This window comes from Physella acuta, unplaced genomic scaffold, assembly GCF_028476545.2.
Source record: "Physella acuta isolate Inbredline_101_S28 unplaced genomic scaffold, ASM2847654v3 ptg000105l, whole genome shotgun sequence".
In the NCBI taxonomy this organism is placed as follows: Eukaryota; Metazoa; Mollusca; class Gastropoda; family Physidae; genus Physella; species Physella acuta.
In genome coordinates this window covers 311,500-441,991 of record NW_026731625.1, presented here as the reverse complement: position 1 = coordinate 441,991, position 130,492 = coordinate 311,500, and the positions used below count along the sequence as shown (strand labels likewise).

At 39.0% G+C, this 130,492-nt stretch overlaps 3 protein-coding genes across 5 annotated transcripts in view; all 3 read left to right on the top strand.

The window, feature by feature from the left end:
* The first annotated feature begins 14,830 nt into the window (after window positions 1-14,830).
* On the top strand, window positions 14,831-90,061 carry LOC131932767 (cerebral peptide 1). The gene is made up of 3 exons (XM_059289685.1): window positions 14,831-15,574; window positions 39,006-39,278; window positions 89,923-90,061. Exons 1-3 carry the CDS (start codon window positions 15,026-15,028, stop codon window positions 89,926-89,928), a joined length of 828 nt encoding a protein of 275 aa, XP_059145668.1. The 5' UTR covers window positions 14,831-15,025; the 3' UTR covers window positions 89,929-90,061.
* Window positions 90,062-101,587: 11,526 nt separating this feature from the next.
* Window positions 101,588-117,680, top strand: LOC131932751 (glycoprotein-N-acetylgalactosamine 3-beta-galactosyltransferase 1-B). 2 transcript variants are annotated; one of them, XM_059289675.1, is made up of 8 exons: window positions 101,588-101,693; window positions 104,426-104,615; window positions 104,851-104,974; window positions 112,074-112,233; window positions 112,698-112,827; window positions 114,811-114,932; window positions 116,193-116,457; window positions 116,742-117,680. In XM_059289675.1, exons 2-8 carry the CDS (start codon window positions 104,508-104,510, stop codon window positions 116,898-116,900), a joined length of 1,068 nt encoding a protein of 355 aa, XP_059145658.1. In that variant the 5' UTR covers window positions 101,588-101,693; window positions 104,426-104,507; the 3' UTR covers window positions 116,901-117,680. The 2 variants fall into 2 exon arrangements, with proteins under 2 accessions (XP_059145658.1, XP_059145652.1); XM_059289669.1 differs by having other exon boundaries at window positions 116,190-116,457.
* Window positions 117,681-122,111: 4,431 nt separating this feature from the next.
* The window catches only part of LOC131932740 (uncharacterized), a 29,879-nt gene continuing 21,498 nt past the window's right edge, over window positions 122,112-130,492 (top strand). Inside the window, exon 1 of one of the 2 annotated variants that reach the window (XM_059289647.1) lies at window positions 122,112-122,423. The gene's annotated coding sequence lies outside the window, so the exon portion shown is untranslated. Of the gene's footprint in view, window positions 122,424-130,051; window positions 130,260-130,492 lie in introns of those variants that run through there. The other variant, XM_059289656.1, reaches the window with a different exon arrangement.

Sequence of the window (130,492 nt, the reverse complement as noted above, 5' to 3'; positions counted from 1 at the left end):
TGGGTTTTGCGTCACCTACGTCTACATCATGAGGTGGTACCTTTGCTTCTTTGGGGACATCCCCAAAAATAGAGGGAAATGTCTCAAATAATTGAGACAATTTATGGCTTTCCTCTGTGGACAAATGCATAAGGTGGACATTCAAATTATCTAAAAAGGAAGAATTTACCAATTTTGGGGGTTTCAATTTATCATGTATCACATCATCAGAAACATTTGAACATACAGGTAAAGTAATTTTAGCTGTGGAATGAAAATTGTTACAATTATCATAATACTTTTTCAGTGAGTTAACATGATACACGGTCTGTTTCTTTCTTCTGTCAGGCGTATTGACAACATAGTTCAAATCACTTAATTTTGAATGCACAGTAAAGGGTCCACAATATCTCAAGGATAACGCATTGTTCAGATTAGGCACTAGCACAAGAACTTTGTCGCCTGGATTGAATGTTCGTTTACGAGAACTCTTATCATACAGTCCTTTCATTCTCACTTGGGCCTTTCTTAAGTTCTTGTGAGCCATTTCGCACACGGCTTTCAGTCGAACGTGAAAATCGTCAAAGTTTTCCACAGGATGATCACTGGTACCTGTCCACCGTTCGTGTATCAGCTTCAGGGGACCACGGACAGAATGTCCAAACACAAGTTGAAAAGGAGAGTAACCTAAAGAGTCCTGGACACAGTCCCTCGCGGCGAAAATAATCCAAGGAACAGTCTCATCCCATTGGGTGTTACTATTAGCGAATGTTCTTAGCATGGTTTTGAGGGTTTGGTGGAACCTCTCAAGTATGCCTTGAGACTGAGGGTGGTAGGCTGAGCTGGTGATGTGGGTAACGCCTAGCTTGGCTAGTGCTTCCTGAAAATGGTGACTGGTGAAGTTGCTGCCTTGATCTGTTTGCACGATTCTAGGTAATCCAAAGGTAGTGAAGAACCGGGTCATGGCTCTGACTACAGTCTTTGCCTTAATGTTCCGTAAGGGGAACGCCTCGGGAAAACGGGTACTTGAACACATAAAGGTAAGTAGGTACTCGTTGCCCGCCTTGGTTTTAGGCAAGGGACCTACACAGTCCATGACGATTTTAGAAAAGGGTTCTTCTAATACAGGAATCGGACTCAAAGGGGCCTTAGGAATTTTCTGGTTTGGCTTTCCGGCCAACTGACAGTTCGTGCAACTTTTGCAGTAACGCGACACATCATTTCTCATTTTGGGCCAAAAGAACAGTTCTTTGATCTTCGCCGTCGTTTTAGTGACTCCTGGGTGCGCTGACATTGGATGGTCATGTGCCAGTTTAAGTATTTCATGCCGATAAGGTGGAGGGACCCACAGCTGGTTTTTACCCAACCATGGTTCGGCTGGTGAGGCATCCACTGGTACAGAGCGACGAAAGAAGAGGCCGTTCTCGGAGAAATATTCCCCATCGTCAGATGATAGAGATTTTTCGACCATTGCTTTGAGTTCCGCGTCGACTTGTTGAGCTTTAATGATGTCTTCCTGAGATATCCTCAGGGGTAAGCCCAGGCTTGTGTTTTCGGGAAGCATAGACTCCAGTTTGGGAGTCGAATTTCTTGACGATGATGGTAGGTGTGGTTCAGACGTTGTGTCAGCCAATTGTTTGGTCTGGCTTCTTGTCACCACAAATGCAGGATACAGTTCATTATCATTATCTGGATCTGTTGACAAAGGGTTTGGAACCGTACAGGGGTATACTTTGCTTCCCGCAAGGTCATTCCCTAAAAGTAGGTGTACTCCTGGGACAGGAATACTATCTATCACACCTAAAATGACCTCACCTTCGACGAGATGATGTTTCAGGGCAAACTTGTGTAGAGGGACGACAGTAGATTTTGTCCCCACTCCCTGGATAATGGAAATATTTCCGGTGTTCGTCTCAGGTGTAATGTCCATTGAACTTTTCAAAAGGAGTGATTGTGACGCACCTGTGTCTCTTAGGACGGGGATATTCTTCTGAGACAACGGATCACCTGGTTTGCTAATGATGGCTTCGGCAATAAAAGATGAAAAGTCAACTTTTCTCGATCCCTCGAGATCGGTAGACTCGGAAGAAACTGGATGGTGGCGAGAACAGTCAAAATGTGACTGCACATAATGTGTAGAGACTTGACTACCTTCTTGCGGACACTTAGGGTTAGAGTCCTTTAGAATTCTAGAGTTCAAAGTTGAACTGGCTGCTTGAGGGGATAAAGCATAGTGCGCAGAAGCACGCACCACCTCTCTGTTATATTGACGACGTTTGTAACAGTCCTTGACAAGATGACCAGGTCTTTTGCAGAACTGGCATACTGCTCGACGATTGAGAGTTGATCTTGGTTTCTCTCTGGACTGTAATGCCTTCACGTGTTGGCCAACAGGAGGATTGCTGCCAAAAAGGGGAAGCACGGGGTTGAGGCGGTTTCCTGACACTGGTGGTTTCTTATGCACCAACATATATGTGTCAGCCGACTCAGCAGCCTTCCGGATGTCAATTATCTTGTTATCCAGTATGTGTAGTCGTATCTCTTCAGGCAGGGACGTTAGGAATTCTTCCCTTAGGATAAGTGACCTGAGCTTCTCAAACTCAGAAACTTCCTCAGAGTGTAGCCACCTTAAGAATATTTTCTCCTTTTCAAAGAGAAATTCCACATATGATTGAGTGGGTAACTTGCGGAGTGCTCGGAATTTCATCCGATAGGCCTCGGGCGTCAGTTCGTAGGCCTTCAAAATGGCAGTCTTGACCAAACTATAGTTATTTTGAACGTCGTGAGAGAGTGCCTGGTATGTTTTTGCAGCTTTCCCAGTAAGGACCGAGCTCAATAAAGCAGTAATGGAAGTTTCGGGCCATTCACATGTCTTCGCTAAACTCTCAAACGAGTTAAAGAAAACGACCAAATCTGTTTCATCAAATTTAGGAACTAATTTCCCAAATTTGGCAATCACTTGCCCTACCGACAACTTTTTCGGATCTACCAGAGAAGTGACATCACTAACTTGACCAAACTCTAATTCCAACCTCCTCTTATCTAAAGCAATTTTAGCCTCTAACTCCTGTTTCTCTAAAGCAACTTTCTCCTTCTCTAAAGCACTTTTAGTTTCAAACTCCTTTTCTTTTAAAGCCTTCTCTAAAGCAACTTTCTCCTTCTCTAAAGCAATTCTAGCTTCTAATTCTACCTTCTCTAGAGTTTTCTCCTCGCGGAGTAACACATCCGCCAACAAACTTTCATCAAATACACCTTCATTAATAAAATGAACAACAATTTTATCTCTCAACACCTCTGACTTCTGCGTAACAGAATAATCCAATTTCAATTCCTTAACAACACTAACCAAAACTTTTCTACTCAACTTTTCTACATCCTCAACAGTGGGATTAGCCAAAAAAGATTCCATAACACTAACTTTCAAAAACACAACAAGCCTAGATTCACTAACTTAACACGGAGCGTTGGGCCGTGTACTTGACCTCTTCAATCTAGGACGTGACACGTCTGACTTTTGACCTAGATACCTCTAGCCTTGCGCGCGTTTCAATAACACGGCTTCACTGGAGAGAAACACAACTAAATCCAACTAAACTTAGTGTTTAACTGATATAACCCACAACTGGAACGACAGATCAAATCCCGGACGGGCCCCCACTTTGTAACGTTTACCTATCTATCAGCCAGATAGATAGTGAACGTCCCCGGATTCTTTTTTCGGGGTTATATGCAAATGACTTAAAGCCTAAATGAATGAACACTAACTCAACAACACACTAGGGCTCGATCTCGATGTCTAGGGAAAACTAGTGATACTATTGAAGTTAACACTCATCCAATCTGCATACAACCTTTAATAAGCGAACACAGTTGTGGCAGAACACAAGGTTAAACCAGATAAAATATTTAATTTAGGAAATAACAAAACCCAACTTACAAAGCGTAAGAAAAAACACTATCACAGATTTCAACACTGTATAAAAATAGCCACAGGCCACACAACACTGCTATAGCTTCAAGAATCACTTGGCGACAAGTAATTTTATACTAGAAGACTAAATCAACTTAAGAAAGCATAGCACACACAGGACTTAAGTTCTCTCACGTTCAAATGGTCAGAATCTATTGCCGGACAATATGGACGGCTTGGTCCTAATAGACCGTTTGATCAAGGTAGACTGCCACGTGTGGCGAGTGTGCGGTGCAGTTAAAGACTTCTGCAACAGGGGAGGTTATCCTCAACTCATGTAGCCATTGGTTGGGATGATCATCTGATCAGAATCAATCAGATCTTAATGGAAAATTTCTGGGTCCCAAACACCTTAATAAGACAGTGGAAAAACCCCGGTAGTTGCACCATCATTCCATATAAGGTATTATACAATGTCAAAATAAAACATTACTGAACCTAAGTAGGTCACAATGTACAGTGGGGGTCTGGCCTGGCCATGGACAGTGGGGGTCTGGCCATGTACATGGGGTCTGGCCATGTACAGTGGGGGTCTGGCCATGTACAGTGGGGGTCTGGCCTGGCATTGTACAGTGGGGGTCTGGCCATGTACAGTGGGGGCCTGGCCATATACAGTGGGGGTCTGGCCATATACAGTGGGGGTCTGGCCATATACAGTGGGGGTCTGGCCATGTACAGTGGGGGTCTGGCCATGTACAGTGGGGGCCTGGCCATGTACAGTGGGGGTCTGGCCATGTACAGTGGGGGTCTGGCCATGTACAGTGGGGGTCTGGCCATGTACAGTGGGGCAGTTTTTGTCGGTGGATCACGTCAATGTGTTACCCTAACCCTTTCGTGTCTAGTCGTGAAAATAAAAAGCAGCAACTCTTATTCATCAACTACACACAAGACTTACTGATATCAGCAGCAAGTCTCGTGGATTATGATTAACCCACCTTCATTAAGCCAATTACATTAACCCACCTTCATTACCACACCTTCCTCACTTCACTATACTCATCACCACAAGAATTGCAAGAACAAAAGCTTGCTGTTAAATAATTAGTTATTAATCACTTTTAACAATTTTTTTATTAAATTAACTTTCTGTCTATGCCTGTCGACAGACTGCATATCTATCATCATAATCAAAACGGGCGAGCGAAAATTTCGGGCACTTCTAGCTGACAGATTCGTTTCAAAGTTGGCACGAGGGTCAAGACTTGACCCTGTTATGACCCTGTTAATTAAAAAAATAATCAATTTTTCCCAATCTTACAAGCTCTCTACGAAAAGTTTTATATCCGTCATCATTTGGCATTATTGGAAAGCTGAATTTCTCATTTATTTGATAATCTTAATTTCCATAATCTCGGAAACATCCAAAACTTACAAGGCTGGTAAGTAGGTCACCAACCAGTTCTACGGCTCAATAAAACCTGCATGAGCCATAGAACCGGTTGGCGACCTACTTACCAGCCCTATTGGCTTTGCTGTTTACACAGATGTGGTATTCTCGTGACCTACTTTTCGTTACTTTTTGCTGTTTTTCTCAGCTCGCAGTTTTTTAACACTAAAAAGCCTACTACTTTATTTATTTATTAAACAATGGCCACTATATTTTTCAGTTATTGTTCTTCATGAAAAAATACAACTTTTGTCACGAGGGAATTGTGATGGCTTTCATAAAAAAACTTATTGGTAAATAATATGTAACTTTTGAAACTTTTGAGACTTTTGAATACTAAATAAACCGGGAGTGATCTCCCCTAAACTTTCTCGAATATTCTTATATAAAATAACAGGGGATGGGAACTCGGGCTATAGACATGATTTTTAATCCATTTTAAATACTTAAAGTTTTAAAAATAGAATAAAATCTCGTAGACAAATTAATTGCACACCAAGTGAACGCCAAATAAAAAAGCGCATAATAGTGCGCAATATTATTAGTACTTTTAAAATTTACATTAGCTTTTCTAGAAATCGGAAGTAGCGTAAATTACTACTTCCAGTCAACGGAAATTACTCAAAATTTAACAGAAGGTAGAGAATTAGATCTTTTACTTACATGTGAAATTTCATTTATCTATCTGAAATAGTACTCAAGTTATAGGCTTTTGAAAAATTCAAAGTAGGTAAAGTACCACTTCCGGTTATCGGAAATCGCTCGAAAGTTGATACGGATCTACGATTTTGATAAAATACTTATATATGAAATTTCATCAACCTAGCTGTAACGGTACTCAAGTTATCGTGTTTACAAACGGGCAGACAGACAGACAGACACACACACACAGAGACATACGGACAGAATTGCAAAGCCCAGTTTTTCAGACTGGATTACGCATAAAACCTCTTAATTTTGATAAATCTGGATTGATCATTTTTGCCCGATTAAAATAAGTCCTCTATACTTCGGATGTGATGAAGGACTGAGGTGTAATACGGTGAAAATTGTTAAAATTTCAAGTGATTTTTGTGTACGATTACAATACTTTCTCTATACTTCGTATATACGAGAAAGTAAAAGGATACGATTTTTAGACCTTGTAAAATTCTTACTAGTAGCTATTTCAAAAATACTGAAATATAAGCAGGTTAAATTTGATTGATATAAGAGCATACATAAATCGGGGTTTACTTTTAATTTTTAATTTTTAGTTTCTAATTCTTTATTTTCTTAACTGCATTATTTTAAATTATTTATTTGATTACTACTTTTGGTCATCATAAATAGAATTTCAGAAAGATTTCATAAAAGAAAATAAATTGGGTTAGTGTTACAATACGTCACAGTTGGATGCTTTTTATTGTTAAAGTTATTGTTAAGGTCAGTTGAAATGGGCCATTACCTCTTCAAATCAATAACGTATACCTCCGTATACCCCCCCCCCCCCCCCACCAACTTCAGTAGGACATTACCCAACAATCAAGCGACCACCGGGGTTCGGCTTGGTCGAGTAAGTACAGCTCATGATTCAGCGAAAAGTCTCGAGTTCAAACCCAGATAGTTGGTGATAGCTGCCTTGTAGTTTGTTCATGGTTGAAGGCTATGGAAGCAAATCCACAAAGAAAAATAGGCTGAAATCCGAGTCGATGGCCTATATAAACAGTTGACACGTAACACTTAATTGTGCTGAAGGGAGTCCGCTTGAACACTAATATTAAGAACGAAGAAGAAGAATTACACACCGTATATTAAGATAAAGATTTAAAGTAATATTTGGTACAGGTAACGTGTACAGCTACAGGTATAGGTATAATTACATGAATTTGTAAGGAATATGAATAACGATAGGGAAAATGAAATTGGATAAAAAAAATACATAGGGGAATCGATACGAAAATGCAATAGAAAATAACGACAGAAATAACGAAACGAACGGGTTTATATTAGGGATAGCGATAATGAAATGAACAGGGATAATTACAGAAACAGGTAAGGATAACGATATGGAGAATGAAATAGATCGGGAAATGAATATGTCTAAAATAGGGATAGGGAAAGCGATTTTTCTGTAACAATATTATAAGGAAAAGGAGGAGGGAAAGCGGTCACTGCATCAGTAGATCTGGGTTTTTTTCTGGTCTATGAAGATGCAAAACATTATTTTCGACTGGATTTCGGACCCCTAAACGGCCTGACACCCCCCCATCACATAGTAGTTCCGCTTCAGGTTGGCAGTTATGACATTAGCATAGCGTCAGTTGTGACAATAGCATACTGTCAGTTGTAACAACAGCATACTGGCAGTTGTGACAATAGCATACTGTCAGTTGTGACAATAGCATACTGTCAGTTGTGACAATAGCATACTGTCAATTGTGACAATAGCATACTGTCAGTTGTGACAATAGCATACTGTCAGTTGTGACAATAGCATGCTATTAGTTGTGACCCGCCCCTTGTGGCATGGATGTGACACTCTGACATTCATCTTATGCTCCACTCCTCCACCTCATACCCTGCTGGCTATAAAGTAATGTCCCCTCCTATTCCCTCCCCTTCCCTTGCTAGACATTTGCAAATGGTGTGTACCAACTATTCTAACCTCAACTGATCCAGCTAATTATTCCATTACTAGTTTGTTAGATCAACGCTATTATTATCAGACCCTCGAACGCTCAAACTTGAACATTTTATCATCCAGGCTATACAGACACGCGACCCACTTCAGGCCGTACGGTTGTTGGGGTGAGCCTGGCAACGGGCGCTTGTCTGTCGTCAGCCTTGTGAGGACAGCTAGATTTACTGTCACGTGGTAGGACAGCTAGATTTACTGTCACGTGGTAGGACAGCTAGATTTACTGTCACGTGTGAGGACAGTTAGATTTACAGTCACGTGTGTGAGGACAGTTAAATTTACAGTCACGTGTGAGGACAGTTAGATTTACAGTCACGTGTGTGAGGACAGTTAGATTTACTGTCACATGTGTGAGGACAGTTAGATTTACTGTCACGTGTGTGAGGACAGTTAGATTTACTGTCACATGTGTGAGGACAGTTAGATTTACTGTCACATGTGTGAGGACAGTTAGATTTACTGTCACGTGTGTGAGGACAGTTAGATTTACTGTCACGTGTGTGAGGACAGTTAGATTTACTGTCACGTGTGTGAGGACAGTTAGATTTACTGTCACATGTGTGAGGACAGTTAGATTTACTGTCACATGTGTGAGGACAGTTAGATTTACTGTCACGTGTGTGAGGACAGTTAGATTTACTGTCACGTGTGTGAGGACAGTTAGATTTACTGTCACGTGTGTGAGGACAGTTAGATTTACTGTCACGTGTGTGAGTAAAGTTAGATTTACTGTCTCGTGTGTGAGGACAGCTAGATTTACTGTCACGTGTGCGAGGACAGTTAGATTTACTGTCACGTGTGTGAGGACAGTTAGATTTACTGTCACGTGTGTGAGGACAGCTAGATTTACTGTCACGTGTGTGAGGACAGCTAGATTTACTGTCACGTGTGTGAGGACAGCTAGATTTACTGTCACGTGTGTGAGGACAGCTAGATTTACTGTCACGTGTGTGCACAGCTAGATTTACTGTCACGTGTGTGAGGACAGTTAGATTTACTGTCACGTGTGTGAGTACAGTTAGATTTACTGTCACGTGTGTGCACAGCTAGATTTACTGTCACGTGTGTGAGGACAGTTAGATTTACTGTCTCGTGTGTGAGGACAGCTAGATTTACTGTCACGTGTGCGAGGACAGTTAGATTTACTGTCTCGTGTGTGAGGACAGTTAGATTTACTGTCACGTGTGTGAGGACAGCTAGATTTACTGTCACGTGTGTGAGGACAGCTAGATTTACTGTCACGTGTGTGAGGACAGCTAGATTTACTGTCACGTGTGTGAGGACAGCTAGATTTACTGTCACGTGTGTGCACAGCTAGATTTACTGTCACGTGTGTGAGGACAGTTAGATTTACTGTCACGTGTGTGAGTACAGTTAGATTTACTGTCACGTGTGTGCACAGCTAGATTTACTGTCACGTGTGTGAGGACAGTTAGATTTACTGTCACGTGTGTTAGGACAGACACCTACACTAGACCAACTGACTCCACACTTGATCAACTGACTCCACCCTTTACGAACTGATGTACACACCACACTTGACCAACTGATGTACACACCACACTTGACCAACTGATGTACACACCACACTTGACCAACTGATGTACACACCACACTTGACCAACTGATGTACACACAACACTTGACCAACTGATGTACACACAACACTTGACCAACTGATGTACACACAACACTTGATCAACTGATGTACACACAACACTTGACCAACTGATGTACACACAACACTTGACCAACTGATGTACACACCACACTTGACCAACTGATGTACACACCACACTTGACCAACTGATGTACACACCACACTTGACCAACTGATGTACACACCACATTTGATTCATTGGTCACACACTCGTGCTGGGCGTTGTGAGCCCATTTGGATGTGGCATCAGACAATAGAGGAGACCGTGGTGACGGGGTAAAAATCTCGCAGAGTTTTACAACATCCGGAGTTCTAAAGATGGCGGAAACGTGAACAATTTCCAGATTTTAATGAGCTGTCTGTTCAAGTCGCACGGAGCCATGGCACAACATGCCAGTCTGCATCTCCTGGCGCCACAAGATGTGCCAGGTTTTTTATTGCAGTAGGCACGCCTGTACGGGGGAGACAGTTTAACAGTTGTAAGCAACTCACGGCCCTGTCACCGTGCCAGACCCGAGCCAGTCACATGCTGGTTTCACGTGCGGCCCAGGCTCGGACTAAAAGGATCCTCAGAAATCTTAGATTAGAAAACACGAACGGGGTTTCCCGTAAAACAACACCCGGAAACACACGTTCCTGTTTCACAAAACATTTCTAGGAAACAATTTCAGACAAGTTCCAGAGACGTAAAGCTTTTGATAAGTTACAGAGACTAAAAATGTCAGACACTTTCCAAAGACTGACCAATTAATTAATTATTATTATTATTTTAAATTATTGATTTATTTTATTTTGTTTATTATTTATTTATCTCTCCTCATTTTCTCCGTATATTTTACTTTCTCATATACCGAGTATAGAGGAAATATTGTAATCGTGCACAAAAATCACATGAAATTTTGACAGTTTTCACCGTTTTACACCTCAGTACTTCATCATATACTAAGTATAGGAGACTTATTTTAATCGAAAAAAAAAATTAAATCCAGGTTTATCAAAATTTAGGCGTTTTATGCGTAATCGAGTCGGAAAAACTGGGCTTTGCAATTCTGTCCGTATGTCTGTGTGTGTATGTGTGTCTTTGAACACGATAACTTGAGTACTGTTACAGCTAGGTTGATGGAATTTCATATATGAGTTTTATGTCAAATTTGTAGTTCTGTATCAACTGTTCAGCGATTTCCGGTAACCGGAAGTGGGACTTATACTACTTTCAATTTTTCAAAAGCCCATAACTTAAGTACTGTTTCAGATCGGTAAATGAAATTTTACAAGTAAGTAAAAGATCTAATTCTCCACCTTTTTGCAAATTTTGAATAATTTTCGTTGACCGGAAGTAGTAATTTACGCTATTTCCGATTTCTCGAGAAAATAAAAAGGATTTATAAAGTACTAATAATCAGCACTATTGTACAGATATTGTTTGTCGTACACTTCGTGCGCAATTCTTTTTCTCTCGAAGATCATATTCTATTTTTAGCAGTTTAAGTAATTAAAAATGGATTAAAATCATGTCTAAATCTCGATCTACCATCCCCCGTAGTGTTATATAATAATACGACCCGACCCGCGGCGTATCATACGCCGCTATTTAGTTGTTTTATTTTCTACTTTTCAGTAATTCAAAATTTGTGAATTGGACAGTACCAATGCTGTCACTGGAAATATTTGCTTTAAAACACTATCAGTAGGCCGTTCAGGACGATAACCCCCCCACCCCCTACTTTCCCCCAACCCCTACCCCCCCCCCCCCCCCCCGCCGTGAAAGCAGCCTCCTCTTTATAGCTACCTCCCCTGAGTTTAAAATGGTTTCAAACTAAATTATCTGCCCCTAATAGCCGTCACTAAACCCGGCTCTACGATTGTAAACATTTAGCGTGAACCTCAGCTCACCAAACTTCCTAGAGAGGAAGAGAGGGGACTGCAGGGCGCGCTTACAGCTTGGTGTTTTCTAACGCCTCCAAGAAGAGAATTATATATAGATTCGAGAAAGTTTAGGGGAGATAACTCCCGCTTTATTTTGTATAACAGAAGAGACGGCACTTCCAGGGTTATAGACATGTTTTTTAGTTAGTTTTTATAAGATCAGAAATCGAAACTGCCGAGCAAAATTTTGAGCACTTTTAGCTGACCCATTCTCTTCAAACTTGACGTGTGTCAAGATCCGATGACTTTGCAATCTGACATCAACTTTGACTTAATTGGGAGCATAATTAATTTTTTATGAATTAATTAAAATTTTCTAAATAAAGCAGGGTGCTTACTATTATTCCGCACTATTATACGCGCATTTTCATATTCATTTGGTGCCCAATTGTTTTAAGTCATGGAATTATTGCATTAAAAGTTTTAAAGTATTGAAAAAATGCATTAAAAATTACATAAAAACCGTTTTAATAACAAACATTTATGTAATAACGCTTTAAAAAAATGATTTTCTTAAAATATATCTCTATCCATGGGTACCAGTTTCACATGAAATCAAATTTGAATAAAATAGCTCATTTCTTCATATTCTAAAATTGGAAGATGACACCATTAGTGTTGTGTAACATCAAATCATACATAAATAGTGTGTATTTAAATATGTCCTATTGTTTCCTAGGTTCGACAGGTGAGTAGTCGAATATATAAAGTTGAATTCTGTATGTGACCGCGGACAGCCAGCGGGCCCGTGATTACAAAGGAATAGAGCAAAAAAAAAAAACTTAATCGCCAAAGTGTGATTCATCTAAATCAGGGGTCTCCAAACTTTTCAGCCCGAGGGCCGCGTATTAACTATCAAATATCAGCCCAAGGGCCGCATTAACTATCAAATATCAGTTCGCGGGCCAGAGTTTCTTCAAGGCATCTCTTCGGGGTGGTGGCGCCCCCCCCCCCCGGATGAGAGGACCTCGCGGGCCGCATTCGGCCCGTGGGTCGTAGTTTAGAGACCCCTGTATTAGAGGGTAGAACACCCACTCCTAATGAACCCCCCCCCCCCCCCCAAATGATAGATGCCCCGTTCATTTTCAGCTATTGGCGACGGTGTGATCAAATTGTGAATAGTTTACAAACTCAAAACGCATCCCTGATCGACAGGTGGTTTACCCAACTACATCATGACAACACTACTGGAGTATCATTAGATACATTTTAATAATGCAATAACGAATGGCAATTTGTTTAAGTTTCTGAGAGGCAAATATTGTAGAAAACTCCTATATGAAATATGTGTAATCGTGAGTATTGGAGGATACAGGTAACGGATGAAGGTATTATGGATGGAAAACAATATTGGTTCTATGATAAGGGTACGAAAAGCTGTTGTTGTCTGTATGTCTTATATGTACAAAGATTTCGGCATTTGACTAATACATCGAGGTGTTATTGGAGATGCGCATGATAATTGAATTATGGATTAAATACAGAATATTGATAATAATTAAACAAAATTAATCTACAGTAATGCTTTATTCAGAAATTCAATCATTGTTCTCACAAGGTGTAGTTTAATGAATAAAAATATCACCCAATCCCATCTTATATACTTAAAATATCACATTGCAAATAAATAAAACCAATGATTACTTTAGCTTGTGAAAAAAGGAAATTTAAAAAAAAAAATTCCCCCAAAAATTTCGTTTAGTTACCAAAAACAGTAAAAACAATTCTTCGAATTTGCAAAAATATGTATTTAAAAAATCCCTCAACCTTTAAGATGTCTCATTTTTTACACCACAGCATATTAAAATATTAAAACATTGTTATCTCTAGTTTAGGAGATTTTACATCGATACTACAACCTATACACATTGATCATGGGACCAGGGGATCGTGGGCTCACTTTACGCTAAGAAATAATTCAGTGCGGTTAAGTTGTTCGTTCGGGTTGGGGCGCACATTGTATTTATTGTGCAGTGTTTTTCGTCTTCTTTAGACATCATGATGTTGGCTATGTAGAATTAAGTCTCCTCTAGTTTTTAACATCATGATGTTGGCTCTGTAGTTTTACGACTCCTCTAGTTTTTAACATCATGATGTTGGCTCTGTAGTTTTACGTCTCCTCTAGTTTTTAACATCATGATGTTGGCTCTGTAGTTTTACGACTCCTCTAGTTTTTAACATCATGATGTTGGCTCTGTAGTTTTACGACTCCTCTAGTTTTTAACATCATGATGTTGGCTCTGTAGTTTTACGTCTCCTCTAGTTTTTAACGTCATGATGTTGGCTCTGTAGTTTTACGTCTCCTCTAGTTTTTAACATCATGATGTTGGCTCTGTAGTTTTACGTCTCCTCTAGTTTTTAACATCATGATGTTGGCTCTGTAGTTTTACGTCTCCTCTAGTTTTTAACATCATGATGTTGGCTCCATAGTTTTACGTCTCCTCTAGTTTTTAACATCATGATGTTAGCTCCATAGTTTTACGTCTCCTCTAGTTTTTAACATCATGATGTTGGCTCTACTTTTAAAACTTTTTCCTATTCTTAAATTGAATTAGCAGCAAGAACTTTTCTCTCTTGTGTTTATTTTTGTCGCCAGAGCACATTCGTCCCACCTAAAAACTCGGGCTAATCAAACGAGCTGTTGACGCAATTAGGTTCATTAAGTTGGTGTCAGTTTCGTCATCACCTATCCCTCATCACACACTGTCACACACCACCCATTACACACCCCACACCGTGTACTACGCAATTTTATGACTTATACAATTGCCGTCCCAAATATGACTTATATACTTGCCGTCCTCAATATGACTTATATACTTGCCGTCCTAAATATGACTTATACACATGCAGCCCCAAAAAGTAAGGTGGGGTGGGTGTGTGAGTGACTGTGTGTGTGTGTTTGTGTGAGAGCGTGTGTGTCCACACCGCCCGTGACATCTGGGCTGGTTGAGATATCCATCACCTTTGGTTGCCACTGAGCTAACAGCATCACTCAGCAATAATAATGGCAGCTGTCAAACTAGTGTTGACTTTTGACTAAAGCGAGCTGGCTGCCTGTGTTTTATATCTTCTGCTTCAATTTCGCTGTTTCAATCAGCTGTGTCAACAGGATATTCGACTGTCGCGCGCTAGCGCGATAATAGCGTAGCGCGGGAGTGGGAGAGAAACCTGTCCGCGGCTGGTCGTGTGGGAGCCATGTCCTTCCTGCTCCCTGCCCACACGGGCAGCTAGTGACGGGGAGGATCAGTCCACGGCTTGTGGGTATATAAGTCTGGAGCCCACACACGCGCATGGTGCAGACAGTGGATAGCGCGTTAGAATTTTTTGGACTTTATCAACAAGTAGTTTTCAACTTTCGACATTTGAAAAGCAGTTTCAAAATTTCAAGATTTTTTAGACATTAAGAGCTTCCCGTTGAACATGCGCTCGTGCAACCATTTCTCCCTCCATGCCTTGTGTGCCCAGCTCATTCAGGTCGTTTTGGTCGTGTCTTTTCTTCTCTGCTCCACGTCTGCAGGGTCCAGTGATTCGATCGTCAAGTCTTCATCTGCATCCAATAGCCGACATAAGCGGGCCCCAGGGTGGGGCAAGAGGACCAGTCCAGGGGACGAGTATTTGGATGAGCCTGACCACTCCCAGGAGGTGTTTGAACTCAGTGCAGACATGAAGAGGGCCCCGGGGTGGGGCAAGAGGAGCAGTACAGCCGTCGATGGCGAGGCGTCGGCTGAGAAAAGGGCCCCGGGCTGGGGCAAGCGGGGCCAGGAGGTGGACATGGACGACGATAGCATGGACCAAGATAAGAGGGCGCCAGGCTGGGGCAAGCGTGCCCCCGGATGGGGAAAGCGTGCACCCGGATGGGGAAAACGTGCCCCCGGATGGGGCAAACGTGCCCCCGGATGGGGCAAAAGATCTTCAGACAGTCAGACACTAGAACGTGTCCTGGATGAGTATCTGGCCAGAGAACTGGAGGTAAGACACGCTTCACTCAGGGGTGGGGGGGGGGGGGGGTAGATGTGTTATTAGCCTTCACAATCTTTCACGTCACATTATGTCATACCTAGGCTAGTTGTTAAGTCCAGATCAAAGTTATATCTAGTATGTGAAGTCCAGAGCAATGTTATATGTAGTTTGTGAATTCTACGACTGGTTGTCTTTTGACTGATATTCATAGCGTGTCGAAAATACCCAAAGTAATGTCAGAATCAATTAAACTGAAAATAAATTAGACGATCATTCAATATTTAGACGGCCAATCAATATTTAGACGGCCGTATAATATTCTATAGTCTATATCGAACTAATTTATCAAAAGCGGGCTCTAATAAACACAGCCTCACCCAGTGAATGCATGGGCAATTAAAGCCAATCAAATGTTCTTTAAATAAGCTTTTATTTAACTTGCTGCCATTGTTGTCATACATCAAATCTGCCGAGCAAAATTGCGAGCACTTTTTATTGACCAATTTGTTTCAAACTTGACGTGGGTCAAGACCCGATGAAAATGAAATCTGATGTTAAATTTGATTTTATTGGATGCCTTATTAATTTTTTTATTAATTATTTAATTATTTCTTAAATTAATAGGGTGTTCTACAATTATTCCGCCATACGATCCCCTAAACTTTCTCGAATATTTTTATATAACACTACAGGAGATGGCAACTGGGGTTATAGACATGATTTTTAATCCATTTTTAATTACTTAAACTTTTCAAAATAGAATAGAATCTCGTAGAAAAAAGAATTGCGCACCAAACAATATGTTTAATTGTGCGGAGTATTATTTGTACTTTATAAATGCACATGCTTGTTTGAGAAATGGAAAATAGCGTAAATTACTACTTCTGGTGAACGGAAATTACTCAACATTTGACAAAAGGCAGATAAATAAATCTTTTACTTACATGTGAAATTTCATTTATCTATCTTAAACACTACTCAAGTTATACGCTTTTGAATAATATAAAGTAGAATAAGTCCACTAGCGGTTATCGGAAAACGCTGAAAAGTTGATACAGAACTACAAATTAGATATAATACTTAAAAATGAAATTTCATCTAACCTAGCTGTAACGGTACTCAAGTTATCGTGTGCACAGACACACATACAAACACATGCATACACACATACACACAGATATACGGACAAAATGGCAAAACTATATTTTTTCCGACTCAGGGAGGTGTGAAACGTCTTTTTGTTTGCACTATTGCAATTCGTCCTCTATACTTCGTATACGAGAAAGTAAAAAGCATAAACACGTTTTGATAAGTAGCTTCTACATAATGCTGAACTTAAAAGAAGAAAATAAATGGTTTCCTTTTATATAAAATTATATTTTAATATTTAAATAACTATAAAGAAAAGTTTGGGTCATTTCCTAAACATTAGTGAAGGTATCCAATAGGGGATATAGTGACCCACGCTTTTCTTTATAGTTTTTCAAATAGTAGTGTATTATTATATACTAGCGATCGGTTTCCGTTACACGTGAATTATAGGCCTATATTTTTTAAATGTTATACTGATTTGAGAAATACATTTTATAAAACTGTTATTGGTCAAAAAGCGATGTGCTTTACTACACGTTGAACGATGTTAGTGACAAAGCAAAGACATAACTAAATAGCTAAACATCCAAAACATTTAATATAAAATGGGCTACCAATATAATATATAAAAAATTAAACCCAAATAATATACATTATTAGTCAACACAACACCATATTAAATGCACAGACTGATTAAGTGACTTAAATGATTCAGTTAAAAAAAGGTTATTCAATGGTATTTGTTGTTTTTTAAACTAATTTATTTATATATTTTTTTGGCTGAGAAAACTGTATAAATTTCATAGCATAGGCCTACGTCTTTTTAGCATAGTTATTTAAATAGTAGTGTATAATTTATTTTATACTTTTTAGTGCATTTTTACATAAAAGCTTTTTATTAAAACATTTTTTATGAAAAAAAATTCAGTACTTTAAATTTTTAAAATTTTCAATATACTTGCATGACTAAAAACCATTGCGCACCTAATGAACGCGATGACGCGTGTCTAATAGTGCGGAATTGTTTGATGAAACACCCTACTAATTTGGACAACATTTTAATTCATTCATAAAAAAAATAATCAGGCAACCAATGAAGTCAAATCTAATGTCATGTTGCGTGTCTTCATGTTTAGACATACGTACCTACTACGAACCGTATCTGTCAGTTAGAAGTGCCTACAATTTCGCTCGGTCGTTTCGATCAAGCCAGACTGACGCCTGGCGACATACGGACGAGGAAGTCAGTTAAATAAAAGCTTGTAAAAAAATTTCATAGAAAACGTTTTAATAACTTTTATGTAATAATTCACTAAAAAGGAGAAAATAAATTATAGACTACTATTTAAATAACTATAAAGAAAAGCGTGGGTCACTTTAGTATTTACTAGACTACCCCTAATCTAGTTAGATAACTGTGGGTTTCGGGGGGTCATCCATAAATGATATCACGTCTGCCAGCAGTTATCATCCCAAAATAACCAGAACCCACATTCAAAAAGACGTTTTTTTATACTTTAAAAACTCTACTAAACTCTACTTCACCTGCCCCGTGCCCCACCAAGTCTCAGACATGTTTGTATTTAAAAAAAAAACGATTCCGGCCGAGCATGGCCCTGACCACACTATCCCTTCATATGCTGAGAACATAGAAACAGGTGAACTCTACTTCACCTGCACTGTGCCCCGCGAGGTCATGATAGTCAACCTTTTTTATCATTCACATATAGGCCTTAAAAAAATAATTGAAAACATTGTTGTAAAAAATTCTTCTTAAATTAATATTACTAAACTCATTGTTCTAAACTTTTATAATTAATGTGGTTTATCTACCAATGAATATATCAATAAATTAATTAAGGGCTTTAAATTAGTTTGTATTTAAGGGGATATGCTATGTTTTTTTCTATTTTTTACAGTTTAAGATCTAAAGCCTTTTGAATACTTTTATCATATTTGGCATATAAAAGTAAGTATTAAACAGCAAAAAAAAAAGTCGAAAACAATTTTGGTTGTCATGGAAACCCAAAAAACCTCCGCCATTTTGAATTTTTCGGTACTTTTAAAAATACTAAGGCTTTTTTATTTATGCACCTATAGCAATCAAATTTAAACTGCTTATATTTCAGCATATATTAAAACTTTTGTCACGACAACTTTTTGAAATAATTATTAGTAAGAATTTTACAAGGTCTAAAAAATCGTACCCTTTTTAGTATTCAAAAGTTTCAAAATTTGCATATTAATTACCAAATACTTTTTTTCTATGAAAGAAATCACAATTCCCTCGTGACAAAAGTTGTATTTTTGCATTAAGAACAATTACTGAAAATATGGTTGGCATTGTTTAATAAATAAAAAAGTAGTAGGCTTTTTAGTGTTAAAAACATGCAAACTGAGAAAAACAGCCAAAAGTAACGAAAACTAGGTCAGGAAAGTACCATATCTGTGTAAACTACAAAGCCGATTGTAAGCTTTGGGTGTTTCCGAGATGTAGGAAATTAAGTTTATTAGATACATGAGAAATCCAGCTTTCCAATGATGTCAAATACAATATAATGAAGGATATAAAACTTTTCATAGAGAGCTTGTAAGATTGGGAAAAATTGATTATTTTTTAATTAATAGGGTAATAAAAATCGTAATTCAAACACATAGAATATTTTTTTCCCTTTGAAGTTATTATTTTCTTTATACAAAAATGGACAAAGTATCCAAAAGTGCAAGAAACCGATCATGACCAAAAACAAGAAATTTTCTGATTTTTTTCCGCGCATATCCCCTTAACAGTGTGTTTAAGAAAGAACAATATTTACCCCCAAAATCCTATTTTACAGATCTATACATAATGCAGATTCTCCCCAATAACAAATCAAAAAAACAAAAAAAAAACAAACAAAAAATTGAGTTATCAAACGTCACTATTCAGTCAAAGTTAAGCCATTGTTCTAAAACTATAAAATTAATGTGGTTAATCTACCTATGAATAAATCAATATATTAATTAACGTCTTTAAATAAATTTGTGATTAACAGTCTGTCTGCAATCAAAAATTGTTCTCTACCTACATACTATTTTACAGCCCCCCATATAGAGCAATTTCCTTACAGTACCAAATCAGACAAACAAACAAATATTCAAACATGTAAACAAACTTTAGTTTTATTAGTATATAGATTAGATACTTTTACTAATATTTAGGAAGAAACCCACGCTTTTCTTTATGGTTATTGAAATAGTAGTCAATAATTTATTTTCTCTTTTTTAGTGCATTATTAAACAAAAGCTTGTTATTAAAATGTTTTTTATTACAAGCTTTTATTTAACTCACTTCCTCGTCAGTCGTCAGTCTGTCCAGATCGAAACGCCCGAGCAAAATTGCGGGCACTTCTACCTGACAGATACGGTTCGTAGTTGGTACGTGGTTCAAGACATAGAAATGATTTTTAATCGATTTTTAATTATGCCTATTTAAACTTTTAAAAATAGAATACCGTAGAAAAAAAAATTGCGCACCAAGTTAAACAGCAAACAGTGCGGATAATCCTAATATATAAAAGCCCATGTGCGCACTTCTGTCTCTCTCTCTCACTCTCTCTCTCTCTTTTTCCGCAAAAATTTTCACAGGCTATATCAGTGTCTTTAGCGATATATGGAGAACTTAAAGATACGGACTTTTCTTAAAAATATTATGTAAGATGTTTTAAATGTATAAACTAAATTTTATTTAAAGAAGAAAAATAAAAATAAAGGCATATTCGAATGTAGAAAAACATTTTTAATTATGCAACCAAAAAAGTATTTATAGTTGTGACAAGAACGCAATAAACAATGACGTCACATACCACATGTTTACACTAGGGAAAGAACACAACACTAACGGCGTCATCTTCCGATTTTAGAATATAAAGAAATGAGCTATTTCTTTCAAATTTGATTTAGTTCTAGATCTAGATTCTATAAATCTAAGTATCAAGACCTACGCTACGAAATGTATACAATTTTCTAGGTCACACTAATACAAATTACTTGAAAGAACAAACATAATGACCATTGAATAGCCATATTTTAAACTCTTAATCAGTTTGTGCATTTAATATGGTGTTCTGTTGACAAATAAGGTATATAACTTGGTTTTAATTTTTCTAATAAGATTTGTGTTATTTTACATGTATTGAATTTTTAGTTATTTAGTTATTTCTTTGTTTTGTCCCTAATATTGTTCAACGTGTAGTAAAGCACATTTCGTTTTGACCAACAACTATTTTATACAATATTTTTCTAAACATGTATAACATTAAAATATACATGACTATAATTCACGTGTAACGGATGCCGACGGCTAGTAATATAATAATGCGGAACATTATTAGCCGACTTTATAAATTCATATGCGTTTTTTTTGAGAAATCGAAAATAGTGTTAAGTCCTACTTCCTTTTATTAGAAACAGTATTCATGCTACAGCCTTTAAAAAATCGAAAGTACAATAAGTTTCAATTTCTTTTACCGGAAATCGTTGAAAAGTTGATATAGAACTACAAATTTGAAATAATACTTATATATAAAACAAGAGCTAATGCAAACACAATCACAAACACCTACACAAACAAAAACTCAAACATAAAGAATTTTTTAGTTCGTTAATGTTATTCATTCACAAAAATAGTGATTTCAAGAAATCATAGAATTTAAAAAAAACCTGTAAAACTCTAATCAGGAAGTGATAAAGATAATCTTATTTAAGGGCAGGTTAAATTCCCAAATTGAAATTTAGGTGCTAGGACTTTTTGAGTGATAAGGAAGTTGTAACTAACATAGTATATGAAAAAAATGCAAAAAAATCACTAAAAAGTTATAGTTTTGTGAAAATATTTTCTAAAAAGTGTCATTTTTAGGGTAAAATAGCTTAAAATTAGCTCTCATTGAAATCACAATAACACAGCTTCTGTTTGTCAGAATAACACAAATCTTTAACATAGTGTAATAAACGCAATTACAAAAAAGTTGAACTAAAACAATTAGAAAATATTAAAAAAAGGATTTTAGCCAGATTTTTAAAATGTAAGACCTAAAAATTTCCAAAAAGTAGGGAGTAGACTTAGCTTTTTATTTATAAAATGAGAAGTTTCCAAGATATAGAAATTCTTTTAGTTCAACTTTACAAGCAGTGTTTAGTAACCATGTGTTCAAAATTTAAGCTAAATATCTCAAGTAGTTTTTGAGTTATAGTGATTTAACTGGCACAATTTTGTTGAAAAGTAACATTTTGAGAAAAACGCTAAATAGTGAAAAATATACTAAATTTGAAAAAAAAACAAGAAAAAGCAAAAACTATACCAAATAAGTCATTTTTAAATCCTCCGAGTTACATAAATTGCATCTGGAGCCTCTTACTCAGCAATAAGAACATCTATTTTAGTTAGTTTTTAATTTTTATGTTGCTAAATGTTGCTTAATATAGGCGAATTACGTCATTAGTCTCATTAATTAAAAAATTATAAAAAATACTAGCAATACGAAATTTTGCAAAATGATTATACAAATATGTTCAGAATTGAATGCAGTTTCAGAAATAATAGATTTTAAAAAATCAACATTTCTGACTTAAATATGTATTTTTTTTTGGGGGGGGGGGGTTAACCTGCCCTTAATAAGCACGACTCTCAACACTACATCAGCACAACACCCAACACTACATCAGCACAACACCCAACATTACATCAGCACAACACCCAACACTACATCAGCACAACACCCAACCAACACTACATCAGCACAACTACCAACACTACATCAGCACAACACCCAACACTACATCAGCACAACACCCAACACTACATCAGCACAACACCCAACACTACATCAGCACAACTACCAACACTACATCAGCACAACACCCAACACTACATCAGCACAACTACCAACACTACATCAGCATAACACCCAACACTACATCAGCACAACACCTAACCAACACTACATCAGCACAACACCCAACACTACATCAGCACAACACCCAACACTACATCAGCACAACACCCAACCAACACTACATCAGCACAACTCCCAACACTACATCAGCACAACTACCAACACTACATCAGCACAACTACCAACCAACACTACATCAGCACAACTCCCAACACTACATCAGCACAACACCCAACACTACATCAACACAACACCCAACACTACATCAGCACAACACCCAACACTACATCAGCACAACTCCCAACACTACATCAACACAACACCCAACACTACATCAGCACAACTCCCAACACTACATAGGCACAACTCCCAACACTACATCAGCACAACTCCCAACCAACACTACATCAACACAACACCCAACACTACATCAGCACAACACCCAACACTACATCAGCACAACTCTCAACACTACATCAGCACAACTCACAACACTACATCAGCACAACACCCAACACTACATCAGCACAACACCCAACACTACATCAGCACAACTCCCAACACTACATCAGCACAACACCCAACACTACATCAGCACAACTCCCAACCAACACTACATCAGCACAACACCCAACACTACATCAGCACAACTCTCAACACTACATCAGCACAACACCCAACACTACATCAACACAACACCCAACACTACATCAGCACAACTACCAACACTACATCAGCATAACACCCAACACTACATCAGCACAACACCCAACCAACACTACATCAGCACAACACCCAACACTACATCAGCACAACTCTCAACACTACATCAGCACAACACCCAACACTACATCAACACAACACCCAACACTACATCAGCACAACTACCAACACTACATCAGCATAACACCCAACACTACATCAGCACAACACCCAACCAACACTACATCAGCACAACACCCAACACTACATCAGCACAACACGCAACACTACATCAGCACAACACCCAACCAACACCACAGCAGCACAACTCCCAAGACTACATCAGCACAACTCTCAACACTACATCAGCACAACACCCAACACTACATCAACACAACACCCAACACTACATCAGCACAACACCCAACCAACACTACATCAGCACAACACCCAACCAACACCACAGCAGCACAACTCCCAAGACTACATCAGCACACACAAAAAAAAAACAACTGACGCGACTGATGCAAGATTTAAAATTTTATTTCTCTTGAATACGTGGAGCCTAGGAGTTAATAGACTTTATTGAGGGGGGGAATTGAAAAGATAAATAACCGGCTAAAACATGGCGCAAGGTCTGCTCCTTCTTTCATCCGTTAGGGGAGGTTACAATGGTAGTGACATGGTTCTTTAGAAGAAAAAAACAAGCTATTTGTGGTCTCCCCTGGTACAGTGAACTTTGAGTTCAGTCCCTTTGGCTTGCTCTGCAGTCCTAAGAACATTAAGTCCGGCTTTTCACGTCGACTGAGTTTAGCGGGACAACTTTTCGTGCTGGCCGTCCATACACGATCCTTTTTGTGGCCGTCCAGACACGATTCGTTTTTATTACAATAATACAAGCTTTTATTTAACTCACTTCCTCGACAGTCTGTCTAGTTCAAAACGCTGGAGCGAAATTGCAGGCACTTCTATTGACAGATACGGTTCGTAATTGGTACGTGGGTCAAGACATGAAGACGATGTATCGTGACATTAAATTTGACTTAATTGGATGCCTAATTAATTTTGCATGAATTAATTAAAATTTTGACCAAACTAGTAGGAATTTCTATCCAACTACTCCACACGCGTCATCACGTTCAATAGCGCGTCATCACGTTCAATATGCGCGCAATGGTTTATAGCAGGGGTCGGCAACATTTTGAAGCAGAAGAGCCAAAAGCTACAATTTTCAAAATTTCTCTGGTTTTAAAGAGCCACTAACAACTAACATTTTTTTTATTTCAAATATTTTTATTTTTTATTAAGATTATTAGTATTTGCGCAAGGAGTTGGAGAGCCGCATCTTGATATCAAAAGAGCCGCATGCGGCTCGCGAGCCGCAGGTTGCCGACCCCTGGTTTATAGTCATGAAACTCTAGTGTAAATAAAATATGTAAAGAACTAAAAACTTTTTTTCATAACAAACGTTTTAATAACAAGCTTTTATTTTACTAATGCACTAAAAAGTAGAAAATAAATTATAGATTTTTATTTAAATAACTATAGAGAAAAACGCAAGTCTCTTCCATAACATTAGTAAAGGTATCCAATAGATACTAAAGTGACCCACGCTTTTCTTTATAGTTATTTAAATAGTAGTCTATATTTTATTTTCTACTTTTTAGTGCATTAGTACATAAAAACTCACTTTCCCGTCAGTCTGTCTAGATCGAAACGGCTGAGCAAAATTGCAGGCACGTCTAACTGACAGATACAGTTCGTAATTGGTACGTGGGTAAAGACATGAAGACAATGCATCGTGACATTCAATTTAACTTAATTGGTCGCCTGTTTAATTTTTTATGAATTAATTAAAATTTTGAACAAATTAGTAGGCAGTTATATCCACACGGGTCATAACGGCAAAAGTGCGTCATCACATTCAATAGCTGCGCAATGGTTTTTAGTCATGAAACTCTATTGTAAATAAAAACATGTAAAGTATTAAAAGTTAAAAAAAAAAACAACGTTTTACTAACAAGCGTTTATGTAATAATGCACTAAAAAGTAGAAAATAAAAAATTCATAAAAAATTGTTTTTATAACAAGCTTTCATGTAATAATGCACTAAAAAGTAGAAAATAAATTATACACTACTATTTCAATTAATATAAAGAAAAACGTGGGTCTCTTCCTAAATATTAGAAACTACTATTTCAATTAATATAAAGAAAAACGTGGGTCTCTTCCTAAATATTAGAAACTACTATTTAAATTACTATAAAGAAAAGCGTGGGTCTCTTCCTAAATATTAGTGAAGGTATCCAATAGATACTAAAGTGACCAGTGTTTCTTCCAGACTTTTTTCTTCGGGGGGGGGGGGGGGGCACTTGAAATCTTCGGGGGGGGGGCGGTAAACTTTCTTCGGGGGGGGGGCGGACACTGTTTAAAGTATATATTTTCTATATAAATTATGTAAATTTCATTTCGTTCGGGGGGGGGGGGGGGCGGTAAAATATTTTCGGGGGGGGGCTTCGCCCCCCCCCCCGAAGAGATGCCTGGAAGAAACTCTGAAAGTGACCCACGCTTTTCTTTATAGTAATTTAAATAGTAGTGTGTACTTTATTTTCTACTTTTTAGTGCATTATTACATAAAAGCTTGTTATTAAAAAGTTATTTTATGAACTTTTTTTTATTGTGGCCGTCCAGACGCTGCTAGAGGCTTTTGTGGCCGTCCATACACGATCTAGTGGGTTTTTAGCCGTCTAGACTCGCAATTATCTAGAGTGTAGTTGATTATGTTTTTCTTGCGTGTGGTTGATGATGTGTTGTTGAACATCGAGTTTGACCACAAAACTGACCAAGTCTACGTGTCTAAACCGATTAGTCAAGGCTACTGAGATTAGTTAGGGCTACTGAGATTAGCTAGGGCTACTGAGATTAGTTAGGGCTACTGAGATTAGCTAGGGCTACTGAGATTAGTTAGGGCTACTGAGATTAGTTAGGGCTACTGAGATTAGCTAGGGCTACTGAGGTTAGCTAGGGCTACTGAGATTAGCTAGGGCTACTGAGATTAGTTAGGGCTACTGAGATTAGCTAGGGCTACTGAGATTAGCTAGGGCTACTGAGATTAGCTAGGGCTACTGAGATTAGTTTGGGGTACTGAGATTAGCTAGGGCTACTGAGATTAGCTAGGGCTACTGAGATTAGTTAAGGCTACTGAGATTAGCTAGGGCTACTGAGATTAGCTAGGGCTACTGAGATTAGCTAGGGCTACTGAGATTAGCTAGGGCTACTGATATTAGCTAGGGCTACTAAGATTAGCTAGGGCTACTGAGATTAGCTAGGGCTACTGAGATTAGCTAGGGCTACTGAGATTCGTAGGGCTACTGAGATTAGCTAGGGCTACTGAGATTAGCTAGGGCTACTGAGATTAGTTAGGGCTACTGAGATTAGCTAGGGCTACTGAGGTTAGCTAGGGCTACTGAGATTAGCTAGGGCTACTGAGATTAGCTAGGGCTACTGAGATTAGCTAGGGCTACTGAGATTAGCTAGGGCTACTGAGATTAGCTAGGGCTACTGAGATTAGCTAGGGCTACTGAGATTAGCTAGGGCTACTGAGATTCGTAGGGCTACTGAGATTAGCTAGGGCTACTGAGATTAGCTAGGGCTTCTACGTTCATTTGAAAAACATCAATGCTGGTAAATATGAGCAGTTTTTTGTTTTATGAACTAGTCAAGCCTTTGCTTGTGTAATGTTTTATGAACTAGTCAAGCCTTTGCTTGTGTAATGTTTTATGAACTAGTCAAGCCTTTGCTTGTGTAATGTTTTATGAACTAGTCAAGCCTTTGCTTGTGTAATGTTTTATGAACTAGTCAAGCCTTTGCTTGTGTAATGTTTTATGAACTAGTCAAGCCTTTGCTTGTGTAATGTTTTATGAACTAGTCATGCCTTTGCTTGTGTAATGTTTTATGAACTAGTCATGCCTTTGCTTGTGTAATGTTTTATGAACTAGTCAAGCCTTTGCTTGTGTAATGTTTTATGAACTAGTCAAGCCTTTGCTTGTGTAATGTTTTATGAACTAGTCAAGCCTTTGCTTGTATAATGTTTTATCGCGGTTGTTGGTAAGGGAACCTTTTGACTTGAAAATAATTTACTCGGTGTATTTCATAGACAGAGGCGTAGCGAGGGGCGGGGGGGGGGGGGGGGGAAGTACCGCACCTGGTGACACCATTTAGGAGGGGTGACACTAAGGCATAAAATAGCAAAATATATAGAGAAAAATGATAATTCCACTTAATTAAGTGATTAATTCGAGTGTTAAATAGTCTTTTAAGAGGTGCAAATCAAAGTTTAAGGGGATTGGTGCATATCGAAAGTTTGAGGAGGGGGGTGGGTGCAAATCGAAAATTGAAAGTTTGTCCCAGGGATGGGTCGCTACGCCTCTGGGGGTTGACACTATTAAGTGCCGCACCGGGTAACACCCGACCTCGCTTCGCCACTGTTCATAGCTATCGGCACATTTCGTGTAACCGCATCAGTCAGAGTGTAAGATCTGACAGGGAGGTGTCTAATGTAATCCCTAGGCTTATCTTAAACTATTGGGTCAGAGCAGGTCTGGCTAAGCCCAGACTGGTAAAATCCTAACCAAAGTCTTGAGTAGTCTAAAATAAATAAACAGTTTGACAATTTATACAATTTATTATACTAAAAATGGAACCAAATAAACAAAAAAAAACACTACACAATTGCAATATATATATATATATATATATATATATATATATATATATATATATATATATATATATATATATATATATATAAATAAAAAGAAATACTGAGTGTGACAAAATACCGAATCGGATTAGAAAGAAACCTGAACAGATAACAGGTAAGTAAAATAACAATTGAATATTCTAATGTCATCCAAAACAAAGCTTCCCTGAAAATTTCAGCGCGCTAGCTAACTGGGAAGTGCCAGAAATTTCGATCGCAAGATTTGATTGGAAAGACAAACAAACAGAGACGAAAGCAAGTTAAAGAAAACGTGGGAAAAATCAGATATAAGATGTAATTTAAGGAAAATTTAAAACAATTTGAACCTCCAACCGAGGGGTGACACGACCAAACCTTAACAATCAGAAGTAGTTCACACCGAACAAACTTGAGAATACCAGGCACTGAACACATTCAAATTCTAGCTCAAGGGACATGACATAATCCAGACCATCATACCACCACGAGGCCTGGAACTACAACCATTGCGACATCTCGAACAAAGACTAAGTAATAAATTCCTTAGTGTCTTTCATAGACAAATGAGCAAATTCTATTTTTTAAAAAGTAAAACAGAACAAATCACCATAAAAATATCTACATTACCAAAACCACACAAATACAACACAGATACTAAAACATTTCACAAACGCCTCGACATTCCCACTGAATGTTCCTCCCTGTGGCACATACCAAGTTCACGAACAAAGTAAATAAACCGGGAGTGATCTCCCCTAAACTTTCTCGAATATTCTTATATAAAACAACAGGGGATGGGAACTCGGGCTATAGACATGATTTTTTAATCCATTTTAAATACTTAAAGTTTTTTTAAAAAATCATAAAAAACGTTTTAATAACAAGCTTTTATGTAATAATGCACTAAAAAGTAGAAAATAAATTATACACTACTATTTAAATAACTATAAAGAAAAGCGTGGGTTACTTTAGTACTTTAGTACCTATTGGATACCTTTACTAATCTTGAGAAGAGACCCACGCTTTTCTTTATAGTAATTTAAATAGTAGTGTATAATTTATTTTCTACTTTTTAGTGCATCATTACATAAAAGCTTGTTATTTTTATGAATTTTTTTTCAGTACTTTACATGTTTTATTTATAATAGTGTTACATGACTAAAAACCATTGCTAGTCTATTGAACGTGATGGCGCAGCTATTAAACCTGATGGCGCAGTTATTGAGCTTGATGACGCGTGTGGTGTGGTTGGATAGACATGCCTACTAATTCGGTCCAAATTTTAATTAATTCATAAAAAATTAATTAGGCATCCAATTAAGTCAAATTTATTTTCAGATTGCATTGTGTTCATGTCTTGACCCACGTGTCAAATGTGAATCGTATCGGTCAAGTAGAAGTGTCCGAATTTTCACTCCTGCGTTTCGATCTAGACTGACGACAGACAGACTGTCGACTGACGACTGACGACAGAGGAAGTGAGTTAAATAAAAGCTTGTAAAAATAGAATAAAATCTTGTAGACAAAAGAATTGCACACCAAGTGAACGCCAAATAAAAAGTGCATAATAGTGCGCAATATTACTAGTACTTTAAAAATTTACATTAGTTTTTTGAGAAATCGGAAGTAGCGTAAATTACTACTTCCGGTCAACGGAAATCACTCAAAATTTAACAGAAGGTAGAAAATTAGATCTTTTACTTGCCTGTGAAATTTCATTTATCTATCTGAAATATTACTCAAGTTATAGGCTTTTGAAAAATTCAAAGTAGAAAAAATACCGTTTCCGGTTATCGGAAATCGCACAAAAGTTGTTACAGATCTACGATTTTGATAAAATACTTATATATGAAATTTCATCAACCTAGCTGTAATGGTACTCAAGTTATCGTGTTTACACACGGACAGACAGACAGACAGACACGCAGACACACAGATATACGGACAGAATTGCAAAGCCCAGTTTTTCAGACTGGATTACGCATAAAGCCTCTTAATTTTGATAAATCTGGATTGATAATTTTTGCCCGATTAAAATAAGTCCTCTATACTTCGGATGTGATGAAGGACTGAGGTGTAATACGGTGAAAATTGTTAAAATTTCAAGTGATTTTTGTGCACGATTACAATACTTTCTCTATACTTCGTATATACGAGAAAGTAAAAATATTCAAAATTTTGCACTAAACCAAAGTACACCCACAGACTTCATACTACGCGCAAGAAATAGTCCCTAATTAATACAATGATTAAAAAAAAACGTATAATATTAATAATAACAAAAATATAAACAGACAGTACACCAGTAAACAAAGTTAAAACAAAATAATGCCCGCGCAATAATGGCGGGCTACTTTATTAAGAACAACAACAATCCACCACAGGAAACAAAAAGCTACATTTGCTTTTTTTGTAGTAAAATAATAATGAAATAATACTCCAGCCCCCTTCAAAAAAGATAAGGAATTCGAGTTTTTTCTGTATAAGATTATCTCGATGTCACTAGTTGCGTGAGATTGGTTACATCAAGTCGTAAAGTCTAGAGTTCATGCAATAGCTTTACTCTAGCTAACAGATTACTTCATGCATAGTATAAGCTGGTAGTGTCAGTTACGTACATTAGTTTTCTTTTTAAGTAGTGTACAAGAACCTTACTCTCCTTATCAAATGTGTGCAAGAAAATTTAAGGTTTGATCTAACCTGGATAACGTTCTTGTTTGTAAGAGTTTTATTTACAAACCAAATGACTGCAACACTTAATTTTTTAAGACTTTAAAATTTTTCACTTTCTAAAAATTAATTCTGTAAAAAAAGATAATTTTTAACTTTTATGTTTTACTTTTTAAAAGCATTTAAAAACAGAAATTCTAATAAAAACTACTCTCGCGTCTTCTGTTAAATCTTTTTTTTTCTTAATTGACTCAGACTTGTAATTTACGATTAGAGCAAAAAAAAAAAAAAAGTCACGGGAGAAAAAAAAACAAGAAGAAAAAAACAACCAGAAAAAAGCCACAGGAAAAAAGTCACAGAAAAAAGTCACAGGAAAAAGTCACTGGAAATAAAACGGGAGTGATCTCCCCTAAACTTTCTCGAATATTCTTATATAGCACTACGGGGAATGGCAACTCGTGATATAGACAATGTTTTTAATCCATTTTTAATTACTTAAACTTTTTAAAAATAGAGTAGAATCTCGTAGAAAAAAGATTTGCACACCAAGTGAACGCCAAAATTGTAATTAATTCATAAAAAAATAATTAGGCAATTGATTAAGTCAAATTTAAAGTGATGTTGTATTGTCTTCATGTCTTGACCCACGTACCAACTACGAACCGAATCTGTCAGTTGGGTCTGAATTTTCGCTCGGGCGTATCGATCTAGACAGAGGACAGAGACAGTGAGTTAAATAAAGCTTGTAAAAAATATTTAAAAAAACGCTTTAATATTAAGCTTTTATATAATAATGCACTAAAAAGTAGAAAATAAATGATTTTATTTAAATATTTAATAAAACACTACCATATAAATAACTAAAAAGAAAAGCGTAGGTAATTTTATCAATTGGATACCTTTACCAATATTTAGGAAGATACCCACGCTTTTCTTTATAGTTATTTAAATGGTAGTGTATTATTAAATATTTAAAGTAAAAAAATTATTTTCTACTTTTTAGTGCATTATTACATAAAAGATAGTAATTAAAAAGTTTTTTATTAAAAAATTTCGGCACTTTAAATTTTTGAAAATTTAAATCGAGTTGCATGACTAAAAACCATTGCACACCTTATGAACATGATATCGCGCGTATAATAGTGCGGAGTAGTTGGGCAAGACAGCCTACTAATTTGGACAAAATTAATTCATAAAAAAAATAATTAGGCATCCCATTAAGTCAAATTTAAAGTCAAATTGTATTGTCGTTATGTCTTGATCAACGTGCCCATTTTGAATTGTATCAGTCGGTGTCCGGTCAAAAACCCCCTGGACAAAAACCCCCTGGACATAAACCCCCCGACATAAACCCCCTGGACAAAAACCCCCCGCGACATAAACCCCCTGGACAAAAACCCCCCGCGACATAAACCCCCTGGACAAATACCCCCCGCGATATAAACCCCCCCGGGTAATAACCCCCGGACTGAGGTTTATATAAAGAAAAAATAACGATGATGTGAACCAAGAAATTAAAAAAAAATTACATTAAATTAATTTAATTTTTTACGACTAAGAAAATAGTTTCTACCTAAAAAAATGCTTTTCGAAATCAAGGAGTGACCTTAGTTGTATTTGATCAAAGATCGGGCACCGACAACACCTTAGATATAGGTCATCCACATGTGGAAGCCGTGCGGATCAAAGCAACACATTCTTAACAATTCAAAAGATATGAGGGATTCACCGGCGGAAGCTTGGTTCATCTCCACCTTGGCATACAGAACCATGGTATAAATATTAAATCAAATTTATTTCTCGACAAATCGTATATTTTCTGGAATGGAGTTTGTTCAATCCAATAAAGGAAATTTAAAGGTGATTTTTGAAGGCTATGTTTATGTCAAGCAAAAAGATCTGGCGAACGGCGTTGTGTCATTTGAGTGTTCCAAAAGACGCAACAAGGCAGAATGCAAAGCAAAAATAAAGATTCATGGCGAACAGCTTGTTGAACGATGTAATGAACATTCGCATGGACCAGATCCATCTCAACTAGAAGTGTGTAAAGTAGTGCAGCAGATGAAACAACTGGCAGAGGAAACGGAAGCAACACCCCAGCAGATCATCACTCAGTCCATTACTACGATTACTGAAGATGCCAAGGCCAAGCTGCCCTCGATTCCACACATACGGCGTAATATCAGGCGTCAACGTCAAACGCTAAAACACCCACTGTCTGATCCAAGGAATGTTGATGATATAATCATTCCTGAACAATATACAATGACACAAGATGGACAACAATTTCTTCTGTTCGATTCCGGTGCCAAATCAAAAGGAAGGATGTTTTTGTTTGGAACCAAGGACAACCTTAGGTTATTGGAGGTTAATCAGCACTGGTTTATGGATGGTACATTCAAAACAGCTCCTGCATTGTTTTCACAACTGTACACAGTCCATGCATTGGTCAATGGACGCACTGTTCCATGTGTTTATGCTTTGCTTCAAAACAAAACACAGGAAACATACACAGCACTCTTACAGCAGCTAACGGTCTTAAACACAAACCTGCAACCAATTTCTATTATGATTGACTTTGAAATGGCTGTGATAAAAAGTGTTGAAAGGGTATTTCCAGAGTGTGAGGTAAAAGGATGTTTCTTCCATCTTAGCCAAAATATATACAGAAAAATTCAGGACTCTGGCCTTCAACAACTCTACCAAGTTGATAGTGAATTTGCTCTCAAGCTCAGAATGCTACCTGCGTTGGCCTTTGTTCCCATCGAACACATGAGTTATGCCTTTGAAAAATTATTGGAAATTTTCCCCCAAGAAGCAATGCAGATTGCAGACTACTTTGAGGACTACTATATTGGCAGACCACAACGTCGAGGTCGAAGACAACCTATGTTTCCACTTGACATTTGGAACATGCACACACGTGCAGAAGACCATATGCCAAAAACAAACAACTCAGTTGAAGGCTGGCACAGAAGTTTTCAGTCGCATATGGGATGTTGCCACCCAAATATTTGGAAATTTATTGACTTTATTAAAAAGGAACAATCTCTCCAAGAGGTTTATTGTACACAGATTAATTCAGGTCACTGTTTACCAAAAACAGAAAAAAAAATATATTGATAGCAGCTCTCGAATTTTAACTGTTGTTAAAAATTTTAATGAGTCCACCATTATTGAGTATTTGCGAGGCATCGCTCACAATCTGTCTTTTTAAAGTTATAATAAAAATAAAAGTTTTCTTCCTAATGTTTGTTTTGTATTTTTATATTAATTTTGTTTCTCGTCATCTTTGGTTTTTCCTTATATAAACCTCAATTGGGGGGTTTTTGTCCAGGGGGTTTATATCGCGGGGGGTTTTTGTCCAGGGGGTTTATATCGCGGGGGGTTTTTGTCCAGGGGGTTTATGTCGCAGGGGGTTTTTGTCCAGGGGGCTTATGTCGGGGGGTTTATGTCCAGGGGGTTTATGTCCAGGGGGTTTTTGACCGGGAGCCGTATCTGTCAGTTAGAAGTGCCCTATATTTCGCTCACGCGTTTCGATCTAGACAGACAGTGAAAGCAAATTTTTAAAAGTTTGTAAAAATCATGTCTATATCCCGAGTTGCCATCTCTTTTAGTGTTATATATATATATATATATATATATATATATATATATATATATATATATATATATATATATATATATATATATATATATATAAATATTCGAGAAAGTTCGGGGCAGATCACTCCCGGTTTATTTCCTTTGACATTTTTCTGTTCGCCGTATTTACAGCGTCAGTTTGCGATGTTCGCTTTAATAATATAGTTTTCATCATCAGCTTGTGAGGACAGATATAGACATACAATAGTGATACTTCCTTCTGACTTGCAGGCTTACTCTCATCATCAGCTTGTGAGGACAGATATAGACATACAATAGTGATACTTCCTTCTGACTTGCAGGCTTACTCTCATCATCAGCTTGTGAGGACAGATATAGACATACAATAGTGATACTTCCTTCTGACTTGCAGGCTTACTCTCATCATCAGCTTGTGAGGACAGATATACACATACAATAGTCATACTTCCTTCTGACTTGCAGGCTTACTCTCATCATCAGCTTGTGAGGACAGATATAGACATACAATAGTCATACTTTCTTCTGACTTGCAGGCTTACTCTCATTTATTAATGTGGGTTTACAAACAAAAAAAGACAGGTAAAAGCGCAATTTTTTTTATCGCTGATGACTAGAGATGAAATAAATGTGGGATTAAAAAAAAAAAGAATTTTATTATGAATATTATGGCCAAAAAAATTGTGGTGACCCATGGCCAGAAACAAAAAAAAACAACCGTACAAAAATGTTCGCTATAAAAATGATCTTTCACTCCGTGTATCCTAAATTTTACATGACCCGAAATTGACCCTTGGCGATATGCATACTCTGGCTTTGATCAAACCGCTAGCCCGGGTATGGGAGGGGGTGGGGTGGAAGGCATGGTGGGTATTTATCTCTTCCTAACATTCAGATTGTCATCCTTGAACTACTTAAGACCAAGCACTGTTCTGGCGTTAATTTACTCGACAGTCAATCTGGTGCTAATTTGATTGAGACTGTCTTAATTAAAATTACATTCCCCCTGTTTGTTTTATTAGGTCAGGTATCCCAGACTACGTCTTAGTTTATTTCTTTAAGTCCATGTCAGATTAGATGTTTAAATCAAATATTTTATTCCTAAAAAATGTCGAGAGATAAATAGGCGTTGCTACCAGAGACGTAGCGCCACGTTTCTCTGCCTGGGGCCAACTATCCATTTTGCGCCCCTACCCCATCCATTTATAGTTATTGACGAAAAAGCAAACCCCACTCCCATTTTATGAGTGGCGCTTTTCAAAGTCATGTCTTTTATACATTTGATCATAGTGTTGCACTGTTGATGTATAATCCGTTTAAATCAGTCTGTAACAGGGGCGTAGCGAGGGGGGGGGGGGGGGGGCGGGGGTGCGGATCGCACCGGGTGACACCATTTAGGGGGGTGACACCAAGGCAAAAAATAGCAAAATATACAGAGAAAAACTTGATGGGCGGGGGGGGGGGGGGGGGTGCAAATCGAAAACTTGAGGAGGGGGGTGCAAATCGAAAGTTTGAGGGGGGGGGGTGCAAATCGAAAACTTGAAAGTTTGTCCCCGGGAAGGGTCGCAACGCCACTGGGGGGGTGACACCATTAAGTGCCGCACCGGGTGACACCCGACCTCGCTACGCCACTGGTCTGTAACTCATAGCAGTTTTTTTCTTAAATAGTATTTATGATTTAGTACCAAAAATTCAGAATTAAATCTTTATTCTGTTTTCTTAGTTTAGCCCCCCCCCCCCTCCCATAGGATCGACGCCAGGCCCCCATCACCCCTTAGCTACGACTCTCGTTGCATTTCGTATTCTGTTCTTTGTCTAGTTGTGTTGCTATTTAACCGTTAAAAGACACCAATTCTTACATATTCTGTTCTTTGTCTAGTTGTGTTGCTATTTAACCGTTAAAAGACACCAATTCTTACATATTCTGTTCTTTGTCTAGTTGTGCTGCTATTTAACCGTTAAAAGACACCAATTCTTACATATTCTGTTCTTTGTCTAGTTGTGTTGCTATTTAACCGTTAAAAGACACCAATTCTTACATATTCTGTTCTTTGTCTAGTTGTGCTGCTATTTAACCGTTAAAAGACACCAATTCTTACATATTCTGTTCTTTGTCTAGTTGTGCTGCTATTTAACCGTTAAAAGACACCAATTCTTACATATTCTGTTCTTTGTCTAGTTGTGTTGCTATTTAACCGTTAAAAGACACCAATTCTTACATATTCTGTTCTTTGTCTAGTTGTGTTGCTATTTAACCGTTAAAAGACACCAATTCTTACATATTCTGTTCTTTGTCTAGTTGTGTTGCTATTTAACCGTTAAAAGACACCAATTCTTACATATTCTGTTCTTTGTCTAGTTGTGCTGCTATTTAACCGTTAAAAGACACCAATTCTTACATATTCTGTTCTTTGTCTAGTTGTGCTGCTATTTAACCGTTAAAAGACACCAATTCTTACATATTCTGTTCTTTGTCTAGTTGTGTTGCTATTTAACCGTTAAAAGACACCAATTCTTACATATTCTGTTCTTTGTCTAGTTGTGCTGCTATTTAACCGTTAAAAGACACCAATTCTTACATATTCTGTTCTTTGTCTAGTTGTGCTGCTATTTAACCGTTAAAAGACACCAATTCTTACATATTCTGTTCTTTGTCTAGTTGTGTTGCTATTTAACCGTTAAAAGACACCAATTCTTACATATTCTGTTCTTTGTCTAGTTGTGCTGCTATTTAACCGTTAAAAGACACCAATTCTTACATATTCTGTTCTTTGTCTAGTTGTGCTGCTATTTAACCGTTAAAAGACACCAATTCTTACATATTCTGTTCTTTGTCTAGTTGTGCTGCTATTTAACCGTTAAAAGACACCAATTCTTACATATTCTGTTCTTTGTCTAGTTGTGCTGCTATTTAACCGTTATAAGACACCAATTCTTACATATTCTGTTCTTTGTCTAGTTGTGCTGCTATTTAACCGTTATAAGACACAAATTCATTACATATTCTGTTCTTTGTCTAGTTGTGCCATTTAACCGTTATAAGACACAAATTCATTACATATAATGTTCACTAAATATTGGAAATAAAAATTATCGGATATAAAATACAAAAAAACCCCTCTATACTTCAAGCTTTCATTGAGCTAATTGAACTTGATTCCTCGTTCTTGTACATATTTGTTTCAAACTTGACACATTGGTCAATATCCGATGTCAGGATTTGTCGCTTGAAATTTGAGATCATTAGATGCTAAATTAAATACGTTGTTTTAGTGGGACGTTGTTTGAGTCGGACGTTGTTTTAGTGGGACGTTGTTTTAGTGGGGCGTTGTTTTAGTCGGACGTTGTTTTAGTGGGACGTTGTTTTAGTGGGACGTTGTTTTAGTGGGACGTTGTTTTAGTGGGACGTTGTTTTAGTGGGACGTTGTTTTAGTGGGACGTTGTTTTAGTGGGACGTTGTTTTAGTGGGGCGTTGTTTTAGTGGGACGTTGTTTTAGTGGGACGTTGTTTTAGTGGGACGTTGTTTTAGTGGGACGTTGTTTTAGTGGGACGTTGTTTTAGTGGGACGTTGTTTTAGTGGGACGTTGTTTTAGTGGGACGTTGTTTTAGTGGGACGTTGTTTTAGTGGGACGTTGTTTTAGTGGGACGTTGTTTTAGTGGGACGTTGTTTTAGTGGGACGTTGTTTTAGTGGGACGTTGTTTTAGTCGGACGTTGTTTTAGTGGGACGTTGTTTTAGTCGGACGTTGTTTTAGTGGGGCGTTGTTTTAGTGGGACGTTGTTTTAGTGGGACGTTGTTTTAGTGGGACGTTGTTTTAGTAGGACGTTGTTTTAGTGGGACGTTGTTTTAGTGGGACGTTGTTTTAGTGGGACGTTGTTGTAGTCGGACGTTGTTTTAGTGGGACGTTGTTTTAGTGGGACGTTGTTTTAGTGGGACGTTGTTTTAGTGGGACGTTGTTTTAGTGGGACGTTGTTGTAGTCGGACGTTGTTTTAGTCGGACGTTGTTTTAGTGGGGCGTTGTTTTAGTGGGACGTTGTTTTAGTGGGACGTTGTTTTAGTGGGACGTTGTTTTAGTCGGACGTTGTTTTAGTGGGACGTTGTTTTAGTGGGGCGTTGTTTTAGTGGGACGTTGTTTTTAAAATAAATCCGAGAGAAAAAGTCAGAGTTTGCTGTGTAGAGCTAATGTGGAGCCAGAGATGAAGAGATGGTTCCATGCAGAACGAAGAAAGCCGTAAATTGACAATAGGAGCGTGTCTGCTCCAATAAATCACACGTGCAAAGTTAATTAACATAAATTTAAAGTTTCTGCTGCTGCTATGGCAACGGCCCAACCTATCCGTTAACTCAATGACGTCACATAGAGCCGGAAACAAAGTTTGCTACATTTAGTCATCAGTTTTACAAGTGAATAGACCTACTGTATAAAGTCTTCTGTTTGCTACATTTAGTCATCTGTTTTACTAGTGAACAATGTATAAAGTCTTCTGTTTGCTACATTTAGTCATCTGTTTTACTTGTGAATAGGCCTACTGTATAAAGTCTTCTGTTTGCTATATTTAGTCATCAGTTTTACTAGTGAATAGGCCTAGTGTATAAAGTCTTCTGTTTGCTACATTTAGTCATCTGTTTTACTAATGAACAGGCCTACTGTATAAAGTCTTCTGAAACATTTCTTTCAGTCATCAATGAGTCGGAGGAGCAGTACAGCCGTCGATGGCGAGGCGTCGGCTGAGAAAAGGGCCCCGGGCTGGGGCAAGCGGGGCCAGGAGGTGGACGTGGACGACGATAGCATGGACCAAGATAAGAGGGCGCCAGGCTGGGGCAAGCGTGCCCCCGGATGGGGAAAACGTGCACCCGGATGGGGAAAACGTGCACCCGGATGGGGCAAAAGATCTTCAGAAAGCCAGACTCTGGAAAATGCTTTACAGGACTACCTGTCTAGACAACTCGAGGTAAGGGGGGTCAGAGGTAGAGGGCTCATTCGCTTTTGAAGTTCATTTGGAATATTAGAAAATGTTTCTGATTGTTGTCAGCATTGTTAACATAACTTGTAGCTTGGTGAAAGAAGAATTGGCGAGGTTCTCTGTTGTGTACAGGCAGTACAGGTGAGATAACTGAATGTGAGGTGGTCTGTTGTGTACAGGCAGTACAGGTGAGACCACTGATGGTGATCGAAATAGACGGATCACGAATAGCTAGAAAATCAATGAACACCGTCGTCAGCCTTCATTATGCCATGTGTTATGTGGCATATGCCATTTGGCATGTGTCATGCAGGCTATGTAACAAACCCATCTTTCTTGCCATGAAACAACCACTTGACGCCTGCTTGACTGGGCTCTGTTTTATCCTGGAGTGGCATAACGGACATAGGGAGAAAAAATTTAGAAGAGCATGACGTCACAGAAATCTATTTCCGACCAATTCAACTGATTTTCCTGAACTCCCGTATTTTCGTTTCCGCACTCATTCTTTTAATCTTCACGTTACCTCCCCCCCCCCCCCCATTATTTCACTCTTCTATCTATTCCCCCCCTTCCCATTATTTCACTCTTCTATCCATACGAGAAAAATGGCCCGTTGAGGAAGGATACAACGGGCGCTAGGTTGATAGTGCTGTCTATTTTCTCGGTGCTTTAATTTATACAAAATATAGTCATAGGCATATCCCTAATTCGCCACCCCCCCTCCCCCCATACACACACTCCAAAACATGTCTACCGTCCCATTCAACGAAATATAATTATATACTTTTTCCAGTGTCCGCCCCCTCCCAGAAAATTCTACCCCCGCCCCCGAAAATTTCAAGTACCCCCACCCCTCTCCGAGGAGGAATAAGTCTGAAAGAAACACTGGTCGCATTTGTAGATCATACAAACTAAAGGAAGAATCTGGGCGGGGCTTCGCCCCTACCGGAAGAGATGCTTGAAAAAAAAAAACTACACGCTAAACACTTTTTAGATTAGAAAAAGTTCCTCCCTCCGGGGAGGAAAAAGTCTGAAAGAAACACTGGTGTCGCGCTTAGCCACTACCCGAAGAATTGCATTAAAGAAATTGCAAGAAAACCACTTTTTAGATTAGACACATTAATTAGGCGGTAATTTTATTATAGAGTATCGATGAAGAAATTTCTTTTGAGTTGGGGAGGGGGGGGGGGCTCAGACGTTCTTACGCGGGGGTGAGGCTTCACCCCCCCCCCCCCTACCCGAAAAATTGTATGAAAGAAACTCTTCACGCAAACTACTTAGATTAGACAAAATTTCCTTTTTATTCAATGTTTACTCGAGAATCAATGACGTCATATTACTGTGTGCATTCTCCGGCTTGATATTATTTTCTACTCTATGCTCAATACGACGTCATATTTCGTTTTTCGAATTACTAAGCATGTTTTTAATTTGCTTGTGTTTTCTCTAGAGCGTTCTTGTCAGATACATAGATAGATAGATAGATACATAGACAGACAGCGAAACTATTATATAGAATGTACAAAGCTTTTATTTAACTTGCTTTCACTGTTGACAGTCTGTCTGTCGTGACCGAAATGCCCGAGCGAAAATTCGGCCACTTCTAACTGACGGATTTGGTTCGAAGTTGGTACGTGTGTCAAGACATGAAAACAATGCAATCTGACATTAAATTTGACTTAATCGGACGCCTAATTAATTTTTTTTAATTAATTAAAATTGTGTCCAAACTAGTAGGCTATTCCACTTTATTATACGCGCGTTATCACGTTCATTAGGTGCGCAATGTTTTTTAGTCATGCTACTCTATTGTAAATAAAATAAACCGGGAGTGGTCACCCCTAAACTTTCTCGAATTTATATATATAATTCTCTTCTTGGAGACCCTAGAAAACACCAAGCTGTAAGCGCGCCTCTACCACCCCCACCCCCACATAGTCTGGTGAGCTGTGGTTCACGCTAAATGTTTACAATAGTAGAGCCGGGTTTAGTGAGGCTATTAGGGGCAGATAATCTAGTTTGAAACTATTTTAAACTTAGGGGAGGTAACTAAGAGGAGGCTGCTTTCATGGGGGGGGGGGGGGGGGTGTAGAGGTTGGGGAAAGGAGGGGGGGGGTGTTATCGTCCTTGACGAGCTACTGATAGTGTTTTAAAGCAAAAATTTTCAGTGGCAGCATTGGTACTGTCGAATTCACAAATTATGAATTACTGAAAAGTAGAAAATAAAACAACTAAATAGCGGCGTATAAACGCCGCGGGTCGGCTCGTATTCTAATATAAGTTTATAACACTACTGGGTATGGCAACTCGGGATATAGACAATATTGTTAATCCATTTTTAATGACTTAAATTTTTTAATATAGTATAGAATCTCGTAACAAAAACAATTGCTCACCAAGTGAACGCCAAATAAAATGTGCATAATAGTACAGGATATTATTAGTACTTTATAAATTCACATGCGTTTTTGAGAAATCGAAAATAGCGTAAATTATTACTTCCGGTCGACGGAATTTACTCTAAATTTGATCGAAGGCAGAAAATTAAAACTTTTACTTACACGTGAAATTTTATTTATCTATCTGAAATAGTACTCAAGTTATAGGCTTTCTAAAAATTTAAGGTAGAAAAAGTTCCATTTCCGTTTACCAGAAATAGCTCAGAAATTGAAACGGATCTATGATTTTGATACAATACTTATGTATGAAATTTCGTCAACCTAGCTGTAACGGTACTCAAGTTATCGCGTTTACACAGACACACAGACACACATACAGACATACGGACAAGATTGCAAAACTATGGTAGGAGCCCTAAAACGTCGAGATTTTCCAAAATATCTATTTTTTGCGCGGTTACAAGACTTTCTCTATACTTCGTATATACGAGAAAGTAAAAAATTAAAGTAATGACAAAATAAACAGGGAGTGTTCTCCCCTGAGCTTTCTCGAATATTCTTATATAACACTACTGGAGATGGCAATTCGGGATATAGACATGATTTTCAATGCATTTTTGATTACTTACTTTTTAAAATAGAATAGAATCTCGCAGAAAAAAGTGATAAGTGAACGCCAAACAATCTGTATATAATAGTACAGACTATTATTAGTACTTTATAAATTCATTTTCGTTTTTTAAGAAATGGTAAATAGCGTAAATTATTATTTCCGGTCAACGGAAATTACTCAACATTTGACAGAAGGCGGAATTTTAGATCTTTTATATGTTTCTAAAATTTCTTTTATTTATCTGAAACAGTACTCAAGTTATAGGCTTTTAAAAAACAAAAAGTAGAATAAGTCCCATTTTCGGTTATCGGAAATCGCTGAAAAGTTGAAACGTAACTACAAATTTGATGTTTTACTTATATTTGAAATTTCATCAACCTAGCTGTAACGGTACTCAAGTTATCCATTTTACAGACACACATACAGAATTGTAAAACCCAGTTTTTCAGACTCGAATACGCATAAAAAGCCGAAATTTTGATAAATCTGGGGGGGGGGGGGGGGGCAGGGAGGGACATATGTCCCCGAGCGCCGACCTTAGGGGGCGCCAAAATGGGTTGTAGTAACAAATAAAAATGTCATTTGAGCTGCATTTTTTGCAGTGAGGGGTGGGGGGGGGGGGGGTGCAAATCGAAAGTTTGATGGGGTTGGGTGCAAATCGAAAAGTTGAGGGGGGGGGGGGGGTGCAAAGTAAAAATTTGCTCCCGAAGGGGGCGCTATTGAAAGTTTGTCCCCGGGCGCCGGGAAGGGTTGCTACGCCTCTGCTTTAAACTCTGTATACGATAAAGTAAAAATTCCTGAAAAAAACGTTTTAATAACAAGTTTTTACGTAATAATGCACTAAAACGTAGAAAAAATGTACACACTACTATTTAAAAAACTATAAAGAAAAGCGCGGGTATCTTCTTAAATATTAGTAAAGGTATCCAATAGATACTAAAGTTTCCCACGTTTTTCTTTATAGTTATTTAAATAGAAGTGTATTATCATAATATACTAGCCGTTGGTACCCGTTACAAGTGAATAATAGGTCTATATATTTTAATGTTATACTTGAGAAAAATATTTTATAAAATATGTATTGGTCAAAGCGAAGAACCATATTAGTGACATAGAAAGGCAATACATAAATAGCTAAAATCTGACACATTAAAATAACATAGGCTACCAATACCTCCATGTATCGCTGAACATACTGATCACATAGCCTCAAAAATGTTGCGGACAGAGATAGAGAGAGAGAGAGAGAAAAGTGCGCAATGGGCTTTTATATATATATATATATATATATATATATATATATATATATATATATATATATATATATATATATATATTATGATTTATGATTTAAAGACAATTATTTATTTTCTACTTTTTAGTGCATTATTACATATAAGCTTGTTATTAAAAGTTTTTTTATGATTTTTTAGCGCAATTTCCATACTGGAATTGCGATTATTAATTCGTCATTTCTAGATGTGTGTCCGCAGCTTTACCGCAGCTTTAAGTCGTATCTCCTCCTCAACGAAGCAATATCGAGGACTAGTTCAAAAAGCAAATATGTTAAGCAAGTTCCGAGGATGATTGTGGGCCAAAAAAATTCCCGGAATTCCTTCCTGGATTTCCCGGAAAAGCCAAAAAACCTCGAAATTTCTGGATGTATGGATGTGTGTCCGCAGCTTTACCGCAGCTTTAAGTCGTATCTCCTCCTCAACGAAGGAATATCGAGGACTAGTTCCAATGCAAATATGTTAAGCAAAATCCGAGGATGATTGTGGGCCAAAAAAATTCACGGAATTCCTTCCTGGATTTCCCGGAAAAGCCAAAAAACCTCGCAAAAATGCAGTTTTTGGCCCATATCTCGGCAACCAGACCACTTAGCGACTTGAAACATTTATCAATCGATTTCTGCTATAATTTAGAACAATATTGCCGAAGAAAGTTTTCAAAAATATCCTTTCGTTCGGTCACAAAAAATTAATTAAGGAAATTGCACTTAAATTGTCACTAGACTTTTTATTAACTTGTTTCACTCTTCTCTCTACCTTCCCATTATTTGTCTATAATTCTCCTTCCATTCTATCCTTCAACTTTAGGATATTCTGCAGTAACTGACCCAGTTTAAATTGTCCTGAATTAGCCGGCGAAAAAGATGATCTTGAGATGACTTGATCTTGAGATGACTTGATCTTGAGATGACTTGATCTTGAGATGACTTGATCAGAGCGGAAGCCATAAGCACATCTCAATGTGTGACCCAAGCCTCACAATTAGAAAAAAAAAACGCGGAAATAAAAAAAGATTTTCCAACATTTTCGGGATTATCCCACGCAAATTGGCTGTTGAATTCAATTTTGAACAGCCGACAGGGTGATGTATCACAGACTGGTGTATGGCAGTTTGTTGTATCACAGACTGATGTATGGCAGTTTGTTGTATGACAGACTAATGTTTGACGGTCTGATGTATGTAGCGTTGATGGTACAGTCTGGGAAGAATGTGTAAATCATGAAAACTATTCAATTGATGCGGTAAAAACACCTTAACTCTAGCTGGTAGAAACACGTGAATTTTAGCAGGTAGAAACACGTGAATTTTAGCAGGTAGAAACACGTGAATTCTAGCAGGTAGAAACACCTACCTCTAACAGGTAGAAGAGCCCCCTAAGATTTGCCTGATGTTGCCATAAATTATTGATGGAAATCAAATCAAGCAGAGTTCACCCATAATGCCACACGACAGACAATGTCAAGGTCACAAAAATCCATACTTTACATTTCATTTTTCATTGGAAAAAAAAGAACTGAGTTTTTATTTTATTTTTAGCTCAGATCACGAAATGGCGGTACATTTCCACACCCATCACTACACCACACACACCACAACAACCACAACAGCCACCACAACCACACCAACCACCACAAACACACCACCCATACCAACCACCACAACCACACCAACCACCACAACCACACCAACCACCACAACCACACCACTCACACCAACCACCACAACCACACCACCCACACCAACCACCACAACCACACCAACCACCACAACCACCTCAACCACATCCACACCAACCACCATAACCACACCAACCACCACAACCACACCAACCACCACAAGCACCTCAAACACCAACCACTTTAACCTCAACCACATCCACACCAACCACTTCATCCACACCAACCACCTCACCCCAACCAATCACCATTATCACCACAACAACAACAACCACTACACCAACCAACACACCAACCACCACAACCACACCACCCACACCACCCACATCAACCACCGCACCGAAAACAACCACCATAACCACAGCAACCACTACACCTCCCACACCAACCACCTCAATTACATCCACACCAACCACCACACCCACAACCACACCAACCACCACACCCACACCAACCACCAACCACCACACCCACACCAACCACCACAACGACACCACCCACATCAACCACCGCACCCACACCAACCACCTCAATTACATTCACACCAATCACCACACCCACACCCACACCAACCACCACACCCAGACCAATAACTATACCTACTGTGACTATTTGAGACCCTCTAAGAGACAGACTTACCGGTTTATTTCAACTGTCCTACTTGTTATTGTCCTACTTATTATTGTCCTACTTATTATTATCCGATGTCCTCTATATTCCTGGCTTCCATTTTCAAATGTCCCCGTTGTCCTGGGGTCTAATGCAGCTCATAGTCCCCCCCCCCCCTCCCCCTCCACCATCCTTTCTCTCACCCTAACCGTCAATGAACAGCGATCTAACGCTGTAATTTAATTGTCACGAACAAACTTCGTATTTTGTTCAGGTTTGAGGCAAATGTTTCAATTAGCAGCGTTCTTCTCCGGTTTTTTTTACACTGGGCTTTTTTTCGGTGGAGTTTGTTAGCGGAGTTTTAGCGGAGTTTTTAGCAGTGTTTTTAGCGGAGTTTTTGGTGTTGTTCATTTAGTGGTGTTTATCCACTGGTGTTTATTTAGCGGTGTTCATACAACAGTGTTCATTATTTAGCGTCTTTATTTGCTTGCCGCCAAGGCTAAATAAAATTGAATTTATTTTGATTGCAAATTTGAATAAAGAAATTTTTTCCAGAGTTCGGCTTCCTGCAAAACGATTTTTTTTTTAAGTTGTTGGAATTTTTTTTTATTTGTGGCGAAATGTCGAAATGTAAATAAAATTGTTGACACAAGACAAAGACAAGGCCAAACAATGGGGGGGGGGGGGACGGTAGACAGGACCTGACCCAGGGGATTTGGTTTCAGTGGTTGGTGGTGATGTGGAGGAGACGGGAGTTGAGGCTGCAGTAGAACATGTTTGATGTTGACTAGAACATGTTTGATGTTGACAAATAGAATATGCTTGATGTTAACTAGAACATGTTTGATGTTGACTAAAAGAACATTTTTGATGTTGACTAAAAGAACATGTTTGATGTTGACTAAAAAAATATGTAGGATGTTGACTAAAAGAACACGTTCAATGTTAACTAAAAGAACATGTTTAATGTTTACTAAAATAACTTGTTTGATGTTGACCTGAAGAAACATGAAGGATGTTGACTAAAAGAACATGTAGGATGTTGACTAAAGAACATGTAGGATGTTGACTAAAGAACATGTAGGATGTTGACTAAAGAACATGTAGGATGTTGACTAAAGAACATGTAGGATGTTGACTAAAAGAACATGTAGGATGTTGACTAAAGAACATGTAGGATGTTGACTAAAGAACATGTAGGATGTTGACTAAAAGAACATGTAGGATGTTGACTAAAGAACATGTAGGATGTTGACTTAAGAACATGTAGGATGTTGACTAAAGAACATGTAGGATGTTGACTTAAGAACATGTAGGATGTTGACTAAAGAACATGTAGGATGTTGACTAAAAGAACATGTAGGATGTTGACTAAAGAACATGTAGGATGTTGACTAAAGAACATGTAGGATGTTGACTAAAGAACATGTAGGATGTTGACTAAAGAACATGTAGGATGTTGACTAAAGAACATGTAGGATGTTGACTAAAGAACATGTAGGATGTTGACTAAAGAACATGTAGGATGTTGACTAAAGAACATGTAGGATGTTGACTAAAGAACATGTAGGATGTTGACTAAAGAACATATAGGATGTTGACTAAAGAACATGTAGGATGTTGACTAAAGAACATGTAGGATGTTGACTAAAAGAACATGTAGGATGTTGACTAAAGAACATGTAGGATGTTGACTAAAGAACATGTAGGATGTTGACTTAAGAACATGTAGGATGTTGACTAAAGAACATGTAGGATGTTGACTTAAGAACATGTAGGATGTTGACTAAAGAACATGTAGGATGTTGACTAAAAGAACATGTAGGATGTTGACTAAAAAAATATGTAGGATGTTGACTAAAGAACATGTAGGATGTTGACTAAAGAACATGTAGGATGTTGACTAAAGAACATGTAGGATGTTGACTAAAGAACATGTAGGATGTTGACTAAAGAACATGTAGGATGTTGACTAAAGAACATGTAGGATGTTGACTAAAGAACATATAGGATGTTGACTAAAGAACATGTAGGATGTTGACTAAAGAACATGTAGGATGTTGACTAAAAGAACATGTAGGATGTTGACTAAAGAACATGTAGGATGTTGACTAAAGAACATGTAGGATGTTGACTAAAGAACATGTAGGATGTTGACTAAAGAACATGTAGGATGTTGACTAAAGAACATGTAGGATGTTGACTAAAGAACATGTAGGATGTTGACTAAAGAACATGTAGGATGTTGACTAAAGAACATGTAGGATGTTGACTAAAGAACATGTAGGATGTTGACTAAAGAACATATAGGATGTTGACTAAAGAACATGTAGGATGTTGACTAAAGAACATGTAGGATGTTGACTAAAAGAACATGTAGGATGTTGACTAAAGAACTTGTAGGATGTTGACTAAAGAACATGTAGGATGTTGACGAAAGAACATGTAGGATGTTGACTAAAGAACATGTAGGATGTTGACTAAAGAACATGTAGGATGTTGACTAAAGAACATGTAGGATGTTGACTAAAGAACATGTAGGATGTTGACGAAAGAACATGTAGGATGTTGACTAAAGAACATGTAGGATGTTGACTAAAGAACATGTAGGATGTTGACTAAAGAACATGTAGGATGTTGACTAAAGAACATGTAGGATGTTGACTAAAGAACATGTAGGATGTTGACTAAAGAACATGTAGGATGTTGACTAAAGAACATGTAGGATGTTGACTAAAGAACATGTAGGATGTTGACTAAAGAACATGTAGGATGTTGACTAAAGAACATGTAGGATGTTGAATCTAGCCCCGAGTGGCCCCTTTAAGGAAGTACGTTTGTCGCATGACTTTTTGTCTTTTATGATGGGAGATCTCCCAAAAGATTAATCACCCGGGCAGCTAATGGACGGAGTGTCCATCCCTTCTCTCTGACTCGAGTTAATGGCCTTGTCGCGCTCAGAACGCTGCACTTGACGACAGCAATATCTACAACCGCTATCAGCGCCTTCTGTCTTAGCTGTCTTCTGTCTTAGCTGTCTTCTGACTTAGCTGTCTTCTATATAAGCTGTCTTCTATCTCAGCTGTCTTCTGTCTCAGCTGTCTTAGCTGTCTTCTGTCTCAGCTGTCTTCTATATCAGCTGTCTTCTATCTTCTGGTAGCACTTAAATCTTTTTATGCTTGATGTGTAATTAGATGGTGTGTGGAAAGATAATGTGTGGAAAGATGATGTGTGGTTAGATGGTGTGTGGTTAGAAGGTGTGTGGTTAGAAGGTGTGTGGTTAAATGGTGTGTGGTTAGATTGTGTGTGGTTAGATGGTGTGTGGAAAGATAATGTGTGGAAAGATGATGTGTGGTTAGATGGTGTGTGGTTAGAAGGTGTGTGGTTAGAAGGTGTGTGGTTAAATGGTGTGTGGTTAGATTGTGTGTGGTTAGATTGTGTGTGGTTAGAAGGTGTGTGGTTAGATTGTGTGTGGTTAGAAGGTGTGTGGTTAGATTGTGTGTGGTTAGATTGTGTGTGGTTAGAAGGTGTGTGGTTAGATTGTGTGTGGTTAAATGGTGTGTGGTCAGAAGGTGTGTGGTTAGAAGGTGTGTGGTTAGAAGGTGTGTGGTTAGAAGGTGTGTGGTTAGAAGGTGTGTGGTTAGAAGGTGTGTGGTTAGAAGGTGTGTGGTTAGAAGGTGTGTGGTTAGAAGGTGTGTGGTTAGAAGGTGTGTGGTTAGAAGGTGTGTGGTTAGAAGGTGTGTGGTTAGAAGGTGTGTGGTTAGAAGGTGTGTGGTTAGAAGGTGTGTGGTTAGAAGGTGTGTGGTTGTCCTGTGTGTGGTTGTCCTGTGTGTGGTGGTCCTGTGTGTGGTTGTCCTGTGTGTGGTTGTCCTGTGTGTGGTTGTCCTGTGTGTGGTTGTCCTGTGTGTGGTTGTCCTGTGTGTGGTTGTCCTGTGTGTGGTTGTCCTGTGCCTGTGTTAGAGAAGTCTTGTTTTAATTGAGTCCTGCCTCCTGTTTTACTTTCCATAATTAGCAGACGACTCGGAACTCTGGCAGACGCAGGGAGGGGTCGAGTTGCAAACCTGGCCCCAAACCCCGGGCCACCTCGTGAGCCACATGGCGCATTAATTCAGATGGTGGTCACGTGATTGATGGCACCTCATGTGTGGTTTTATCTCGGTCTTTAGTCCCAACACAACGGGGCAACTCACCGGTTTTACTGGCACACCCTCACTGTCACTAGTTCACTGGCACACCCTCACTGGCACACCCTCACTGGCACACCCTCACTGTCACTAGTTCACTGGCACACCCTCACTGGCACACCCTCACTGGCACACCCTCACTGACACTAGTTCACTGTCACTAGTTCACTGTCACTAGTTCACTGGCACTAGTTCACTGGCACACCCTCACTGTCACTAGTTCACTGGCACACCCTCACTGTCACTAGTTCACTGGCACACCCTCACTGTCACTAGTTTACTGGCACACCCTCACTGTCACTAGTTTACTGGCACACCCTCACTGTCACTAGTTCACTGGCACACCCTCACTGTCACTAGTTCACTGGCACACCCTCACTGTCACTAGTTCACTGGCACTAGTTCACTGTCACTAGTTCACTGGCACACCCTCACTGTCACTAGTTCACTGACACTAGTTCACTGTCACTAGTTCACTGGCACACCCTCACTGTCACTAGTTCACTGACACACCCTCACTGTCACTAGTTCACTGGCACACCCTCACTGTCACTAGTTTACTGGCACACCCTCACTGTCACCAGTTCACTGGCACTAGTTCACTGACACACCCTCACTGTCACTAGTTTACTGGCACACCCTCACTGTCACTAGTTTACTGGCACACCCTCACTGTCACTAGTTCACTGGCACACCCTCACTGTCACTAGTTCACTGGCACACCCTCACTGTCACTAGTTTACTGGCACACCCTCACTGTCACTAGTTCACTGGCACTAGTTCACTATCACTAGTTCACTGACACACCCTCACTGTCACTAGTTCACTGGCACACCCTCACTGTCACTAGTTCACTGGCACACCCTCACTGGCACACCCTCACTGTCACTAGTTCACTGGCACACCCTCACTGTCACTAGTTCACTGGCACACCCTCACTGGCACACCCTCACTGTCACTAGTTCACTGGCACACCCTCACTGTCACTAGTTCACTGGCACACCCTCACTGGCACACCCTCACTGTCACTAGTTCACTGGCACACCCTCACTGTCATTAGTTCACTGGCACACCCTCACTGTCACTAGTTCACTGGCACACCCTCACTGGCACACCCTCACTGTCACTAGTTCACTGGCACACCCTCACTGTCACTAGTTCACTGGCACACCCTCACTGGCACACCCTCACTGTCACTAGTTCACTGGCACACCCTCACTGGCACACCCTCACTGTCACTAGTTCACTGGCACACCCTCACTGTCACTAGTTCACTGGCACACCCTCACTGGCACACCCTCACTGTCACTAGTTCACTGGCACACCCTCACTGTCACTAGTTCACTGGCACACCCTCACTGGCACACCCTCACTGTCACTAGTTCACTGGCACACCCTCACTGGCACACCCTCACTGTCACTAGTTCACTGGCACACCCTCACTGTCATTAGTTCACTGGCACTGTGGGGGGGGGGGGGAGGCAGGTGAGGGGGAGGCGGGGGAGGGGGAGGTAGGAGATGGAAACGGAGAGAGTGAAAACCTAAACTACAATCTTGACATCTTCAAGAACGCAATTCTGCAGTTTGAATTTGATTTGTTAAAAAAAGCAATTTCATTTTTAATGATAGAAAAAAATCACAAAATAAAGAAATCAAAACGGTCGAAAGTGAGTAGAAATGTGAAGGCAATTGACGGGTGTCAAGTTTTCTGGAGATTGTGATGTGTGACACATTATAGATGTGTGACACTCCAAAGATGTGTGACACACCACATATGTGTGACACACACACACACCAAAGATGTGTGACACATACACCAGAGATGTGTGACACATCACAGATGTGTGACACACACACAACATAGATGTGCTACACACACACACACCAGATGTTGGTTTAGTCACCGAGTGAAAATAAAATTTTGGACTCAAATAAATTTCTCTTCAACATGCGCAGTTTTAAAATTGAACAGAACTGTTCTTTACACACAATGTGACGTCATCTAGATACGTCATTGGGTCATGTGATCGGGTAAGGTCAACAATGGGTCGGTACAACCGGAAATAAAGTTGTACCGGTAATTAAAGCAATCAATGCCGGATTGAGAAAAAACGCAGTGTGCCATGAGAAATGAACTCTCATTGAAACTAGTCAGTGCCAGATGGGCCAAAAATATGCGAGGATTTCTCAAACTAAAAATCCCAAGCTATCATTAGCTCGGGGATAGGGGCAGTAGAGTGGGGCCCGCAGACAGTGGATCATCTAGCCAGCCTACACAAACGTGTCATCAAATCTTCTAAAAATAATTGATCAAATTTGGTCAAGTGATGCTGGAGCGAGAAAAAACCATCGTGTGTTGGCTCGCTAATTGTAAGAAACCTGGCCGGGCAAACACGTGATTAGAGATGTCTGCCCAATTGTAAAACACACAAGAGGAAGTGGGGTGGAGCGGGGGTGGGGGTGGTAGAGACACGGAGGGCTACAGTGGAGAAATGAAATGAAAATAAAGCGAAATTGAATTAAAATAAAAACAGAAGGGAAATTGGTATTCCATAGATTTCAGATTTTTAAAAAATGAAATAATTTAAAAATGGCAATGATAAAATGAATAAAATTTATTGAAGAAGGCGGGTCTACTGTTATTAGATGAGAAACAGGGGCAGTAATAGAGTAGTTGAGCTTATAGAAACAGGGGCAGTAATAGAGTAGTTGAGCTTATAGAAACAGGGGCAGTAATAGAGTAGTTGAGCTTATAGAAACAGGGGCAGTAATAGAGTAGTTGAGCTTATAGAAACAGGGGCAGTAATAGAGTAGTTGAGCTTATAGAAACAGGGGCAGTAATAGAGTAGTTGAGCTTATAGAAACAGGGGCAGTAATAGAGTAGTTGAGCTTATAGAAACAGGGGCAGTAATAGAGTAGTTGAGCTTATAGAAACAGGGGCAGTAATAGAGTAGTTGAGCTTATAGAAACAGGGGCAGTAATAGAGTAGTTGAGCTTATAGAAACAGGGGCAGTAATAGAGTAGTTGAGCTTATAGAAACAGGGGCAGTAATAGAGTAGTTGAGCTTATAGAAACAGGGGCAGTAATAGAGTAGTTGAGCTTATAGAAACAGGGGCAGTAATAGAGTAGTTGAGCTTATAGAAACAGGGGCAGTAATAGAGTAGTTGAGCTTATAGAAACAGGGGCAGTAATAGAGTAGTTGAGCTTATAGAAACAGGGGCAGTAATAGAGTAGTTGAGCTTATAGAAACAGGGGCAGTAATAGAGTAGTTGAGCTTATAGAAACAGGGGCAGTAATAGAGTAGTTGAGCTTATAGAAACAGGGGCAGTAATAGAGTAGTTGAGCTTATAGAAACAGGGGCAGTAATAGAGTAGTTGAGCTTATAGAAACAGGGGCAGTAATAGAGTAGTTGAGCTTATAGAAACAGGGGCAGTAATAGAGTAGTTGAGCTTATAGAAACAGGGGCAGTAATAGAGTAGTTGAGCTTATAGAAACAGGGGCAGTAATAGAGTAGTTGAGCTTATAGAAACAGGGGCAGTAATAGAGTAGTTGAGCTTATAGAAACAGGGGCAGTAATAGAGTAGTTGAGCTTATAGAAACAGGGGCAGTAATAGAGTAGTTGAGCTTATAGAAACAGGGGCAGTAATAGAGTAGTTGAGCGTAGGGCCCATACAAGAAGATCAAACTTTTTCACACAGATCTTGGCTCATTGGGTTGACATGACTCTCTAGCTGTGTGCACTCTCTAGCTGTGTGCACTCTCTAGCTGTATGCACTCTCTAGCTGTGTGCACTCTCTAGCTGTGTGCACTCTCTAGCTGTATGCACTCTCTAGCTGTGTGCACTCTCTAGCTGTATGCACTCTCTAGCTGTGTGCACTCTCTAGCTGTATGCACTCTCTAGCTGTGTGCACTCTCTAGCTACTTAACGACGATCTCTATTCCCCAACGGTTCAGTATGTGTCGTCGTTGCACGCCCCTCTACATATCAGTGAAAAGTGACCCGAGATAAACATAGGCTGAGGTCACATGACCATGCCTGTGTGGTCACATGACCATGCCTGTGTGGTCACATTACCGTGTGTGTGTAGTCACATTACCGTGTGTGTGCAGTCACATTACAATGTGTGTGTGTGAATAGTTGCTGGCGACAAAATAATGGTGGTAGGTTTACATAGGAGGCGTAGGTTTATGTGTAGGTGGGGAGAAACGGGGGTGGGGTGGATAGGGGAGTGATGTTATGACATCATTTGGTGGGTGGTGGGAGTGTGGAGTGGGTGGGCTTTGGGTGGGCGAGATACGAAGGGGGAGGGGGCAACGTGTTGGAATGGGGCTGGGGATTTGGTGCTTACCAATAGTCTAACAAGTTTATACACACATACATCTTATGTTTATATATATATATATATATATATATATATATATATATATATATATATATATATATATATATATATATATACTTCTAGAAAGAATAATACATTTCAGGGGCGGAACTACAGTGCCGCCAGACCCCGCAATGCGGGGGGGCCCACGCCGTTTAGGGGGCCCACAGCCGCTCATAATCATTTTTTTATAGTTAAAATTAATTTTCTTGCATTTTTGACCTGATGGTTGTTTTGAAAAAAAAGAATACTGTAGCTGCGGTTGGAGTATCTTTATTCTATAGACACCATCTCACGCTCTTGTATATTCTTTTTCCTACAATCAAACACACGCTGTTGTCGGCAAAATTCTTTTGAAAAAACATCAATTGCGCGAGAGGCCGCTAGATATTAAGACGGCTTTTTGAGACCATCCCAAATTTGGTACTGATGGATAAAAGCACATCGGTGCTTTGTTGTCCCTTTTAAGTTCCTTTCTCAGTCTCCCCTCCCGCTCTTAGCCTTACAAGAAGCGAATAGATAGCGCCTCAACAACTAAGCTGGCTCGTATCGGTGGTAGTGTTGACAAACTAGCGCTCCAACAACTAATATCCAAGAAATAAAGTGCCGACATTGTTTACATTTAATAACCACAGTTCTAGAAAACAAGGCAAACGTCTTAAATAAATACACGAATGATAGCGTGTTATATATATATATATATATATATATATATATATATATATATATATATATATATATATATATATATATATATATTGGCACATTGATAGTGGTTTTGTAAATAACAAACAGATAACAGATATAATACAGTAGTGATATTATATAGTAGCTAAGACATGCTGTTGCCTAAAAAAATTGTAAAAAATATACACATGAGCTGTAGGGTGAAAGATAGGCAAACGTTCATACCACTTCCATAAATTATTTCCCTTTTATAAATAGCCAAATAGGGGTGCTCATAAGCTCCTTTTAATAGATTTGTAATAATCAAATTAAACAGCAATTACTTATCTTAGTTATTTTTTTTTTTAAATAAGTACTAAGAATGGTATAGTATAATAATGAAATGTAGTTAAAACTAATAATATAAATACAAAAAAACATAAAAATAAACATAACACGAGACACCATTTTTATACAAAGCTTCATGATTTATATACTTTTGACCGACTTAATGATTAGAAGTATTAAGGCAAACAAATGAAAACAGAGATTTTCAAAACAGACCAATGCAAAAAAAAAAAAAAAAAAAAAATTCAAAACAGACCAATGCACTCATACACATGACATGTTGTGATTAGACTTAATTGAATTTTTTTTTTCAAAACCCGATCAGGCCAGAAATGAGTATCCTATGTTCTTATTGTGTTTATATATATATATATATATATATATATATATATATATATATATATATATATATATATATATATATATATATATATATATATATATATATATATATATATATATATATATATGGGGGGCCCAAAAAAAAAATTTGCGGGGTGGCCCATTTTTTCTAGTTCCGCCACTGATACATTTCTTATAATTACACTATTGAACTGCTATATTACTAGACGTACTTTTCAAAAGAATGATTATTAAAACGTCCAGTAATTTACTTGGAGTGTAAAAAGATTGAATAAAGATTTTAATAATCTACTATTTTCAATAATAGCAGCCATTGCTTTGAAGAAAGAGAGTGAATTAGGTTTATTTTCTTTTTTTCCAGTGCATTTAAAAGATCATTATTATAGAAGTTTTTTTATTTGTTTTATTTTCCATGTTTTAGTAATTCGTTATTAATGAAGTGGACAGCACATACGATTAAAATAGTAGCAACATGCCCCGATAAGTGGCTTTCAATCTGCCCCGCTTACGTGGACCACCACTAGCCGTGAAGCAACATGCCCTGATAAGTGGCTTTCAATCTGCCCCGCTTACGTGGACCACCACTAGCCGTGAAGCAACATGCCCTGATAAGTGGCTTTCAATCTGCCCCGCTTACGTGGGCCACCACTAGCCGTGAAGCAACATGCCCCGCTTACGCGGACCACTACTAGCCGTGAAGCAACATTTCCCTCTCATCAGAGACCCGATTGTGCCCATCGCTAACATTTAATACGAGCCGACCCGCGGTGTAACATACGCCGCTATTTAGTTTTTTTTTTTTTCTACTTTTCAGTAATTTATAATTTGTGAATTCGACAGTACCAATGCTGCCACTGAAAATATTTGCTTAAAAACACTAAACCCCCCTTTCTCCCCCCCCCCCCCACGTGAAAGCAGCCTCCTCTTAGTTACCTCCTCTAAGTTTAAAATCGTTTCAAACTAAATTATCTGCCCCTAATAGCCGTCACCCAACCCGTCTCTATGATCGTAAAATGTAAACAGCGTGAACCACAGCTCACCAGACCATGTGAGGGGGTGGGGGGTGGTAGCGATACAGAGGAAGAGAGGGGACTGTAAGGCGCGCGTGCAGCTTGTTTTCTAACGGCTCCCAGAAGAGAATTATATATATAGATTCTTATCTCCCTTCAGTAGAGTTACTCATTTTTAAAACCATTATTAATCATTATCCGTAAGTCATTTATATAGAATTTAAAAAAATTATATTCTTGCAGTCTCACCTGAGACAAATGAATCTGAAAAGTTTGAATGAAATCGCTTCATTAAAAGTGGGTCAAAATTAAGTTACAGTATTTGCCACAGCCCTCAACCAAAGACACAAGCTTTCAGACATTGTGAGCTATATATATATACATATATATATATATATATATATATATATATATATATATATATATATATATATATATATATATATATATGTATCTTAGAATCAATGATCGACACACAACTAGATTGGGGTGTTTTTAATAGGTTTGTCGACCGTTTGAGAATCACTGTGTCCAGTGACGGCAAGCATGTTGTAGTGGTGTGCAGAGTTAAATTCTTCTCTAGCAACTCACCACATCAGATCGTGTAAAAAGTCTTGTTCTAGTGGTGTACAAAGTTAAATTCTTTTCTAGCAACCCACCACATCAGATCGTGTAAAAAGTCTTGTTCTAGTGGTGTACAAAGTTAAATTCTTTTCTAGCAACTCACCACATCAGATCGTGTAAAAAGTCCATCGATAACTTCATATTTTCTTATAATTTAGATTTTTATAAGCGATCATGCGTAATGAATAGTAGAATAAATTAATAATTACCACTTCAGGTTACCGGAAATAGCTGCAAAAGTTGATAAAGAACTACAAATTTAATGTTATACTTAAATATGAAATGTCATATACCTAGCAGTATCGGTACTCAAGTTATCGTGTTCACAGATGCACACACAAGCATACGAACTTAATTTAAAAAATAAGTTGTTCCTACTCAATGAATTTTCTCTTTGCCTCGTATGCAAAAAGTAAAAATTGTTAGATTTGATATAGTAGATTCTTTTATATAAGTAATTTATTACTTTTAATATTTAAATCAATTGAAAGGTCTAATTGTGGAAACTATGTCAAATATCATGTTATCTGTAAAGGTCTAATTGTGGAAACTATGTCAAATATCATGTTACTAGCCGTCCCGGCCAGGCCCTGCTCTGGCTTCTGTTAAAAACCTTTCTGTTAAAGACCATTACCTGTGTGTTTAGTAATCATCATAAACCCGGCATTGCCCACCCAAACCACAACCAACCAAAACAACAAAACGCAAACATAACGCTAGCACAATTACAAATACAAACGAAAACAAAAACCTAACAACAACCCAACCACAACCACAAACACCATAAGAACACAAAGAAAAAAACAAACAAAAAAGCAAACGAAAACAAAAACCTAACAACAAACCCAACCACAACCACAAACACCAATACGACCACAAAGAAAAAAAACGAAAAAGCAAACGAAAACAAACCAAACCCAAGCGCAAAACCAACCACAAACACAAACCCAAAGAAAAAAACACAAACGAAATAGCAAACGAAAACAAACCAAATCCAAACGCAAAACCAACAACAAACACAAATACAAACTCAAACTCAAAGAAAAAAACACAAACGAAAACGAAAAAAGAAAGAACAAAAACGAACCTAATCAAAACGCAACCACTAACGCAAACCCAACCTAAACACAAAGAAAACACTAACGCGAACATAAACGCAAAGTGCTCACAGTCTAGCCCGGGGCAGAATCGCCTGTTTCAGCTTAATAATCGACTACAGTACCCCAACTTATTCATAGTCTTTTGCACTCACTTAAACGAACGTAGGTGCCAAACCAAATTAACAATTATAATACTCCAAGCTTATTCGTAAAATACCTACAACATTTGCACTTGATCAATCCCCGCTAATTATGTAATTATTTTTTTCCCAACACCAAAACAAAGTTATAAAAAGTAAATTCTTTTCCACTAATGCAATGTTTTATAAAGGGAAGTAATTGTGTTTTCCTAATTTATCAAAGAGAAGTAAGTGCTAAAGGACTAAATATCAATAATTTTCAGACATAATTAGAATTTTTTTTATTTTTCTAAAAATTGTGTTTAATGAACATGCCGACAATTATTACTATAAGTTTGAAAAATGAAAATTATTTCCCAAGACTTTCATTAGTAATTATTTAACTCATAAATTTAGACTATGAGCACGATAATAGTCTAACACTTAAATCCATAGAAGTATGTCAACGACAAACGAACTTATTTTTACATACAGAATTGAGCTTTATATATTAGATCTGTAATTGCCATCATGACCTAAATGTCAAATTTGTAAAAATCGGTTCAGCAAAAGAGAGAGAAATTTCGTTGGCGAATTTCTACCCACGACAAAGCACTAGGTATATATTTTGTAAAATGTTCACCCAATATTATTTTTATACACTAATAATAGAACACCCCTCCAACTCCCAGTTCAGCAGCCACCGTATTTATACATTCCTAAAAAAAAAAAATTCCGAATTATTTTTAAGATGACAGCAGGCAAGTCTCGCTAGACTAGCCAATTATTTTTCCTTGCGCCACTTCCGCTTTGTGTACGTCACGTGGTACGGAACTTTATTGGGTTTCTTTGTGTGGTCAATGTGGTTGTGTGGTCAATGTGGTTGTGTAGTCAGTTTGTGTGGTCAGTTTGTGTGGTCAGTTTGTGTGGTCAGTTCGTTTGGTCAATTTGTAAGGTTAGTTTGTGTGGTCAGTTTGTGTGGTCAGTTTGTGTGGTTCGTTTGTGTGGTCAGTTTGTGTGGTCAGTTTGTGTGGTCAGTTTGTGTGGTCAGTTTGTTTGTGTGGTCAGTTTGTTTGTGTGGTCCGTTTGTTTGTGTGGTCAATTTGTGTGGTTAGTTTGTGTGGTCAGTTTGTGTGGTCAGTTTGTGTGGTTCGTTTGTGTGGTCAGTTTGTGTGGTCAGTTTGTGTGGTCAGTTTGTGTGGTCAGTTTGTGTCGTCAGTTAGTGTGGTCAGTTTGTTTGTGTGGTCAGTTTGTGTGGTCAGTTTGTTTGTGTGGTCATTTTGTTTGTGTGGTCAGTTTGTTTGTGTGGTCAGTTTGTGTGGTCAGTCAGTTTGTGTGGTCATTTTGTTTGTGTGGTCATTTTGTTTGTGTGGTCAGTTTTGTGGTCAGTTTGTTTGTGTGGTCAGTTTATTTGTGTGGTCAGTTTATTTGTGTGGTCATTTTGTTTGTGTGGTCATTTTGTTTGTGTGGTCAGTTTGTTTGTGTGGTCATTTTGTTTGTGTGGTCAGTTTGTTTGTGTGGTCATTTTGTTTGTGTGGTCATTTTGTTTGTGTGGTCAGTTTGTGTGGTCATTTTGTTTGTGTGGTTAGTTTGTGTGGTCAGTTTGTGTGGTCAGTTTGTTTATGTGGTTAGTTTGTGTGGTCAGTTAGTTTGTGTGGTCAGTTTGTTTGTGTGGTCATTTTGTTTGTGTGGTCATTTTGTTTGTGTGGTTAGTTTGTGTGGTCAGTTTGTGTGATCAGTTTGTTTGTGTGGTTAGTTTGTGTGGTTAGTTTGTGATAAACTTATGTCTCTAATTAGTATCTGAACAATTAAGCGTATAATCAATTTACCGTCTGATGATTTATCTATGTGATCAGTTAACTGTATCTGATGAGTTGAGTTTTGTAATTAGTATATGTTAATTAACTCAGTGATCAATGAACTCTGTGTCAATTAATGGTCTGAACAATGAACTCTGTGTCAATTAATGGTCTGAACAATGAACTCTGTGTCAATTAATGGTCTGAACAATGAACTCTGTGTCAATTAATGGTCTGAACAATGAACTCTGTGTCAATTAATGGTCTGAACAATGAACTCTGTGTCAATTAATGGTCTGAACAATGAACTCTGTGTCAATTAATGGTCTGAACAATGAACTCTGTGTCAATTAATGGTCTGAACAATGAACTCTGTGTCAATTAATGGTCTGAACAATGAACTCTGTGTCAATTAATGGTCTGAACAATGAACTGATCTACTCGCTGGCTTGTTTATCGATTCGTTTATTGATTGGCTAAGGTCATTATGAAAATAAATTCCACATGACAAAAAAATCTGGCCACTAAATAGAGCAAATCTGGCAACACGAAAACCGAAGATCTCTGAGGAAATATGATTCTCCGCCACAGATAATCTGATTGTCATAGATAATCTGATTGTCATAGATAATCTGATTGTCATAGATAATCTTATTGTCAAAGTCCTGACGACATTGACATTTCAGTCGTGTCTAAGACGTCGAGTCTTTGACCGCTCCACTTCAGCAGCTACCCCTGGCTTCATAGATACGTCCTTAAAATCACAATACATAAACGTCATTAAAATCACAATACATGAACGTCCTTAAAATCACAATACATGAACGTCCTTAAAATCACAATACATAAACGTCCTTAAAATCACAATACATAAACGTCATTAAAATCACAATACATGAACGTCCTTAAAATCACAATACATAAACGTCCTTAAAATCACAATACATAAACGTCCTTAAAATCACAATACATAAACGTCCTCAAAATCACAATACATAAACGTCCTTAAAATCACAATACATAAACGTCCTTAAAATCACAATACATAAACGTCCTCAAAATCACAATACATAAACGTCCTTAAAACCACTACAGATAAATGTCCTTAAATACGTCAGACGTCACAAAACTTTATTAATTCAATGTCAATTAACAAGGAAAATAAATATGTTTAATTAAAAGTGAAATGTTCGTTATACAATTTTTATATAACCCTAACCCTTTTTTGCTGGATTGTTAGCTGGATTGTTAGCTGGATTGTTAGCTGGATTGTTAGCTGGATTGTTAGCTGGATTGTTAGCTGGATTGTTAGCTGGATTGTTAGCTGGATTGTTAGCTGGATTGTTAGCTGGATTGTTTCCAATCTTTTAACTCAAACTTAACCTACTTCTACTGCAACGATTTCGTTCACATTTTCAAAATACATTTTGTCCAAATAACAATGCAAGAATATCTATTAAAACTCATGTAACTAGATATAAGATTAGTCATGATGATTTAATTAAAAGATAATTAAATTCAAAATTTAGGGAGATGACAAGATAAGCTCCTAGCGATCACTCAGCAAACCGATGACGCCGAATTTGGTCACGGTTTGTTGGTTTCTTGCTTGTGAGTTGACCACAGACAGGGGCGGGGCAGATTGTTGTCTGTTAGACAGTTGACCTCAGACAGGGGCAGATTGTTGTCTATTAGAGAGTTGACCACAGGGGCAGATTGTTGTCTATTAGGATCGACCTGTTAGTAATTCGGGATTTACAACAAAGATTTGTTTTTTAATGCAGATTTAATTTTGAATCAACTCCTAAAATAAAAAAAAATAAAAAATAAAAATAAATTAGAAACCTTTAAAATAAATTGTAGAGTGCAATGAACATTACTTGACTTCCCTTATAAAAGCATTACATGAAACCTCTTAACATCTCAGCGACCAATACTTGTATTAAAGTTTGTTCTATTCAGCGTCTACTATATTTAAATATTAATTGTTTCAACTTTTTTTCCTCGAACAACATCCGCACATTATAGTGTTCATTTTTTTTCCTCTGAGATTAATAAAGCACTAAATGTTTTATCCTACAGACAGACAAAGAGACAGACAGACAGACATACAGACAAAGAGACAGACAGACAGACGGAGTGATTCACCGACAGTATGAGACCAAGCGAGACACATAGATGTCAGGCCGGCAGACCAAATGTCAGACCGGCAGACCACATGTCAGGCCGGCAGACCAAATGTCAGGCCGGCAGACCAAATGTCAGGCCGGCAGACCAAATGTCAGACCGGCAGACCAAATGACAGGCCGGCAGACCAAATGTCAGGTAGGCGGACCAAATGACAGGCCGGCAGACCAAATGTCAGGCCGGCAGACCAAATGTCAGGCCGGCAGACCAAATGTCAGACCGGCAGACCAAATGACAGGCCGGCAGACCAAATGTCAGGTAGGCGGACCAAATGACAGGCCGGCAGACCAAATGTCAGGCCGGCAGACCAAATGTCAGGCCGGCAGACCAAATGTCAGGCCGGTAGACCAAATGTCAGACCGGCAGACCAAATGTCAGGCCGGCAGACCAAATGTCAGGTAGGCGGACCAAATGACAGGCCGGCAGACCAAATGTCAGGCTGGTAGACCACATGTCTGGCCGGCAGACCAAATGTCTGGCCGGCAGACGAGATGTCAGGCCGGCAGACCAAGTGTCAGGCCGGCAGACCAAATGTCAGGCCGTCAGACCAAATGACAGGCCGGCAGACCAAATGTCTGGCCGGCAGACGAGATGTCAGGCCGGCAGACGATGACCAGTTTGACTCCTCATTAGACTGACAGTTTGATCCTTCCCGGTCTAGGTGACGTCAGATAATTAACAATGGATTTTCCTCTCCCTATGAGCGTCGACTAATTGATTTCAATTCAAGAAAATCGAATACAAGAGTAGGGAGCGGTGGGTGGGGGCAGGGGGGGGGGTCAGCTCCTCGGGCTCTTGTCAGGCCACTGGCTAATCAATTTATGATTTTTTTGTTAAAATATGCTAATTAATTATGTTAATCATCTAGCCATACCGGTAGGATTGTTTATTAAATATATAGGGGAGGGGAAGGGGGATGGGAGGGGGGGGTTCAGTCTAGATCAACTGATAAAAATATCACGTGACTACCGTGGTTGGTGGTGACATGGTGGTTACATAACATTGATGGTGACATCATGGTGACATAACAATGGTGGTGACATCATGGTTACATAACATTGGTGGTGACATCATGATGACATAACATTGGTAGTGACACGAAGGTGACATAACATTGGTGGTGACACGAAGGTGACATAACATTGGTGGTGACACGAAGGTAACATAACATTGGTGGTGACACGAAGGTGACATAACATTGGTGGTGACACGAAGGTAAAATAACATTGGTGGTGACACGAAGGTGACATAACATTGATGGTGACACGAAGGTGACATAACATTGATTGTGACATCATGGTGACATAACATTGGTAGTGACATGAAGGTGACATAACATCGGTGTTGACACGAAGGTGACATAACATTGATGGTGACATCATGGTGACATAACATTGGTAGTGACATGAAGGTGACATAACATCGGTGTTGACACGAAAGTGACATACAATGGTGGTGACATCAAGGTGACATAACATTGGTGGTGACATCATGGTGACATAGCTGTGGTTGTGACATAAAGGTGACATAACAATGGTGGTGACAGATTATTGCCGATGAAGACATGTCATGTCGGTCAAAATGTACTTTAACTGCAGGCACTAAATGTCATGGTGCACACAGTTGTACTTTAACTGCAGGCACTAAATGTCATGGTGCACACAGTTGTACTTTAACTGCAGGCACTAAATGTCATGGTGCACACAGTTGTACTTTAACTGCAGGCACTAAATGTCATGGTGCACACAGTTGTACTTTAACTGCAGGCACTAAATGTCATGGTGCACACAGTTGTACTTTAACTGCAGTCACTAAAAGTCATGGTGCACACAGTTGTACTTTTACTGCAGGCACTAAATGTCATGGTGCACACAGTTGTACTTTAACTGCAGGCACTAAATGTCATGGTGCACACAGTTGTACTTTAACTGCAGGCACTAAATGTCATGTACTTTGACGCCTTCATTGCTAGACTGGCGCGGTGCTTGGGTCACTCAGGGCAGACGGCTTGGTCTAGCGTCAGAAATCAAAGACTCCAACTGTAGAAGAGTGAACCAACAAGGCTCTATTGACATGTTTAGTATTGATTGAACGTGTCTCTAATGGACGCAGACAAATACAGTGACATGTGTAGGTTAGACGTGTCCGCTGGATGTCATGTGTCGCGGTGTGACATGTGACCTTAACTACATTATTGACCAAATCCTAACCCTAATCTAATTTACTTGTGTATACGTTCTCAATATCTTTAGCACCCCCATGCCCTCCCCCACTCCGGTCACGACACAAGTCTCTTGCCCCCAACCTGTCTTTTAGCCTCCCTCTCACCCTGTCTTGATGCCTCCCTCAGCAGACCATGTAGGCCTATCTAAGCTTAACTTGAAGCCGGTGGATCTGATTAGAAAACAACAATTACAATAATTCCATTAGGCGGCCGTAGATGGAGGGGCTGGAGTGGTGGGGCTTGCCTCAACGGCTGGCTCTATGGATGGGGAGGTCTGGTCATCTCAGGTCTGGTCAGTTCAGGTCTTGTCAAATTAGGTCAGGTCTTGTTAGGTCAGGTCAGGTTAGGTCAGGTCTGGTTAGGTCAGGTCTGGTTAGGTCTGGTCAGATTAGGTCAAGTCTTGCTAGGTCAGGTCTGGTTAGGTCAGCTCTGATGAGGTCAGGTCTGGTTAGGCAGGTCTGGTTAGGTCAGGTCTGGTTAGGTCAGGTCTGGTTAGGTCAGGTCTGGTTAGGTCAGATTTGGTTAGGTCAGGTCTGGTTAGGTCAGGTCAGGTCAGGTCAGGTCTGGTTAGGTCAGGTCTGGTTAGGTCAGATTTGGTTAGGTCAGGTATGGTTAGGTCAGGTCTGGTTAGGTCAGGTCTGGTTAGGTCAGGTCAGGTCAGGTCAGGTCAGATTAGGTCAAGTCTTGCTAGGTCAGGTCTGGTTAGGTCAGGTCTGGTTAGGTCAGGTCTGGTTAGGTCACGTCTGGTTAAATCAGGTCTGGTTAGGTCAGGTCTGGTTAGGTCAGGTCTGGTTAGGTCAGGTCTGGTTAGGTCAGGTCTGGTTAGGTCAGGTCTGGTTAGGTCAGGTCAGGTCAGGTCAGGTCAGATTAGGTCAAGTCTTGCTAGGTCAGGTCTGGTTAGGTCAGGTCTGGTTAGGTCAGGTCTGGTTAGGTCACGTCTGGTTAGGTCAGGTCTGGTTAGGTCAGGTCAGATTAGGTCAAGTCTTGCTAGGTCAGGTCTGGTTAGGTCAGGTCTGGTTAGGTCAGGTCTGGTTAGGTCAGGTCTGGTTAGGTCAGGTCTGGTTAGGTCAGGTCTGGTTAGGTCAGGTCTGGTTAGGTCAGGTCTGGTTAGGTCAGTTCTGGTGAGGTCAGGTCAGCTCAGGTCTTGTCAGATTAGGTCAAGTCTTGCTAGGTCAAGTCTGGTTAGGTGAGGTATGGTTAGGTCAGGTCTGGTTAGGTCAGGTCTGGTTAGGTCAGGTCTGGTTAGGTCAGGTCTGGTTAGGTCAAGTCTGGTTAGTTCAGTTTTTGTTACGTTAGGTCAGGCCTGGTCTGGTTTCCCACGTTTGACGTCTTGCCTAAAGTTGACGTTTTGCCTAAAGTTGACGTTTTGCCCAAAGTTGACATCTTGCCCAAAGTTTCCCACGTTTAACGTCTTGCCCAAAGTTTCCCACGTTTAACATCTTGCCCAAAGTTGACGTCTTGCCTAAAGTTGACGTCTTGCCCAAAGTTGACATCTTGCCCAAAGTTGACGTTTTGCCTAAAGTTGACGTCTTGCCCAAAGTTGACGTCTTACTTAAAGTTTCCCACGTTTGACGTCCTGCCCAAAGTTGACGTCTAGCCCAAAGTTGACGTCTTGCCAAAAGTTGACGTCTTGCCAAAAGTTGGCGTCTTGCCCAAAGTTTCCCACGTTTGACGCCTTGCCAAAGTTGACATCTTGCCCAAAGTTGACGTCTTGCCCAAAGTTGACGTCTTGCCCAAAGTTGACGTCTTGCCCAAAGTTGACGTCTTGCCCAAAGTTGACGTTTTGCCTAAAGTTGACGTCTTGCCCAAAGTTGACGTCTTACTTAAAGTTTCCCACGTTTGACGTCCTGCCCAAAGTTGACGTCTTTCCCAAAGTTGACGTCTTGCCAAAAGTTGGCATCTTGCCCAAAGTTTCCCACGTTTGACGTCTTGCCCAAAGTTGACGTTTTGCCAAAAGTTCCCACATTTAACGTCTTGCACAGAATTGTCTACTACTTAACTGGACAATGCTAAAGTCACCCACATTTAGCCAGTTGAAGGACCTTCTAGTCAAACGATCCTTGTGGATCTAAGCGCGCGAAACTTGATGAATGACGTCACACATCAGGACCTTCTCGGCTAAACGTTTTGTTTGAACATTTTTTCTCCTGGCAGCTTGATAAGTTCATTAGATGAACGTGATAAGTTCATTAGATGAACGTGATAAGTTCATTAGATGAACGGCTTTTTCGGTCTCAGTTAGCGGTCAGAATAAACCCTGACTATCCTGAGCATAGGCACCCTCCGTCAACCCCCTCCGTCAACCCCCTTCCTCAACCCCCTCCCTCAACCCCCTCCCTCAACCCCCTCCCTCAACCCCCTCCCTCAACCCCCTCCCTCCCCCATTCAAGTCAACTTGTTCCCATCTCCAGCCCGCTAGTCAGCTTGCCGCCATTTTGACTAGATAACAGACATCTCAATTGACTTTGACACATGAAGAAATAGCTGAGACTGGACAGATGGTACTAGCTAGGGTTAAATGGGTTAGAGTTAACCTACGGTTAAATGGGTTAGAGTTAACCTGATTAGGACGAGTGGCTGGGTCCCATCAAGTGCTGGGGCATCATACATTAGCTGCAAGAACAGTTTGACAGATGTACGACTCTACCCATGGGCTCAAGATATGCCTCCCTACCAATGGCGTAGCCAGGTTTATCTGATGGGGTGGGGGTGGTTTCAAGTATATCTAATACATAACCTGTTGTGCCGACGGACCGTGTGGATTCCATAGTCTAAAGTGCTCATCGTCTAAATTAATGAATTAAAAAATTAATATTGAAGGTGTTGTAAAACAATTTTCATTTCTCAAACTTATAATGACAATTGTTGGCATGTCCATCAAAAAACTGTTTAAAATTGTAACAACTTTCAGAAAATGTCTAAATTATTTACATTTAGTTCTTTAGCACTTATTACTTCCCTTGATAAATTAGGAAAACAAAATTACTTCCCTTTATAAAACCATTACATCTGTGGAGGGGGGGGGATTTTTTTATTATTTAGTTTTGATGTATGGAAAAAATACTTACATAACTAGCACGGATTGATCAGGTACATGTGGTAGGTATTTTATATACTGGCTTTTTTTTATACACTGAAAGTAATGTTTACTGATTTAAAAAAAAATCAATAAACAGTTAAGAAGCCAGCTCCTAATTGTCCTCTATGTTTACCTTTTGCCGTTAGCGTATAAGCTTGGGGTATTATAATTGTTCACTTAATTAAAACAGGCGCGTCAGCCGGCGCCCTGCACAATTCGATTTGGCGCCCTGGGCTATCCTGTGAGCGCTATGGTGCACAATTTCGTTTTAAACAGTGCGATAGACTATGGATAAGAAAGTTACTATAGTCTTTAAGTGAATCTAATCCGGGCGTTCTCCGGCGCGCCGATAGGGTGCTATTTGGCGCCCCGGGCCTTCCCTTGTTTGCTATGGCGCTTACGTTAACTGATTGCAAAAGACTATGAATATTTAGGGTACTATAGTCGTTTACTAAGCTGAAACAGGCGGTTCAGCCGGCGCCCCATCATGGTGCGATTTGGCACCCCGGGCTAGACTGTGAGCACTTTGCGTTTCTGTTTTCTTTGTGTTTGGGTTAGGTTCGCGTTCGTGGTTGGCTTTGTGTTTGCGTTTAGATTTGGTTCGTTTTCGTTTTTGCTTTTTTGTTTGTGTTTGTGTTTTCTTTGTGTTTGTTTTGCGTTTGTGGTTGCGTTTGTGTTTTCTTTTGTGTTTGTATTTGTGTCAGGGTTTTATTGTTATGTTTGCGTTTTTTTTGTGTTTTTGGTTGTGGTTAGGGTTTATGCTGATTACTACACCCACATGTCATAATCCCTTACTGATAGGTTTTTCAAAGAGGCCAGTGCAGGACCTGGCCGGGACGGCGATTATTATTATTATATATATATATATATATATATATATATATATATATATATATATATATATATAAGTATATTAAAATTATTCCGCTACAAACCAGTGGCGGAACTAGAAAAAAAGGGCCACCCCGCAAACAAAATTTTTTAGGCCCCCCCATATATATATATATATATATATATATATATATATATATATATATATATATATATATATATATATATATATACAAAATACGAACATAGGATACTCATTGCAGGCCTGTTCGGGTTTTAATTTAAAAAAAATTTTTTTTAATTAAAACAAATTACAACAACATGCCACGTGTGTAAGTGCATTAGTGTGTTCTGTGAAAATCAGTTTTATTTTATCTTTGCTATAAGACCTCTAAACCTCTAGGCGGTCAAAAGAATATAAACCATAAAAGCTTTGTATAAATAATGGTTTTTCGTGTTATGTTTATTTTTATTTATTTTATTGTATTTATATTATTAATATTAATTACATTTCCTTTTTATACAGTGTCATTCTTTAAGTACTTTATAAAAAAATAATAATTCAGAGAAATAATTCTTTTTTAATTTGTTTAATACAAATCTATTACAAGGAGCTTATGAGCACCCCGATTTGACTATTTAAAAAAGGGAAATAAGTAATGGAAGTAGCGTGAACGTTTGCTTATCTTTGATAAGTTTGATTGTAGGAGAAAGAGGACGGCTTTCAGAGTGGTTTAAAAACAAAGGGAAAGAGAATATACAAGAGCGTGGGGTGGTGTCTATAGAATAAAGATAATCCAACCGCAGCTACGGTAATCTTTTTTTTACAAAACAACCATCAAGTCAAAAATGCACGAAAATTAATTTTTTTAACAATAAAAAATTGATTATGGTCGGCTGTGGGCCCCTAAATGGCGTGGGTCCCCCCGCATTACGGGGTCTGGCGGCACTGTAGTTCCGCCCCTGCTACAAACGCAGTACAACTGCTGAATATTTAATAATTAGGCTATTCTGGTAAGTTAGTATTTCACGGCTATGTTTTTAACCGTCGCTGGAAAAATACGTTCCCTGTGTCCGCTAAGTGCAAGCCATTGCCTCGATATAGAAATAGTTTCGATTATGGGCGCCAATCAGTTTTTCTTCCACACTTTTTTCTCCGGGGGGGGGGGGGGGGGGACGACGACACTGGTAAAATTATGTTTTCTATTTACATTCCATTTCGTTCGGGGGCGGTAGACTTTCTTCGACCCCCCTCCCCGAAGAAATGCCTGGAAGAAACTCTGGCACTAATCTAGAATTTCTTGACTTAATGATGAGTTTAAGGTGAAGTCAATTGGTAACATTTTTCTCTCTGTAACTGATTTACGTTTTTGGTGAATTCAAATCGCTCTTGTACGATCATCACATTGCTGGTGCTCATGTAACCTGTCTGTTGCCTCTTACCGTTTGAAAATAGAATTTTTCAAAAGCTTAACAGGAAGCTGACTACATAAAACTCGTTTATTCAAATCAAACAAAATACATTCTCTAGTGATTATCTAGTGATTATCTAGTGATTTTCTAGTGATTTTCTAGTGATTATCTAGTGATTATCTAGTGATTATCTAGTGATTATCTAGTGATTATCTAGTGATTATCTAGTGATTATCTAGTGATTATACAGTGATTATCTAGTGATTATCTAGTGATTATCTAGTGATTATCTAGTGATTATCTAGTGATTATCTAGTGATTATCTAGTGATTATCTAGTGATTATCTAGTGGTTATCTAGTGATTATCTAGTGATTATCTAGTGATTATCCAGTGATTATCTAGTGATTATCTAGTGATTATCTAGTGATTATCTAGTGATTATCTAGTGATTATCTAGTGATAATCTAGTGATTATCTAGTGATAATCTAGTGATTATCTAGTGATTATTTAGTGATTATCTAGTGATTATCTAGTGATTATCTAGTGATAATCTAGTGATATCTAGTGATTATCTAGTGATTATCTAGTGATTATCTAGTGATTATCTAGTGATAATCTAGTGATTATCTAGTGATTATCTAGTGATTATCTAGTGATTGTCTATTGATTATCTAGTGATTATCCAGTGATTATCTAGTGATTGTCTAGTGATTATCTAGTGATTATCCAGTGATTATCTAGTGATTATCTAGTGATTATCTAGTGATTATCTAGTGATTATCCAGTAATTATCTAGTGATTATCTAGTGATTATGCTGAAAATTTAAAACGTTCATAAGGACGCCGGCTATTTTCTAAAAAAAAAAAAAAATTTTTATCGTCGGTTACAACTTCTTCTATAAAATTCCTTGAAAGATGCTGGATTTATGGCAATTTCTTGATGTACTCTGAGATGCAATAGTACCATCTTTGGCGTTGTCACTTGTAATTATCTTTGTAAAGAAATCATTTAATGTTTAGTGAGGCTGTCACCAGGCTAGCTATGTGTTTAGTGAGGCTGCCACCTGGCTATGTGTTTAGTGAGGCTGCCACTAGGCTATGTGTTTAGTGAGGCTGCCACCAGGCTATGTGTTTAGTGAGGCTGCCACCAGACTATGTGTTTAGTGAAGCTGCCACTAGGCTATGTCCATCGGTCCTTTCCCCTGCATAAGACATTTTGGGGGTCCATCGGTCCTTTCCCCTGCATAAGACATTTTGGGGGTCCATCGGTCCTTTCCCCTGCATAAGACATTTTGGGGGTCCATCGGTCCTTTCCCCTGCATAAGACATTTTGGGGGTCCATGTTAGATGAGCCAGGTTAGTTGGGAAAGGTTAGATGAGCCATAGATGAGCCATGTTAGATGAGCCATTGATGAGCCAGGTGAGATGTTAGATGTAAAGAACCTTTTGTACAGATGGAATTCCAGTTGATAGATGACTCATTCGGGTTGAAAATGTTGACATAAAAAGTTGAGACAAACATCAGATGGATGGGGAAGGGGGTGGGGGGATGGGAGATGTTTGAATATGGTTGTTGAGGTTTCACAAATCTAATTGACGTATCAATTAATTAATGTGCAGAAATATTAATGATGTTGTAAAGATTGTTGAATGAAACTAAATGTACAGTTTTGAATGAATATTTCTGGATACAATACACTCATTATTGCAGGTTAATTATGTTGTAATTAATTTAAAACAAATACATTTAGCTAGAACATAGCTGGTGAGATCTATCGTTGCTATAATTATAAGCTTTTATTTAGTTCAAAGATTTTTGTTTGTTTGCTTGTTTGTGGGTTCGTGTCAAATAATGTAGCTCAATTTAATTAAGCCCACTTCAATTGACGATACATTAGTCTGATAATAAGCTCCTTTTAATCAAATTAGATATTAAATAAGTCATTAAAAATAATTAAAAGATCACAAAATAAAATTTTAAGAAAACTAATATCTAAACGTTTATGATAAGAAGCGAGTATATTTTATTTTCTTGTTTCGGTAAAAAAATTGAGCTACAAGATTTGCCACATGCCCACAAACAAACGGACACATTGAACTCAGTAAAAGCTGGTTTAAAAAGGTGAGACAACAGATGAACTACCAGCGATGGCGCTATTCGCTGGATGTCAACAGTGAACTGCTGGATGTCAACAGTGAACTGCTGGATGTCAACAGTGAACTGTCTATACGTGGCTGGCTGGTTTCCTCTCTACTGCCACGGACTAAGAACTGGCAGATAATTCTCTTTTAGTAGCTTTTAAAAGCAAGTAAAACATGAATTGCTTCATGTAATATTGTTCTAAACTTACTGAAAATATATTCTAAACTATAGAAAATTATTACTTGCTTTCTACTAAACTGTCATTAATGTTTTAAAAATCACGCAGGGTAAAAACAAAACTTATAAAAATTAACTTGATCGAAACAACAGCTAGGCCTTACTAGGCCCGCCCATTTTGCAGGCCGTGTATTTGAATGGGGAGAAATCTAGCAGACGACACATTTCTTCTGAACGGCAGTGAACGGTCAATCGAGTCAGAAAAACACTTTAAAAACTAACCCACGACATCACTGAGTATCAGTCACATCATCGTAGCCATTTAAAAACAAACACATTTTTTCACAAATCATTTTCTAGGCTACCGATTGAATTTGATAAATAAAACTGGTATCAAATTAAAGGTGAACACATTTAGTTTTTTAATTGTTTATCATCATGAACAATAATTTAAAATCTTAGGCGACATCCTATCTTTTAGCGGTTTTAAACTACCAATCGGTTTTAAGCAAAGATTTTTAACCGTATGTGGTATCAACTTCATTCACCACAAAGTATTTAAAAGTGAAATAAATCATCAAATTAAGAAAACCTGCGAGCGAAAAGGTTTTAAATTCACTGAAAATTTAAAAATTAGTAAAACAAACTTTAATCAAAGAACTGGTGTCTCAAGGAATCACTTGTTTTAGCGATCAAGGTTTTTATTAAACAAAACAAGTTTGTGTATTTTTAAAATGTCTGTGGATTTAAAAACTTATTATAATGCAGATTTTTAATATTTGATAAATCTGACACCTCTATGTTTTGGATGAACGAAACTGTTTACGATTCCCGTTTTCATGAACGTGTGGCTATCTATGACCACATAAACTCTTGCATAACACAAGCACATAAATAACTTTTGCCACACTAGGCGGAAGACAACTAAGATGTGTCCAATAAGTTATCGATAACGGAAGTTATTAATGGCTAAACTATCTCGACAAGTTCGGACACCCACAAACACTGACATTAACAAATACAATTTTCTAGCTCTCCAATTCATTCTGAAAATTGAAAATGGTTTCATGTTATAATTGTGGGAGGGGCGGTCAGCCATACATAATTATCAAAGAATAATGGAATTTATAATCTCAGTTCAACTCTGAAGCTTACCAACAGCATTTATATCTAGAGTTAGCTGCCCTTCTTTAAACTCGAATCGTGAGTTAACTACCCCTGTCAACATACCACTTGTTGCTAGAATTAACTTTCCGTTCACACAAATATACATATACATATACTTGGTTACCAGATGTACAGATAGACGTACAGATACTACTACTTACCTTTCTAACAAAATCCTGTCTTGGAGTGTGTCTAATTCCGCTGTACCAAGAACACACGTCAGGGTACCACCAGACTCCATCTAACACAGATTTACAGTCAGGTTAGCTTTACATCTAGGTAGAACCAGACTCGCCACAACTCGAAATCTGATAACACATGAAGCCAATTAGTCCACACAAGAATGGCCCACACCGACCCACGCTAAAATTTTCATGAAGGATCAAATACGCCTCTTAAAGGTCCTTTATGTGATGGTGTCCCAAGAAAGAGTTCACTCAACTTAACACACACTAAAACTTTATGTGATGGTGTCCCAAGAAAGAGTTCACTCAACTTAACACACACTAAAACTTTATGTGATGGTGTCCCAAGAAAGAGTTCACTCAACTTAACACACACTAAAACTTTATGTGATGGTGTCCCAAGAAAGAGTTCACTCAACTTAACACACACTAAAACTTTATGTGATGGTGTCCCAAGAAAGAGTTCACTCAACTTAACACACACTAAAACTTTATGTGATGGTGTCCCAAGAAAGAGTTCACTCAACTTAACACACACTAAAACTTTATGTGGTGGTGTCCCAAGAAAGAGTTCACTCAACTTAACACACACTAAAACTTTATGTGATGGTGTCCCAAGAAAGAGTTCACTCAACTTAACACACACTAAAACTTTATGTGATGGTGTCCCAAGAAAGAGTTCACTCAACTTAACACACACTAAAACTTTATGTGATGGTGTCCCAAGAAAGAGTTCACTCAACTCAACACACACTAAAACTTTATGTGATGGTGTCCCAAGAAAGAGTTCACTCAACTTAACACACACTAAAACTTTATGTGATGGTGTCCCAAGAAAGAGTTCACTCAACTCAACACACACTAAAACTTTATGTGATGGTGTCCCAAGAAAGAGTTCACTCAACTCAACACACACTAAAACTTTATGTGATGGTGTCCCAAGAAAGAGTTCACTCAACTTAACACACACTAAAACTTTATGTGATGGTGTCCCAAGAAAGAGTTCACTCAACTTAACACACACTAAAACTTTATGTGATGGTGTCCCAAGAAAGAGTTCACTCAACTTAACACACACTAAAACTTTATGTGATGGTGTCCCAAGAAAGAGTTCACTCAACTTAACACACACTAAAACTGAAAGCCACAGGAGGCTGACCCAGTGACCAGCTCTACACCGCCAAATACTTCGGTACGTGGTGGCCAAATGTACAGGCAATACTTGGTTCTACTCACTGCAGCCAGTCATAAACTTACAGGCAATCCTTGGTTCTACTCACTGCAGCCAGTCATAAACTTACAGGCAATCCTTGGTTCTACTCACTGCAGCCAGTCATAAACTTACAGGCAATCCTTAGTTCTACTCACTGCGGCCTTCATAAACTTACAGGCAATCCTTAGTTCTACTCACTGCGGCCTTCATAAACTTACAGGCAATCTTTAGTTCTACTCACTGCGGCCAGTCATAAACTTACAGGCAATCCTTAGTTCTACTCACTGCAGCCAGTCATAAACTTACAGGCAATCCTTAGTTCTACTCACTGCAGCCAGTCATAAACTTACAGGCAATCCTTAGTTCTACTCACTGCAGCCAGTCATAAACTTACAGGCAATCCTTGGTTCTACTCACTGCGGCCAGTCATTAACTTACAGGCAATCCTTGGTTCTACTCACTGCGGCCAGTCATAAACTTACAGGCAATCCTTGGTTCTACTCACTGCGGCCAGTCATAAACTTACAGGCAATCTTTAGTTCTACTCACTGCAGCCAGTCATAAACTTACAGGCAATCCTTAGTTCTACTCACTGCGGCCAGTCATAAACTTACAGGCAATCCTTAGTTCTACTCACTGCGGCCTTCATAAACTTACAGGCAATCCTTAGTTCTACTCACTGCGGCCTTCATAAACTTACAGGCAATCTTTAGTTCTACTCACTGCAGCCAGTCATAAACTTACAGGCAATCCTTAGTTCTACTCACTGCGGCCAGTCATAAACTTACAGGCAATCCTTAGTTCTACTCACTGCGGCCTTCATAAACTTACAGGCAATCCTTAGTTCTACTCACTGCGGCCTTCATAAACTTACAGGCAATCTTTAGTTCTACTCACTGCAGCCAGTCATAAACTTACAGGCAATCCTTGGTTCTACTCACTGCGGCCTTCGTAAAACTGGCTTGAAAGTAGCATCCTTAAAGAAACGGAATAGAACACAATATGTCAGCTCAATCTTTACACGTCTAGTCTACCCGACATAGTCAAAACAAACCAGTACAAGCGCCATCTTGCGGCCTGCAGTTCTTCACCCTCAGGGCAGACGGTGACTGATGCCCAGTACGTCTCCGGTCAAAGCTCACGTCACACAAAACACAAAGTAAACAGTCCTAAACAAAGTTAACAGTCCAAAACAAAGTTAACAGTACAAAATTGAAGTAAACAGTCCAAAACAAAGTTAACAGTCAAAAACAAAGTTAACAGTACAAAAATGAAGTAAACAGTCCTAAACAAAGTAAACAGTCCTAAACAAAGTAAACAGTCCTGAACAAAGTTAACAGTACAAAAATGAAGTAAACAGTCCTAAACAAAGTTAACAGTCCAAAACAAAGTTAACAGTACAAAAATGAAGTAAACAGTCCTAAACAAAGTTAACAGTCTAAAATGAAGTAAACAGTCCTAAACAAAGTTAACAGTCATAAACAAAGTTAACAGTCCTGAACAAAGTTAACAGTCCAAAAATGAAGTAAACAGTCCTAAACAAAGTTAACAGTCCTAAACAAAGTTAACAGTCCTGAACAAAGTTAACAGTACAAAAATGAAGTAAACAGTCCTAAACAAAGTTAACAGTCCAAAACAAAGTTAACAGTCCAAAATGACGTAAACAGTCCTAAACAAAGTAAACAGTCCTAAACAAAGTAAACAGTCCTGAACAAAGTTAACAGTACAAAAATGAAGTAAACAGTCCTAAACAAAGTAAACAGTCCTAAACAAAGTAAACAGTCCTGAACAAAGTTAACAGTACAAAAATGAAGTAAACAGTCCTAAACAAAGTTAACAGTCCAAAACAAAGTTAACAGTACAAAAATGAAGTAAACAGTCCTAAACAAAGTTAACAGTCTAAAATGAAGTAAACAGTCCTAAACAAAGTTAACAGTCATAAACAAAGTTAACAGTCCTGAACAAAGTTAACAGTCCAAAAATGAAGTAAACAGTCCTAAACAAAGTTAACAGTCCTAAACAAAGTTAACAGTCCTGAACAAAGTTAACAGTACAAAAATGAAGTAAACAGTCCTAAACAAAGTTAACAGTCCAAAACAAAGTTAACAGTCCAAAATGACGTAAACAGTCCTAAACAAAGTAAACAGTCCTAAACAAAGTAAACAGTCCTGAACAAAGTTAACAGTACAAAAATGAAGTAAACAGTCCTAAACAAAGTAAACAGTCCTAAACAAAGTAAACAGTCCTGAATAAAGTTAACAGTACAAAAATGAAGTAAACAGTCCTAAACAAAGTTAACAGTCCAAAACAAAGTTAACAGTACAAAAATGAAGTAAACAGTCCTAAACAAAGTTAACAGTCTAAAATGAAGTAAACAGTCCTAAACAAAGTTAACAGTCATAAACAAAGTTAACAGTCCTGAACAAAGTTAACAGTCCAAAAATGAAGTAAACAGTCCTAAACAAAGTTAACAGTCCTAAACAAAGTTAACAGTCCTGAACAAAGTTAACAGTACAAAAATGAAGTAAACAGTCCTAAACAAAGTTAACAGTCCAAAACAAAGTTAACAGTACAAAAATGAAGTAAACAGTCCTAAACAAAGTTAACAGTCCAAAATGAAGTAAACAGTCCTAAACAAAGTTAACAGTCCTAAACAAAGTTAACAGTCCAAAACAAAGTTAACAGTACAAAATTGAAGTAAACAGTCCAAAACAAAGTTAACAGTCAAAAACAAAGTTAACAGTACAAAAATGAAGTAAACAGTCCTAAACAAAGTAAACAGTCCTAAACAAAGTAAACAGTCCGGAACAAAGTTAACAGTACAAAAATGAAGTAAACAGTCCTAAACAAAGTTAACAGTCCAAAACAAAGTTAACAGTACAAAAATGAAGTAAACAGTCCTAAACAAAGTTAACAGTCTAAAATGAAGTAAACAGTCCTAAACAAAGTTAACAGTCATAAACAAAGTTAACAGTCCTGAACAAAGTTAACAGTCCAAAAATGAAGTAAACAGTCCTAAACAAAGTTAACAGTCCTAAACAAAGTTAACAGTCCTGAACAAAGTTAACAGTACAAAAATGAAGTAAACAGTCCTAAACAAAGTTAACAGTCCAAAACAAAGTTAACAGTCCAAAATGACGTAAACAGTCCTAAACAAAGTAAACAGTCCTAAACAAAATAAACAGTCCTGAACAAAGTTAACAGTACAAAAATGAAGTAAACAGTCCTAAACAAAGTTAACGGTCCTAAACAAAGTTAACAGTCCTGAACAAAGTTAACAGTACAAAAATGAAGTAAACAGTCCTAAACAAAGTTAACAGTCCAAAACAAAGTTAACAGTCCAAAATGAAGTAAACAGTCCTAAACAAAGTAAACAGCCCTAAACAAAGTAAACAGTCCTGAACAAAGTTAACAGTACAAAAATGAAGTAAACAGTCCTAAACAAAGTTAACAGTCCAAAACAAAGTTAACAGTCCAAAATGACGTAAACAGTCCTAAACAAAGTAAACAGTCCTAAACAAAATAAACAGTCCTGAACAAAGTTAACAGTACAAAAATGAAGTAAACAGTCCTAAACAAAGTTAACGGTCCTAAACAAAGTTAACAGTCCTGAACAAAGTTAACAGTACAAAAATGAAGTAAACAGTCCTAAACAAAGTTAACAGTCCAAAACAAAGTTAACAGTCCAAAATGAAGTAAACAGTCCTAAACAAAGTAAACAGCCCTAAACAAAGTAAACAGTCCTGAACAAAGTTAACAGTACAAAAATGAAGTAAACAGTCCTAAACAAAGTTAACAGTCCAAAATGAAGTAAACAGTCCTAAACAAAGTAAACAGTCCTAAACAAAGTAAACAGTCCTGAACAAAGTTAACAGTACAAAAATGAAGTAAACAGTCCCAAACAAAGTTAACAGTCCAAAACAAAGTTAACAGTACAAAAATGAAGTAAACAGTCCTAAACAAAGTTAACAGTCCAAAACAAAGTTAACAGTACAAAAATGAAGTAAACAGTCCTAAACAAAGTTAACAGTCCTAAACAAAGTTAACAGTCCAAAATGAAGTAAACAGTCCTAAACAAAGTAAACAGTCCTAAACAAAGTTAACAGTCCAAAATGACGTAAACAGTCCTAAACAAAGTAAACAGTCCTAAACAAAGTAAACAGTCCTGAACAAAGTTAACAGTACAAAAATGAAGTAAACAGTCCTAAACAAAGTTAACAGTCCAAAATGAAGTAAACAGTCCTAAACAAAGTAAACAGTCCTAAACAAAATAAACAGTCCTGAACAAAGTTAACAGTACAAAAATGAAGTAAACAGTCCTAAACAAAGTTAACGGTCCTAAACAAAGTTAACAGTCCTAAACAAAGTTAACAGTCCTGAACAAAGTTAACAGTACAAAAATGAAGTAAACAGTCCTAAACAAAGTTAACAGTCCAAAACAAAGTTAACAGTCCAAAATGACGTAAACAGTCCTAAACAAAGTAAACAGTCCAAAACAAAGTTAACAGTCCAAAATGACGTAAACAGTCCTAAACAAAGTAAACAGTCCTAAACAAAATAAACAGTCCTGAACAAAGTTAACAGTACAAAAATGAAGTAAACAGTCCTAAACAAAGTTAACGGTCCTAAACAAAGTTAACAGTCCTGAACAAAGTTAACAGTACAAAAATGAAGTAAACAGTCCTAAACAAAGTTAACAGTCCAAAACAAAGTTAACAGTCCAAAATGAAGTAAACAGTCCTAAACAAAGTAAACAGCCCTAAACAAAGTAAACAGTCCTGAACAAAGTTAACAGTACAAAAATGAAGTAAACAGTCCTAAACAAAGTTAACAGTCCAAAATGAAGTAAACAGTCCTAAACAAAGTAAACAGTCCTAAACAAAGTAAACAGTCCTGAACAAAGTTAACAGTACAAAAATGAAGTAAACAGTCCCAAACAAAGTTAACAGTCCAAAACAAAGTTAACAGTACAAAAATGAAGTAAACAGTCCTAAACAAAGTTAACAGTCCAAAACAAAGTTAACAGTACAAAAATGAAGTAAACAGTCCTAAACAAAGTTAACAGTCCTAAACAAAGTTAACAGTCCAAAATGAAGTAAACAGTCCTAAACAAAGTAAACAGTCCTAAACAAAGTTAACAGTCCAAAATGACGTAAACAGTCCTAAACAAAGTAAACAGTCCTAAACAAAGTAAACAGTCCTGAACAAAGTTAACAGTACAAAAATGAAGTAAACAGTCCTAAACAAAGTTAACGGTCCTAAACAAAGTTAACAGTCCTGAACAAAGTTAACAGTACAAAAATGAAGTAAACAGTCCTAAACAAAGTTAACAGTCCAAAACAAAGTTAACAGTCCAAAATGAAGTAAACAGTCCTAAACAAAGTAAACAGTCCTAAACAAAGTAAACAGTCCTGAACAAAGTTAACAGTACAAAAATGAAGTAAACAGTCCTAAACAAAGTTAACGGTCCTAAACAAAGTTAACAGTCCTGAACAAAGTTAACAGTACAAAAATGAAGTAAACAGTCCTAAACAAAGTTAACGGTCCTAAACAAAGTTAACAGTCCTGAACAAAGTTAACAGTACAAAAATGAAGTAAACAGTCCTAAACAAAGTTAACAGTCCAAAACAAAGTTAACAGTCCAAAATGAAGTAAACAGTCCTAAACAAAGTAAACAGTCCTAAACAAAGTAAACAGTCCTGAACAAAGTTAACAGTACAAAAATGAAGTAAACAGTCCTAAACAAAGTTAACAGTCCAAAATGAAGTAAACAGTCCTAAACAAAGTAAACAGTCCTAAACAAAGTAAACAGTCCTGAACAAAGTTAACAGTACAAAAATGAAGTAAACAGTCCCAAACAAAGTTAACAGTCCAAAACAAAGTTAACAGTACAAAAATGAAGTAAACAGTCCTAAACAAAGTTAACAGTCCAAAACAAAGTTAACAGTACAAAAATGAAGTAAACAGTCCTAAACAAAGTTAACAGTCCAAAATGAAGTAAACAGTCCTAAACAAAGTTAACAGTCCTAAACAAAGTTAACAGTCCAAAACAAAGTTAACAGTACAAAATTGAAGTAAACAGTCCAAAACAAAGTTAACAGTCAAAAACAAAGTTAACAGTACAAAAATGAAGTAAACAGTCCTAAACAAAGTAAACAGTCCTAAACAAAGTAAACAGTCCTGAACAAAGTTAACAGTACAAAAATGAAGTAAACAGTCCTAAACAAAGTTAACAGTCCAAAACAAAGTTAACAGTACAAAAATGAAGTAAACAGTCCTAAACAAAGTTAACAGTCTAAAATGAAGTAAACAGTCCTAAACAAAGTTAACAGTCATAAACAAAGTTAACAGTCCTGAACAAAGTTAACAGTCCAAAAATGAAGTAAACAGTCCTAAACAAAGTTAACAGTCCTAAACAAAGTTAACAGTCCTGAACAAAGTTAACAGTACAAAAATGAAGTAAACAGTCCTAAACAAAGTTAACAGTCCAAAACAAAGTTAACAGTCCAAAATGACGTAAACAGTCCTAAACAAAGTAAACAGTCCTAAACAAAGTAAACAGTCCTGAACAAAGTTAACAGTACAAAAATGAAGTAAACAGTCCTAAACAAAGTTAACGGTCCTAAACAAAGTTAACAGTCCTGAACAAAGTTAACAGTACAAAAATGAAGTAAACAGTCCTAAACAAAGTTAACAGTCCAAAACAAAGTTAACAGTCCAAAATGAAGTAAACAGTTCTAAACAAAGTAAACAGTCCTAAACAAAGTAAACAGTCCTGAACAAAGTTAACAGTACAAAAATGAAGTAAACAGTCCTAAACAAAGTTAACAGTCCAAAACAAAGTTAACAGTACAAAAATGAAGTAAACAGTCCTAAACAAAGTTAACAGTCCAAAATGAAGTAAACAGTCCTAAACAAAGTAAACAGTCCTAAACAAAGTAAACAGTCCTGAACAAAGTTAACAGTACAAAAATGAAGTAAACAGTCCCAAACAAAGTTAACAGTCCAAAACAAAGTTAACAGTACAAAAATGAAGTAAACAGTCCTAAACAAAGTTAACAGTCCAAAACAAAGTTAACAGTACAAAAATGAAGTAAACAGTCCTAAACAAAGTTAACAGTCCAAAATGAAGTAAACAGTCCTAAACAAAGTAAACAGTCCAAAACAAAGTAAACAGTCCTGAACAAAGTTAACAGTACAAAAATGAAGTAAACAGTCCTAAACAAAGTTAACAGTCTTGAACAAAGTTAACAGTACAAAAATGAAGTAAACAGTCCTAAACAAAGTTAACAGTACAAAAATGAAGTAAACAGTCCAAAACAAAGTTAACAGTCAAAAACAAAGTTAACAGTACAAAAATGAACTAAACAGTCCTAAACAAAGTTAACAGTCCTAAACAAAGTAAACAGTCCTGAACAAAGTTAACAGTACAAAAATGGAGTAAACAGTCCTAAACAAAGTTAACAGTCCAAAAAAAAGTTAACAGTCCAAAATTAAGTAAACAGTCCTAAACAAAGTTAACAGTCCAAAACAAAGTTAACAGTACAAAAATGAAGTAAACAGTCCTAAACCAAGTTAACAGTCCAAAACAAAGTTAACAGTACAAAAATGAAGTAAACAGTCCTAAACAAAGTTAACAGTCTTGAACAAAGTTAACAGTACAAAAATGAAGTAAACAGTCCTAAACAAAGTTAACAGTACAAAAATGAAGTAAACAGTCCAAAACAAAGTTAACAGTCAAAAACAAAGTTAACAGTACAAAAATGAACTAAACAGTTCTAAACAAAGTTAACAGTCCAAAATGAAGTAAACGGTCCTAAACAAAGTAAACAGTCCTAAACAAAGTAAACAGTCCTGAACAAAGTTAACAGTACAAAAATGAAGTAAACAGTCCTAAACAAAGTTAACAGTCTTGAACAAAGTTAACAGTACAAAAATGAAGTAAACTGTCCTAAACAAAGTTAACAGTCCAAAACAAAGTTAACAGTCCAAAACAAAGTTAACAGTACAAAAATGAAGTAAACAGTCCTAAACAAAGTAAACAGTCCTAAACAAAGTAAACAGTCCTAAACAAAGTTAACAGTCCTAAACAAAGTAAACAGTCCTAAACAAAGCTAACAGTCCTAAACAAAGTAAACAGTCCTAAACAAAGTAAACAGTCCTAAACAAAGTAAACAGTCCTAAACAAAGTTAACAGTCCAAAAGGAAGTTAACAGTCCTAAACAAAGTTAAAAACAGCGATGACCCCCTTACACAGCGGAACTATACTCAGAGCAAAAAAAAACACACAACAAAACACGACGCTAGTATCTATATATTTAATTCTCTTCTGGGAGACGCTAGAAAACAAGCTGTGAATGCGCTCCCTACCACCCCACTCCTCCATGGTCTTAGTGAGCTGTGTTCACTCTAAATATTGACAAACAGAGCCGGGTTTAGTGACGACTATTAGGGGCAGATAATTTAGTTTGAACGATTTTAAACGTAGGGGGGGGGGGGAGAGGGGGGGGGGGCGGAAGGGGGCGGGGGGGTTATGGTCCTTAACGTGCCACTTATAGTGTTTTAAAGAAATATTTTTAGTGGCAGCGTTGGTAACGTCGAATTCACAAATTATGACTTACTGAAAAGTAGAAAAAAAAACAAAATAGCGGTGTATGTTATGCCGCGGGCCGGCTCGTTAATAATAACACACACACACACACAAATAAACCAAAAAATAAAACTTTCTCGTATATTCTTATATAACACTACAGGGGATGGAAAATCGGGATGTAGACATGAACTTTAATACATTTTTAATTACTTAAACTTTTAAAAAATAGACTAGAATCTCACAGAAAAAAGGAATTGCGCACCAAGTGAATGGCAAACAATATGTGTATAACAGTGCGGAATATTTGTATAAACTCATATGCGGAAATTACTCACAATTTGAAAGAAGGCAGATAATTAGAACTTTTACTAATACGTGATTTTTCGTTTATCTATCTAAAACAATACTCAATTTATAGGCTTTTCAAAAACCAAAAGTAGAAAAAGCTTCACTTCCGGTTACCGGAAATCGCTGTTGATACAGAACTACAAGTTTGATATAGAATCTAATACTTAAATATGAAATTTCATCACCCTAGCAGTAACGGTACTCAATTTATCGTCTTCACAGACATTCACATACACACACACATATACACACATACATCCACAGACATACGGACAAAATTGCAAAACTATATTTTTTCTGACTCATGGAGGTGCAAAATCTCGTTTTCTATTTTTTTGCACGATTACACTATTTCCTCTATACTTTGTATACGAGAAAGTAATAAAGTACATCAAACTACATTTGGATAACAATACGACAATAAAATGCCCATGTACCGTATTGTCACACATCGTCACAGACTGTCACACATAGTCACACATTGTCACAAAATTCAGAATACGCACGTGAGAGTGACGTCATGTAGGGGTGGGGATCAAGTTGGTGGGGTCGGTCTTTATTGTTGGACAAATGTTGGACTAATGTTGGACAAATGTTGGACAAATGTTGGACAAATGTTGGACAAATGTTGGAGAATATGTTGGACCAATGTAGGACAAATGTTGGACTAATGTTGGACTGTTTGATGGATTGCTGTACAGCAGGACTAGCTTTGGAACTGTGCAGGACTAGATGATGCGAGTCATTTCTCGAATAATTAACTTTGAATCCAATCTGTCCATAGCTGGGGGCCGGTCAAAGAAATGACCTGGTTTTGTGTGCTGTGTTAACGTTCATAAGTCTGGTCGTTCAAGATTGGTCGTGCTGTTTGATTCTGTTAAATCCTGTTTGGTGCTGTTTGGTGCTGTTTGGTGCTGTTTCTACTGTTTTGTGCTGCTTGATGCTGTTTGATGCTGTTTTATGGTGTTTGGTGCTGTTTGGTGCTGCTTTGTGCTGTTTCTACTGTTTTGTGCTGCTTGATGCTGTTTGATGCTGTTTGATGGTGTTTGATGGTGTTTGGTGCTGTTTGGTGCTATTTGATGGTGTTTGGTGCTGTTTGGTGCTGTTTGGTGCTGTTTGATGTTTACTGTTTCAATTCCAGTTTCTATGTTCTAAATATAAATTCACGAGTTCAAGGTCTCACGTGCATGACCAAGGTCAAGTCAAGTTGTTTGAAAGATAAAGAAACTTGTCACAGATTTAACAAATTGATGACAGCGTGCACATGATCGCTGTTTGAAATCTTGTCAGTTTTAACAAATTGATGACAGCGTGCTCATGATCGCTGTTTGAAATCTTGTCAGTTTTAGCAAATTGATGACAGCGTGCTCATGATCGCTGTTTGAAATCTTGTCAGTTTTAACAAATTGATGACAGCGTGCACATGGTCGCTGTTTGAAATCTTGTCAGTTTTAGCAAATTGATGACAGCGTGCACATGGTCGCTGTTTGAAATCTTGTCAGTTTTAGCAAATTGATGACAGCGTGCTCATGATCGCTGTTTGAAATCTTGTCAGTTTTAGCAAATTGATGACAGCGTGCTCATGATCGCTGTTTGAAATCTTGTCAGTTTTAACAAGAAAGCTGCATTTTGACAGAGGCGATCAACTTGACAAATAAAGCGTTAAGCGCCGAGGGTCAGATTTGTCAATCTCATGGCGAGTGGTTCAGAGAGTTGGGATTCAGAGCATGTTCCTAACACTGGGGTCGGGGGAGGGCTGGGGGCGGAGGTGGGGTGGGCTGGGGGCGGGGTTGGGTGGGCTGGGTTGGGGTTGGGGTGGGCTGGGGGCGGTGTTGGGTGGGCTGGGTTGGGGTTGGGGTGGGCTGGGGGCGGGGTTGGGTGGGCTGGGTTGGGGTTGGGGTGGGCTGGGGGCGGTGTTGGGTGGGGGAGGGCTGGAAACATTTTAGTTACATTCCTGGCTTCAGGCCTACACTACTCCCTCTCTCTTGTGCTCTCTGTATTCTGCCCTCTCTCTTGTGCTCTCTGTATTCTGCCCTCTCTCTTGTGCTCTCTGTATTCTGCCCTCTCTCTTGTGCTCTCTGTATTCTGCCCTCTGTATTCTGCCCTCTGTATTCTGCCCTCTCTCTTGTGCTCTCTGTATTCTGCCCTCTCTCTTGTGCTCTCTGTATTCTGCCCTCTCTCTTGTGCTCTCTGTATTCTGCCCTCTGTATTCTGCCCTCTGTATTCTGCCCTCTGTATTCTGCCCTCTCTATTCTGCCCTCTGCCTAGTAGGGTGTGTGAACAGTTGACGATGTGGCTATCTGGACGTCTGTTGTGTGGATGTGTGAATAGAAAAATGAACTTCCGCACACACATAAAAAAAAAACTGCGAAATAATTCCGGAAATTGTCGACTGCTAGTTTGAAATAAAGTACTTCTCTTTTGTTCTACATCAACACGTATCTTGTGTTCTAGTTCAACACGTATCTGGTGTTCTACTCATGTCACTCTCCCCCTCCCCCACTATACACCGCCCCTGGCTAGGGTGGAGGCAAGTTTGAGAGAGACGATTCTTTCCGTAAAAACACTAGACTGGATATTGTCTGCGGTCATTGAAGACGTGAAAGAAACCTTGTAAGCCCAGGGAGTAAGGGGAGAGAACTGAGGACCGTGAGCTAAGGGACATCACTAGTCACACACGGCGTTCAGAAGTTAAACGACGCTCCAAGCGTTTCTTTATCTTGGCGTGCCCCCCCCCCCCCGACAGCCAACCGTTGGCCCAGTTTGACGTCACACGTGTCATACAACTGACTCAGTGGAGTGTGTATACTGTCATGTAACACTGTACCACAATTTCTTTTATACTTACACAATTATGTTTGAAAATTAAATTTGAAATTTACTCCAATATTTTCTCAGCTGAGAGTTTTTTGAAAATTACCACCGTCGATTTTTTTTTATTTCTAGATTTGCAAACATTTGCTTGAATTATTGCAAGTATTGACAATATTTTTTTTCTTTCAAAATAAAAGGAATTATTAATAAACAAAACCAAAACAAAACTTCTAGTTCGAAATTTTTTATAACTAATTAAATAAACCGTGAGTGATCTCCCCTAAACTTTCTCGAATATTATTATATAACACTACGTGGGATGGCAACACGGGATATAAACATGATTTTTAATTACTTAAACTTTTGAAAATAGAATAGAAACTCGTAGAAAAAAGAATTGCGCACCAAGCGAACGCTAAACATAAAGTGCATAATAGTGCGGAATATTATTAGTACTTTATAAATTTACATGCGTTTTTTTTTTAGAAATCGGAAATAGCGTATATTACTACTTCCGGTCAACGGAAATTACTCAAAATGTGATAGAAGGAAGATAATTAAATCTTTTACTTACATGTGAAATTTCATTTATCTATCTGAAACAGAACTCAAGTTATAGGCTTTTGAAAAATTCAAAGTAGAAAAAGTTCCACTTCCGGTTATCGGAAATCACTCAAAAGTTGATAAGGATCTACGATTTTGATATAGTACTTATATATGAAATTTCATCAGCCTAGCTGTAATGGTACTCAAGTTATCGTGTTTACAGACACACACACACACAGAAAGACACAAACACTCACACAGACATATGGACAAAATTGCAAAATTATGTTTTTCCAACGTCGAGATTTGTAAAAATCTCAATTTTTTTTTTTGCACGATTTCAAGACTTTCACTATAGGCCTACTCTGTATATACGTGAAAGTAAAAAATAAACAAAAAAGCAGGTAAGATTTTAAAATAAATTAAACAGAAAAACAGTGGGTTTTTTTAATAAATGGTCTAAGAGTTTCTAAGGAAAAATAAAAATTTAAATGCACTGAAAATAAAAATAAAAACTAATTTGATTGTTTTTTTTTAGTAAAATCATATTCCACATATTAACTGGGAATATGTGGGTGATCTCCCCTAAACTTTCTCGTATTTTCTTTCGCCACAGCAAGGGGATGGCACTTTCAGTGCAATTTGGCTGTGAAAATATAAAAGTTTTTTTTTTACAAGCCGTCCTCTTTTCCCCGCCAGAAAACACACACAACTGAAAATGTCATAGAATAAGCTTTATGAGAAGGTGAAATAAAATTTTCAGATTCTCAAGTTCTTTGGGGAATCGGAAATGTCTAAAAGCCACTTTTTACTTTCTCGTATACAGAGTAGGCCTATAGAGGAAATGTTGTAATCATGTACAAAAATCACATGAAATTTTTAGTCTTCATCGTTTTACACCTCAGTACTTCACCAAAAGCCTATAACTTGAGAACTGTTTAAGATATATGAATGAAATTTCACGTAGAAATAAAAGATCTATTTCTCTGCCTCCATTTAAATTTCTAGTAATTTCCGTTGACCGGAAGTAGTAATTAACGCTACTTCCAATTTCTAAAAAAAAACAACAACAACCGATTATGAATTTATAAAGTACTAATATTTCGCATAATCCAGACATTGTTTGCCGTTCACTTAGTGCGCAATTCTTTTTTTTTCCAGATCCTATTCCATTTTGAAAAGTTTAAGTAATTAAAAATGGATTAAAATCATGTCTACATCCCGAGTTGCTATCCACCGTAGAGTTATATAAGAATATTCCAGAAAGTTTAAGGGAGATTACTCCCGTTTTATTTCGCTGTATTAAACACAATTTTATCAGAATAGAATCGCGTAGAAAAAAGAATTGCACTCCGAAAGTGATGTAACATTATCAGATTTCTATGGATTATTTAGAATTCGGAAATAGTGAAAAGTACTATTTTCGGTAACCGGACATAACTTTAAATTTGATTGAATCAAGTGCACAGGATCTTGTACTTAAGAATGAAATTTATCTACATAAATAAATGTGTAAATTTGCTTTGGGTATTTTAGAAACCTAAAAATTGAGTAGTTACAAGTTCCGCGTATCGGAGATCAATTAAATTATCTCAAAAATTAAAAGTAATCCAAGTATCTTATACTTTCAAATGAAATATGGTCAACTTTGCTGAAATAGTACTTAAGTTTTTGTGTTCACATGGAAATAAGTAACTTAACATTTCCGGTTAACGGAAATCATTCAAAAGTTGACAGAAACCTGCGCATACAAGAAAATTCGTCCACTTAACTTGAACGGTACTCCATTATTGGAGGTGGCATCTTTTTGTGACATCTTATGGTGACATCTTATGGTGACATCTTATGGTGACATCTTATGGTGACATCTTATGGTGACATCTTATGGTGACATCTTATGGTGACATCTTATGGTGACATCTTATGGTGACATCTTATGGTGACATCTTATGGTGACATCTTATGGTGACATCTTATGGTGACATCTTATGCTGAACACATTAGTCGAAGTCTGACTTGGTCAATTGATCTAGTGTTTAGTAGGTCAAATATCGGTGACCTTTAGTAGGTCAAAGTGGAAACCTCCTATTGTCTTTCTTGGGTATGACCTTTGGAACCATACATTGATACATATTTGACCTAGACCGTTATAAAGTGGTGATACCATGGTGATACAGACAAACTGAGATGATTGTATAAAACAACATTGAGATGGTTACATTCCCCTCCCCTGTGGTCCCTCCCCTGTTGCCCCTCCCCCCTACCCCCCCCTACCCCCATGTATAGACGTGTAGGAAATAAAATACTGCCGTAAGGTTTGTCTAGATAAACAACGAACTCATCAAGTGAAACAAGATCGCTGTCCTGTAGGACCCAGATATCAGATCACCCTCAGATCTTTAGTTACACAAATCAGTTGCTACTAACGACCAATCAACTGAAACAACCCATTCAATGGCTTTATTTCTCCATTCAATGGCTTTTTTTTCCATTCAATGGCTTTATTTCTCTCTCTTTTCAGAGCTGACCGTCACGGAGAAACCAGACGTGACAGCAAACGCCGTGACGCTGGCGTGACACAGCGTGACACAGTGTGACACAATGTGCTCTATGTTTTTGTTCTGAACCACTGCATGCGTCAAATAAAGATTGGAAACTTTTCCTGTGGTTGGCTTTCATTTCATGTGGTCAAACGTTTGGTGTGGTTGGCTTTCATTTCATGTGGTCAAACATTTTATGTGGTTGGCTTTCATTTCATGTGGTGGTCAAACGTTTTGTGTGGTTGGCTTTTTTATGATGACTGAGACACACAGACGTCAAGATGACTGAGACACTCAGACGTCAAGATGACTGAGACACACAGACTTCAAGATGACTGAGACACACAGACGTCAAGATGACTGAGACACACAGACGTCAAGATGACTGAGACACACAGACGTCAAGATGACGTAGACATCTGCCTATTTGCCTGTTTTTGATTTGGATTATTTTTCCAATTAAAGTCGACTTAATAACCAGATCATGTGACACGGGAGCCCTCCCTCATTAAAAATTAAACCCGTGTTCAGATTACTGCAGTCAACATAGAAAAATGAAACTAATCAAGAACGGAAATTATTTTTAGCTTGCTGGTTAGTGTTGAGTCACGAGTGGTGTGATAGAAAAAACTGCGACAGTCACTGGTGGTCTGCCTGTCTAAACTTGAGGAGATGATACAACTAACTGCGACAGTCACTGGTGGTCACCCTGTCTAAACTTGAGGAGATGATACAACTAACTGCGACAGTCACTGGTGGTCTGCCTGTCTAAACTTGAGGAGATGATACAACTAACTGCGACAGTCACTGGTGGTCTGCCTGTCTAAATTTGAATAGATGATACAACTAACTGCGACAGTCACTGGTGGTCTACCTGTCTAAACTTGAGGAGATGATACAACTAACTGCGACAGTCACTGGTGGTCTACCTGTCTAAACTTGAGGAGATGATACAACTAACTGCGACAGTCACTGGTGGTCTGCCTGTCTAAACTTGAGGAGATGATACAACTAACTGCGACAGTCACTGGTGGTCTGCCTGTCTAAACTTGAGGAGATGATACAACTAACTGCGACAGTCACTGGTGGTCTGCCTGTCTAAATTTGAATAGATGATACAACTAACTGCGACAGTCACTGGTGGTCACCCTGTCTAAACTTGAGGAGATGATACAACTAACTGCGACAGTCACTGGTGGTCTGCCTGTCTAAACTTGTTGTTGAGGTGTTGTAAGGGGGGGGGGGGGGTGAAGGTTTTGTTTGTGTGTGTGGGGGATGGGGGGGGGGGGATAATTTGGCGAGCTCCAGGAGATATCAAGATTTAAAAAAAAAATTTCTGGCTGAGAGGATTTCTTCCATCCCTTGTAAGTTCAACGATAATAGGGGAATTTCAAATTTGGAGGAAATAAATTAATTAAATAATAAAAACAACTTTTATTGATTGCACATCGATCAAACATAAAACCACGTCAATGATTCAATTTTGAATGTCCACGTCAATTACTAAATCTTGACCTCTGCAAGTCATTGACTAAATGTTGACCTGTGCAAATTATAAGCTACCGTCTGTGTTTACTGACAGTCGTGTCTTTAGAAGATGCTACCTCTAGAAGATGCTAACTCTAGAAGATGCTACCTCTAGAAGATGCTACCTCTAGAAGATGCTAACTCTAGAAGATGCTACCTCTAGAAGATGCTACCTCTAGAAGATGCTACCTCTAGAAGATGCTACCTCTAGAAGATGCTACCTCTAGAAGATGCTACCTCTAGAAGATGCTACCTCTAGAAGATGCTACCTCTAGAAGATGCTACCTCTAGAAGATGCTACCTATTTAAGGTGCAACCTCTAGAATACGTTTCCAATTGAAGATGCTACCTTTATTTGTCTGAGATGTTTTGTCTGAGATCATTTGTCCATGATATCATTTGTCCTGATATATTTTGTCCTGGTATCATTTGCCCGTGAGATCATTTGTCCTGAGATCATTTGTCCTATCACAATATATATATATATATATATATATATATATATATATATATATATATATATATATATATATATATATATATATATATATATATATATATATATATATATATATATATATATATATATATATATATATATATGTAGAAGGATGGATGGAAAGATGGATGGATGGACGGACGGATGGACGGATGGACGGATGGACGGATGGACGGATGGACGGATGGACATATATTATATATATATATATATATATATATATATATATATATATATATATATATATATATATATATATATATATATATATATATATATGTAGAAGGATGGATGGAAAGATGAATGGATGGACGGACGGACGGACGGATAGACGGATGGATGGATGGACGGATGGATGGATGGATGGACGGATGGATGAATGGATGGACGGATGGATGGATGGACGGATGGATGGATGGACGGATGGATGGATGGAAGGATGGATGGATGGATGGATTGATAGATACATATATAGATACATAGATAGATACATAGATAGATACATAGATAGATACATATATAGATACATAGATATATAGATAGATAGATACTTAGATACATAGATACATAGTTTGATACATATATAGATAAATATCTAGGTGTATTGCCGTGACGTTTGTATTGTATAAAACTGAACGTGATCTACTGATACGACGAGTGTCTAATTACAAGTGTACCAATAAGATTTTATCAGATTCAAATAATTAAAATTGAAATTGAAAATGTTTTAATTGTCTGCCGTTACCGTGAAATTTCGGAGACGTCGTGTCTCTGATTGCAAAAATAATTAGATATGGGTTAATTAGATTTTCAAGAGAAATTGGACCAGGTAGGGTTAACATCGGGTGTGACACCAGTAAAAACACGAGGAGTAAATCGTGCATCATTACATGAGCTACATCTTGACATGTGTTACATCTTGACATGTGCTACATCTTTACATCTTGACATGTGCTAAATCTTGACCTGTGCTACATGTTGACATGTGCTACATCTTTACATGTGCTACATCTTTACATCTTTACACGTGCTACATCTTTACATGTGCTACATCTTTACATCTTTACACGTGCTACATCTTTACATGTGCTACATCTTTACATGTGCTACATCTTAACATGTGCTACATCTTTACATGTGCTACATCTTTACATGTGCTACATCTTTACATGTGCTACATCTTGACATGTGCTACATCGTGACATGTGCTACATCTTTACATGTGCTACATCTTTACATGTGCTACATCTTTACATGTGTTACATCTTTACATCTTTACATGTGCTACATTTGACATGTGCTATATCTAGCCATGTGCTACATCTTTACATGTGCTACATCTTTAAATGTGCTACATCTTTACATGTGCTACATCTTTACATGTGCTACATCTTTACATGTGCTTCATCTTGACATGTGCTACATCTTTACATGTGCTACATCTTTACATGTGCTACATCTTTACATGTGCTACATCTTTACATGTGCTACATCGTGACATGTGCTACATCTTTAAATGTGCTACATCTTTACATGTGCTACATCTTTACATGTGCTACATCGTGACATGTGCTACATCTTTACATGTGCTACATCTTGACATGTGCTACATCTTTACATGTGTTACATCTTTACATGTGCTACATTTGACATGTGCTATATCTAGCCATGTGCTACATCTTTACATGTGCTACATCTTTAAATGTGCTACATCTTTACATGTGCTACATCTTTACATGTGCTACATCTTTACATGTGCTACATCTTTAAATGTGCTACATCTTTACATGTGCTACATCTTTACATGTGCTACATCTTTACATGTGCTACATCTTTACATGTGCTACATCGTGACATGTGCTACATCTTTAAATGTGCTACATCGTGACATGTGCTATATCTTTACATGTGCTACATCTTTACATGTGCTACATCTTTACATGTGCTACATCGTGACATGTGCTACATCTTTACATGTGCTACATCTTGACATGTGCTACATCTTTACATGTGCTACATCGTGACATGTGCTACATCTTGACATGTGCTACATCTTTACATCTTTAAATGTGCTACATCTTGACATGTGCTACATCTTTACATGTGCTACATCTTGACATATGCTACATCTTGAAATGTGCTACATCTTTACATGGGCTAAATCTTTACATGTGCTACATCTTGACATGTGCTACATCTTGACACGTGCTACATCTTTACATGTGCTACATCTTGACATGTGCTACATCTTTACATCTTTAAATGGGCTACATCTTGACATGTGCTACATCTTTACATGTGCTACATCTTGACATGTGCTACATCTTGAAATGTGCTACATCTTTACATGGGCTAAATCTTTACATGTGCTACATCTTGACATGTGCTACATGTTTACATGTGCTACATCTTTACATGTGCTACATCTTGACATGTGCTACATCTTGACATGTGCTACATCTTTACATGTGCTACATCTTTACATGTGCTACATCTTGACATGTGCTACATCTTTACATGTGCTTAATCTTTACATGTGCTTCATCTTGACATGTGCTAAATCTTGACATGTGCTAAATCTTGACATGTGCTACATCTTGACATGTGCTACATCTTGACATGTGCTACATCTTGACATGTGCTACATCTTTACATGTGCTACATCTTTACATGTGCTTCATCTTGACATGTGCTACATCTTTACATGTGCTACATCTTTACATGTGCTACATCTTGACATGTGCTACATCTTGACATGTGCAAAATCTTGACATGTGCTACATCTTGAGCTGTGCTACATCTTGACATGTGCTACATCTTGACATGTGCTAAATCTTGACATGTGCTACATCTTTACATGTGCTACATCTTTACATGTGCTACATCTTGACATGTGCTACATCTTAACATGTGCTACATCTTTACATGTGCTACATCTTTACATGTGCTACATCTTTACATGTGCTACATCTTTACATGTGCTACATCTTGACATGTGCTACATCTTGACATGTGCTACATCTTTACATGGTCTACATCTTTACATGTGCTACATCTTTACATGTGCTTTATTGCTGCTACAGCTTTAGTACAACTTTGATACACTTTTAGGCATACAGTTTCTGATGTATAGTTCTAGATGTATAGTTCTAGATGTATAGTTCTAGATGTATAGTTCTAGATGTACAGTTCTACATGTACAGTTCTAGATGTACAGCTCTAGATGTATAGTTCTAGATGTATAGTTCTAGATGTACAGTTCTAGATGTATAGTTCTAGATGTATATTTCTAGATGTATATTTCTAGATGTATATTTCTAGATGTACAGTTCTAGATGTATAGTTCTAGATGTATATTTCTAGATGTATAGTTCTAGATGTATAGTTCTAGATGTATAGTTCTAGATGTATAGTTCTAGATGTATAGTTCTAGATGTACAGTTCTAGATGTATAGTTCTAGATGTACAGTTCTAGATGTATAGTTCTAGATGTATATTTCTAGATGTATAGTTCTAGATGTATAGTTCTAGATGTACAGTTCTAGATGTATAGTTCTAGATGTATATTTCTAGATGTACAGTTCTAGATGTATAGTTCTAGATGTATAGTTCTAGATGTACAGCTCTAGATGTATAGTTCTAGATGTACAGTTCTAGATGTATAGTTCTAGATGTACAGTTCTAAATGTATAGTTCTAGATGTATAGTTCTAGATGTATAGCTCTAGATGTATAGCTCTAGATGTATAGCTCTAGATGTATAGTTCTAGATGTACAGCTCTAGATGTATAGTTTTAGATGTACAGTTCTAGATGTACAGTTCTAGATGTATAGTTCTAGATGTATAGTTCTAGATGTATAGTTCTAGATGTATAGTTCTAGATGTATAGTTCTAGATGTACAGCTCTAGATGTATAGTTCTAGATGTACAGTTCTAGATGTATAGTTCTAGATGTACAGTTCTAAATGTATAGTTCTAGATGTATAGTTCTAGATGTATAGCTCTAGATGTATAGCTCTAGATGTATAGCTCTAGATGTATAGTTCTAGATGTACAGCTCTAGATGTATAGTTTTAGATGTATGCTCTTGGTTTTTTCCTTTGTTCAAAAGTCGAGAGATTCGAGTTAATTTAGTCTACACTCTGGCTCACACTTTAAATAAATCTCCACACCCACACACTCACACACCCACACACCCAGACCCACTCAGCCTCTCCCCCACACAATGTGGTCTGATGACGCCGCTGTAGTAGGTAAAGCCTAACGAGCTGGTCCAGAGATCATTAGCCGAGAGGGGGACACGTCCCAGTCTTTATGTCAGGAGAGTCAAACAGCTGGTGTCAGTGGTACAGTAGCTATCACGTGGTACAGTAGCTATCACGTGGTACAATAGCCATCACGTGGTACAGTAGCTATCACGTGGTACAGTAGCCATCACGTGGTACAGTAGCTATCACGTGGTACAGTAGCTATCACGTGGTACATCAGCTATCACGTGGTACAGTAGCTATCACGTGGTACAGTAGCTATCACGTGGTACATCAGCTATCACGTGGTACAGTAGCTATCACGTGGTACAGTAGCTATCACGTGGTACAGTAGCTATCACGTGGTACAGTAGCTATCACGTGGTACAGTAGCTATCACGTGGTACAGTAGCTATCACGTGGTACATCAGCCCTCACGTGGTACAGTAGCTATCACGTGGTACAGTAGCTATCACGTGGCACAGTAGCTATCACGTGGTACATCAGCTATCACGTGGTACAGTAGCTATCACTTGGTTCACGTGGTACAGTAGCTATCACGTGGTACAGTAGCTATCACGTGGTACAGTAGCTATCACGTGGTACAGTAGCTATCACGTGGTACAGTAGCTATCACGTGGTACAGTAGCTATCACGTGGTACAGTAGCTATCACGTGGTACAGTAGCTATCACGTGGTACAGTAGCTATCACGTGGTACAGTAGCTATCACGTGGTACAGTAGCTATCACGTGGTACAGTAGCTATCACGTGGTACAGTAGCTATCACGTGGTACAGTAGCTATCACGTGGTACAGTAGCTATCACGTGGTACAGTAGCTATCACGTGGTACAGTAGCTATCACGTGGTACAGTAGCTATCACGTGGTACAGTAGCTATCACGTGGTACAGTAGCTATCACGTGGTACAGTAGCTATCACGTGGTACAGTAGCTATCACGTGGTACATCAGCCCTCACGTGGTACAGTAGCTATCACGTGGTACAGTAGCTATCACGTGGCACAGTAGCTATCACGTGGTACATCAGCTATCACGTGGTACAGTAGCTATCACTTGGTTCACGTGGTACAGTAGCTATCACGTGGTACAGTAGCTATCACGTGGTACAGTAGCTATCACGTGGTACAGTAGCTATCACGTGGTACAGTAGCTATCACGTGGTACAGTAGCTATCACGTGGTACAGTAGCTATCACGTGGTACAGTAGCTATCACGTGGTACAGTAGCTATCACGTGGTACAGTAGCTATCACGTGGTACAGTAGCTATCACGTGGTACAGTAGCTATCACGTGGTACAGTAGCTATCACGTGGTACAGTAGCTATCACGTGGTACAGTAGCTATCACGTGGTACAGTAGCTATCACGTGGTACAGTAGCTATCACGTGGTACAGTAGCTATCACGTGGTACAGTAGCTATCACGTGGTACAGTAGCTATCACGTGGTACAGTAGCTATCACGTGGTACAGTAGCTATCACGTGGTACAGTAGCTATCACGTGGTACAGTAGCTATCACGTGGTACAGTAGCTATCACGTGGTACAGTAGCTATCACGTGGTACAGTAGCTATCACGTGGTACAATAGCTATCACGTGGTACAGTAGCTATCACGTGGGACAACAGATGCGTGAAGGGATATAAAACTGGAGAAAACAATGGTGTGTGAAATTTTTTTAAATGAAATAATTCAAAGTTTGAATCGTGTCTGATTTATAATCCAAGGGAAGTAACTTTACATTTTCACGTGTTATACCAAACAAGTTATTACTTCCCCTTTACTTTCCCATATACGTGTAAAACTCAAAATCAAAATTTAGTGTGTGGGGTGAGGTTAGGTGCACTGAGGTGATATGATGGTGAGGTTGATGGCTGAGTGAGGTAGGGTGAGGTGGGGTGGGGTAGGGTGGGGTGGGGTGATGTGGGGTGAGTGGGGTGATGTGGGGTGATGTGGTGTGGGGTGATGTGGGGTGGGGTGGGGTGGGGTGGGTGGCTGGGTAAGGTGGGGTGGGGTGAGGTGGGGTGAGGTGGGGTGAGGTGGTGAGGTGAGGTTGGTAAATGGAGTGCTGATACTTCCATCAAGGTATGGTCACCTAATTAAACATTTAACTGGACTCAGGCTCTGGACTTAGGCAACTCGGGATATCTATATATATAATTCTCTTCTGGGAGCCGTTAGAAAACAAGCTGCAAGCGCCTCCTTGCAGTTCCCTCTCTTTCTCTCTATCACTATCACTACCACCCCCACCCCACATTGTCTGGTGAGTTGTGGTCACGCTAAATGTTTACAATGCTAAATGTTTACAAATCGTAGAGCCGTAGAGCCGGGTTTCTATTAGGGGCAGATAATTTAGTTCGATTTTAACCTTACAGGAGGTAACTAAGAAATAACTAAGAGGAGGCTGCTTTCACGGGGGGGGGGGGGGGTGTAGGGTCGGGGTTAGGGGAAAGGGGGGGGGGAGGTTAGTGTTTTAAAGCAAATATTTTCAGTGGCAGCATTGGTACTGTCGAATTCACAAATTATGAATTACTGAAAAGTAGAAAATAAAACAACTAAATAGCGGCGTATGGTACGCTGCGGGTCGGCTCGTAGACAATATTTTTAATCTATTTTTATTTACTTAAACTTTTTAAAAAATACAATAGAATCTCGTAGAAAAAAGAATTGCACACCAAGTGAATGCAAAACAAAATGTGTATAATAGTGCGGAATATTATTAGTACTTTATAAATTCACATACGTTTTTCGAGAAATCGGAAATAGCGAAAATTACTTCCAGTCAACGGAAATTACTCAAAATTTGATAATTTGATAGGCAGATAATTAGATCTTTACTTATATGTGAAATTTCATTTATCTATCTGAAATAGTACTCAAGTTATAGGCTTTTGAAAAATTCAAAGTAAAAAAGTTCCACTTATACGGATCAACGATTTTGGTATAATACTTATATATGAAATTTCATCAACCTAGCTGTAACGGTACTTAAGTTATCAAGTTACAGACACACATACACACACGCATATATACACACACATACGGACAAGATTTCCGTTGACTGGAAGTAGTAAATTAGACTATTTCCGATTTCTCAAAAACGCATGTAAATTTATAAAGTACTAATAATAATCCGCACTATTATACATATTTTATTTGGCGTTCATTTGGTGTGAAATTCTTTTTTCTACGCTATTCTATTCTATTCTATTTTTAAAAGTTACCAAAAAGGGATTAAAAATATTGTCTATATCCCGAGTTGCCACCCCCCGTAGTGAGAAAGTTTAGGAGAGATCACTCCCGGTTTATTTCGACTCAGGGAGGTGTAAAACGTCGAGATTTGCAAGTAATTATAGTAGAGTGATCGCTTGCATTATTGTGATGTATAGCATTTATTTTCTACTTTTTAGTTCAATCAGAAAACGTGGGTTTCTAAAAACTTTTTTAATGATAATTATTTTCTACTTTTTAGTCTTTGTCTGTTTGTTTGCATTCAAATCTTGCTACCGATTTTATCTTCTCGCATTCACTTTTTATTTTTGGGCAAACGAAGACAACTCGTAAAAAACACGTGCCTTTTCCAATCGACGTTTCTTCTGTGTTGCCATCAACATTCTACTTCCTGATCAGTCAGATTTGCATAGGTTTGTACACAAACACCGCGTGACCACTACTAAGCCAATTGCGTGCTCGCTCCTTCAGTAAGCCACAAGAGGGAAAGTACCGAACCTTGTTTTCATCAAATTATAATTACTAGGTTATGTCCCTTTTTCGTACAAATATATTGGGGTCTAAAATTATCAATAAAATTTTTTCCATGGATCAATTTAGTAATAATAATAATTGGATATTGTATTGTCATCGGAAACGAAGTTTCCCTGAAAATCTCAGCGCGCTAGCTAACTGGGAAGTGCCCGAAATTTCGATCGCACGATTTGATTGGCAAAACAGACGCGAAAGCTAGTTAAAGAAAACGTGGGAAGAAGTGTTTAAATGCAATGAAAATAATTTTTTAAAAATGTATTAAAAACGTTTTAATAACAAGCTTTTATGTTATTTCTGTTTCTAAAAAAGCTTCCATTCGGAAAGCACAGAATTGAAAGCTTCCATTCGTAAAGCACAGAATTGAAAGCTTCCATTCGTAAAGCACAGAATTGAAAGCTTCCATTAGTCACCTGCTCAAGGGAAATGACAGCAACTTGTGTTTGTCAATCTTCAAATATTGATTGATTGATTGATTTCCTGTTGTATGCAAGCAAATAAGTTTTTGTCGAGGAAAGTCTTAGCATGAAAGGTTGTAGGTTAAACAAGTAATGGCCTGTTGAATAGAGACGGCAGACGGTAATGTGCCATTAACACAAGACAGACGCGAGGCTCCTGCACCCTACCTGCCCCCCACACCTGGCGCCATTCTTGTTTGCTAAACGGCTCTAAGGTTTTCAATTTCTGCCAGTCATGCGATGGTTCCATTTTCCTCCATACGTTACTCAAATAATCCAATTCGTATCAGGTTATAGGACTCTTGACTTCCTCTTGGCTGTTTTAACTTGTGGATGGGGAAAGGGGGGGGGGGGGAATCATATTGGAAAAGGAATGGGGGGGGGGGGCACTGGGTGGAGCAGGAGTGTACTGGATGGAGCAGGGTTGTACTGGGTGGAGCAGGGTTGTACTGGGTGGAGCAGGGTTGTACTGGGTGGAGCAGGAATGTACTGGGTGGAGCAGGGTTGTACTGGGTGGAGCAGGGTTGTACTGGGTGGAGCAGGGTTGTACTGGGTGGAGCAGGGTTGTACTGGGTGGAGCAGGGTTGTACTGGGTGGAGCAGGGTTGTACTGGGTGGAGCAGGAATGTACTGGGTGGAGCAGGGTTGTACTGGGTGGAGCAGGGTTGTACTGGGTGGAGCAGGGTTGTACTGGGTGGAGCAGGGTTGTACTGGGTGGAGCAGGGTTGTACTGGGTGGAGCAGGGTTGTACTGGGTGGAGCAGGATTGTACTGGGTGGAGCAGGGTTGTACTGGGTGGAGCAGGGTTGTACTGGGTGGAGCAGGGTTGTACTGGGTGGAGCAGGGTTGTACTAGGTGGAGCAGGAATGTACTGGGTGGAGCAGGAATGTACTGGGTGGAGCAGGAATGTACTGGGTGGAGCAGGGTTGTACTGGGTGGAGCAGGAAATTACTGGGTGGAATTAACTGTCAGCCTGTCATGCACAAGAAAATTTTCACCGTCCTGACGAAGTAATCTGAAAAGTCTGAGCTCTCAAGATGGCGGACCGGTGACCTCTCAAGATGGTGGACCGATTCAGGCCATTGACTCACTGTTCGATTTGACCCAGATTTTGAGCCGGCTGTTTTGTCAGGTTGTCGACTGCATTCACCCACCTAAAAGACTTTCCAAACGGGTTCCAGATGAAAGTCTCAGAGCAGCCCAAGCGTGACTGAAAGATTTCCTCTCCGCGAGTTTTAAAAAGGTAGGTGTTCAACATATCTAGGCTAAGTTCAAACTAACTTGACAACTTGTGTTAATGTGTGCCTGCAAATGTAACCCTAACTCAGCAGGTTTTGGACGGGAACTTTGAAATGCTTGCTTTAGGTGTGCTTGTATAAATGTTACGTCAACTAGCTGATATATGATGTATACACTATAAACTAGCTGATATATGATGATTACACTATAAATTAGCTGATATATGATCATTACACTATAAACTAGCTGATATATGATGTATACAATGTAAACCAGCTGATATATGATGTATACAATGTAAACCAGCTGATATATGATGTATACACTATAAACTAGCTGATATATGATGTATACACTATAAACTAGCTGATATATGATCATTACACTATAAACTAGCTGATATATGATGATTACACTATAAACTAGCTGATATATGATGATTACACTATAAACCAGCTGATATATGATGTATACAATGTAAACCAGCTGATATATGATGTATACACTATAAACTAGCTGATATATGATGATTACACTATAAACTAGCTGATATATGATGATTACACTATAAACTAGCTGATATATGATGTATACAATGTAAACCAGCTGATATATGATGTATACACTATAAACTAGCTGATATATGATGTATACAATGTAAACCAGCTGATATATGATGTATACACTATAAACTAGCTGATATATGATGTATACAATGTAAACCAGCTGATATATGATGTATACACTATAAACTAGCTGATATATGATGATTACAATGTAAACCAGCTGATATATGATGTATACACTATAAACTAGCTGATATATGATGATTACACTATAAACTAGCTGATATATGATAATTACACTATAAACTAGCTGATATATGATGTATACAATGTAAACCAGCTGATATATGATGTATACACTATAAACTAGCTGATATATGATGATTACACTATAAACTAGCTGATATATGATGTATACAATGTAAACCAGCTGATATATGATGTATACACTATAAACTAGCTGATATATGATGTATACACTATAAACTAGCTGATATATGATGTATACACTATAAACTAGCTGATATATGATGTATACACTATAAACTAGCTGATATATGATGTATACACTATAAACTAGCTGATATATGATGTATACAATGTAAACCAGCTGATATATGATGTATACACTATAAACTAGCTGATATATGATGTATACAATGTAAACCAGCTGATATATGATGTATACACTATAAACTAGCTGATATATGATGTATACAATGTAAACCAGCTGATATATGATGTATACACTATAAACTAGCTGATATATGATGTATACAATGTAAACCAGCTGATATATGATGATTACACTATAAACTAGCTGATATATGATGATCACACTATAAACTAGCTGATATATGATAATTACACTATAAACTAGCTGATATATGATGATCACACTATAAACTAGCTGATATATGATCATTACACTATAAACTAGCTGATATATGATCATTACACTATAAACTAGCTGATATATGATGTATACACTATAAACTAGCTGATATATTATGTTTACACTATAAACTAGCTGATATATGATGTATACACTATAAACTAGCTGATATATGATGATCACACTATAAACTAGCTGATATATGATGTATACACTATAAACTAGCTGATATATGATGTATACACTATAAACTAGCTGATATATGATGTATACACTATAAACTAGCTGATATATGATGTATACACTATAAACTAGCTGATATATGATGTATACACTATAAACTAGCTGATATATGATGTATACACTATAAACTAGCTGATATATGATGATCACACTATAAACTAGCTGATATATGATGTATACACTATAAACTAGCTGATATATGATGTATACACTATAAACTAGCTGATATATGCAAGCTTCGGAGCCCCCCGCCCAAGCCACCGTAGAAAGTCTACCGCCCCCCCCCCCCCCTCGAACGAAATGGAATTTATATTGTATACATACACTTTTATTAGTGTCCGCTCCCCCCGCCCCGAAAATATCACGTGCCCCCCCCCCCCCCCCCCCCGGAGAAAAAAGTCTGAAAGAAACACTGGATAAATGGTGTATCACCATGATGATATATGCTGTATCGCCTAGCAGTTACATGTTGTATTTTATTGGCCTAGAATTTGTCTGATAATGCTAGGCACATCTTGTGATCTACCTGATATAATGGTCAGTCGTCAAACTTTCAACCATCGCTACAGGTCACATGCGATTTCTTTCTTTCTCTTTCTCTCACTCACATACACTCACATACACACACTCACATACATACACTCACATACACACACTCACATACACACACTCACATACACACACTCACATACACACACTCACATACACACATTCACATACACACACTCACATACACACACTCACATACACACACTCACATACAGTCACTCACATACACACACTCACATACACACACTCACATACACACACTCTCACACACTCACATACACACACTCACATGCAACCACTCTCACACACTCACATACACACACTCACATACACACACTCACATACACACATAAGCTTGCTCTCTCTTGAACACTCTCTTGCTCTCTCTCTCTCACACAAACTTGCACATTGACGTAAATGCATACACACATACACACAAAAAGAACATCACCTCGCCAGTGGTCATTACTTTTTGTGTTACAGACTTTCGTCTTGAATGACACTTGTCATCTGGTCACCATGACACCTATCATCCGGACGATATGACACTTGTCATCTGAATGCCATGATAGCTCACTTCAAAGACTTTTTTCTCGGCCTGTTGATTGGCCTATCCTTGACAGTTTTCTTCATTGGCAGTTTACTGGTGGAGAATTTTCCTTTCTCGCAGCAAGTATGGTCAAGTTTAAATAGAACGGTCAAGTTTAAATAGAACGGTCAAGTTTAGATAGAACGGTCAAGTTTAGATAGAACGGTCAAGTTTAAATAGAACGGTCAAGTTTAAATAGAACGGTCAAGTTTAAATAGAACGGTCAAGTTTAGATAGAACGGTCAAGTTTAAATAGAACGGTCAAGTTTAGATATGTATGGGTAGGTCATGTGTCTGCTAATTATTCCCAAACATCTAGGTACGGTTTGGAGGATCGCAGATGGTTCCATTATATGATGACGTCAGAATGGAGACTTTGACACCAGCCAATGAAAATACAGCAAATTTTGGCGCCAAAACCTATCAGCCATATAATGACTTAGGTGAGCTCCTTCAAGACGCGAAAACATATCTTTATGACTGACCAACATGACTGACCAACATGACTGACCAACATGACTGACCAACATGACTGACCAACATGACTGACCAACATGACTGACCAACATGACTGACCAACATGACTGACTGACCAACATGACTGACCAACATGACTGACCAACATGACTGACCAACATGACTGACCAACATGACTGACCAACATGACTGACCAACATGACTGACCAACATGACTGACTGACCAACTTGACTGACCAACATGACTGACCAACATGACTGACCAACATGACTGACCAACATGACTGACCAACATGACTGACCAACATGACTGACCAACCTGACTGACCAAAATGACTGACCAACATGACTGACCAACCTGACTGACCAACATGACTGACCAACATGACTGACCAACATGACTGACCAACATGACTGACTGACCAACATGACTGACCAACATGACTGACCAACATGACTGACCAACATGACTGGCCAACATGACTGACTGACCAACATGACTGACCAACATGACTGACCAACCTGACTTACCAACCTGACTGACCAACATGACTGACCAACATGACTGACCAACCCGACTGACCAACCTGACTGACCAACATGACTGACCAACATGACTGACCAACATGACTGACCAACCTGACTGACCAACATGACTGACCAACATGACTGACCAACATGACTGACCAACATGACTGACCAACATGACTGACTGACCAACATGACTGACCAACATGACTGACCAAAATGATTGACCAACCTGACTTACCAACCTGACTGACCAACATGACTGACTGACCAACATGACTGACCAACATGACTGACCAACATGACTGACTGACCAACATGACTGACCAACATGACTGACCAACATGACTGACCAACATGACTGACTGACCAACATGACTGACCAACCTGACTTACCAACCTGACTTACCAACCTGACTGACCAACATGACTGACCAACATGACTGACCAACATGACTGACCAACCTGACTTACCAACCTGACTTACCAACCTGACTGACCAACATGACTGACCAACATGACTGACCAACATGACTGACCAACCTGACTTACCAACCTGACTGACCAACATGACTGACCAACATGACTGACCAACATGACTGACCAACATGACTGACCAACATGACTGACCAACATGACTGACCAACATGACTGACCAACCTGACTTACCAACCTGACTGACCAACATGACTGACCAACATGACTGACCAACATGACTGACCAACATGACTGACCAACATGACTGACCAACATGACTGACCAACATGACTGACCAACATGACTGACCAACATGACTGACTGACCAACATGACTGACTGACCAACATGACTGACCAACATGACTGACCAACATGACTGACCAACATGACTGACCAACATGACTGACCAACATGACTGACTGACCAACATGACTGACTGACCAACATGACTGACCAACATGACTGACCAACATGACTGACTGACCAACATGACTGACCAACATGAGTGACCTACATGACTGACCAACATGACTGACCAACATGACTGACCAACATGACTGACCAACATGACTGACCAACATGACTGACCAACATGACTGACCAACATGACTGACCAACATGACTGACCAACATGACTGACTGACCAACTTGACTGACCAACATGACTGACCAACATGACTGACCAACATGACTGACCAACATGACTGACCAACATGACTGACCAACATGACTGACCAACATGACTGACCAACCTGACTGACCAAAATGACTGACCAACATGACTGACCAACCTGACTGACCAACATGACTGACCAACATGACTGACCAACATGACTGACCAACATGACTGACTGACCAACATGACTGACCAACATGACTGACCAACATGACTGACCAACATGACTGACCAACATGACTGACCAACATGACTGACCAACATGACTGACCAACATGACTGACCAACATGACTGACTGACCAACTTGACTGACCAACATGACTGACCAACATGACTGACCAACATGACTGACCAACATGACTGACCAACATGACTGACCAACATGACTGACCAACATGACTGACCAACCTGACTGACCAAAATGACTGACCAACATGACTGACCAACCTGACTGACCAACATGACTGACCAACATGACTGACCAACATGACTGACCAACATGACTGACTGACCAACATGACTGACCAACATGACTGACCAACATGACTGACCAACATGACTGACCAACATGACTGACTGACCAACATGACTGACCAACATGACTGACCAACCTGACTTACCAACCTGACTGACCAACATGACTGACCAACATGACTGACCAACCCGACTGACCAACCTGACTGACCAACATGACTGACCAACATGACTGACCAACATGACTGACCAACATGACTGACCAACATGACTGACTGACCAACATGACTGACCAACATGACTGACCAACATGACTGACCAACATGACTGACCAACATGACTGACCAACATGACTGACCAACATGACTGACCAACATGACTGACTGACCAACTTGACTGACCAACATGACTGACCAACATGACTGACCAACATGACTGACCAACATGACTGACCAACATGACTGACCAACATGACTGACCAACCTGACTGACCAAAATGACTGACCAACATGACTGACCAACCTGACTGACCAACATGACTGACCAACATGACTGACCAACATGACTGACCAACATGACTGACTGACCAACATGACTGACCAACATGACTGACCAACATGACTGACCAACATGACTGGCCAACATGACTGACTGACCAACATGACTGACCAACATGACTGACCAACCTGACTTACCAACCTGACTGACCAACATGACTGACCAACATGACTGACCAACCCGACTGACCAACCTGACTGACCAACATGACTGACCAACATGACTGACCAACATGACTGACCAACCTGACTGACCAACATGACTGACCAACATGACTGACCAACATGACTGACCAACATGACTGACCAACATGACTGACTGACCAACATGACTGACCAACATGACTGACCAAAATGATTGACCAACCTGACTTACCAACCTGACTGACCAACATGACTGACTGACCAACATGACTGACCAACATGACTGACCAACATGACTGACTGACCAACATGACTGACCAACATGACTGACCAACATGACTGACCAACATGACTGACTGACCAACATGACTGACCAACATGACTGACCAACCTGACTTACCAACCTGACTTACCAACCTGACTGACCAACATGACTGACCAACATGACTGACCAACATGACTGACCAACCTGACTTACCAACCTGACTTACCAACCTGACTGACCAACATGACTGACCAACATGACTGACCAACATGACTGACCAACCTGACTTACCAACCTGACTGACCAACATGACTGACCAACATGACTGACCAACATGACTGACCAACATGACTGACCAACATGACTGACCAACATGACTGACCAACATGACTGACCAACCTGACTTACCAACCTGACTGACCAACATGACTGACCAACATGACTGACCAACATGACTGACCAACATGACTGACCAACATGACTGACCAACATGACTGACCAACATGACTGACCAACATGACTGACCAACATGACTGACCAACATGACTGACTGACCAACATGACTGACTGACCAACATGACTGACCAACATGACTGACCAACATGACTGACCAACATGACTGACCAACATGACTGACCAACATGACTGACTGACCAACATGACTGACTGACCAACATGACTGACCAACATGACTGACCAACATGACTGACTGACCAACATGACTGACCAACATGAGTGACCTACATGACTGACCAACATGACTGACCAACATGACTGACCAACATGACTGACCAACATGACTGACCAACATGACTGACCAACATGACTGACCAACATGACTGACCAACATGACTGACTGACCAACTTGACTGACCAACATGACTGACCAACATGACTGACCAACATGACTGACCAACATGACTGACCAACATGACTGACCAACATGACTGACCAACATGACTGACCAACCTGACTGACCAAAATGACTGACCAACATGACTGACCAACCTGACTGACCAACATGACTGACCAACATGACTGACCAACATGACTGACCAACATGACTGACTGACCAACATGACTGACCAACATGACTGACCAACATGACTGACCAACATGACTGACCAACATGACTGACCAACATGACTGACCAACATGACTGACCAACATGACTGACCAACATGACTGACTGACCAACTTGACTGACCAACATGACTGACCAACATGACTGACCAACATGACTGACCAACATGACTGACCAACATGACTGACCAACATGACTGACCAACATGACTGACCAACCTGACTGACCAAAATGACTGACCAACATGACTGACCAACCTGACTGACCAACATGACTGACCAACATGACTGACCAACATGACTGACCAACATGACTGACTGACCAACATGACTGACCAACATGACTGACCAACATGACTGACCAACATGACTGACCAACATGACTGACTGACCAACATGACTGACCAACATGACTGACCAACCTGACTTACCAACCTGACTGACCAACATGACTGACCAACATGACTGACCAACCCGACTGACCAACCTGACTGACCAACATGACTGACCAACATGACTGACCAACATGACTGACCAACCTGACTGACCAACATGACTGACCAACATGACTGACCATCATGACTGACCAACATGACTGACCAACATGACTGACTGACCAACATGACTGACCAACATGACTGACCAAAATGATTGACCAACCTGACTTACCAACCTGACTGACCAACATGACTGACTGACCAACATGACTGACCAACATGACTGACCAACATGACTGACTGACCAACATGACTGACCAACATGACTGACCAACATGACTGACCAACATGACTGACTGACCAACATGACTGACCAACATGACTGACCAACCTGACTTACCAACCTGACTTACCAACCTGACTGACCAACATGACTGACCAACATGACTGACCAAAATGACTGACCAACCTGACTTACCAACCTGACTTACCAACCTGACTGACCAACATGACTGACCAACATGACTGACCAACATGACTGACCAACCTGACTTACCAACCTGACTGACCAACATGACTGACCAACATGACTGACCAACATGACTGACCAACATGACTGACCAACATGACTGACCAACATGACTGACCAACATGACTGACCAACCTGACTTACCAACCTGACTGACCAACATGACTGACCAACATGACTGACCAACATGACTGACCAACATGACTGACCAACATGACTGACCAACATGACTGACCAACATGACTGACCAACATGACTGACCAACATGACTGACCAACATGACTGACTGACCAACATGACTGACTGACCAACATGACTGACCAACATGACTGACCAACATGACTGACCAACATGACTGACCAACATGACTGACCAACATGACTGACTGACCAACATGACTGACTGACCAACATGACTGACCAACATGACTGACCAACATGACTGACTGACCAACATGACTGACCAACATGAGTGACCTACATGACTGACCAACATGACTGACCAACATGACTGACCAACATGACTGACCAACATGATTGACTGACCAAGATGACTGACCAACATGACTGACCAACATGACTGACCAACATGACTGACTAACATGAGTGACCAACATGACTGACCAACATGACTGACCAACATGACTGACTAACATGAGTGACCAACATGACTGACCAACATGACTGACCAACATGACTGACCAACATGACTGATCAACATGACTGACCAACATGACTGACCAACATGACTGACCAACATGACTGACTGACATGAGTGACCAACATGACTGACCAACATGACTGACTGACCAACATGACTGACCAACATGACTGACCAACATGACTGACTGACCAACATGAGTGACCAACATGACTGACCAACATGACTGACCAGCATGACTGACCAACATGACTGACCAACATGACTGACCAACATGACTGACCAACATGACTGACCAACATGACTGACCAACATGACTGACTGACCAACATGACTGACCAACATGACTGACCAAATGACTGACCAGCATGACTGACCAACATGACTGACCAACATGACTGACCAACATGACTGACCAACATGACTGACCAACATGACTGACCAACATGACTGACCAACATGACTGACCAACATGACTGACTGACCAACATGACTGACTAACCAACATGACTGACCAACATGACTGACCAACATGACTGACTGACCAACATGACTGACCAACATGAGTGACCAACATGACTGACCAACATGACTGACCAACATGACTGACCAACATGACTGACCAACATGATTGACTGACCAAGATGACTGACCAACATGACTGACCAACATGACTGACCAACATGACTGACTAACATGAGTGACCAACATGACTGACCAACATGACTGACCAACATGACTGACTAACATGAGTGACCAACATGACTGACCAACATGACTGACCAACATGACTGACCAACATGACTGACCAACATGACTGATCAACATGACTGACCAACATGACTGACCAACATGACTGACCAACATGACTGACTGACATGAGTGACCAACATGACTGACCAACATGACTGACTGACCAACATGACTGACCAACATGACTGACCAACATGACTGACTGACCAACATGAGTGACCAACATGACTGACCAACATGACTGACCAGCATGACTGACCAACATGACTGACCAACATGACTGACCAACATGACTGACCAACATGACTGACCAACATGACTGACTGACCAACATGAGTGACCAACATGACTGACCAACATGACTGACCAGCATGACTGACCAACATGAGTGACCAACATGACTGACCAACATGACTGACCAGCATGACTGACTGACCAACATGACTGACCAACATGACTGACCAGCACCTTTACATTCAGAAGACGACATGATAGCCCAAGAATTGCGGCAAGCTGTCCGCGTGCTGGCATGGGTCAAGACAGCTGCTGACAGCTTGGACAGCTTGGACAGCTTGGACAGCAGAGCCCTGGCCATCAAGCAGACGTGGGGTAAAAGATGTGACGTCATGATATATTTCAGGTCGGGGCAAATGTTGCGTCATTTCAGATTTATTTGCAGTAGCGTTAAGTGCTATTTGGCTTAGAGAGTTCTTAAACATTCCACTTTATCAGCCAACCCTTCTCAACCCTATCAGCCAACCCTACTCAACCCTGTCAGCCAACCCTACTCAACCCTATCAGCCAACCCTACCCAACCTTATCAGCCAGCCCTACTCAACCATCTGCCAACCCTCCACATACCGAGGTATACGAGAAAGTTTAGGGGAGCCCACTCCTACTTTTTACAAGTCCACTCTCAATATGAGATTAAATTACAACTTAAAACTTAATCAGGAGACAGTCGTTTGGTTTTAATAACAAATTCCAAAGAGCTATTAGATTTTGTCGTCTGTGTAAATACGTGTGTTTGGCAGAAAACTGTACCGATAAATTATTTAAATCTTTGAAACTAGCTATCACGTGATATAATGTTTGTATCAACAGCACCGTGGAGGACCTTGAGTTCCCAGCTGTTAAACTTGGAGCGCCAGGGGGCGCGGAGGTTGGAACAACAATGGCGGCCTTTCAGTATGTTCATGAACATCATTTGAACCAGGCGGACTGGTTCATGAAGGTCTGTTTCTCTCCGTCTGTCTGTCGGTCTGTCTGTCTGTCTGTCGTTCACTCCGTCTGTCGGTCTGTCTGTCTGTCGTTCACTCCGTCTGTCGGTCTGTCTGTCTGTCTGTCTGTCGTTCACTCCGTCTGTCGGTCTGTCTGTCTGTCGTTCACTCCGTCTGTCGGTCTGTCTGTCTGTCGTTCACTCCGTCTGTCGGTCTGTCTGTCTGTCGTTCACTCCGTCTGTCGGTCTGTCTGTCTGTCGTTCACTCCGTCTGTCGGTCTGTCTGTCTGTCGTTCACTCCGTCTGTCGGTCTGTCTGTCTGTCGTTCACTCCGTCTGTCGGTCTGTCTGTCTGTCGTTCACTCCGTCTGTCGGTCTGTCTGTCTGTCGTTCACTCCGTCTGTCGGTCTGTCTGTCTGTCGTTCACTCCGTCTGTCGGTCTGTCTGTCTGTCTGTCGCTCACTCCGTCTGTCGGTCTGGCTGTCTGTCGTTCACTCCGTCTGTCGGTTTGTCTGTTTGGATAACCCAGTCAACGTCAGAGTTATCTCTCCTAGATGGGTTGCTGTCCCCAGCCTATGAGCCCTAGATTGGTTGCTGTCCCCATCCTATGAGCCCTATATGGATTATTGTCCCCAGCCTATGAGCCCTAGATGGATTATTGTCCCCAGCCTATGAGCCCTAGATTGGTTGCTGTCCCCAGTCTATGAGCCCTAAATGAATTATTGTCCCCAGCAGATGAGCCCTAGATGGATTATTGTCTCCAGCCTATGAGCCCTAGATGGATTATTGCCCCCAGCCTATGAGCCCTAGATGGATTATTGCCCCCAGCCTATGAGCCCTAGATGGATTATTGTCCCCAGCCTATGAGCCCTAGATGGGTTGCTGTCCCCAGCCTATGAGCCCTAGATGGATTATTGCCCCCAGCCTATGAGCCCTAGATGGATTATTGCCCCCAGCCTAAGAGCCCTATATGGATTATTGCCCCCAGCCTATGAGCCCTAGATGGATTATTGCCCCCAGCCTAAGAGCCCTAGATGGATTATTGTCCCCAGCCTAAGAGCCCTAGATGGATTATTGTCCCCAGCCTATGAGCCCTAGATGGATTATTGTCCCCAGCCTATGAGCCCTAGATGGATTATTGCCCCCAGCCTAAGAGCCCTAGATGGATTATTGTCCCCAGCCTAAGAGCCCTAGATGGATTATTGTCCCCAGCCTATGAGCCCTAGATGGTTTATTGTCCCCAGCCTATGAGCCCTAGATGGTTTATTGTCCCCAGCCTATGAGCCCTAGATGGATTATTGCCCCCAGCCTAAGAGCCCTAGATGGATTATTGTCCCCAGCCTATGAGCCCTAGATGGGTTGCTGTCCCCAGCCTATGAGCCCTAGATGGATTATTGCCCCCAGCCTATGAGCCCTAGATGGATTATTGTCCCCAGCCTATGAGCCCTAGATGGATTATTGTCCCCAGCCTATGAGCCCTAGATGGATTATTGCCCCCAGCTTATGAGCCCTAGATGGATTATTGTCCCCAGCCTATGAACCCTAGATGGGTTGCTGTCCCCAGCCTATGAGCCCTAGATGGATTATTGCCCCCAGCCTATGAGCCCTAGATGGATTATTGCCCCCAGCCTATGAGCCCTAGATGGATTATTGCCCCCAGCCTATGAGCCCTAGATGGGTTGCTGTCCCCAGCCTATGAGCCCTAGATGGGTTGCTGTCCCCAGCCTATGAGCCCTAGATGGGTGGCTGTCCCCAGCCATTGCGTCAGCATACTCAGTGAACAGCGCAACCTTTACACTGAAGACATTAGTACTTTTTATTCGGGCTAAGGAAAACGGTATTCTTGGCTCGTTGGGCACCAGGTGGGCACCAGGTGGGCACCAGGTGGGCACCAGTTACACCATATACTAAATATAGAAGTGTCATGATGCCCCAATGGCAGCTGGATCAGTTATTGTTTCAACTTATTTGGTGGAATGACTTTTGAATCTTCCTCAAGGCTGACGACAGCACGTACGTTGTCATGGAGAATCTTCGCTTCTTTTTGGCAGACAAGAACAAGTCAGAGGCAGTTTACTTCGGACATTTGTTTTCGCGGCGTGTAGAGCAGGGTTATTACAGGTAAACAGTGGCGTCACAAGGGGGTGTGGCGGGGCTATTACAGGTAATCAGTGGCGTCACAAGGGGGTGTGGCGGGGCTATTACAGGTAATCAGTGGCGTCACAAGGGGGTGTGGCGGGGCTATTACAGGTAATCAGTGGCGTCACAAGGGGGTGTGGCGGGGCTATTACAGGTAATCAGTGGCGTCACAAGGGGGTGTGGCGGGGCTATTACAGGTAATCAGTGGCGTCACAAGGGGGTGTGGCGGGGCTATTACAGGTAATCAGTGGCGTCACAAGGGGGTGTGGCGGGGTTATTACAGGTAATCAGTGGCGTCACAAGGGGGTGTGGCGGGGCTATTACAGGTAATCAGTGGCGTCACAAGGGGGTGTGGCGGGGCTATTACAGGTAATCAGTGGCGTCACAAGGGGGTGTGGCGGGGCTATTACAGGTAATCAGTGGCGTCACAAGGGGGTGTGGCGGGGTTATTACAGGTAATCAGTGGCGTCACAAGGGGGTGTGGCGGGGCTATTACAGGTAATCAGTGGCGTCACAAGGGGGTGTGGCGGGGCTATTACAGGTAATCAGTGGCGTCACAAGGGGGTGTGGCGGGGCTATTACAGGTAATCAGTGGCGTCACAAGGGGGTGTGGCGGGGCTATTACAGGTAATCAGTGGCGTCACAAGGGGGTGTGGCGGGGCTATTACAGGTAATCAGTGGCGTCACAAGGGGGTGTGGCGGGGCTATTACAGGTAATCAGTGGCGTCACAAGGGGGTGTGGCGGGGTTATTACAGGTAATCAGTGGCGTCACAAGGGCGTGTGGCGGGGCTATTACAGGTAATCAGTGGCGTCACAAGGGGGTGTGGCGGGGCTATTACAGGTAATCAGTGGCGTCACATGGGGGTGTGGCGGGGCTATTACAGGTAAACAGTGGCGTCACAAGGGGGTGTGGCGGGGCTATTACAGGTAAACAGTGGCGTCACAAGGGGGTGTGGCGGGGCTATTACAAGTAATCAGTGGCGTCACAAGGGGGTGTGGCGGGGCTATTACAGGTAATCAGTGGCGTCACAAGGGGGTGTGGCGGGGCTATTACAGGTAAACAGTGGCGTCACAAGGGGGTGTGGCGGGGCTATTACAGGTAAACAGTGGCGTCACAAGGGGGTGTGGCGGGGCTATTACAGGTAATCAGTGGCGTCACAAGGGGGTGTGGCGGGGCTATTACAGGTAATATATTCTCTAGCCAAGTGACCACTAGTATTGATTCCATTTTTGATCAGCAGTGGCGGTGGCTATGTCATTAGTCAGGAGGCTTTGCGCAGGTTTGGTCAAAACGGCTTCAACTCGACCATCTGTAGCGAAGATGGGGATGGTGAGAAGGATGGGGACGTGCAGTTTGGACTCTGCATGGAGAGGCTGAAGGTCAAAACCTCAAGGTCGTTGGATGAGATGGGGAGGAGTGTGTTTCACCCCCTGCACCCCCGGCTTCACGTCCTGAACAGGTTGCCTGCGTGGATGTTTCGGGAGTCACCAGGCACAGCTCGGCAGGTACTGGTAGCAGGTGGTTGTTTGTCTGGTTGTCTGTCTGGTTGTCTGTCTGGTTGTCTGTCTGGTTGTCTGTCTGGTTGTCTGTCTGTCTAGTTGTTTGTCTGTCTGGTTGTCTGTCTGGTGGTTGTCTGTCTGGTTGTCTGTTGGTTGTCGGTCTGTCTGGTTGTCTGTCTGTCTGGTTGTCTGTCTGTCTGGTTGTCTGTATGTCTGGTTGTCTGTCTAGTTGTCTGTCTGCTGGTTGTGAGATGGCTGGCGGATGTAATCAGATCTATTTTGACCTGCAGGGATTTGGGGTGAGCAAATACGCCGCGACCTTCCATGACCTTTCACCTGACGAAATGCGAATGATGGACTTCTACATGTACCACATGAGGCCTTATGGGATACATTCTATTTTGAGAAACAACAGTTCAACCAATGGCCAATGGCCAACATTTCCCTGAGAGAAACAACAGTCCAACCAATGGCCAACATTTCCCTGAGAGAAACAACAGTCCAACCAATGGCCAACATTTCTCTGAGAGAAACAACAGTCCAACCAATGGCCAACATTTCTCTGAGAGAAACAACAGTCCAACCAATGGCCAATGGCCAATATTTCCCTGAGAGAAACAACAGTCCAACCAATGGCCAATGGCCAACATTTCTCTGAGAGAAACAACAGTCCAACCAATGGCCAATGGCCAACATTTCCCTGAGAGAAACAACAGTCCAACCAATGGCCAATGGCCAACATTTCTCTGAGAGAATCAACAGTCCAACCAATGGCCAATGGCCAACATTTCTCTGAGAGAAACAACAGTCAAACCAAATAGAAAACTCTGAACTTAACATCAAAATAAATTCACTAAACATGATCTCGCCTATGAATCCTTCCCTTGTGTTTCATGCCCTAACCTTGCCACTGGGAACAATCATGGTAAAGCTCACATGCTCATGTGAATCTAGCCAGACAATACACCGTGGAAAAGCCAGACATTCACAATACACCGTGGAAAAGCCAGACATTCACAATACACCGTGGAAAAGCCAGACATTCACAATATACAGTGGAAAGGCCAGACATTCACAATACACAGTGGAAAGGCCAGACATTCACAATACACAGAGGAAAGCCCAGACATTCACAATACACAGTGGAAAGGCCAGACATTCACAATACACAGTGGAAAGGCCAGACATTCACAATACACAGAGGAAAGCCCAGACATTCACAATACACAGTGGAAAAGCCAGACATTCACAATACACAGTGGAAAGGCTAGACATTCACAATACACAGTGGAAAGGCCAGACATTCACAATACACAGTGGTAAGGTCAGACATTCACAATACACAGTGGAAAGGCCAGACATTCACAATACACAGAGGAAAGCCCAGACATTCACAATACACAGTGGAAAGGCCAGACATTCACAATACACAGTGGAAAAGCCAGACATTCACAATACACAGTGGAAAGGCTAGACATTCACAATACACAGTGGAAAGGCCAGACATTCACAATACACAGAGGAAAGCCCAGACATTCACAATACACAGTGGAAAAGCCAGACATTCACAATACACAGTGGAAAGGCCAGACATTCGGAAACGCCGGTTGTTGGAAGTTTGGCTCGATATTAGAAGAAATTTTTTTCTAAAACATGTCGTTTGTAGTGTTAAATTAAAAGAAGAAAATTGTTTTTTTTATTTGAAAGTGGCATAAATTGTTAAATAGTTTTTATACATTGTTTATTATCTAGGTATTAAAAAATCTCATTCTTTTTATTAAAAGCTTTTATTTAGTTCGCAACGTCCGTTTGTTTGTTTGATTATTTGTTTGTTTGTTTGTGGGTTTGTAGCAAATCTTGTAACTGATTTTTGACCAACTTCTAATGTAGCGATTTCGTTCAAAATGTCTAGATACTTCTTCAAGGACAATGCATGCATATTATTTTTTAATCTAATTAGACATTGGATCAGTCATTAAACTCTAATTAAACAATTTCAAACCTAAGGGGAGATAACAAGATCAAATGCTACCAATCACTCGATAGATAATTATATTTCATATCAGAAGGGGAATAACTAGGATGATAACTAGGGTGATAACGTAGAGCGGACAGACAACTGTCTTTCAAACTAGTCATCGGATACACAAATATTTTTAGTCGAGGCCAGTATAGATTTAGTGTTAACTGCCTTTAGAACGGATTTCTAAAAAGTGTAAAATAAAACAATAAGAAAATAAACAAACATGTATCCTAATATATAAAGCACGCACTTCTCTATCTCTCCCTGTCCACATGTCCCGAGTCTATGAGATCAATATCTTCAGCAATTTATGGAGAACTTAAAGATACAGACTTTTGTTGAAAATAATATGTTGGATTTAAAAAACAACGTAATGACCATTGAACAGCTGGGTTTTTAACGGAATGATTTAAGTCTCTTAATCAATGTGTGCATCTAATATTGGGTTGAGCTGACTATTAATGCACATAATTTGGTTTTAATTTTTCTATTAGGTATTGGTAGCCTACGTTATTTTAAATGTGTCGGATTTTTAGCTATTTACTTGCTTCTTTGTTTTGTAACTATTATCGTTCAACGTGTAGTAAAGCACATAGCGTTTTGCCAAATAACTATTTTATAAACTTTTTTTTTACAAATAAGTGTAAGCCCTGATAGGGGGGATAACTACACTATGTCCCTAGGCTTATCTAATTAACTGTCCGGTCAGTGCAACCGTGGTAAAACCCACAGTGGTTAAATCCTAACCTAGACTAGGTTAAAAAAAAACAACCTTTAACAATTTAATAAAATTTATTTAACAGAGATGGAAGCAATATTTAATGAAGGGATGCAAAAAAAAAAAAAATTGATCTAAATCTAGACAAAACAAAACACGACTAGACAAAACTAGACTCAACAAAACACGACCTAACAAAACACGATAAAACAAAACACGACTAGACAAAACTAGACTCAACAAAACACGACAAAACAAAACACGACTAGACAAAACTAGACTCAACAAAACACGACAAAACAAAACACGACTAAACAAAAAAAAAACCAATGGACTACAATCCAGGCTTAATAGAAATAAAACAACAAGGTAAAACAGATGGCGCAGTGCTGACATTCTGATGTTTCGGATGGTCCAGGTTCTAATCACACAAGAGCCTCCCCCATCCCCTCGACATACAAAAGTGTATTGAAACATCTGCTGGGAACTGACTTCCAGACACCTCGCACACTACACGTAAACAAATAATCCCTAATCCACTGATAACAAACAACACACCTGGAAACATAAGACAGAATTATACAAAAAGACACTTAATATAAACATTGACAACAATATAAACAAAATATATACAAACTATATATACACTAAACTATATATACAAACTAGCCGTAGACAGCGACGTTAACAGTTATACAGCGGCGCCATAACACAGGACTACATAACTAAACAGCACGAACAGTTTACCACATGAAACGGTACATTCGCCTTTATAGCTACAGATTTTATAATAAAACACTCCAGCCACTCACATAAGTATAACATTAAAATATATATAGGCCTGTAATTCACTTGAAACGGGTACCCAAGGCTAGTTATTTAATAAAAGCTTTGGTTGCTAAGAAATCTCAAAGCGACCAAACGTCTTTGTTTATTTTCTTATTTTCAATGCATTTAAAAGTTTGTTATTGTAAAGATTTTTTTATAATTGCTTTATTTAGTCTCTAGGAACTTAAAAAAAATCTTTGTTCGTATATATGAATTGAAAAAAATACCTCCTCCTTTTAGAAACTAATAAAATAAAAAAATAAAAATCTGATATTTGTAACTATCGAGGGTTAAAAGAAATCTGTTCAGTGTGGAGTGCCAAGAGATCGATATATGATCCACAGCCACATGTGGCCACTACCCAAATGACCTACTACCCAAATGACCTACTACCCACATGACCTTCTACCCACATGACCTACTGCCCATTTGACCTTCTACCCACATGACCTACTACCCACATATGACCTACTACCCTAATGACCTACTATCCACATATGATCTACTACCCACATATGACCTACTACCCACATGACCTACTACCCACATATCACCTACTACCCACATGACCTACTAGCCATATGACCTACTACCCACATGACCTACTACCCACATGACCTACTACCCATATGACCTACTACCCCCATGAACTACAATCCACATATGACCTACAACCCACATGACCTACTAGCCATATGACCTACTACCCACATGACCTACTACCCACATGAACTACTATCCACTTATGACCTACTACCCACATGACCTACTACCCATTTGACATACTACCCACATATGACCTACAACCCACATGACCTACTACCCACATGACCTTTTACCCACATATGACCTACTACCCATATGACCTACTATCCACATATGACCTACTACCCACATATGACCTACAACCCAGATGACCTACTACCCATATGACCTACTACCCCCATGAACTACTACCCACATGACCTACTACCCACATATGACCTACTACCCATATGACCTACTACCCACATGAACTACTACCCACATGACCTACTACCCACATATGACCTACTACCCACATGAACTACTACCCATATGACCTACTACCCACATGAACTACTACCCACATGACCTACTACCCACATATGACCTACTATCCACATATGACCTACTACCCACATACGACCTACTACCCATATGACCTACTACCCATATGACCTACTACCCACATGACCTACTACCCATATGACCTACTACCCATATGACCTACTACCCACATGACCTACTACCCATATGACCTACTACCCATATGACCTACTACCCACATGACCTACTACCCACATGACCTACTACCCACATATGACCTACTACCCACATATGACCTACTACCCACATGAACTACTATCCACATATGACCTACTACCCACATGACCTACTACTCACATGACCTACTACCCACATGACCTACTACCCATTTGACATACTACCCACATGACCTACTACCCACATGACCTACTACTCACATGACCTACTACTCACATGACCTACTACTCACATGACCTACTACCCATATGACCTACTACCCATGTATGAACCACTACCCAGATGAGCCCATTTGTTGCTTTATTGTCCAGATTTTTTAGCCTTCAACGTTTAGTCCTCCACCCCATCAATAGCCGATTAGACACTATTAGTATTACAGAAGCTGCCACTCCTCATAATTTATTATATGTACTCATTATTAAATGGCTGTCAATGTAAATATTAAAAAAAAATTGCTGTAGAATTTTAAATGTAACGCAAGTTTATGTTGTTGATGAATACGTTACGATAGTCCTAATAAATTTTTAAACTGACCAGTTAATTTATAGGCCTATTTCTCTCTCTCTGTCTATATAATGTGCTAGTCTTTAGTAGATATCATGATATCATTATCATATCCAATAATCCATTCTTGATCTGGTAATTAGGCCGTAATAGCAGCTGTTGAAAACACCTCCCGTTGCACCGCTCGACTGGCAAAGCCAGTAGAAACACGGCGGGGGAGGGGGGAGCACTGATGACCGAGTTAGCCAACACATACTCCAACACTTCTGCTCGCCCGTTTGGTAAGAGTGGCTCCCCTTACGCCAGCCCAGTGTGTTTCAGCAAGCCGGCAACAATTAGATGCGGACAGGCTACTATTTTAACCGTGCGATACTTCAGCCAGCCGTGTCGCGGCCTTGTGTTAGATGCGGCAGGGAGCAGCCCGACAGGCTGTGACGGACGTGTGTAGCCCGATGGTTGCGTGTTGAGGATGCTGGTTCTAACAACAATGACTAGTGGATACTCAGCTCAGTGTGTCGTGCGAAGATTTCACGTGTGTGTAGCGCTAGTTCTTTCACGCTGTGCTACCTACTTGGATGTACGATGCATGTGAAGGTCAGTGGATAGGTCAACATTTCATCTCAACTAAATTCTATTCTACTGGCACTTGATTTGACACTAGAAAGTCTAGATCCTAGATCTAGATTGGGCTTCGTCGCGTGCTAGCGAGTGATTTGTCTTTCTAACATCCCTGTCTGTGTGATGTGTTGCCTTACTAAATCTACATTCTACATGGTTTACTCTATAGTCTATAGATAGATCTAGAAACTAGTGTTGGCCAACTTGTCAACAAATCAAATTACCTTTTAGCTTAGTAATTGTAACAAAGTCTGTAAACCTACTGAGAAGCCTATTCACCCCCCCCCCCCCACCCACCCCACTTAACACTATAACTAGCCTATAAGTATAATCAATATTGATTTGGCCTAGATTTTGGTTTATTGTAATAGTTAGGCCGAATAGGCCTAATAAAGTATCAAGAATCAGGTGTCATTAGGCCTAATACTGTTAATAATTTTTGAACAATATGCCTACAGTATTTAAATCTGTATACAAGCCTAGACCCTAACCATTAGTTTAAGCTATGTTTGGGGTTTCGGCTATATACCTAGATCTAGACCTATATAAAAAGTCGACGTTTTGTACGGATGTTTTTAAATGAATTAGGCCCTACTAGACCTGAGCCTATATTTTTGGTAAGCATATAATCTACCTAGGCCTTAGGCTATAGTTAATTAATTAAACATGCTACTAATAGGCCCACTACTATGTTCAGTCACTCTATACTCTATAGGCCTGTCTGTTATGTAGAAGGCCTGATACATTCGGTCTAAAACATGCAAGTAGGTGTCAATTAGTTTAGAAGGCCTATGTTTCCAGGGTTAATGTTAGGATTGAGTCTGTTATGCGATAATACACTTTAAAGTGTAAGGCTGAATATTTTATATATAGTCTACATAGGCTATATATAGGCTAGGCCCTATATATGTATATATATAGGCCTATATATATATACATATATATATATATAGGGATAGGCCTATATATATATATATATATATATATATATATATATATATATAGAGAGAGAGAGAGAGAGAGAGAGAGAGAGAGAGTATAGGCCTATATATATATATATATATATATAGGCCTATATATATATATATATATATATATATAGGCTATAAATATATATATATATAGGCCTATATATATATATATATATATATATATATATATATATATATATATATATATGAGTTGTGTAGATCAATGAATTTGTGAACTAGGCCACACCCAAGGTCACGTGTCACTGTCTACATGTTTGTGTCCCATAAACCTGGCATAACACGTGACACACGTGCGGCCACCGGTGTGTAGGGTCAGTAACACATGAGTTGTCTGAATCTGTTTCTTTAGTTATCTGAGAAGTGTTGGCTGATAACACTTGCCACATAAGACCCAAATTAAAAGCTTTGTTCCGTTGATTGCTATCTCACGGGACAATGGCTTGGTCTTGGCGGTGTTGCATTCTTGTACTTCATTACCTGCCGCTACACTAGCGGTTCTCGGCTTGTCAAATACATCACACAACATACCAGCGTGTCTAATACATCACACAACATACCAGCTAGTCAAAAGCATCACACAACATACCACCTAGTCAAATACATCACACAACATACCACCTAGTCAAATACATCACTCAACATACCACCTAGTCAAATAAATCACTTAACATACCACCGTGTCTAATACATCACACAACATACCACGGTGTCTAATACATCACACAACATACCACCTAGTCAAATACATCACACAACATACCACCTAGTCAAATACATCACACAACATACCACCTAGTCAAATACATCACACAACATACCACCTAGTCAAATACATCACTCAACATACCACCTAGTCAAATACATCACACAACATACCACCTAGTCAAATGCATCACTCAGCATACCAGTTTGTCAAATACAGTTTATGTTTTAAATATTCAGAAAGTGCAAATCGACTTACAGTTTTATTTAATGTAGTTGTAATGTGCGTAGGTTGTATACGTATAGTAATATTTATAACATACGTAAATAGTATCTATTATGAAGTTTGTAATTCCGTAATACATATACAACTTCTCGGTTTTGATCGTGTTTTTAAAATACTAACTTTAAATTTGCGTGAAATGGCATAAAGACGTAGTTCATCTGACTTGGTCATTGCAAATGTAGTTCAACCACCTGTACTGCCTACATTTATCACGCTCATTATATAACAAAACATTCGATCAAAATATACAGCCGACACGGTACAAAGACTGTCTTTGATACCAAGCATCAACAACACACAATATGGACGGACAAGGAAATGGCCTGGGGCTAAAAAACATATGCAAGACACAATGATGTGCCGAAATTTTCCCATGTAATTAATTTTTCTACAGAGTATTAAATTAAATACGTAACAAAAGTTGAGGTTGCCCTGAATCTTACAGTATTTTTACTTATTATTGTTATAAACCATATTATTTTTAACTTTTTAAACATGCTACCATAATTACACAACACACATAAATAAACTGCCAAATTTTACAATTCTCAACAATAATAATATTTTTATGATTTTTTTCTGTGACTTTTTTTACTTTCTCGTATATACGAAGTATAGAGAAAGTCTTGTAATCGTGCAAAAAAAAAAATATCGAGATTGTTACAAATCTCGACATTTTTACATCTCACTGATACGGAAAAACATAATTTTGCAATCTTGTCCGTATGTCTGTGTGTCTGTCTGTCTGTGTGTGTGTGTCTGTCTGTGTGTAAACACGATAACTTGAGTACCGTTACAGCTAGGTTGATAAAATTTTATATAGAAGTATTTTTATCAAAATCGTAGATCCGTATAAACTTTTGAGCGATTTCCGATAACAGGAAGTGGTACTTTTTCTACTTTGAATATAACTTGAGTACTATCAAACACAAAGAAAACACAAACGCAAAGATAAACTCAAAGTGTCCACAGTCTAGCCCGGGGCGCCGAATCGCACCATGACGACGTGCGGCGTAACCACCTGATTCAACTTAGTAAACGACTATAGTACCCAACTTATTCATAGTCTTTTGAACTCACTTACGCGAACGTAGGTACCATAGCGTACACGGGAAGGCCCGGGGCGCCAAATAGCACCCTGTCGGGGTGCCGGAGGATGCCCGGATTAGATTCACTTAAAGACTATAGTAACCTTTCTTATCCATAGTCTATCGCACTGTTTAAAACGAAATTATGCAGCATAGCGCTCACATGATAGCCCAGGGCGCCAAATCGAACCGTGCAGGGGCGCCGGCGGACGCGCCTGTTTCAGTTTAGTGAACAAAATTATAATACTCCAAGCTTATCCGTAAATGGAAAGAAATAAAAATATAGGATTTGTAGGACCAGAACTATTAATTGTTATTGATTTTTAAAAAAATAATCAGAAGAAAACAGTACGTTCAGTGTATGGAATAAATAAAAGGCAGTATTAAAAATACCAATAACATTGCACTTAATCAATCTCCGCTAATTATGTAATTATTTTTTTCCTAATACCAAAACAAAGTAATAAAAAGTAAATTCTTTCTTCCCCCGATTTAATGGTTCTTGAATGGGAAGTAACCGTGTTTTCCAAATCAAGGGACGCTATGAGAACTAAAGGACAAAATGCAAATACATTTCAGACACAATTTTAGAAATTTTATAAACGTTGATACATTTTTTTAAAAATGTTATGTAATGTTCATAATTGAAAATTATTATTCTAAGTATATAAAATGAAAATTGTTTTTAAAGACTTTCAATAGTAATTTTTTAACTAATAAATTTAGACCCTGAGCACTATAATAATCTAACACTTAAATCCATCGAAGTATCCACGACAAACATTTTACAAACATACAGAATTGAGCTCTATATATTAGATTCGAGAAAGTTTAGGGGAGATCACTCCCGGTTTATTTCCGATTAAAGTTTTCCTTTGTGACTTTATTCCTGAGATATTTTTTATTCCAAGCAAAACATGTGGCTATTATATTTTAGTTTTTCAATTGTTTGCTTATATGGTTAGTGCTTTAGAAGTCAGTATTATGAGGGTTAGGGCTTTAGAAGTCAGCATTATGAGGGTTAGGACTTTAAGTTTAGAAGTCAGTATTATGAGGGTTAGGTCTTTAGAAGTCAGCATTATGATGGTTAGGGCTTTAGAAGTCAGCATTATGAGGGTTAGGTCTTTAGAAGTCAGTATTATGAGGGTTAGGGCTTTAGAAGTCAGCATTATGATGGCTAGGGCTTTAGAAGTCAGTATTATGAGGGTTAGGTCTTTAGAAGTCAGTATTATGAGGGTTAGGGCTTTAGAAGTCAGCATTATGATGGCTAGGGCTTTAGAAGTCAGCATTATGAGGGTTAGGTCTTTAGAAGTCAGTATTATGAGGGTTAGGGCTTTAGAAGTCAGCATTATGATGGCTAGGGCTTTAGAAGTCAGTATTATGAGGGTTAGGGCTTTAGAAGTCAGTATTATGAGGGTTAGGGCTTTAGAAGTCAGCATTATGATGGCTAGGGCTTTAGAAGTCAGTATTATGAGGGTTAGGTTTATAGAAGCCAAGACATGAAGACAATGCAATCTGACATTAAATTTGACTTTTTAGTATGCCTAATTAGCTTTTTATGAATTAATTACAATGTGCCCAAATTAGTTGGCAGACTTATCCAACTATTCCGCACAATTATATTAATTATATATTAACTCTATTGTAAATAAAAAAAATAAAGTACTGAAAAAGAAATTCATCAAATATATAATAATACACTACTATTTAAATAACTATAAAGAAAAGCGTGGGTCTCTTCCTAAATATTAGTAAAGGTATCCAATAGATAATAAAGTGACCCACCAGGTTTTTCTTTCTAGTTATTTAAATAGCAGAGGATTATTATATATTTAAAGAAAGTCATTTATGTTCTGCATTTTAGTGCATTACAACATAAAAAATTATTATTAAAACGTTTTGAATGAATTTTTAAAAGCTTTTATTTAACTTGCTTTCTCTTTCTTTTGTCGTACTTTCCGTTATCGATCGAAACTGGCGATGGGACGAATTTTCGACCACTTCTGACTGACCGATTCGTTTCAAACTTGGCACGTGGGTCAAGACCCAATGACAATGCAATCTGACATAAAATTATACTCAATTGGATGCCTAATTAATTTTTCACGAAATAATTAACATTTTCTGAAATTTGTAGGCTGTCTTGTACTACTCTTTCCGCACTATTATACGCGCTCTATCATGTTCATTTGGTGCGCAATTGTTTTAATTATGCGACTCGATTGTAAATACAAATGTATTCAAAACGTTTTAATAAAAGCTTTTATGTAATAATGTACTAAAAAAAACAAAAATGAATTATTATTCCTTTAAATATATATATATATATATATATATATATATATATATATATATATATATATATATATATATATATATATATATATATATATATATATATATTTCTCTTCTTGGAGACCCTAGAAAACACCAAACTGTAAGCGTGCCTAGCAGTCCCCTCTCTTCCTCTCTAAGCATATCGCTACCACCCTCATCCCCACATGGTCTGGTGAGCTGTGGTTCACGCTAAATGTTTACAATCGTAGAGGCGGGTTTATTGACGGCTATTAGGGGCATATAATTTAATTTGAAACGATTTTAAACTTAGGGGAGGTAACTAAGAGGAGGCTGCTTTCATGGGGGGGGGGGGGAGGAGGGTTTTAGTGTTTTAAAGCAAATATTTTCAGTGGCAGCATTGGTACTTTCGAATTCACAAATTATGAATTACTGAAAAGTAGAAAAAAACAACTAAATAGCGGCTTATGATACGCCGCGGGTCGGCTCGTATATAATAATACACTACCATTTTTTCCTTTTTAGTGTATTATTACATAAAAGCATGTTACTCAAACGTTTTAATGCATTTTTTACAAGCTTTTATTTAACTTGCTTCCTCTATCTGTCTTCACGAGCGAGGCAATTTTCTAGCACTTCTTACCGTTGAATTTCTCTGAAATTCAGCACTTGGGTCAAGACTTGAAGGAAATGAAGCGCGACATTAAATTTTACTTAATTGGATGCCTAGTTAATTTTTTAAAGAATTAATTACAATTTTCTGAAATGAGTAGGCTGTCCAAGTACTCTTTCCGCACTATTCTACTCGCATTATCGTGTTCATTTAGGCATTTGGTGCGTAAATATGATGACAGTCTAACGACAAAGAAAACAAGTTATATACGAGCTTGTAAAATAAACCTTCTCGAATATTCTAATATAACACTACGGGGAATGGTAACTCGGGACATAGACAGTATTTTTAATCCATTTTTAATTACTTAAACTTTTTATAATAGAATAGAATCTCGTAAAAAAAAAGAATTGCACACCAAGTGAACGCCAAATAAAATGTGCATAATAGTGCGGGATATTATTAGTACTTTATAAATTCACATGGGTTTTTTTGAGAAATCGGAAATAGCGTAAATTACTACTTCCGGTCGACGAAAATTACTCAAAATTCGATAGAATGCAGTGAATTAGAAATTTTACTTACATGTGAAATTTCATTTATCTATATGAAATAGTACTCAAGTTATAGGGTTTTGAAAAATTCAAAGTAGAAAAAGTTCCACTTCCTGTTATTGGAAATCACTCAAAAGTTGATACAGATCTACGATTTTGATATAGTACTTATATATGAAATTTCATCAACCTAGCTGTAACGGTACTCAAGTTATCGTGTTTACAAACACACACACACAGACATACGGACAAGATTGCAAAACCATGTTTTTCCTGTGTAAAACGTCGAGATTTGCAAAAATCTGTTTATTTTTTATTTTTTTTTTGCTCGATTACAATACTTTTTCTATACTTCGTATATACGAGAAATAAAAAAAAAAACTATTGCGCTTCTGTAGATATAAGAGTAAAACTTTGCTAACGTCAGTGGGCGTAAACATGTATTGAAAAAAAAATGTCTTACGTGGTCGCCACCTGGCTGTGTTGGGGTTGACGAAACCCAAACCTTGACAGACACATGTGGAGGCGTCTGCTGGGGCGTCCCAGCACGGCCATAGCCAAGCCAGTCTTCGCATTCATACGACTAATAAAAAACCTTTCTAAATAAACGTATTTAAATGCTAAAATAACAAACATATCTCATGAGCGACCTAAACTTTTTTTAAAGAAAGAAAATTAGTTTTGTTTTATTTACAGTACATTTAAAAGCTCGGTATAATTAAGGTTTTTATATATTTTCCACCTCTTACTTGTTCGTTGAAAATAAAGCTGACACTACAGAGGCTACGACTAAAGAAATTTGCATGAAAAGACAGTTATCTTCCCCTTCTTAGTTCGTAACCGACTCAATGAAAATAGATTTACCAGCCATGAAAATATATGTAGATCTATCAGCCATGAAAATAGATCTATCAGCCATGAAAATAGCTGTCTAGGTTGAGAGGGGAAAATTTCAACGTGCTGACAAACCTGACATTCAACCCGTCTTAAGCGAAGACTGTCACGATTCGGGTCACATGTAACGGGTCACTTGATTCGGGTCACGGGACAACGTCACGATTCAATCCTGCAATACAGTTGTACGCCACAAATTGTTGTGTATCGTAGGTGCCACTACTTGTGTACTATACGCCACTACTTGTTGTGTACTATAGGTGCCACTACTTGTTGTGTACAGTAGATGCAACTACTTGTTGTGTACTGTCCAGCCAGCACTGGATCAAACGGCAGAACCTGGTAATTGGGAACAGCAAAATGGTTAGGTAGCTTCACTTGATTGCAGGTATTTTTTTTTCGATTCGCTTTTTCTTTAAAACATAAACAGGGAGTGATCTCCCCTAAACTTTCTCGAATATTCTTATATAAAAACAACAGGGGATGGGAACTCGGGCTATAGACATGATTTTTAATACATTTTAAATACTTAAAATTTTAAAAATAGAATAAAATCTCGTAGACAAAAGAATTGCACACCAAGTGAACGCCAAATAAAAAAGTGCATAATAGTGCGCAATA

Coding starts and splice junctions, on each gene's coding strand:
- LOC131932767 (XM_059289685.1), top strand. CDS start 15,026: ATGCGCTCGTGCAACCATTTCTCCCTCCATGCCTTGTGTGCCCAGCTC. Junction 15,575..39,005: donor ATCTGGCCAGAGAACTGGAG/GTAAGACACGCT, acceptor CATTTCTTTCAG/TCATCAATGAGTCGGAGGAG.
- LOC131932751 (XM_059289669.1), top strand. CDS start 104,508: ATGATAGCTCACTTCAAAGACTTTTTTCTCGGCCTGTTGATTGGCCTA. Junction 104,616..104,850: donor ATTTTCCTTTCTCGCAGCAA/GTATGGTCAAGT, acceptor CCAAACATCTAG/GTACGGTTTGGAGGATCGCA. Junction 104,975..112,073: donor TCAGCCATATAATGACTTAG/GTGAGCTCCTTC, acceptor CTTTACATTCAG/AAGACGACATGATAGCCCAA.